Source organism: Schistocerca nitens, chromosome 2 (assembly GCF_023898315.1).
Source record: "Schistocerca nitens isolate TAMUIC-IGC-003100 chromosome 2, iqSchNite1.1, whole genome shotgun sequence".
NCBI classification, from domain to species: Eukaryota; Metazoa; Arthropoda; class Insecta; order Orthoptera; family Acrididae; genus Schistocerca; species Schistocerca nitens.
The window spans coordinates 154,768,553-154,912,731 of record NC_064615.1 but is presented as its reverse complement, the minus strand read 5'-3'; the positions used below and the strand labels follow the sequence as shown (position 1 = coordinate 154,912,731).

General features: G+C 42.3%; 1 protein-coding gene across 1 annotated transcript; it reads right to left on the bottom strand.

Moving 5' to 3' along the window:
* Window positions 1–48,278: 48,278 nt before the first annotated feature.
* LOC126234890 (POU domain, class 3, transcription factor 3-A-like) lies at window positions 48,279–91,786 on the bottom strand. The gene is made up of 3 exons (XM_049943630.1): window positions 91,576–91,786; window positions 69,862–70,568; window positions 48,279–48,386 (listed from the first exon to the last, which is right to left on the bottom strand). Exons 1-3 carry the CDS (start codon window positions 91,784–91,786, stop codon window positions 48,279–48,281), a joined length of 1,026 nt encoding a protein of 341 aa, XP_049799587.1.
* Window positions 91,787–144,179: the final 52,393 nt, after the last annotated feature.

Sequence of the window (144,179 nt, the reverse complement as noted above, 5' to 3'; positions counted from 1 at the left end):
AAAATTCCATCGCAACTATAGATGGTTGGTTCCTGTGTCAGTTATTGTAACGTGACATGACAGCAGTTTGGTACAGGCAACGAGCCACTGACCAGAATAGAGAACTGGCGGAAAGTACAAACGGTTGCCTTTTGTAACGATATTATTGGATAGTTCGTACGACGCCTGTTCAAAAAATTCCGCAACATTCATAATTTCGCGCCAATGTGTGGTGGAGTGACCTGCGGTTGGCATTGCTGCACATGCCTGTGTTTACTATGTAGCTGCCGGAAGTTTCACTGTTTTATGTCTGTTAGTTACTGTTCACTGCTATGTTGAGAAGAACGTTGTGCCTCACAGTTTGAGAATTTCGAGATGGCAGAGCTAGAGGAGCAACGCGTCTGCATTAAATTTTGCGTGAAGCTCACGAATGCCTTTACAGAGACACACCAAATTATGTAGGAAGCATACGATGCGTGCTTAAACCTTACTCGGTATTACGAAGGACTCGCGCGGTTTAAAAATGGCCGGAAGGAAGTTAAAAATAAACCTCGTTCAGGACGCACTTCGACCTTTACTGGCGACGCTCATGTCAGGAACGTCAACGAAATTGTGCGTGCCAATCGAAGACTGACTGTCCAAGAGAGTGCAGAAGAATGTAAGTTTTCAGTTGGATCATGTTATGAAATCTTGACACGGGGTCTTGGGAAGCATCGTGTTGCTTCTACGTTTCTCCCACAGCTCATGTGTGAAGACCAGAAAGACCTTCGCCTCGCAATCTCTGAAGAGCTTTTGGATCGCGCAAATGAGAATGAAATGTTCCTTAAGAGAATCATAACTAGTGTGGGTCCAATATTATGATGTGACCAAGGTTCAGTCTTCACAATGGGTCAGGAAAATTTCTCCAAGACCAAAAAAAAACTCGTCATATCAGGTCATATGCTGACAGTTATCTTTGACTTTGCAGGAATAGTTTACCATGTGTTCGTGCCAGAGGAACAGATTGTTAATCGGTGATACTATAGGGACGTGTTACGACGCCTGCGAGAAAATGTGAGAAGGAAACGGCCTGAAATGTGACAGAGACAATTCACGGCTCTTGCATCACAATAACGCACCCGCACATTCATTCCTGTTGGCGCGCGATTATTTAACAAAAACTGTGGAGGAGAGTATTTCGAACAAGACCGTGCATAGTTAGTGAAAGGTAAACGTAGAAAAATTTAGTGCACGAAGTTCTGGAATTTTTGGAACAGACCTCATATAACGCTGGAATAAAAGTCTGCCTCGGAGCAACGATTATGTAGATAAGTACCTGAAAGGTGAAGATAAATTTTGCAAATAAAACCATTTTGGTTTCCACCGTGGTTTCCGTTTCGTGACCGATACGACCTTGACATGAAAAGTAGTCCATGTTCTGACATTCCTGCCCCTAGTGTTGCGCTCTGAAACTACAACATGCTGCGTATTATGAATCGAACTTTAGAGAGATACTCTATCCTCTGATGTAGAGGGTGTTCCACAATTCTTGTAACAAACTTCTATGTTTTTTAGAGGGGAGTGAGTGCATAATATTTTGAATAGGAACCCTCGTCCGAAACGCACCATTTCCGTTGTACGACGGTTTGAGTTCAAATGTGTAACGCGTCCATGTCGGCAGAGGGAGAGAGAAAAGTACCTTGTCTCGGTGTGCAGTAGGGTCAGCTGATGTCACTTAACGTCCGCCTTGCTGCGAGACGGACATTCAGTAGTACAGCTTCCAAGAACTGGTCCAATGTGTTTTGTAGGAGGATCAAGTATGCAGGACCAGTTAGTGTGTTAATACAAACAAATGTGCGTAACTGATAAATGGATGTTTCTTTAAGTTTCCTTTCGAACTGATACCTAATAATTGTACTGCGTCACGCCTAATTCTGTTCCTCAGTCAGAAGTGGATGAGTTAAACACCTGAATTGAAACAGTCGTAGGATGGAAATAGTACACTGACGAACATAGGTTTATAGTTACAATATTATGTACTTATTGCCATCTACAAGACGTGGAAGTTTCTAACAAGAATTTGCGAACCCCTGTATATCACTTTTCTGTATGTACTGTATTTTTCGTGTAGTCATTTTCTGAAACCCGGAGGCACCTGTGAATATACCTAATATACCTTTACCATACTGCTCTAGAGCACGTCACAATGCGTACCTGGCGCCAAGGGCGCCTACACGATAGTTGTAGGAGTGGGTGGGGAGACAATTGGGCACTGAGTAATTTTACTAGTTTGAAAGACGAATGGCGACTTGTAGGTAACCATTAAAACGATCCAGTTTCGACCCTGTTAAATGACTATGTAATACTAACTTTTCAATGATTTTCTTCAAAGGAAAACTCCTGACTACACTAAAGTTTTTTCCATTCCCTGAGAGCTGAGGAGGGGGGGGGGGGGGAGTGGTACGGCTGCCCCTACCTGACTCGCTACCGCCTTCCAGTTATAAAACTATCAGTAGTCGTTTTATCTTTAAACTCTTCCAATGGTCAGTGTTTGCATACGAAAACAAATGGTATTGTGGGTCCGCTTTGATGCAAAACACATTTGTTTTTTTATATTTTTCGCAAACTAATTTCAATGACAAAATTGGCATCATTAGTCGGTTCTTTCATTCTAAAACAGGTTAAATAGAATTCTTGTAAACGTTGTAAAACATTATTTGCATGTGTACTATTTGGTTCCAAGTATGGTGTTTTGTGAATGGTTTCATAATACGTTATTTACTTTAAGGTACAGCATCGTTTTTATGTTTGTTACAGCTGTTTCTGGAATACTTTCCGCGTTTTTGCTGCTGTTTATTTGGCATACAAGATCTCATATGCAACAGTATAGTGGCTGTTAGTAATCAAATATTAAAAACTGAACTTATGTATGTCATTGTTATACTGTAGAGATTGCCGTAGTGTTGTGAATACAGTTTTGGTGTGTACTAGCTTGTTCCGTAGTTTATCATGTACTCATGTTCCCTGGACGGCTTTCAGGTGCTTTTAAACACAGAAAAATATAGCTTTTGCACCTGGTTTGTAATCCAAAACATTACACCATTCAGCTGTTCACTTGTGTCGTGAGAATGTATCGCATATTGCGATACGGTTCTGACGGCTGCTGTTCCTTACTTATGTCTGCGTGTGTGATGGGGGAGTGGCTCTATGTTTGTGTGTGTGTGTGTGTGTATGTGTGTGTGTGTGAGTTTTCGGTATAAACTGTTGCTGTGTTTCAGGATGTGTAGATTAGTTTCTATATAAGTGGGCTTGAGGTTTTTATTCATTAGGTGTTCTGCGATAATGGAATGTGTATTGTAACTCTTCAGAGAACTGACACAGGATACAGAGCAGGAAAACACGCGCGCGCCCACACACACACACACACACACACACACACACAGAGAGAGAGAGAGAGAGAGAGAGAGAGAGAGAGAAAACCACTCCCCATCTCACAGAGCGACATAAATAAGGAACATAAGTCTTCAACATTCCCGCTAAAATTTTCAAAGGCTCCGCCCAACATGAGATACAATCTTCCTTCACACGCGAACAACAAGATGGCGTAATGTTTTGGATTACGAACAAGGTGCAAAAGTCATGTTTTTCTGTGTTTAAAAGCACATGCAAGCGGTCCAACGAACTTGAGTACACGACAAACCACATAACAACCTGGTGAACACAAAAATAGTACCCACAACACCACCGCAATCCCAACGGTATAACGCTGACATACGGAAGTTCCCTTTTTCATAATTGTTTACTAACAGTCACGTGACTCAAATTGCTCTGAGCACTATGGGACTTAACATCGGAGGTCATCAGTCCCCTAGAAGCCGCGCGGGATTAGCCGACCGGTCTAGGGCGCTGCAGTCGTGCACTGTGCGGCTCGTCCCGGCGGAGGTTCGAGTCCTCCATCGGGCATGGGTGTGTGTGTGTGTGTGTGTGTGTGTTTGTCCTTAGCATAATTTAGGTTAAGTAGTGTGTAAGCTTACGGACTGATGACCTTAGCAGTTAAGTCCCATAATATTTCACACACATTTTTTGAGTCCCCGAGAACATAGAACTACTTAAACCTAACTAAACTAAGGACGTCACACACATCCATACTCGAGGCAGGATTCGAACCTGCGACGGTAGCGGTCGCGCGGTTCCAGATTGAAGCGCCTAGAACCGCTCGGTCACAGAGGCCGGCTACTAACAGTCACTCACACAGTTGCACATGGCCTGCTGTATGCCAAGGAAACGAAAAAACAGCACACACACACTCCCACACACACACACACACACACACACACACACACACACACAGAGAGAGAGAGAGAAAATATTCCGGAAACAGCAGCAACAAACATAAAAACCATACTGTGACGTAAATAAGGTATTATGAAACTATTTACAGAACGCAGTGTTGGGAACCCACCAGTACACATGCACTAATGCTTCACAATGTTTATGAGAACGCTACTTTTTACATGTCTTAGAATTAAATAACTCACTGATGATGGCGATATTGTCGCTGAAACTAGTTTGGGAATAAATAAATAAAAAGCAGGTGTTTTGTATAAAGGCGGACCCAAATTCCTATATTGTTTTTATCAGCAGTGGACAGTAGGCCGAAGGATGCATGGAGGAGTCCTTCGAAACCATGTGTGAACAACGAGCAATGTCGGTTGATTTCTGTCTGTGTCGCCGCCCGCTGTGGGCAAGCGGTTCTAGGCGCTTCAGTCTGGAACCGCACGACCGCTACGGCCGCAGGTTCGAATCCTGCCTCGGGCATGGATGTGTGTGATGTCCGTAGGTTAGTTAGGTTTAAGTAGGGGACTGATGACCTCAGATGATAAGTCCCATAGTGCTCAGAGCCATTTGAACCATTTTTTTCTGTCTGCGTCCGTCTCGGCAACTTTGCGAGGACAACTGCGCTGCCCTCGGGACGTAGCTTCTGGCCAGAAGACGATGTCCGCAGTCCTCCGAGGTCGCTTGGCAGTGCTCCGGCCCGCGCCGCCCTCAGCAACAATACAAAGACACAGCGGCTGCCAGGGTACCGGGGAGGGGTGGCGGTGGGCAGAGCAGCCGGCCACCGGCCGGGTGCATTCCTTGCGCCACTTTGAAATTGGCCGCCGGCCAGGAATGTATAACGGATCTGCCGGCAGGTATGTATGTGATGCCGACTGCCGGAGCGGCAGCCACCCAGAGCGGCGCAAGATTCCTCGTAATTAGAGGGCAAGGCGGCCCGGCTACCGTTACAAAGGCAAGTATGCAGTCTCTGCCGCCGCCACGGGCTGCCGTTTTAAGTGCTTTGAAGCCGTCCACGGCGCCGTGCAAAAGTTTTGCTTTGTTACCCAACGACGCGGATCAAAGCGTCCGCTGCCCCGCTGCCACGCCACGCCGCGCCGCCTCCGCGGCTTGATGCGGGTCGGTCAGCTACTGTCGAACCCACTGAGCGAGACGCATTCCCTGATTAATTTCCGACAACAGCAGTCACGGGCGACCTGTGCAATAATTTCTTAGTCTTCAGTAAAGGTCACTGTAGCAGGCTGATGGAAGCAAATATGGCTCTGAGCAATATGGGACATAACTTCTGAGGTCATCAGTCCCCTAGAACTTAGAACTACTTAAACCTAACTAACCTAAGGAGATCACACACACCCTTGCCCGAGGCAGGATTTGAACCTGCGTTCGTAGCGGTCATGCGGTTCCAGACTGTAGTGGCTGGAACTGTTCGGCCACAACGGCCAGCGCTGAAGGAAGCAAAGAAGATAGGGAACCATTTACGGTTTGCAGTTTTACGAGACTTCTGGTGTGTGATTAGTAGCCTTAAGCCGTCCTAACCCGGGACGAGGTAGCTAACATTGACATGAACGCGGACTGGATATGAGACCTCACGAGAGACAACGCCGTTGGCACATGGGACGAGCTGGTTAACGTGATTTGCGCCCTCAGCGCTCTCCGACGGCAGTTGTCGGATTTATTTGGCTAGCTAACCACGCAGTTTCTTTACGAAAATGAACGTGCGTAAAATAGCTGCGTTAACTACGTTAGCGAATGTCGAAGGAGAGCGAAGAAAATCGTGAAGAAGATTCTGGACTCGATGGCTTGAATAGCGAATTGCTGGTAGAGGGACACAACATAATGCTGCACAATGGTCTAAGATACAATGTAATGAAAGCTATTCTTTAACCAAATTGAATTTTCGGCTCATTTTCAGTTTTAAATTGAAAATGGTTAAAGTATAGTGCCTAAAATCAGTTTGCACATGTATAAAATCTATGTTCTCAAACTAACACTTCATCACATAGATTTCAAGATCGTGAATGAGGTCGTAATTTCATTCAATGGAAGTAGAGATTTTTTCGAAGCTGCTCAACATGAATGAAAACGATATTTACCGGCAAGATACAAACATGAGCCAGTCCATAAACCCAGTTCAAAACACCAAAAACTTCCTGGCACATAGACTGGCACTCACGTTAAGATTTCTGGTCACTGCAGAAACATTCCAACCTTTGGCCTTTGGAACAAGGATTGCAACAAATACATTATCTGTAATAACAAAAATATCGTCTTTGAGATATTTCTATTAAATGTACAAGAAAGGTTCAGAATCTTTAAGAAAAAACAGGGTGAAGAGAAAAATTGGAAGGAAATGAACGCTAACAAGCCACTTTTCGCATCATAACTTCGATCACACGACGCTACCAACTGTACTAACGCATCAACGAAGCAACGGGCTTTTCGTATTGTACACGCTGTGTAGATACTGTGTCTACAAATGTCATTATTTGGTATTTAATATGCAAATTGTAGCAAAAAGGCCCGCTTTTGATAGATCACCATTCTGCCTTGGCATTGAAACGGTATACTTTCGTAGCATATACGTGCTAGCCTATACCTCTCGATATATAGTTTCCTGCTATTGTATCACAACAACCCGTAGTTAAACGATGTAACTTGGGGAGATTCTCAATCTACTGATGGTTCGAAACAGCTTATATTCGTACATATGTACTCTTTGAGAAAGTAAACTCACCAAATACCACGTTTAATGTCGCACAATTTGGCGGCTCCTATGATATTCTTGCACGTAAATCGAAGTCGCATCTCACTGGCCACGTTTCTCTCCATGAGGCAAAGGAATCTGACACACCAAATTCTTAATTTCACGCTCCGCCATGCAATGGAACGTGGAATTCTACGTCGTGATGTCACCAGATTCTCTTCAGGTCTACTGAGACGGTTTCACTGTGCGCTGTCGGACGTAATATCAGTATCGTTGTTTTACGAGGTGCATTCACGTTCTAAGGCCTCTGATTTTTTTTCTAATTAACTACTCACCCGAAATCGATGAAACTGGCGTTACTTCTCGACGTAATCGCCCTGCAGACGTACACATTTTTCACATCGCTGACGCCATGATTCCATAGCAGCGGCGAAGGCTTCTTTAGGAGTGTGTTTTGACCACTGGAAAATCGCTGAGGCAATAGCAGCACGGATGGTGAATGTGCGGCCACGGAGAGTGTCTTTCATTGTTGGAAAAAGCCAAAAGTCACTAGGAGCCAGGTCAGGTGAGTAGGGAGCATGAGGAATCACTTCAAAGTTGTTATCACGAAGAAACTGTTGCGTAACGTTAGTTCGATGTGCGGGTGCGTTGTCTGAGTGAAACAGCACACGCGCAGCCCTTCCCAGACGTTTTTGTTGCAGTGCAGGAAGGAATTTGTTCTTCAAAACATTTTCGTAGGGTGCACCTGTTACCGTAGTGCCCTTTGGGACGCAATGGGTAAGGATTACGCCCTCGCTGTCCCAGAACATGGACACCATCATTTTTTCAGCACTGGCGGTTACCCGAAATTTTTTTGGTGGCGGTGAATCTGTGTGCTTCCATTGAGCTGACTGGCGCTTTGTTTCTGGATTGATAAATGGCATCCACGTCTCATCCATTGTCACAACCGACGAAAAGAAAGTCCCATTCATGCTGTTGTTGCGCGTTAACATTGCTTGGCAACATGCCACATGGGCAGCCATGTGATCGTCCGTCAGCATTCGTGGCACCCACCTGGATGACACTTCCGCATTTTCAGGTCGTCATGCAGGATTGTGTGCACAGAACCCACAGAAATGCCAACTCTGGAGGCGATCTGTTCAACAGTCATTCGGCGATCCCCCAAAACAATTCTCTCCACTTTCTCGATCATGTCGTCAGACCGGCTTGTGCGAGCCCGAGGTTGTTTCGTTTTGTTGTCCCACGATGTTCTGCCTTCATTAAACTGTCACACCCACGAATGCACTTTCGACACATCCATAACTCCATCACCACATGTCTCCTTCAACTGTCGATGAATTTCAATTGGTTTCACACCACGGAAATTCAGAAAACGAATGATTTCATGCTGTTCAAGTAAGGAAAACGTCGCCATTTTAAGTATTTAAAACAGTTCTCATTCTCGCCGCTGACGGTAAAATTCCATCTGCCGTACGGTGCTGCCATCTCTGGGACGTATTGATAATGAATGCGGCCTCATTTTAAAACAATGCGCATGTTTCTATCTCTTTCCAGTCCAGAGAAAAAAAATCGGAGGCCTTAGAATTTGAATGCACGTTGTATAATCGATGTTGGTACCATCCTTTGGATAGCACTTCACTGTCTTCCGAAGAATTTAATTGTTTCGACGTGGGTACTTAAACGCTGTCTTGCAGTTAAATTGTGGGCACAACATCTCTTTCCATCTATGATAGCAAATATCAAAATGATCAAATTAAATTATGCGTATTAATGGCGTAGTTGACTGTGCTGCTACGTCAACCAAAGATACAAAGATAACCTATGACTGTGGTGTCGCAGCATGCTGCATCTATGACACGCATGCAGCCTCTCTGACACGAACTGTCTTCTTTTTTTTTTTTGCTTTCTTCTTTTGTCGATTACTTGAAGCATTTCTTCTGTCACCCAATATTTCTTCATAGTGCTCTTCCTTGTACCTAGGTTTGACTGTCTAACATCAGCGATTGCATTTTTAAGGAGGTCCCTTAAGCTGAGTGGCAACTCTGGTATATCTTAATGCATCATTTATATCTTTAGCGTGCTTTAAACGCGTGTCATTATTCTTCAGTACTCCTTTAACGCACTGCACTTTCTACCACATTGATTATCCTGGGTGATTCTCTTAAACTTCAGCCTACTTTCTATCACTATTAAATTATGATCTGAGTCTATATCTTCTCCTGGGTACGCCTTACAATCCAATATCTGATTTCGCAATCTCTGTTTGACCATGTGTCTCCATGTGTTTTCCAAGTAAATCTCCTCCTGTTGTGGTTCTTGAATTGAGTCGTCCCTACTAAAATCTGAAATTCGTCGTAGAACTGAATTAGTCATTCTCCTCTCTCGTCTAGCTACTGGCTATTTCTAACGATAATGGCCACCAAAAATCAAGACACTATAACGGTTCACAGTCAATAGATAACTAATTATACATTGTATATTGTTGGCTTCAATTATTCGACGCCTTTTTTTTACAGTTAATGGCTCCACGTTCTGCTATGAGGGCTTTTCCCACTGAACACGTGACCGCTTAATAAAGCGTAACACTCACCAACAAATAAGAAAATAACTAAACAAATTTCCACACCCTACCCTGGGACACGTTTCTGATTCTCTGAGTCTTTGGATTTAAGAAGTAGCTTGGGTGATCACGACGGACCGCTAATTTAAAACGTCAGAAAAGTTAAAGCAGTTTAATGCAGGTATTTCTTCACGAAGGGATATCGCCTCGCCTGTCACAACTGCAAGGAGTATCAGGCAACTCATCGATGTTTCGAGCTCCAAGCAGTTTCATGAAATGGTTTTACATTTCTGCTTTTCAGCTAGTCAGACTCGGTAGTAGAATGTAGACAATTTCATTGGTCATTTTCCTGATGCTGCCATTAATACTTCCTTGAAAAATGCTGCTTCCTGTCGGGACTTGAACAACGTTTCCTCCAACAGGTGCGGAAATAGAAGTTCCTTCGGAGAAAATTATTAGCTCTTAAGCTACTATCGTTAGATTCACCTCATTGGACTTACATTGATATAGGAAGGGTAAAGGCCTCTCCTTTCCATCGGATAATGGATATCGATTCTGGCGCCCACAGGACAAGCCCACAAGCCATAGGAATGTCATGTTATAATAAATTTTTCTGTTTCTATTTCTTGGCGACTCTATACGCTCTCAGTGATTAAAAGAGTGAGGTGCGACAGCGTGTTTAGCTTTGGATCAGCACTCCCATAGTTTTCCTAAGTTATTTTAGCATACAGTGTTCCCTACCCTTCCGCTTGTACTTTGAATACGTGCTTCTTCTTAAATAATCTCGTTCTTAGAGGAGCAAAATACTGTAATGACAAGGCCTACGTCGCACATCGGTTTATCAGTCCGCAGTCATACCGCCTCAGCGATATATGGCGAGTCACGTTACGAATTTATCTCGGTAATATTTAATTGGTGGACATCAGTAGAAATTTAAATACAAAAAAAAAAACACTACACAATGTTCATATATGTTCGTTCTTTGTTACATGAGCGGTGCAGCTAATGACGAACAGTTTTCACCGCTGCACGAGGAGTGATGTTTTCGGAGCAGGTGGGTGTTGAGAGTAAGAAGATGCTTGAAGCTGCATTTCCTTGCCGTGTTAACAACTACAAAATAAAATAAAACATTGTATATGGTGAAAAATGTTCATTTATGAAATAGCAACGATTCATTTTGCATACCTGATGATTAATTCAATGTTTAATTTCGTGAAAGTAGCACGTACGTTGCTCTGTGCAATAAACATGTTCGATACATTGAAGAGAACGTAAATGCATTGATGTAATGATTTATTCTGATATTACTTAAACGAGGATAGTCTGAAAAATACCTGCTCAGGAAGTATTACAAAGAATTGATATCGCTAGATTAAAACTAAAATGCCATTACGATACTTAAGTGATATTCTATAGCTATCTTCGTTGTCAAAAATTACGATTAATTGAATTTAACAATGAATGTTTTTATCTGTGAAAGGATAGTAGCAATAGTTGAAAAGTGAAAACTGCAGTAATTAACTGCCCTAGGAAGTGTTCATAGGAGACACGACCTTTAAAATACCAGTTAACAGCAGACATTTAACTATACCGCTTCAATTTATCGACAAAAGAAGAAAGTAAAAAAAAAGGACTGTTCGTGTAAAGACGGTTTTACAGCTACAGTAAGTGCAGGCGAGCCAAGGCGAAATGGCTGCAGAAAAAGTGTGAATGTACGTTAGGTACACAGGATTGTATGGTAGTCAGTATGGACAGTGGAAAAACGAAGGGTTTGAGATGTGGTTCTACAGCAGAATCTGCGAAGAAAGGAACGTACGGAAAACACTGACGAGAACAAGGGATCGGATGATAGGTCACTTAGTAACGTATCAGGGAATAATTTTTACAGGTATTAGGGGCAGTCGTAGAGGGTAAAAACTTTGGGAAACCGGAGATAGAAATACATCGAACAAATAATTGAGGATGTAGGTTGCAAGTGCAGCTATGACATGAAGCGGTAGCACAAGAGAAGAATTCGTTGCGAGATACCGCTATCTACTATTTTTATCGTCTCTTGGCGTACTGGGTTTTCACGATCATTGTTTGCGGAAACAGTTTTGACTTAAAGAGAAGATTTTCAGAAACTTCATAAAACGCAAGTGTAAAGTGGAATTGTGCAATAAACTGACATCAACAATAAGGGCTTAAAGGTATGCGCCAGACTACCATTCTTGAAAAGGAAGATGAAATGCACGTTTTTCCGGTTGCTTGAATCACTTCGTACCTTTGGAAATAACCTGTTAAATAAACACTAGATAATTTTCATATTGTTTCTATTTCTCGCGAACTAGTCTTTGCCGATAATTTGCAAAGATATTTATGTTATCAGTACCGGTTAAATACAATCATGATCTTCGAAGTGGCTCTCTGTGATGCTTGTGATCACGAGTTTCCGGGCGTATTGGCCAATGCTCTCTCAGAACATACAGCCTGGTAGCTTTGGAAACGACATACTATGCGAGATGCGTCGAATGTGTAGACTGCTGACTGGTGTTAGATATGACTGCCACGGATTTGCATTTTTGGTGATATCTATTTATTGTGATTATCCGAAATGAATCCTCATACAAAAGGATATTGTGTTAAATTATTCCTGAGGTGTTCGCATTCTACGTCAAAGTTGGTCACTACTTAGTCTTGCTAAACGTGCTATGAATTACGGAAATGAACATGTGTTCATCCGCGTGGTGTTGCATACGATTCGCATCTCTATAAAGTCAGTAATCACGAGTCTGGTTACAGAATAGAATTCTTGCCATGTAATCTGAAACATTGTGCAGTAAATTCAGTCTCTCTTTCCTTCAGCTTTCTTTGCGTCTTGTATGCAATTGAGTTCATGTACTGCTGGTATTTTCGACTAGGTTTCACATGACTGTGATGTAAACGGGTCATGTGTTATTATGTTCATGTGGTAAAGAAGCAGTTACGTAATTTGAATTCAGATAATATTTCCCACTGTAACTTTTCTGAGCGTTTGCTGGGTATTTAGGTGTGTACTGGCATAATCTTGGCGCGTCGTCATGTCGTATCACATGTTCCGAGACACCAGCTTTGTCTCGGCTATTTGTTGTATTAGATGAATTTCATTGGGCTGTATGAACAAGCGGAGTAGACCCTTTTCCTTCGAATTTCGAAGCTTAAGCTTCGGAATTAACAATTAAAATGTGAATCATGAGTCTTAGATCGTGGGAACAAAACGGAGAAAAAAATATTTTTCTTCGGCTTGAGCTCTGGCTTCGGCATGATATAAAGTGTATGAATAATGAGAAGCACTTGCTTCAGTCTGGAAGCAATGACTCCTAAAATGTGAAACCTGGTTAGTAGCCGATTCATGTTTGGAGAATGCAGATGTAAATCAACTATCAGCAGGTAAACGCCATGAAAAATACTACAAATCACACCGATGTCCACCAGGAGAAAATTAAAAAAAACTCCATATCGTTTCAACGAAGAAAATGTAAAACGACTGCAAATCATTCTCTGCTAAGCACGGGAGAAAGAAGAGGTGGAGCACTATCGTGATAACAGAGGATGAAGATTTTCTTTCAGTATGTAGCTGATCCATGATATCATTCCGGAGCAGCAGAATAAATGGAGAGTCATCAAAATACAGTGTGTAAAAGAGTGAGTAGAGTTTCCAAGGAGATAATGGGAAAACGTACATTGGGATGAAATTTCCGTCATCACTAAATGATGTGATTGTGGCAAAAAATGAGTGGCTAGAAAAATGTAGATTTACAAGTCCTACAGGTATAATTGACTGTACGTATGTGTGAATTCCTAAAACTATCCAGTTGGTTACCAACACGATTGTACGTATGTGCGAATTCCGAAAAGTATCCAGTATGGTGACCAACATGTCAATGCAAAGGGTTGCTCCAATATAAATGTGTAAGGTCTGTGAAGGGCAAAATAACAGTTCACCATAATTAAGGCTAGCTGGCCCAGGGCAGTACATGACAATCGAATGTGGAGAAATTCAAGTGCCGAGGAAGTGCTAATTGAGTTTAAGAACGCTGTTCTTTTGGGTGATGAAAGCTATGACCTAAAACCTTGGTTGATGATACCCTATCGCAGTCGAATAGAAGAGAGTCACAAATCACTCAACAAGCCTTTAAAAAAAAGAGAGTCGTCACAGAGTGTTGTTTTAGTCAGCTGAAGAGGCTGTTTCCTATTTTGCAGTATTTTGCATAGTTACTTTATCAAAAGTTCCCACAATTATGGCTTGCTGCTTTGTACCGCACAGTCTACAAGATGGAGATTTTGAAGATACTGAATAGGATTTCCATGACGATGGCAATAATGACAGGAGTCTGTAACTGAGAGGAAATTCCTTAGGAGAAGACATGAGAAAAGACATCAAATTGCATCTCTGATGCAAAATGCAGGATTTTTAATTATTTTGTTTCTGAAAACATTCAAAACCACTTATCGTCTACAACAAGCTGTTGGTATCACGGTCTAGAGAAAGGTATACGTATATATTAAAACTATTCTCATTTTTCTCCTCTTGAGCATTGTTTTCGTTGCTTATCTTTGCACTATAGAATTTCATTATGACAGGTTCTTTATGAATCCTTATCAGTTTCAATTACTACCGTAGCACCAATGTGTAATTCCTTGTTAATGAGCGCCTTTCTCTCATCTCTTTCTGGCACCATTTTCCTTTCGTCAAGGTTGGTGGCCTGAAATATGGTCTTGCTCTAGGCGAATAGTTGCTTCCTGTTTCTTTTTTCTTCTGGAAGTTGTGATTTCTCTAATAATGCACAACACGTTTCTATAACCGCGCTCAAAAACTCTATTGTACTATCTGCATGTACCTAACTTTCATCTCAATCGGATGAAGACAAGTTTTAGTGACAAATCACATGTGGTCAGTTAGAATACCTAAAGGGATACGAATCTTACGGCCAACAAAACAGCGAAATCAGATGCCCGCACTTACTCAACAAAGGTTGATGACAATGCAGACGCTGCCGGTCGCTAGAAACGTTTGGTTTTGTGTTAGAAGTAAAAGGTAGGAGCAAAGGTTGAAGGTTTTTCATATAATGTGAAGCAAAAGCTTCGCTTCTTTCTTTTGCTTACGAGTAAGCTCTCTGACTTCTAGCTTTATCTTACTAGCTTGCGCTTCCTTTTATTCATAGGCCCCAAAGAGATTTCAAAAATAGCATCAGGTATTTTTAACAATACGTAACCCCGTTCTGATGCATGAATTTTAAGCTAAGGAGTTTGGCCTTAACGACGTACTCAGGTCTGAGGGACGCTGTGCATGATCGTGCAAAATGTGCTGTTTCATGTTTCAGAAACTACTTCGAATAGAGTACTATGACGTTATGACGTCTGCAACCCACAGCACTGTGATCAATTTACTCCTATGTTCTTGATATTTTTAGGATTTTTTCAGTGATTTTCATGTTTAGTGCCGTTGAGTTTCAAATGCTATCTCTGATTTAGCGTAAGCATGTGTTGCTCACCTGACTTTAAATCCTCATACTGGGGTCTGATTGTATTTATTAATGAGTTACATTGATCATTACCATTTCTCTTACAAGGAACAATTTGTTCGTATCAGGATCTGTTAGATTTACTATGCAGTAGATAAACAGTGGCTAAAAACAGCACACACCGAACTACCTGATATCATCGCCTAGAAAGAGGTGTGATGACCACATGTTCTTCTGTTGTTGTGTCTGAATGACTTTGAAACAGAGGACATAATAGCAGTCAGGCGCTACAGAATGCTAGCACATGTTCTACCATCACACATTAACTCCTTCGCTTCCATTCAAGAGCGCAACGAACTACTTGAATACGAGCGAGATGTTTGCAGTTTTGTCCACACGCTTCAGATAAGGGTACCTTGCGTAGGGCAGAGCAATATTTTGCATAGTGCTCTGAAAATAGATTCATGGTGTTATAAAAGTACTGAACGAAGCTCGAAGTCTAAAGGTATTTAAGAAAATCAGGTACTATTTTATACAGGACGGTATTTTGAAAACTTATTGCCTGGAACACGACAGCCGTGTCTTAACCGCTGATTTAATTTTCTGTTTTCCAGGTATAGGTATTTTTCGTATTTCTTCCTGTACATGTCTATCCTAAATTGTGATACCTTTCTGTCACTTCCTGCTGCGTCAACTGCATGCATTTCTCTGGTTCCGCTTGATAATGATACCACACCCATGCGTAATATTTCATTACATATTATCAAAACGCTTTATATGCAGTCTCTTTATTTTTAAACGAAACGCAGTTTTCAGGTATGGTATATCAGATTTGATTTTGTAACTAAGACAGCACTTACAATCATTTGCTAAATCACTTTGTAATGAATTCATTGTAGCTTTCTACTAACTAGTTTCGTATTTTCGTAAATTGTAAAACTCAATGCAATGTAACTTTTTCGGTGGTTCTTCGATTCAGTGCTAGTTCTTCATTTTGAATAATATCACTTTATCCGATAATTGTCCGCCTCGATAGCTGAGTGCACAGTGAGACGGACTGCCATGCTAAGGGGCACTGGTTCGATTCCCGGCTAGGTCGGAGATTTTCTCCGCTCAGGGACTGGGTGTTGTGTCGTCTCCATCATCATCGCCATCTCATCCCCATCGACGCGCACGTCGCCGAAGTGGCGTTAACTCAAAAGAACTGCACTAAGCGGCAGGTATGCCCGACGGGAACCCCTAGCCACACGTCGGTTCATTTCATTTCATCTGATGATTTTCCTCTAGCAGAATGGTGAATACTGCACGGGTAACAACTCAAGACTCCACGTATTCAGCAGTCGTTGCAGATTTCAAAAAGTTGATGTGTATATCATCTCAGTGCAAATTCCCTAACTTCATTAATCACATATTTATAAATTATTCCAGTTGTTCCAGCTTGCAGGGACTAGTAGTAAAATCACTTGGAGTATAGTGGGTACTATAGGCACCTATCTAATAAAGAACGATTAATCTTCTTTGTAGAGTTAGTTATTGGGCCTGCTGCAGGTTTATTTATTTAGACACTTGTTTCTTTCGCGTCAGTGACATAGAAACCACGCCTTTATCACGATAGCTATTTTTCCCTTTGATATGTGATTCGTTGCAGAGGTAATTTCTTGGTTTAGTGTTCACCTACACTCTTGTCTACTTAAATACTCCTCAAGCCACTGAACAGTGTGTGGAGGAGGGTACCCTGTACCACTACTAGACTACTACTCTTTCCTTTCCTGTTCCACTCGCAAATAGAACGATGTAAAAACTACTGTCAATATACCTCCGTATGAGCCCTAATTTGTTGTACCCTATCTTCCAGGTCCTTACACGAAATGTATGTTGGTTGCAGCAAAATCGTTCTGCAGTCAGCTTGAAATGCCGGTTGTCTTGATTTCTTCAGTGGTCTTCCACGAAAACAACGTCGCCTTTCCTCCAGGGATTCCCTTTTGACTTCCTGAAGTATCTCCGTAATATCTGCGTGATGTTCGAGCCTACCGGTAACAAATCTAGCAACCCGCCTCTGAAGCGTTTCGATGTCTTCCTTACATCCGACCTCCTCACATACACGTTTCATTTCATATGGCTTTGCAACATTATGCGCAGATATTTAAACGAAGTGACTGTGTCAAACATACACTACTAATTACGTATCTGAACTTTACGGGTTTGTTTTTCCTACTCATCTTCATTAACGTACATTTTTCTGCATTTAGAGATAGATGGCATTTATCACATCAAGTAGAATTTTTTCTAAGCCGTTTTGTATTTTTCTACAGTCACTCAACTCCGATACATTCTCGATCATCACGGCATCAGCAGCCAACAACCGTAGATAGCTGTCCACCCTGCCCACCAGATCATTTATGTATGTAGAAAATAATTCGCTGGAGACGTGTCAACGCAAGCAGCACCTATTGCCATAGAATAATGGAACGGAGTAAGTACGTAAGGAGACAGCCAGTTTAATGTCATGTTCTGGGAGAAACTTGGAAATCGGTGATGGAGGAGGAGGCCGGGAGAAAACGACTCGCCAGACATTGCGGGTGTGTAGATGGAGACAAAAGCCCTTTGTAAAACGATGGCAGGAGGCTCCACAGCGAAATTCCTCTCAACTGCTGGCACCCGGATTCCCGTAGCGTCACAGACAGTGGTCCTCCCTACCTTACGTGCCTAAAATACTGGAGTCCACCAATAATCGAAGGCAACCAATCGCATCGCAGCCCTACATTTAAATGGTGTATGTCATGTTATAAGAAAATATAAAAAAAATATTCGGGACAGACAGACAAAGAGTGTCTGACTCCCACCAGGTCATCTGGACAGATTGTTTTTCTAAGCAACAGTCACTACAAGATTATATTAAAATCTGACGTAGCGCGGGTGGGATTAATATTAATGCGTACGTACCATGTACTTACATGTTTAACTTGATGATGGTTTACATCCGAATATTTTAATCATCTGAGGATGGCAGTATGCTGAAATCGGTAATAAAGTGTAAGAAATCTGTGTGATCAAGACGAACTAGTGAAAACAAAGCACTAAATAATTAGTCATAGATGCTCGTGAATGGTCTGAATATATTGGTGCACAACATTGGTGAGATGTATAGCAATTACTTTTCTCTGCTAACGTTCGTTTTCCCCATAGAGAATCGCTTTGTGGACTCATTGTTTTAGTAAATAATTGGCGTTAAATCTTTGTTAGTGCTTCCTAAAGGTAAAGATCAAGTGTGCGAAGTAAACGGGGTGCGGTTATTGTAATAAAATACAGTCTTATCCTGACTTATCTTTGTTTACTCGTTGTGTGTGCTTGTAGCGACCTTGCCGTTTTATATGTTTCTGCTGATATTGTTCCACATAGGCTACTGTATGCAGATTATTGGATATAATCGTTGTGAAACAAAGTACTGATATGAAAGTGTAGATGGGCCACCGTTATGCTTGTTCATTCCAAAGGTGATTTATGTCCGCTGTTTTCAGTAAGTTATGAAATTTGCAGAGTCTATCACAACACTGTAACGACGTTTCAATTCCAAAATGTTACACGGAACTTGCCTCAGATGGTTTTCTCCTCTGTTCTGATAGATGGATGTTGCTAGGTAGACTGCAACTCTTCTCAAAACTGCTGTAGAGAAGACTGGTTTTCATCTTGGCGAATTTTGTGGCTCGCATCTGAATAAGTAAAGTTTACAGTAAAAAAAAGGTGCAAGTAGAAGTAAATTATTTGTAACCATAGTTGGAAAGCAATAGAGAAAATGAAAAGCACGAAAAGTAAATAAAATTCTTACTTTTCTAGTCGAGCCTCAGAACATTTTATGCTATTTACACGTGAAATTACGTAATATCTTGGCAAGTAATTTATAGGCTACAGTTCACCGAAGGTATGTCTCGTGATGGTTGCCCATGGTCAACAATGCTAGTCGATGACCGCACCTCTATATATCGGTACGCCGAAGAGTATGCAGAGAACTGTCCAACGGGGAAGGTTGTCTCCAAGTTACAGAACCACCCCACACGAGATATTGGGCATCTGTTACGACAAACGATACAAACGGCGCGTAACCGCTCTGACCATAGGAGGTGGGTAAGAGACATCTGACACGCAACCTGGACAACGACGCCGGTTCCTCTTCAGCGTCGAGTATTGGATTCGCCCGACCCCTGATGACATGGACTCACCAGGTACGTGCGTAAATCAAGTTTGGCCCTGTATCATGAACGGATATCGGGTGCCTCTCATAGCTATCGCCGGTAATTTGAGGATCTTCCAAACTATGGATTAGTTCTACACGCTACATCTCTGCAGTTCTTCGTCTCTCAAGACAATAATGTGCGAGAAGACAGCGCCAGTTTCGTGGATGCCTGGCTCTAAGAGAAAGTAATCAACCGAACGGAACGTTCTCGAAGAATGTGCGGACATGCTTGAGCAGCACTGTATCGACCGCCTGCCAAGCAGGATCGAAACATGTTAAACCGGTCAGGGCAGACGAAAACGCAGTTGAATATTACTCAGCAGTAGATTCCGATTTCACAGATATGCAATATTTACTTTTGAGCAAACGGTATTCATTTTGCTTTTTATTATTTATGTGACTTTTTTTAATGTTATTCAGCAACAGATTTTGATTCCACGGATTTGCAAAATGTACTCTTACGGACAAATTTTATTCATTACTTTGTTTTAAATGACTTGTTATTCCATTCCCTATTCCCCTTCAGCATAAGCTCAAATGGACTCGAGGTTATAAAGATGATAATATTTGTGGGTCAGGTCTCCTTGTGTACCCACTTCCGAAAACACACGCTTAAAGGAAACAGAGATTGTGTAACTACCTACTAAATCTATGTCAAAGCGAGGTACTTAAGCGGTATTGGTTCGCTTAGGCAAAATTGACTTGATGGAGACGTTGGTTTAGGTATTCTGCATTATGGCTGTCCAGGGTATATTCTAGCTGGAAAATTACCTCGTCCTCATTCGTGAAAAGCCTGTCATGCACATCTAAGTTCTGGACTCACCCGTAGAACTGAGGTCTCTATCAAGGACGCTCACTATATAGCGCGATGTCTCCTGGGAGTAACTAATTTTTGTTTCCATGTGTTCATATCCTAGGTGCTTGGGGGCTGTAAATCGGTTCAAGTGGCCTCCCTGTGACCTTTACCCCTTGCTGCGCATGTGGGTGGCGTCTGGGAGGACACTGCAGGAAGTGTACTCCGTAAATCTGCTCCAGCCGACACCCACTACGGGGGTGGCGTGGACGGTGGCCGCATGAGGGGGCAGGCCCTTGGGACTGGAGCCACTATCGACCGGCCAACGGCTGAGGGCTGAGGGCTGCCTGCTGTCCGAACCGGCCGTAAGGGACGGAGAGAAAGGGTGTGCGAGGGTCCCGCCCCATCACGGGAAGGCTAAGCCCACTGTACCACCAATTCGTTCTTGTCTTCCCGACCGGTTCCTTTTCCCTTGTGACGAAAGCGTCTCGCGCACTGTGATTTAAATCAGCAGCTAAGCCATTGTTGTCTCCAATAATACCTGATAACGGACTGGCATTTTATTGGAAGTGCCTGACACAGGACACAGAATAAGCATCTGGCCAGGGCTTCCTAGAAGATAGAACTCAACACATAGTCCTTATCGGGTCGAAACTGACGGGCGTAAGGGTATTTAGGGAGTGCCTCTCGGAATATTACTAGCCCGTTAATTTTTACAAGTATAAATGAGCTACTGGTGAGTCTCGGAAACTGCACGAGGCTGTTTAGAGACGATTTTGTTATCTATAAGATCGCAACGCCACGAGATGTTCACAGATGATTGCATTACCTGTAAGATGGTCGCAACCGCACAAGATTTTTAAATCTGCCACACCCTTGGAAACTGTACCTTAGTGCTGATGAAATATTATGACCCCGGTTTCTGCTCTGAAAGCCGGCCGCGGTGGTCTCGCGATTCTAGGCGCTCAGTCCGGAACCGCGCGACTGCTACGGTCGCAGATTCGAATCCTGCCTCGGGCATGGATGTGTGTGATGTCCTTAGGTTAGTTAGGTTTAAGTAGTTCTAAGTTCTGGGGGACTGATGACCACAGATGTTAAGTCCCATAGTGCTCAGAGCCATTTTTCTGCTGAGAAATATGCACCTAAACACTGAATATGACCCATTAACAACACAACTGACTACAAAGTTTATCTTTTAGAGATGGCAAAGCATATGCAAAACACAACGAAATTGGGGGGGGGTGTCTGCTCGGAAGTAACGCAACTTTGAACTAGAACATTGTCTGAAAAAAATTGGGCTCAATGTGTGCAGGACAAGTAAGTTTGTCATTTGTTGCCTACACTACCTGACACCTGAAAATAGAGAGCTTGTGTGGTGGAAACAATAACTGACGATAACATCTACTCTGTCACTGTGTAACTGAAAGAACTGCATCTGCGATGCCTTATCTGAATTTCTGAAAAGTTGTTTTGGAAGATAAATGCAAGCTCTGCTGAGAAAACATCAACAGAAGTGAATGGAGCACACCTTGCATGAAGCTAATTTGTAGTATTCACACATTTTTTGAACAAAGGAAAGCGATAAGCTAATGAATCGGTGAAAGCTGTATGTATGATAAATCTAATATAACGTTGACTTAATCCGGTGTACGAAATCAGTCATTAGATGTAAAGACAAACATCGGATTAGAACATTTAACATCCTCTCTGAACATCAAAGCCAAAAAATGCGAAAAAAAATTACAAACCTTTGAACCATAAAGTTCTTTGTACATCACTTTAATTTACGGATGGTTAACTCAGAAACCGATGATATTAAAAAAGATAACAAAAGCATAACATTCTCTATGGGAAGTCTGAATGCAAAGTGCAGCGCTAAAAGGACACGATTTTACGTAACTCCAATACAAGTTTCAATAACGGATAGCTGCAACCTCTGCAGGTTTCTGACGGGTGCTAGTTGAAAAAACGTAACATATGTCAAGAGTTTGAATCACTCCCGTTTCCTGGGTTGCCCAGGACTAGAGAGACGAGAGTGCTTTGTGCTTAAAACTGCACGAGGCGTTCAACCAAAGAATACGCCCAGCGCTCTGATTGGCCGGCGACGTTCAAAGCACTGATGTTGCCACAAGAGGTAACTCTCCTTTCCTGTTTGCAAAGATGTTAAGCCCAGCGGACAGAGTCGGCTATCGTCGGCGAGTTGACAAGCGATTTACGCGTGGTGCGCTTGTGTGCGATTTACGAAAGGCGCTCGGAGATAAAACAGCCACATTTCACATTCTACCGAAATGCAGGAAGACATGCGGACCATCAGTGATTAGTGCAGGACAAGGCAGTTGAGCCTGAACATAAACAGATACTCATGAATAAAGGAGGACATAGATCACTGTTCGATTACGCCTTTCACGATAAATAACTGCAAACAGTAGGTTAACTATTATAAAATACCAAAGAGTAACCGTGTGGAACGAGGTAAAGTGCACTGTCGATTAGGAAAAACAGGTACCAGGCTGAACGTGATTGGAAGAATCTTGAGAAAATGTAATTCATCTATGAAAGATGTAGATTACAAAACACTTGTTGGACCATAGTTTCAGTATTACCAGTTGGAGAACAGTAGTGTAATGGAAACTTAAACACAACTTACACTGCAAAAAAACCGAAATAATGTTGGATATATAGTAATTATTAATATTTCGCAAAAGGCATGAAAAAGGCAACGAAATATTTGGGATTGGAAATGAATTTCCAGGAATGAATTACAAGGCATACACTATATCTACGGGTATAAAATAAGACACTTTCACTATTTTGCAGTTGACGCTTTCACACGTCCTGGGGTGATAATCATCGTAAAAAAAAGGGAAGCAGTAATTTTTTTCGTCATCTAGGTCATGTTATAAACCCCATATTTTTTACAGTTATGCGGTTTTTTAAAATTTATGTAGGAAAACAAACTTGGTTTACATTCACAAACGTTCGCTCTCATCGCGCAGTTTAGCAGAAAACTACACCTAGCGAGTCACTTTCCGAAATATTGTCGAAGATAACATGTGATTACAATGCAATGTGTTTTAGAATCTTAGAACAGCTGCATTTCACATGGAACGTTTCTTTATGTTGACAGGTTTCATATCGGTACTGTACACAGCACGATATTTGTAACGTGTGACTCTCGGCTACATAATTTTTGTAGATGCTCGCGTTGCTCGAATGAAACACGTAAAAATAGAGTTACATGAGACTTTTGGCTACTCTACAATTTTAATTTCTAACGGTCGCTGTTCCGCTGTGTAGATTGCTAGGAAAGTATTTTGATATAGTCTTATGGGGATGTGATTTATTTTTCTCTTTCGGTGAGATAAGAACACTTTTGAAGTTATTTGCTCAAATTCTTTGCTTGCAGGGTTGCACTGTTGTAGTGCACGATGGCAACGCTTCACCTTGAAAAAGTTCGTCGTATAATTGTGGATTTATCTGCATACCCAGTGTGTCAGTTAACAGAAACAATGCGTTCTCCTGCACGTAGATCGTCACGCACCTGTCAAAAAATTTCGTATATGGCTCTTGCATGGTTCTCAGATTTTGACGAAGTATTGACAAAATTCTTAGAATCTGCCACGTATTTATCCACTGTTTGTAGAATCTTTGGTAGAAAATAACCAGTGCTGTTACACGAGTGGTTATAATTAAAATGCAACTACTCATGTACGTGTGGGCTGTAATTATCGAATGGCAGTTAAATTTGGTATATTTGATAATGAGTTAATGCAGAACATATTTACGCTGGGAAAAAATTTGTTCCAATAGCGGCTACCAGGGGCAAATGTGGCGCTGTACATTGTACGACGGCATGACATTCACGCTGTCATTTGACGAGCCATAAGGTGAGTGGACAGTATGCCTGCCGGGAAGAGAGACTATGTGCTGTTACTGCAACTGTTTTTTGTGAACGGCAACAATTACAGTGCTGCATTGAGACAGCGTCGCCAACTCTAAGGCCTGAGAAGAGGCCCGAAGTAATTAAATGTTTTACATAAAATGATAATGAAACTGTGAAACACGGATGAGTTTAGTGTGGCACCTGAAAGAGGAAGGCGTCCTATTCCGGTGGAAGTTATTGCCAACGTTGTTTCTGCTGCAACTGACCATGCAGCACTTGCCCGGGTAGTGCTATTGCAGGGTCACGAGAATTGTCCATTCCATGGTCGACAGCATGGGACGTTTTGCGGTCTATTCTGCCTGGTACCCGTAAAAAATCCACACGGTGCAGCAACTGAAACCTCATAATCCGCAGCAATTTTCTATATTTGGTCTTCGGCTTCTTGCAGGAATCGAAGTTGGCGACATGTGGTCGGGAAATATATTGTGGAGGCACGAGGCACATTGTACACTACAGGATGCAGTGAATACACAGAACTGCCGAATTTTAGGTACCGTTAAATCGCATGTGTGCACGGACAGCCACTGCACTTGCCATATTTGACTCTGTGGTGTGGATTCACAATCAGTTTTATTCCCAGTCCATTCTTCTTTGAAGAGAATACACTCTGAGGTCCTTTCGGGCGTACCGTGACGTCGGCAGGTTATCGAGACCTCCTTGTACAGCATGTAATTCCTGCTTTGGAGGAACGCAAGTGTGTGGAAACCGCTGTTGTCATGCAAGATGGGCAACACAACATGTCGCTAACCCAGTGAAATATCTGCTTACTATAACCTTCCACGAAAATTTTATTTTCACAGGTTTTGCAGATGCAAGGCCTGCTGGTTCACCTAATCTAAATCCAGGTAACTTTTGTCTCTGCGGATACCTAAAAAAACACGTCTAACAGGGACACATTCAGTCTCTAACTGATCTGAAGGTCAGTATACAGAAACACTTTGCTCAGATTCAACCGAAATTGCTGCGATTGTTGGTCAGTCGCTGTACGGTTGCAGCGTCTCGTGTTCCGGGAGCTCCGTTGAACAAACTGTGTAAGAGGCGATTAATAACAAATCAACATTATGCCTTTCACAAGTGTTTGACCTTTACTGCCCACGTTCCGTTCCTAATCCATTAGACCCTACATATGGAAACATTTATGTATGCCTTTCTTGCATTCACAGTGGCCGACAGGGGTGGCCAAGCGGTTCTATGCGCTTCAGCCTGGAACCGCGTGACCGCTACGGTCGCAGGTTCGAATCCTGCCTCGGGCATGGATGTGTGTGATGTGCTTAGGTTAGTTAGGTTTCAGTAGTTCTAAGTCCTAGGGGACTAATGACCTCCGATGTCACGTCCCATAGTGCTCAGAGCCATTTGAACCATTCACAGTGCCAGATTTAAAACTAATTTTTTTGCAGTGGAAGTCGGTTCCACATTAACGCATTAGAATATCTACCAAGTTTCACTGCCATACTGGAACTCTAGCTGGCAATAACTTTATTTAAAAGGAGTTACACCATCATCACTCCTTCTAACCAAAACATCGTAAATCGGAAAATCTGATGAACGGTGACTCTGGCTACCAGCTGGATAATGTGTGGAATCCTCTCATCTCCAAGATTTGCTCAAATAAAAGACGACAGCGTATGTGAATGTGTGCAGTCATAAAGGACAAAACTGCTGAGGTCATCCGTCCCTAGTCTTACACACTACATAAACTAACTTAATCTAACTTACGCTAAGAACAACACACACATCTGTGCACGACGGAAGACTCGAACCTCCGGCGGGAGGGGCCGCGCAATCAGTAACATGGCGCCTCCAACCGCGCGGCCACTCCGCGTGGCAGCGACAGCGTGTGCCGACGGCCGCAGCGAACGGCAGCCCAAAGGACAACTTGAGTTCCGCCGTTTCACTAGCGACGAGGGCGCTGCTGCCGGCTAACGTGGTCCGTCTATAAAATATGATTTAGACGCATGCGCGGAGTACTCCTACCGTGCTATTTTTTGCAGGACGGAGGACGTCTTCATCAGTCTGAGGATAACTGGCAGGTGCTCCGTCGAAATACCACGGAATGTAGTTGACGACTACAGGCTGAAAGCCCGAAATTTCTTCAATTCGCCTAGTCACTGAATATAAATCACGTACATACCACAATTTATTAAGATAATATGAATAGCATTCAAATTATTTTAAAATGTCGAAACAGGAACGTGTAATATGTACTAGGCACATAGTCATAGCTCTTAACCCTCCATGTTTTTTCCTTTATTTGTGTTTATCACTCCAAACTAAAAAGTTTCCGATCGCCTTTCATTAAACTTGCTGGCAATAATATTCATCGAAATATACCTCTCTGCCTATTATCCGCGTGTGGGCTATGCGTGCACAGATGGGTGATTTTTAAACAGAAAAAAATCAAGTTTTACGTTTTTTTACGAGGTCGTACTGGAAGGTAACGCCTTCGAATTCTTTATGAGAAAAATCGAAAGCTTTTTGTTTAAAATTAACATTCAACGTATTTATTCTTCATGTCTACATATTTATTTCTCAACATAGTCACTCTCAACAAGAGACCGATTTGATGACACCGTCATTATAGAAAGTTTTTGTTGACGGAGTCACAGCCTCACCTCCACTAGCCCCGCTTCATCACTATTAAAATGAAGTCATTGAATCTGTTCTTTAAGCTTTGGAAACAGACGAAAATCGATCGAGGATATAGGGAGGATTATAGACGAGAACGAACACAAGGCGTCGGATTGTTGGAGATGCATCAGCACTCTTAAATGGCTGGGATTATCATACTGAACAAGAGAGTGCTCCATGATGGGCGAAGTTTTTAGCGGTTTTAGCGGTTACTAATATGAATGACATGTAATACTTCAACCGATATTGAGAACCGACTAAAAATAATTGGAGACATTACTTTTCAGGACGCCCGCGTATTTCGAATAACACTTTTGAAAGGTATGATAAATCAACACTATTTCTGCTACTTTATTGTCGACTGTAGTTTGCTTTTGGGGGCATACTTCCTTCATTCTTAAAGAACGTTGTTGCTTCTTTTCTGTCCCCTTTCTTCCAGTCCTTTTTTGTGTCCTTAAAGCCTGCCTGTTCCTTAAAAAGTGTTCTGTTTCTTCTTGTATCCACGTCGACTCCCTCATTTTTGAAATCCCTTTCTACTTCTCTCAGCTAAGCGATTTAGGATTTATAATTGTTTATTTCGTAAAAGACACGTTTAGTTATTCTGTCATTATTATCCTGCGTATGTGAACATAAGATTTTAATATCCTTTTTCTCTTCATATGTGTTAGCTTTTCAACTATCATATATGTAGTTCTGTATTCTGATTCACCACTGCTTTTGGGTTCCAGTGTCTTTCATTTTTAGCTAATTTTTCTAGATCCCCTTGGTAGTCAGTTTAAAAGTTTCTGCTGCATAAATTATTTTCTTTCTGACCACTACTTGTTAGTGTTTCAGTTTTGAGCTCCAGTGTAAAAATTATTTAGTGTAGCTGCTCCTATTACTTGAAAGGTCCTCCCTATTTAATGTATTCTCTATTGCTGTCTTTCCCTTCATGATGTATGAGATCCATTCTCCTAGTTATTTAAAACTGTCAACTTCAGATATTGTTATTTATCTTATGCTTGTGAAGTTATTTACTGATGTTTGCCTTGAATTGTCTGTTTCTAAATTATGTTTATAATCGTATATTTGCTGGTCGGTGTTTTAGTTTGTGGTTCGTTCTTGTGTATGATCAAGAGAGTCTGTAATGTATCGTGTCATCTGAAAATGACAGACAATCTACAGTCATTACGTTTGACTTTCTTCCTATTTGTACGCCTTCCCTCATTCTCTAACCACTTTCTGTAACACGCAGTTAAAAAGTCGCCCGCCTTCTAGGCAGAATTTACGAGAGTAGGAGAGTTCCTTTATGGGCAGAAAGACCCATTATTACACTATCATTACTATTATTGTTATTCGTATTATTATTGTATGACAGTCATTGGACACAGTCACTTCCATAAAATATATCTATGAGTATTTGTACCAAGGGATTTAAATTGCATTAATACTCGTAGCATTTAAGATAGATACCTGCAGATTCTTCGGGAGAAATCTGAGGAAGTGTAGTCCACCCACAAGAAAGGTAGCCTCGTTCGACCAATACTTGAATATTGCTCATTAGTCTGGGATCCATACCAGATAGATCTAATAGAGGAAACAGATCCAGAGAGGATCAGCACGTTTTGGTACAAGTTCATATAGTAAGCGTGAAAGAGTCACGGCGATGCTCAGAGGAATCCAGTGGCAGATGCAGAAAGAGAGGCCTTCTACATCACGGTGTGGCTTACTGATTAATTTCCCAGAGTGTGCGTTCCAACGTATTGCTTCCTTCCATTTGTATAATGTGAAAAGACCATGAACATAAAATTAGAGAGATTCGAGCTCACACGGAGGCTTACCAGCAATCGTTCTTCTCGCCAAACATTCGTGCCTGGAACAGGAAACGGAGGAAGAGACAGTGAATCGAATAGTACCGTCAGCCGCAGACTGTAAGCTAGCTTAGGGAGTATAGATCTAGATATAATTTCTGAAGAGGGTTAGACTGGTCATACGTATATTAACAACCATATTTTATCTGCTTGTTTAATTTTGGTTAACTGTGGAAGAATGTAACGGTAAATCATGTTGTATCAAAATATTTTGGAATGACCGCTTTTAACTAAAATTGAGGTTTTAAAGGTAGGTAAATTATATTTCCAGAAATTTACCACCGACACTTGTAACACACAACTCTAAGCAAACCAAGTCAGCATTAAATTCGCTGCCTATTCCCCTATACTACGTAAATGGGGCTAACAAAGTTAACTAATCACGCTTCATGAGTTAGCGATATTTAAATAACGCATATGGTAACAGGCACTTAGAATTATTACTGACATTGAAGAGATACGGAATGTAATCTGAAGTAACAGTCTTCAGACTAAAGAACACAATTACAACAATAACAAGAAAAATTGTTATAGGTCGCTGAAGAGCTTAAATTTTTTGCACTCTTCTCAGAAAAATATCAGGTAAGAGAAAGATGTGTCACTGTTAAAACATCTTTCATTTGCATAAAATTCTAGAAATAGTGTCACACGTTTCAGTGAAATAGAAATATTGATCAGAAGACGTGTCTTCTTTACACAGAAAATTATTAATTTTATGGACGTTCGATAATTTATATCTCTCAGTTTAGGCTTGTTTCTAGAAACGTTTTGCAGTTTTAGAACATTTTGCTTGGTCACATTTCGGCAGCACATGAACAGGTTCGTTTGGAGAGTTAGTCTCCATTTAATTTCTGACCTCTGTTCCGGATAGCCGCAGACATTTTATGAGCCGCTTCCGCGCACTAAGGATATATGAAGTGCATCGGCACGTTCATTATTTGTGGATTACGGTGGCGGGGTAATCGTATTTGGGGGTGTAGTTTCGGACAGCCACAATCTGACTAGCGCGCGTTGCAGTAATCCCCTAACGGGCCGTTTTAAGTGCTGCGAGTGCCGCGGAACGTTAATAACATTAGCGATTAGCTTGTCTAAACAGCGGCATGGCGCCGGGTTTATGGCAGATTCACTGTGCGGGTGTCACGCCGAATTTGTGGCCGGACGCCGATATCCAGGGAGGCGTGGGCAGGGGCACGCACGCTAGCCCGCGCAGCTCGCCACACTCCAGAAAAACCCCCTCGCCGTCGGTACGCCGTGGAAATCACTGATCCTGTGTCCGTTCCACTTTGCACAGACAGACGTGATTTAGTGGGTGATCGCCAGGGGTATCACAATTAACCCTGATTGTGTGGATTCGACAGACGCAGAAAACAGCTTTCCTGTAATTTCGAAAGCTTTGGCAACCGGGGTCAGTACCCATGAAATTCTTGTGGCTTTCAGAATGTATCATGTACCAAAGAAACTTCAATTCACGAAATTTCCGTTTCACTATAAAAACAACCAAGTCTACATTTCGGTCCAGACTATCTAAACTGCAGATTACAGGTCCACATCAAAACACTGGCACGCAATACGAAAATTTAAAACAAAAAAGTGTTTTTAATACATCGGAGTGGGCCTTCTTACAATCGTAAAAGAGATAGGAGTAACCGTTTTGAACGGGATTATTCGGAAGCTTCAGTACACAAATAACATAAATCCAGTTAGCATTCACTCTCGGGTCGATTGAACTTAGTTGTGCTGTCGATTGAACTTAGATGTACTGATCGTCGACATTGACCCATGACATAGTGGTATTGATCAGTACCACGTAATACACGTGGAAGCAGAAAGAGTATAGAACACCGATAACATTTACTTTGCGTCTGTATTATTTTTTGGAATGTAGGTCGTGGTGAAATACAGATCTGGAGCGTAGCGCTACGCTTTGAATCAACTGAAATGTTGCTATATGACTGTGACTTGACGATTCGTGTTCCAAGGCTTCAGTTAACTTCCAAATGTAAAGCTCACGCTACATAGTGTCAATTTCTCAATGGCATATGGTCAGATGCGTTATACTTCAGTTGGTAACTTTCAAACATTGGTGTACAGGATTTTCGGTAGTTTGAAATGGGATCGACTTCGCGGGAAACTGTTTCCATCCATAGCTCATCAACCAAATCAGGAAACATTATTTTCTTTTCCTGCTATCATCTGATATGACTTCGTGAGCACTTGGAGCAATGGAAAACTATCTGGAGATTACTTTCTACGTTAACGAGATAATTTTAGAAACGTACAATAAATTCCATAGCAGCTGACACATAGCCTTCTACCATCACGAGTTAGTTGTATTGGATCTTAGACCTTCTTGTACGTTCCTCTCAGTATCGAGTTAACGAATAAAGTAATCTGTAAAAAATTTTCCTCTGATTCAAGAACTTAATAATCCGTACCTGACGACAGGACGTAAACGTCACATTATTATGACAGCATTATCCGTTACTGTAGCACAGTTTTCAAAACTAAATTACTGTAGGCAGATGACAAATACGTAAAAGAAAAGTATACCTACAACTCTAATAAAGCTTTGTTGTATAAGGTCATGAGGCCAACCTGAGCGTTTTAGCTGGCAATTCAAATCAATAAACATAAAAATATGAACTAATTTTTATGAAAACATTTTTAAATGGTAATACTTATTTTACTACCATCGGAAACAGCTAAAAAATTTTTTTATCTTATCTATTACAGCATTTACGCCAACTTCACTGAAATGGAGTCCTCACAACTGCCTTGATAGCTGTAAACATTGCTGTAGACAAATGACAGCAATGTAAAAGATAAGTAGAGCTATTACTCTAGTAAGACATTTTTATATCTTTCTGTACAGTCAGTAACTATGGAGCACTATCAAATATAAAGCAAACGTCATAAAAAGAAAGAGAACCTTATAAGCGGAAGTGCAAAACGTAAAACGTTCCTTCCATTTTTTAAATACATTGTTTCACTGAATCGTAAATTGTAAAGTAAAATAATATAGAATTAAATAATAAACGTTAAACACTACAGTATACGCTGTCAGTTCAAAATTTTCTCTAAATTGCTTGTTACTTATAAGAAATTTACGCTGGTAGATGTCGAACTACTCGTTTAGGCCAGGGATCCGTGTAAAACGCACATCTGTAGGTTGGTTGCTTGGTTGATTTGGGAGAGGGGACTAAACAAAGACGTCATCGGTCCAATCGGATTAGGGAAGGATGGGTAACCACAGCGCCACCTCGCTCGAGTGAAGGGTGTTGTGGAAGCTTCTACGGCATTCCGCTATAAACAAAGATTGATCTTGATCTAGATTGACGCAGACAGGAGACTGTACAGGCAACCAAAACGCATCGGTAATAGAAAACACAACGAGGAATGCAAAAGTCCTTGTTGTGCGTAGCAAGAAACGACATAAATAGAAACAAATGAATAAGAGAGAAGACAGGACTTTACTATGTTAGAATGATTCTTACGAAACTGAAATGGATTTGGGCTACGCATTACAGAGCCATTGTGAGAATAAAACTAAGAAGACGCTTTGCTCGATTCCTCGTGATCAGAATAAAAAGAAGAGGACGCTGTAGTTGAAAGGTGGCTGATGACGTAAACGAGCAAGAGAAAGACGTCTGCAGTAAGCTGACGATCGTGTTACATGCAGATGTCAGCTGGAGGTGTATATTGAGCAGTGGATGATGATGTTCATGATTTATATATTTATTTGTTTTCAAGTAACAAACGAAAGAATCTACATAACGACTATCAAACAGAAAATAGAAATTAGAAGGGAAAATACAACACGTGCGGTGAACTTGTACACTCCTGGAAATTGAAATAAGAACACCCAGAATTCATTGTCCCAGGAAGGGGAAACTTTATTGACACATTCCTGGGGTCAGATACATCACATGATCACACTGACAGAACCACAGGCACATAGACACAGGCAACAGAGCATGCACAATGTCGGCACTAGTACAGTGTATATCCACCTTTCGCAGCAATGCAGGCTGCTATTCTCCCATGGAGACGATCGTAGAGATGCTGGATGTAGTCCTGTGGAACGGCTTGCCATGCCATTTCCACCTGGCGCCTCAGTTGGACCAGCGTTCGTGCTGGACGTGCAGACCGCGTGAGACGATGCTTCATCCAGTCCCAAACATTCTCAATGGGGGACAGATCCGGAGATCTTGCTGGCCAGGGTAGTTGACTTACACCTTCTAGAGCACGTTGGGTGGCACGGGATACATGCGGACGTGCAGTGTCCTGTTGGAACAGCAAGTTCCCTTGCCGGTCTAGGAATGGTAGAACGATGGGTTCGATGACGGTTTGGATGTACCGTGCACTATTCAGTGTCCCCTCGACGATCACCAGTGGTGTACGGCCAGTGTAGGAGATCGCTCCCCACACCATGATGCCGGGTGTTGGCCCTGTGTGCCTCGGTCGTATGCAGTCCTGATTGTGGCGATCACCTGCACGGCGCCAAACACGCATACGACCATCATTGGCACCAAGGCAGAAGCAACTCTCATCGCTGAAGTCGACACGTCTCCATTCGTCCCTCCATTCACGCCTGTCGCGACACCACTGGAGGCGGGCTGCACGATGTTGGGGCGTGAGCGGAAGACGGCCTAACGGTGTGCGGGACCGTAGCCCAGCTTCATGGAGACGGTTGCGAATGGTCCTCGCTGATACCCCAGGAGCAACAGTGTCCCTAATTTGCTGGGAAGTGGCGGTGCGGTCCCCTACGGCACTGCGTAGGATCCTACGGTCTTGGCGTGCATCCGTGCGTCGCTGCGGTACGGTCCCAGGTCGACGGGCACGTACACCTTCCGCCGACCACTGGCGACAACATCGATGTACTGTGGAGACCTCACGCCCCACGTGTTGAGCAATTCGGCGGTACGTCCACCCGGCCTCCCGCATGCCCACTATACGCCCTCGCTCAAAGTCCGTCAACTGCACATACGGTTCACGTCCACGCTGTCGCGGCATGCTACCAGTGTTAAAGACTGCGATGGAGCTCCGTATGCCACGGCAAACTGGCTGACACTGACGGCGGCGGTGCACAAATGCTGCGCAGCTAGCGCCATTCGACGGCCAACACCGCGGTTCCTGGTGTGTCCGCTGTGCCGTGCGTGTGATCATTGCTTGTACAGCCCTCTCGCAGTGTCCGGAGCAAGTACGGTGGGTCTGACACACCGGTGTCAATGTGTTCTTTTTTCCATTTCCAGGAGTGTATATGCTTTGATAACGATTATTGATACAGCATCGCCCACAACGACAAATGCCGTCAAATCCCAACATTTCCGAAGGAACAGACACAAAGCGAAAAAAGTAGTCCAACTAAAACATTCATATTTCAATTCGTACTACTCGAATATGTAATAAAAATGGGGGTTCCTATTTTAAAAAACGCAGTTGATATCCGTTTGACCTGCGGCAGCGCCACCTAGCGGGCCAACCATAGCACCATCTGGTCTCCCCCTTCAAGCTAGACAAGTTTCCTTCTTGGTAGTTTTTTCGTTTGACACTTATTTCGTGAGATATTTGGCCCGGTCACTATCTCTCTCTCTCTCTCTCTCTCTCTCTCTCTATATATATATATATATATATATATATATATATATATATATATATATATATATATATATATCCAGGTACTTTCTGTGTGGGTGCACCATATCTTCGGAACCCCTGTGGGACAGTGAATGACAGTCAATGATACGAGCAGTGGGGCTAACTGATTCGGGTGCTACTTGCGTGTGACAGGTTGAGAATTTTGGTAGGATGGGAAGCGCGACCAGATGGCAGAAGAAATTAAGACAGTGTTCTACGGAAGTGGAGCATCTGGGTTACAGTCCTCGTCCGACACAAATTTCCAATCCTCAGCATTGATTTATTTCAGTGCTTGCAGGCGGCTGTAAACCTGATTACTCGTAACATAAAAGAAATACACTCTGTAATTGTAGCGTCAGTAATGGTGGAAGCAGCATCACTTGATCTACTTAACCGAAGAAAACAGGCTGAGTTTCTAACAACAGATACACTGATGAGCGTTGCAGACACCGTAAAGTGGCAAGCAGAGTACATAAGAGGAGCAGGGGCGTATGGGGAACCATTCTAGTAAAGACAGAGGCTACAAATCGGGAAAGCCACTGACATAACCAACGCTGACAAAGAGCTGATTGTTATACCCAGACAGCTACGAATGAGCATCTCTGAGAGGGGGGGGGGGGGGGGGGAACTGGTCAGCTGTTCGTGTCGTCAGTATATGCGGAAAGTGGATAAAAGATGGTGAAACAATGGGTAGGAGGCCATGTGTTGGATCGAGGTCGCACCGCAGATTGCCCCTTGTGTAAGGTGGAATAGTCGGAGATCTGTGTAGAACTGACGTCAGAGTACACTGTTGGCGCAGCATACCGTTCAGCGAAATCTCGCCAGCTACTACTGCATTGGGCACGTGAACATCGAGACTGTTCCGTGGTTCAGTGGAGTCGTGTCACCTCGACGGATGAATAATATTGTTCGTGTAGGGATACGCCATTATCAAGGTGAACTCCAGCTCGGAAAATGCACCTCGAGACAGAGGCAGACCACTGAGGCATTGGGGGGTTCAAATGGTTCAAATGGCTCTGAGCACTATGGGACTTAACATCTATGGTCATCAGTCCCCTAGAACTTAGAACTACTTAAACCTAACTAACCTATGGATATCACACAACACCCAGTCATCACGAGGCAGAGAAAATCCCTAACCCCGCCGGGAATCGAACCCGGGAACCCGGGCGTGGGAACCGAGAACGCTACCGCACGGCCACGGGCTGCGGACCATTGGGGGGAGTGGGGGCATTCATTTCCGCTTCTATGGAATGCGTGGTAACAATCTAAGTGCCGGCCGGAGTGGCTGAGCGGTTCTAGGCGCTACAGTCTGGAACCGCGAGATCGCTACGGTCGCAGGTTCGAATACTGCCTCGGGCGTGGATGTGTGTGATGTCCTTAGGTTAGTTAGGTTTAAGTAGTTCTAAGTTCTAGGGGACTGATGATCTCAGAAGTTAAGTCCCATAGTGCTCAGAGCCATTTTTTGAACAATCTAAGGCACTATCACATCTGTGGAGTAATTGAACATCATCATTGAACACCTCTTATATTCGATATCTTCCCTGACGTCGGTGGTTGGTAGGTTGGTTGATTTGGCGGAGGGGACCAAACAGCGAGGTCATCGGTCCCGTCGGACTAGGGAAGGATGGTGAAGGATGTCGGCCGTGCCCTCCAAAAGGAACCAACCTGGCATTTGCCTGAAGTCACAGAAAAGCTAAATCAGGAAGGCCGCACGTAGGTTTGAACTTTTGTCCTCCCGAATGCAAGTCCAGTGTGCTAACCACTGCGCCACCTGCAACGTCGATGGTTTCTTCTTGCATCATAGCTGTCCGTGTCACACTACCAAAACCGTGATACAGAAAACTGAGGAGCGTTGTAGGGGATTCTTGTTGAGCTCTTGGCCACCAGATTCGTCTGAGTTGAACCTGATGGAATATATCTGGAACAATGACACTATCGGGCGCCATCCCAGCATCCACGAATCATCGGATCGTAATTTACGTGTATTACGTGACCTGTACACAGACGACTGGTGCCGCATACCTCCGGAAACCGACCAAGAATATTTAGATTCCATTGCTGCTGTGCTACTTTCCAAAACTGGATGAACGCGCCAGTAATTAGATGGTCATTACGCTTTCAATCATCAGTCAACCACCTAATAGATCTGACGTAATATGGTAATGCTTCGTTAATTTATTGGTAGAATGTTAGCGTTAGGAGATGAGTAGGATGCTGGAAGGGCAACGAAATGGAGCATTGGAGACCTCATTTGGGATGACTAGTGTAGGTTGCGGTTGGAAGGAACGATGGTTTCCACGGATGAGTTCGTGGTCTGTGGGATGGACTGGTGGAAAAAGGGGAAAATGGGGAGGAGTAAGTGAGTAAAGTATTTCATTCGGAAAGGACATGAAATAAAAAATAACTAGAGGCGTGCTGGTAGAGGCGCCACCACAGGCCAGGTTCTTAAAAATTGGAGGGACTGTGGACTTTTAGCAGGAAAGTTTAAGGGAGATGTTGGTCTTGGAAGTGGCCTGACAACGTTTTGATCTAGTACGCTGTACAAGATGGCCAAGTTAGACGAATACGGCAACCGAAGCGGGGTGAATGTCGTTCTAAGATTTGGAAAATCTTACTTTGGCATACATAATAATGGGACGAAAAGTTTTATATCTATTGACGACCATAGTATCTAGTCTTCGTCGATGGCCAGTTGGCTCTTTAGGAGTGTCTGTTGTTCGCAACTATTGGATGGTTAGCGCATGAGAGTTACAGGTTATGTTTTGGACGTGTGTTTTAATTAGATGGAATGTAAGATCGTGATTTAGGAGTAGAATCCTTCACTAGTAATCAAAATATCCTGGGTTCGGTGTTCAATATCGATCATTGCTTAAATTCTGATTAAAAATCTTCGGAAATGATGGCTGCGATATTTTGTTACAAGGAAGGACTCTGACGCTCCCTAAGGCCTTGTCGAAGAGCACAGAGGAGCGTACTGAGTTTCGAGTCATCTACTAGCCCTTGGGATGGGAAACTGCCCTTAAAAGGCAAAAGAATCAACAATTATGAAAGACATGAGCATTTATAAGGTAATGGAAACCACTGCTTTAAACGTATATAGTCTTTGTGCATTGGAAATGTGGTCTCTAAGGAAAAAGAGTCTATGATACCTCTCCATTGGAAAAAGATTCCGGATTAGTCCCGAAATCAGATCACTGGGAGAGGACTGCCAAAGCGGAAACAAGCAAGAAAAAAATATTTAATAACCATCGAAAGGGACACATTTCACAAATTGGTGCGGGGAATGTTGGAATTCTGAAAGTGGTGGGGAAGCTAGAAAATCTGAAAAAGGAAATGAAAAGGCTGGTTCTAGATATAGTTGGGTTCAGTGAGATGAAATGGAAAAAATGGATGAGCCATGCTGCGGGTCGCGTTGGTGCTGTTTGTAGGTTTCCCCCTCTGTTGAAGGCGAGACGGTATCGTGTAGTTGGCATGGTTGCTGTTGTTTGTCTTCTTCTCGTGTCGACTGGCGCCACTCGGTATCACAAGCGTTGCCTGTCCGCTAGTGGCAGCAGCGGCGGTTATCGATATGTAGTAACTGTTGCCCTATCTTTGGGGCGACGTCGTTGTTTTTCCGGGTCGTGTGAGTGGGAGAGTACGGTTGGGGACTCAGGAGGAGCCAGGTCTGCGCAGTGACATAACACGCCGGGACCGCTGGCGGCACGCATGGACTGCCAGATGGAAGGGCTGTGGTCACGAGGGTGCACGATCTCGTCGTAAACCGGATCCAGCAAGCTTTAAGATGAGTGCATTTCAATCCAAGTAGAGAAACCTCCACCACTGTGATATCTCGCGATTCTTACGTGACTTGGGTTCGTGTTGCTGCTCGTAGTGTTGCCGAGGCGAAGAGCAGCGAATGGAGTGCTTGGGGAAGGCGGATCTGATTAGCTTTCCTCGACTTCTTATTACTACGTTCAGCTTGTTACAATTCGTTAAGTTCAACCAGCGGTAATTTTTTTAGCGTGGTGGCCTCTAATGTCCCAGTTACCTGCCATGGGGGTTAGTCTATGTAACGGCAGTGTACGTGTCCTCGCCTTGTCGTTGCTGTCCGGTAAGGCGTGTAGTTTTGAATGCTTTCTCCATTGTAGGTCGGATGATGATTCATCTACTCTGGTGGTAGTGAATCCTTTCTCGTTCCAGGCGCTCTAAGCACAGTATTCTGGGGACGTAGTGCAGACCGCCGGTTCCGGCTTTGGCGTATTGTTCCATCCTTGCATTTGTAGCTTCAGCAAGATTATCATTAGTCATTCGTTAGAGTGCCACTAGTCTGTGAAGTGAATGCAACTCTTGGCTGCCTATCTCATCGCTCGCGAACTTGTTTGTTGCCGGACCTTCTCAGAGGTCGATTCGTGCGGCAGAGGTTCGAGTCCTCCCTTGAGCATGGGTGTGTGTGTTTGTCCTAAGGATAATTTAGGTTAAGTAGTGTGTAAGTTTAGGGACTGATGACGTTAGCAGTTAAGTCCATAGGATTTCACACACAACTGAACATTTTTGAACAGGTCGATTCGTGGAGCACCGTCTGTGGCTCCTTGGTTCTTGTAAGACATGTGTGTTCTTAAGGGAGGTCTGATGGCCAGTAGTTCAGTGTAACGCTCCTTCAGCTCACGCCTTCTGCGGGTATAATCTACCTCAGTACCCTTTAAGGAATTTATGTACTGGTCCTTGTGTTTTATTATTATAGTATTTATTACAATACCTTGTAATGCCTACAGTAAAGTTTATATATGTGTAGTCAATAGTTCTGGTAGCCTTCTGGAATACGTCTAGCAGTTTAGTGTTCAGTGGATGTTGAGGGTTGTGTTACAAGGTTTACCATCATCTTATTTCAGCCGTTGGGTGATGGTCAGTTGCTTGTCTTTTATTAACCTTTGTTATTGTGTTTGCTGTTTTACAGCAGGTTTCTAAACTTTTTTATATTATTGGCGTTCCTGGCGTGTAAGGCCTCCAGCCGTGATGTGATCATTTGCCTTAAAATTCTAATTTGGTATCTGTATTTTAGCAGTGTCCGCCCCTCGTGGTCTCGCGGTAGCGTTCTCGTTTCATGAGCACGGTCTCCCGGGTTCGATTCCCGGCGGGGTCAGCGATTTTTCCTGCCTCGAGATAACTGGTTGTTGTTGTGTCGTTTTCATCATCATCATTCATCCCCATTACGGTCGGAGGAAGGCAACGGCAAACCACCTCCATTAGGACCTTGCTTGCCTAGTAAGGCGGTGCGGGTCTCCCGCATCGTTCCCCTACGCTCTGTAAAGAAGCATGGGACTTCATTTTTTTCCATTTTAGCAGTAAGCCTTAAATCCTTGTTTACTGCCATTCCTGGCGTCTGATGCCTTCTGCTGTGTTTGTGGCCACTTGCGTTTAATATTTCAAAACCGTACCTGTAATTTGTAAGTTGCAGCGAGTTTAAAACAATTCTTAATTTATTGCCATTCCTGGCGTGTGAGGCCTTCTGCCCAGATCACAGTGGCTTGCTTTTAAAAAATTATCTGCTGTATCTGTATTTAATGGTGATTTGCTAAATTGTGACACACTGAATACACTATTATTTACACAGTTGTTTATGCCTTCGTTAATAAGGTGTGGTATTTTTATTTATTGTTGAGTCTGGAATTACTGGTTTAAAATAAATTGTGTGTCACTGTAAAAGGCAACCAATAGTAACTGATTACAGTCCCGTCCACAATCGTAACCGAATCCTGCCTTCCCTTGACTACCATGTTTCAATGGAAGAAGGGATTTCTGATCAGACGAATTTATTATAATATCTACGTCAGCAGAAACTGGTAACGCTAACAGGATTCGTTATGAATAGCATGGAAGGCCAGAGGGTGAACTGCTATGAGCAATTCTGTGATAGAGCGGTTCATATCAGAAATGGCAGCAGATGTTTGCCGTAAACAACAATTCAAATTTATATACTGACGTCACAAGCAGAAAATGAAGAGATAAAGAAAATATAAGACTATACTGAGCATTAATTTCATTATCGAATTAGGGATGAAAATCTTACAATCATGACTGACTGAAACGTTGTAATAGGGGAAACAAAGATGAACCATGCGGCTCAGCTTCCACTGAATTCCCAGGTTCGATCTTCCCCGTTTTTGTTTACTTCTGGGATGTTCGTGTTGTGGTGGAGGCGCTGACCTCGCGGGGGCAGCTCAATTTCAGCGACGCTAGTCGCGAGAGGACGCGATCGGCAGACCGGCGGACAGTGTGATCGATGCAAGAGAGTCTTCTGGAGCGGCTCGGGTAGGACGGAACTGGCAGTGTGAGTTTGGAGGCGACTGCCTGGACGGACAGAAGGAGAACCAGAGGCCCATAGATGTCTGCGCTCGGTTGAAAGGCACCTTCGCCTTGCCCTGATAGTTCTTCCATTACTTAGTGACCTTCTTTAACTTCTGTTACCTGGTGGAGTTGGTGTAGTGCAGTGAACCTGTACACGAATATTGAGCGTAGTTGCAAAACTCCGACTAATGGCTTAGCTGTTTGCTTACGTGAATTCCCAAACGAATGAGCCAGGATAGTGTAACTTGGTGGCACTGCTTCATATTTATTCATTTAATTAGAAGGCACACCCAGTGTTCTGTTCTAGATATTTCCTGACATCTTATAGGTAACGGGTGTGCATCCTCAAACCACACTCTTGAACTGTGCAAATAACTGTATTCTCCAGAGTTAACCTAAGTGTTTGGCTGTTTGGTTTAACCTTCGATCTGTTGGTCACCTATTTGAGTAGTTCTGGGTGCCTGTAACGTCTTTCTTGTATTTCAGTTCGATACGGCCATGTGAGGATTGTGGCCCTTGGTTTCTTCCCGTTGCCTTTTGAGCCCCTAGTAGCTCGTTGTTTCCATATTGACTGTGGTTTCACAAAGGCATTGTCCTATACCGGAGCGGACTTGGGTTTCCTTGCAGTGTGTATTTATTAAATCTACTTCTGGACAGGTGGTATGGTACCGACCGTTAACATATGCCTTAGTGTGTTCTAGTTTTGCTGGAGTGAGGGACACACCTTGCGGAAGACGACGCAAGTCTGACGGGGTGGAAAGACACCTAGACATGCGACAACCGAGGGATGACATTTCTGCAAACGGCTCGCCGAATCAAGAATTACGTAAAGCAATTTATACACACTCGCAGAGTTGAGTCAAAAGTACATTTTGAGGGTGCCTCCTAAGTCTTTTTCTTAAATGGTTAATACTTTTTTAAAAAGTCTATTGCTTGTTTAACTAAAATAAATTGTAAGATTTTATTAACTAGCCCCACCAAGATGTTAATATTTTAAAAGCAAATTGTACACATTTGGAAAGTTGGGTTTAAAGCACGTTTTTGGGGTGTCTCTTTTTTGTCTTAAATGGTTAACACTTTTTTAAAGAACTGAGCAGTTCTAAATCTTTTTGAAGCGCTTGAGTAGGCCTGTAGTTTGCATTACATGTTTTTTTATTTAAATTCTTTAAGCTGTATTATATTTCTTAAAACACCAGAGACGTTATATTATTTTTAAAAAATGGTTCTTGTTTAAATGAAGTGTGTAAACTAGAGGGTGAAAGATGTTTTCCCCGAACCTTGCCTAGCCATTCCACGTTCCCTTGGCTATGTTTCTAAACTGGTTTTACGTTTTTATCGCTCATGTCCGGAGAGAAGACGAGTTATTGGAGAGTGTGGGGTTGGTAGTGGTAATGAAATAAGAGAAATAGTCATTGAGTTCTGCAATGTATTTCACCCAATAATAACGAATACAATGATCAGAGATCCAAAGGGGAGGTTGTGTCCTTCGAAAAGGTCTGGAGGCACAGGATGATTCTTGCTAGGTTACACCGTGGTCTGACAGAGGCCCCAAAGTCAGGTATTAGATTGTAAGTCGTAGCCAGGAGAAGATGTAGACAATGTTGTGAGGAAAGAAAACCGAAGACTGCTAATTGGAAAATGCAACAGGTCTACTGAAGACACTGCGTACACTACACATATCCGTCCTCTTCTGGAGTACTGCTGTGTGGTGTGAGATTCGACGGAGGTCATCAAAAAGATTAGAAGACGGGCAACTCGTTTTGTATTATCGCGAAATAGTCCCGCAGGTCTGATAACCGAATTGGGGTGGCAGCCATTAAAGCAAAGGTGTTTTTCTTTACGGATGGATTTCCTCATGAAATTTCGATCACCAACTAGTTTGTTGGTGCCTATCTATACAGGGAGGAATCATCCCAATAATAAAATAAGAGAAGTCAAAGCTCGCACGGAAAGATTTAAATGTTAGTTTCTCCCGAGCACTGTTCGAGAGTGGAACGGCATTTCATTGTGAACCGTAGAGTAATCATATAGATGTAGATATAGGTTCAGATCGCAATTTAGAAATGATTTAGGGTGAACTTAAGTCTAAGAGTATGGGAAGAAGTGGTTATTGAATTACTGAGGACTTACGAGACACGTTTAAGGTAGCCTACGGCTTTAGATACTGCAATAATTAACACTACAACAGGCAGTTAACCTATGGATTAATGGACGTCTCTAAGAAGAGGTAGCTGCGGTGAAACCCCGGGTAATAGGAGAAATACTTCAATTTTTGTTCTATACTTATGTATCAGGTTTGTACGACTATGCGAGCCAAAGGTGCTTGGTCATAGAACGCGTCAGGAGATATTTTGCAGAATAATGATAAAAAAATTATAAAACAAAATAATTAAAATATTAATAACATAAGAAAAAACAGTGTGAGAGAATCTCTTGTGTTTTATACAACCTTTCGTATTGAATTTGGATTTACCATTCAATTTTTTCAGTTCATATCGTTTGTCTATCAAGTGTTCACTAAATAAAAGTTGCAGTCTCTTCTGCACGAGGCAGTGATGGAATATGTACAGCGATAACAGCTTTAGAAAGCCTAGACATGTGAACAGCGGCCTACACAAAATTTGCGATCTGGCCCCGCAGATGAGTCTGACTGCCATTCTCTGAACTAAGATTATTCTTGGTGGGTGCACAGAGTCGTCCCAAAATATAACCCGTATGAGATAATAGAAAAGAAGTAAGTAAGTTTTCGCGTTTCAGTATCACAGACAGGGAACATGAAACTTATAGTGAAGATAGTGGCATTCAGTCTCTGACCAAGACCTTGAACGTGATACTTATATGAAAATCATCCAATCTACCCTCAGTACTATTTATTTAGACTGGTAGACTTCTCAGAATAGTTTACCTCCTTGGAAAAATTAAAGGATTTTACAGAAGTTTTGTCTAAGAAGCTGTATACATAGCGTTTTCTTACAGTTCAACGCCAATATCGTCTCTGAAAAGTACTTTACATGCTGATGTTGCAAACTCGTCTATTAGCTACATCATTCATAAAAAATTACGTTTCAGAAACTTTTTTTATGACAGTTTTAGGGCACAGTTATCCATTGCGTGTCACAAATGTTTTTGTTTTTTTCTAACAGACACTTTGTGGATATTTTATCGTTTTTATGCTGTGACTCCTGCATTATGTAACCAAGTTTAATATGTTTCGGCGATGATTATGCCAAACATTGTGTTACGTGAAAATGGCCAAAAAGGAGCAAATTCTCTACACTGTCACATGGAAGAACTTACATTAAAAATGTATTACATAACTGAGTTCCAAAACGAACCTTGTTTCGTTTCGTACTCTAGGCAATATCGTGCGCTCATCCAGTTGTCTATAGTTACTTTAGGCATGTTACCAATGCTACGATAGATTAATCTCTTCCCGTTTCAGTACTTTTCCTGTCGAGCCAGTTTTAGTTGATCACAGGGCAATTCAAGAAGGATGAAAATTATAAAGAGCAGTAGGCACACTTATTACGACCTGGGCATAGCCAATAATAAGTACTGCAGTCGCCATTATTGCCAGTAATCGGACAACTTGAATGCGTTTTGAATATCTATAATGAAAGCCTTAACACCCATTTGAAGATGTATGGAGCGTATACACCCTGCATATAGCGTCTGCTGCCTCCAGACATTCTGAAGTATGCAGCAACTGGGAAGTCTGAAGGATGAGAGTGATAGGTGGCTGAAATACGTCATCACTGCAGTTGAAACTTGGGTACAATTTTATGACTCTGTAACGAAACAGAGAAGTAGCGTGTGGATGCCAAATGGCCAATCACCCTCTAAAGAAATCTGGAAATAAGACCTCAATCACATTCTTCGATTAGCAAGACACGGTGGCATTCATAATGTTTCAAGAGATGCTACAGTCAATGCAGCACATTACAGACACGTCCTGAACACACCGATGGACTATGACATTCCAAAGAAGGGGAACTAACTTGGGCAGTGGAAGCTTCATCATAATAATGTTTGATCAGTTGTTGCACGTCCGCCCCGATAGCTGAGTGGTCAGCGTGACGGATTTCCGTGCTACGGCCCCGGGTTCGATTCCCGGCTGGGTCGGAGATTTTCTTCGCACAGGGACAGGGTGTTATGTTGTTCATCCCCACCCGGCGCTCAGGTCACCCAATATGGCGTCGAATGTAACAAGACCTGCACCAAGGCGGCCGGACCTGCCCCGCAAGGGGACTCCTGGCCAATAACGCCAAACGCTCATTTCCATTTTCCATTTGTCGCACTAATTGTGATTGGCCATAAAAGGCATTTGTGCAATATCCTATCCACCTTAAATTCCATACCTGGCTATTTCGATCTTCATCTCGCTGCTAAAAACGGTTTTTGAAGGACGTCTTTATGATAATGAAAATCCCTGTAACGCGAAAGTGTTAGCTCGCGGTCAGTCACATCTCTTTCGCAAAAGTGGTTGTCTGGAACATTCAGAGCTGAGCACACTTTTTCCAGAAAGATACATTGCTATTAGTTGCTTATTCCATGCATTTAAATCATGGTAACCGTTATGGAGTGCAATGTGTCATAGAACAAAGGCATAACACTTACAGACACCTAAAAATATGAAATACAATATTTTTATGGGTACGTGCTTAAGTTTTACATATTTATTAATAGTTTTCTCTGCTCAAAAATTTCTTTGTAGCGTTGAAAAATTCATCAAGAAGAAATACTTTTTATCTACATTTCATAAGACTTTTGCCATCTCACAGACATTTTACTTCCACAGGTAGCCTGTCAAAGAGACCCATAGCTACATATTTCAACGTTAACTAACTCCTTCCGAACACGCCTCGAAAGGTCTCCATCTACATCTACATCATACTCTGCAAGCCACCTAATGATGCGTGACGCAGGGTACTTTCGATACCACTACCTGATCCCTCCAATCCTGTTGCACTGGCGAATAGTGCGTGGAAAGAATGATTGTCGGTAAGCGTCTGTATTGGCTCTAATTTCTCGAATATTCTCCTCGTGGTCAATACGCGAGATATATGTGGAGGCATTTTTATGTTGTCCGCCTCCTCCTGAAAACTGCTGTCCCGAAATTTCAGTAGTAAATCTCTCCGTGTTGCACAGTGCCTCTCTTGTAACGTCCGCCAGTGGAGTTCGTATAGCATCTCGGAAACGCTCTCTCGCCAGCTAAACGATTCCCGGACGAAACGCGCCTCTCTTCGTTGGATCCTCTCTATCTCTTCTATCAGTTCTAACTGCTGGGGATCCCAGATAGAGGAACAATATTCAAGAAACGGGCGAACAAGCGCCTTATAAACCACTTCTTTCGTGGATGAGTTACATTTCCTTAAGATTCTTCCGATGACTCTGAGACTGGTGTCTGCTTTTCCCACTATCTGTTTTATGTGGTCATCCCACTTAAGGTCGCTCTGGACAGTTACGTCTAGATATTATACGGCAGACGCTGTCTCCAGCTGTTTGTCATCAATAGTGTAGTTGTACAGTAATGCATTCCTTATCCAATGTATGCGCAGTATGTTACATTCATTTACGTTCGGGTTCAACTGCCAGATCCTGCACCATTCATCAGTTCTCTGCAGGTCGTTCTGCAAATTCTTGCTATCTTCTGGCGTTGCTACTTTGGTATGGACAACTGCATCGTCTGCGAATAGCCTTAAAGAACATCCGACGCTTTCTACTGGATCAACTGTACTGACGCCAGATTAGATCCATTAAAGGATAATGGAGATCATTTTTCCTTTTAGTATAGGGTATGTCTCTGTTACATGAACTGTTGAAAACGAATTTCATAAGTAAATAAATGTACTGTGAAGAAGAGGTTAACATTTCCAGCTGGTTAAAGAGATACCTGAAAGTGTGTGAAATCCTCAATTAATACTTGTTAATGTCTTTTGCATAATGAATAGTTTTTGTTTAAGAGAGGAGTTACAAGAATAATATCCGATAAGATGTCAGTGAATGAAAATATGAAGACGTCTAAACCCCCTAAGTTGGCAATTACTATTATAACATAAGTAACAGAACCTAAACATTTTAGCAGGTGTACATACATTGTTTATTATTTCCCATTGGTGTACTAGGTTAATAGAATGTGGGATATTTTTGACGTTACGAAACCAGATGACTGCGTTTTTTCAGTGTTTAAAGGTAGCTCACTTGTTTTCTGTGTTCATGCTTCTTTGCTTGACTTCACAACAATGCTTGCATCGTCAGAAAACAGGATTATTTCTATCTTTCTATTAAAGTAAAAAGACAGATCATTAACACAAGGCAAGAACAGTAATGGACCAAAGACAGAGCCCTGTGGGATTCCCACTGTGATTTCTCCTCATGAAGATGACGGGCCGTCCTTCTTTTTATTATTCGAAGAGCCCAGTGTAATTTTCTATTTTCCGTTCCTTAAATAACAAGTAAACGAGACATTTACTGATTTCTGTTTTCGACAACAACTTATCTTTTGTAACATAATATTATGCTTGACCGAACAAATGCCTTTGATAAGTTACAGAAGACCCCAGTTGGTGATATTTTACCATTTAAAGATTGCATATGTGCTCAGTAATGTATAAATATCAGACCGAATAGAATAGCCATTTTCAAATACAAACTGTGACTGGCTAATTCAAAAAATGGTTCAAATGGCTCTGAGCACTATGGGACTCAACTGCTGTGGTTATCAGTCCCCTAGAACTTAGAACTACTTAAACCTAACTAACCTAAGGACATCACACACATCCATACCCGAGGCAGGATTCGAACCTGCGACTGTAGCAGTCCCACGGTTCCGGACTGCGCGCCTAGAACCGCGAGACCACCGCGGCCCCCTGGCTAATTATCCTATTACTACACAGATGGGTGGCAACCCTATAATACATTATCTTCTCAAAAATTTTTGAAAATGATGTTAGGAGTTCAACAATCCCCAAGCTCCACGTTTCTCGCGCCTTTATGCGAGACGAAGGTAGTCGTTGCTAAGGTTTCGCGTGGGACGGTCGTATGTAGTCGAGTCGCAATTAAAAAAAAAAAAAAAAATGGATTGCGAAGTTTTACTTCTAATAGTCGTGCCCCAGTAAGTGATTCATAGTGATTCATTTGTTTTACCGTATTGTGCGCGAGGTTACACACGAAATCAGGGGGCAAATTATTATCGTCATTCTTAACGAGTAGTATCCATTGTCACGCTATCTAAGTTACCTGAACACTAATTATGACTACCAGAAACTTTTATAAAGCGATATATTAATTTGGAAAAGCAATACAGCAAAGTGAAACTTCAGTGTGAAAGTGAAAGTGAAACTGAATTTAACTGATAATGTGGGCGTCATCGGGTGTAGTACGTGTGTAACCGATATGTCTTATCTGCACCCGATCACAGAAAACAAAACTGTTTCAGGAAAGAACGAGGAAAATGTAGAGCGTATTTACAAATCAAAATGGTACAGACGATTTTGATATGGGCGACAACGGGTGGCCTACAACAAGTCTCCAGGAGTAGGAACGGATATGGAACATGGCTCCGGGTAGCTCACATGCTGAAGGTAACTTAAGTTTAACAAGTAAACATCTGTAATGAGATTTTTGGGAAATGAGTATATCCAACTTGATATTAATTTTCATGGGCGATAGTGCATAAATTTGTACTGAAAAATCGATGGTTGTTGCTTAGACTCACAACCTTTCGGCGACTAAAATTTGAGCTCATGTGCTAGGGTAGGTTTGACTCGGGTGGCGGACAATACTGCACGGCACGGTGCGAGCCCAGAAGCGGGTGCGCGTTCCCACAGTTAACGACGGCCCGGTGACGTGGCAGCACCGCCGCCCCACCCTTCTGGTTTCTCCCCCTGCCACCCCAGAGGGGGTCCTCCATCGGAGGGAGCCGTAACAGCGAAGGGCTGCATGGGTTACACAGCGGCACAGAGCGTAATAAACCGTCCAGTCCAGGGGACCACTCAGCAGACGATATCGTTTAGCTATACCTGCCGATATTTACAACAGTAACCAACATAAACTGGCGTCACTAGGTCATTAACCGTAAGGAAACGACGAACTGGAGCTAAATAGCTAAATCACACAGTAACAATTTTTAACAATAAGAAAACGTACTGAGGGGACAATACGTTATAAATGCCCACCACAAGATTGAGCGCCGCTTGATGGCGTTGCCGGCACGCTATGCGGTATGGAGAATACAACTATATAAGCGGAGCAGGGACGGGTGGGAAACCAATTCAGCGACGATACTGGCCGAAAATGGGGTAATCCAGCAGAATAAGCGACTTAGACAATGGGGAGATTCTTCTGGCCAGGCGCCCGGTAATGGACATCTCGCAAAGAGAAAATATGGAAGGGTGTTCGCGTGCTACTTTTCTGAGTTTATTGGAGTGCTTGACGAAGGTAGAATCTACGAGTGCGAGACCAAATGCTGTATGTCAAAGCCTCGTCACGGAACAGACAGACTGGGGTCTTTACCTGGAGGAGGAAGAGAAGGAGGAGGAGGAGGAAGCGGAGACGGAGGAGATTATTGTTTAACGTCTCGTCAACAACGAGGTCATTAGAGACAGGGCACAAGCTCGGATTAGGGCAGGATGGGGAAGGAAATCGGCTGTGCCCCTTCAAAAGAACCATTCCGGCATTTGCCTGAAGTGATTTAGAAAATCACGGAAAACCGAAATCAGGATAACCGGACGCGGGTTTGAACCGTCGTCCTTTCCAGTGAGAGTCTAGTGTGCTGACCACTTCGCGACCGCCCTAGGTCGTGCCTGGATGCTCGACAGCTTATGCAGCATATGACCCGTGTATGATCCCTTACTGACCATCTTCACTTATGAGTGGAGTAGCCGTGGGACGGATGATTAGGGTCACCGCGGGTGTGAATGCCGCCTCATTGCGTTTCAGGTACGCGAGGCGGGAAGGCAAATACATTAGTGTGACAGAGCCCAATGGGGAAACATTATAGCCACAATACAGGGCAGATCACAAATGGAAAAATCCACTGACACAAACCTGATAAAGGAAAAATTCTTATGGCCGGTGCCAAGGAACGACTACCTGTTCATGAGCTACTGTCGTGACCATCTACGTAAAGTGATTGAAGGACAGTAAAACCACGAGTAGGTGAGAAGGTGACGGACGTCCACGTGTTATCAAAGACATGAGCAGGGTTCGAAACATGTACGGTTTTAGAGACGCGCGTCAGTGGGTTCAGTATTATGCTATGATGGACGTTTTCTGGTTTTTCATGGGATCTATGGTAATAACGCGTGGCACCATGACGGCTGTGGTCCACGAGAACATTACTGAGAACAACTGCATCTATTTATCCTTAAAGTCTTTCCCGATAGCTATGCCATCTTATAACCGGATAACTTGTAAGAAACTTGGAAGTCACATACCCTAAAATACTACAACTGTACTGCACATATGTGTGCTGCACCAGAAAACACGCACTCATTTGTGCCAAGTCAATAGTAGTTGCACGCTCATACCATCTAGTAGCCAAACATATAACTAGTATTTTGTTTATCTCCGCCTACCACTATTCGATAATACACATGAAGTACCATGTTCGATTCTGCCATCAAACTTCGTCTCGTAGCACACTGGACAACAAGCAGGTGGCAACAAGGATCTCCCCATTTTGAGAAACTTTTAGAAACCTCTTGCGGCTTTATCAGTGACAGCAGATGCCACAAGCTCATCTATCCGACAGTATTGGCCTGTTATAATAGAATCCCTCCAGGCTCACATATAACAAAATGATCGGTATTAGATAACATAATTTTTTTTCTCTATCGACAGTCCGATTGCTATAAAGTTCAGTGAATTTAGCACCAAACTGAACCAATAATTATTGGTATTATGGGAATTCTAGGTGTAAATACACTGTAAAACTGTAAAGGTACGTTCGTTATATTTAAGTTCCTAATGCTTCTGGTGTTTATTTTTAATTGAAACGGCAGCTAAAATGAAGCAAGATGTTTTTAATACAAGATTTTCAGTAAGTTTCTGTTCCTGTAAACATAAGGAATCATGTACATTTGCTATTAATTAGCGTTTTAAATAACAATATATCGGAAGTACCCTTAGTTCGCACAACAACCACACAGGTCGACTAACAGATGATTTTAGGACTGCCTTTTAAATAATACCCATCTCCGCTACTTTTGCAATGTTTTTATCTATTGTGTTTAATTTTTTTCCAAGTATTAGCCAACTTTTTATGACGAAGGACAGCAAATTCGGTAATCTAAACTACGGGTGTATAGAGGGCTCTGCACTCCAATATGACGTACACTGAGGTTAGCTGTGTAGCATTTGTGAACAGTGACCTCTGTGTGAAATGTTTGCATGGAAAGTCTAGCAGAGGGTATTCTTATAGATAAGCTATAATTATGATTTGACTTCTATCTTACCAGTATGCTAATTTATCATTTGCTTTTGTACAAAACTTACACCACTATAATATGTTTGATACATGGATTTTTCTTATTGTAATGTTCTGTTATACGTTTTTGCCACTGATAACAGCCACACAGTAGTTGAAATATAGATCTGTAATAAATAGATCATTAGTGACTAATTACAGCACATTTTCTCAGCTTTAACGCATGAAGTGGCACTGCCAGAAATAAAAACCGCTTCTCAGAGGTACTCAAGTGATATGTATATAACGTAATTGTATTTAATGTGTTTACGATTTGGTAAAGTACTTACGTTTGACGAAATATTGTTGATGATCTGAATATGTCTGTAGGATGAATGTAAGGGAAAGAGAAGAAGGTTTAGTTAATAATTTAATTATTAAATGTGGTACGTAATATGCTTGAGTAATGGTGGCATGGCAGGTGACGACGACTGTTGTAAACTACTTCCTTGAAACAGTTATCTGTTTTGAGGTACATGATACAGAAGCTGTTAATCAGTGAGTTGCGAGAGAGGTTCTGGATGTTTCATGAAATGAGTAGCATGGACTCACGGTATGAAACTTACGTAGCGTGTTTATACTTACTTGTTTGTGAAAGAATAGTGTATAATGTTACACGGTTTTCATCGAGAACCCTGCGAATGATATGAAGTTAAAATGTTGAGAAAAGACGACGTTATAAAATGACTTTGGATGTAAACTACATGATATGTGCCCTATTGTTAACAGGCATTGCAAGCAGATGGTATTACAAGCATACTATCTATTTGTGTGGCATGGCCAGTATCTACTGTGGCTGTTATCAAGTCAGCGAATGGTCTTGAATAATCGGAGAATCCATTTTCAAGATTATAATCACACAATTAAGGAAATGAAAGTACATCATCAGTTCTTCAGACCTTACTATGAGTGAAACTTCCTGGCAGATTAAAACTGTGTGCCGGACCGAGACTCGAACTCGGGACCTTTGCCTTTCGCCGGCAAGTGCTCTACCACCTAAGCTACCCAACCAGGACTCACGCCCTGTCCTCACACCTTTACTTCTGCCAGTATCTCGTCTCCTACCTTCCAAACTTCACAGAAGCTCTTCTCAGAACCTTACAGAACTAGCACTCCTGGAATAAAGGATATGCGGAGACATGGCTTAGCCAAAGCCTCGTGGATGTTTCCAGAATGAGATTTTCACTCTGCAGCGGAGTGTACGCTGATAAGAAACTTCCTGGCACATTAAAACTGTGTGCCGGACCGAGACTCGAACTCTGGACCTTTGCCTTTCGCGGGCAAGTGCTCTACCATCTGAGCTACCCAAGCAAAACTCACGACCCGCCCCACAACTTCAATTCTGTCAGTACCTCGTCTCCTACCTTCCAAACTTCACGGAAGCACTTCTGCGAACCTTGCAGAACTAGCACTCCTGGAAATATCCCCCAGGCTGTGGCTAAGCCATGTCTCCGCAATATCCTTTCTTCCAGGAGTACTAGTTCTGCAAGGTTCGCAGAAGAGCTTCTGTGAAGTTTGGAAGGTAGGAGACGAGGTACTGGCAAAATTGAAGCTGTGGAGCGGGTCGTGAGTCGTGCTTGGGTAGCTCAGATGGATGCCGGCATGGTAGCTATGCGTGTTCAGTCAGAGGGTTCAGCTAACCTTCTGTAACAAAAAAACTGATGGAACGGATCAACGATCAACCTGAACGGATGTCATCGGACGTCCGCCACGAACAAATTCAACGAACAATATAGAGCAAAATGAGATAAAAAAAAGGTGGTAGAGCACTTTCCCGCGAAAGGCAAAGGTCCTGAGTTCGAGTCTCGGTCCGGCACACAGTTTTAATCTGCCAGGAAGTTTCATATCAGCGCACACTCCGCTGTAGAGTGAAAATTTCATTCTAGACCTAATGTTTCTTGCAGGAATATGATGTACCTCCTACCATTAAGATTTCCTTCGATGAAATAGGGGCCTGTAATTCTGTCCTCCAGAATCTCACACCATACACTCACCGACCACGGTTTATGGCGTGCAACTAGCCGCAGGCATCATTGATTTTCAGTTACCCAATAACGCATGTTATACAAATTAACATTTCTACGGTTAGTGAATGTAGCCTCGTCAGTAAATAAAATCAAATTAATATATGCGTCATCCCTCTGAATCTGAAGCTGAGACCATCGGCAGAATTCAATGCGACGCATACAATCCGTACCAGTTAATTATTGGTGGAGACTGATTTATGGCAGGAATGATATTTATGGCGACGCAGAACACGGATAACACTACTCTGGCTCGTGTCATATTCATTTGCGATTTGATTCGAACTAACACAAGGATCTCGAATCACAGTGGCAAAAGTACGAATTTCCGTTTCCTGGTTAGTAATTTTACTTTGCCTTATATGTTTCCGATGCGTTAAAGATCCAGTTGTTCTCAATTTCTCATACACATACACTCCTGGAAATTGAAATAAGAACACCGTGAATTCATTGTCCCAGGAAGGGGAAACTTTATTGACACATTCCTGGGGTCAGATATATCACATGATCACACTGACAGAACCACAGGCACATAGACACAGGCAACAGAGCATGCACAATGTCGGCACTAGTACAGTGTATATCCACCTTTCGCAGCAATGCAGGCTGCTATTCTCCCATGGAGACGATCGTAGAGATGCTGGATGTAGTCCTGTGGAACGGCTTGCCATGCCATTTCCACCTGGCGCCTCAGTTGGACCAGCGTTCGTGCTGGACGTGCAGACCGCGTGAGACGACGCTTCATCCAGTCCCAAACATGCTCAATGGGGGACAGATCCGGAGATCTTGCTGGCCAGGGTAGTTGACTTACACCTTCTAGAGCACGTTGGGTGGCACGGGATACATGCGGACGTGCATTGTCCTGTTGGAACAGCAAGTTCCCTTGCCGGTCTAGGAATGGTAGAACGATAGGTTCGATGACGGTTTGGATGTACCGTGCACTATTCAGTGTCCCCTCGACGATCACCAGTGGTGTACGGTCAGTGTAGGAGATCGCTCCCCACACCATGATGCCGGGTGTTGGCCCTGTGTGCCTCGGTCGTATGCAGTCCTGATTGTGGCGCTCACCTGCACGGCGCCAAACACGCATACGACCATCATTGGCACCAAGGCAGAAGCGACTCTCATCGCTGAAGACGACACGTCTCCATTCGTCCCTCCATTCACGCCTGTCGCGACACCACTGGAGGCGGGCTGCACGATGTTGGGGCGTGAGCGGAAGACGGTCTAACGGTGTGCGGGACCGTAGCCCAGCTTCATGGAGACGGTTGCGAATGGTCCTCGCCGATACCCCAGGAGCAACAGTGTCCCTAATTTGCTGGGAAGTGGCGGTGCGGTCCCCTACGGCACTGCGTAGGATCCTACGGTCTTGGCGTGCATCCGTGCGTCGCTGCGGTCCGGTCCCAGGTCGACGGGCACGTGCACCTTCCGCCGACCACTGGCGACAACATCGATGTACTGTGGAGACCTCACGCCCCACGTGTTGAGCAATTCGGCGGTACGTCCACCCGGCCTCCCGCATGCCCACTATACGCCCTCGCTCAAAGTCCATCAACTGCACATACGGTTCACGTCCACGCTGTCGCGGCATGCTACCAGTGTTAAAGACTGCGATGGAGCTCCGTATGCCACGGCAAACTGGCTGACACTGACGGCGGCGGTGCACAAATGCTGCGCAGCTATCGCCATTCGACGGCCAACACCGCGGGTCCTGGTGTGTCCGCTGTGCCGTGAGTGTGATCATTGCTCGTACAGCCCTCTCGCAGTGTCCGGAGCAAGTATGGTGGGTCTGACACACCGGTGTCAATGTGTTCTTTTTTCCATTTCCAGGAGTGTATTTAAATGTACGACGTGTAGAGTGACTATGTTGAGGATATCTTTCAGCTTATAAGTCTCTAGCTCTCACAGAATTTCATTGGCATTCTACGTAAATGAGAATCTTATCGACTTGTTCTTCGAAGGAATACATCATTCACATTCGCTTGATTCGACGATACTAGTCGTACCGTTCCTATTAGTGTTGTATTGCGAAACCGTCGAATGGTGTTTGCATGTCAATGGTACGTTAGATGGATGCACCGTATTCAGCGAATATTTACTATTTGCACGATATACGAGAGAGAATAGTCAAAGCATGTGCTTCGATAAGTGCCGAAGTGATAAGGAATACCACTCAATCCATGATAAGAACATTGCAGCACTGCATTGATACCAATGGTCATCACTTCGAACGCCTTCTGTAAAAGGACGTTCATGTTAACTTTTTGACCTTCGTTGACCTTCAAGGACATTTAAATGCAAACATTTTTAGGTTAGGATTTACCATGACTGTTATTGACATTTAATGAAACAACAAGTTTACTGTTACCAGTCACTGTTTATTCATCTCCACGACGTGTTTCAAAGGTTTAAACCTCATCATCAGGTGGATTTACAATTGTTAATATGATTTTGTGTGTGTGTTGTGTTACGATTTTTGGGGGAACTTGTGGCTCTGTGTAGTAGAGAAACAACATTATTTCAGAACATGGTTTTGGGTTTCTTTTGATAAAAAATTAAACGTGTATCTAAGTAGTAGTAGAGAAACAACATTATTTCAGAACATGGTTTTGGGTTTCTTTTGATAAAAAATTAAACGTGTATCTAACGGTACACACAAAAAAAGTAAAATGAAGTACCTTCAGTGGTCACAGGTTCCTTTCACTGTCGTAACACATCACATGTATACTGTCATATTTTGTAAACAATTAGGACGTCGGAAACTATTGGGTGCATTGATCGTATAGCAGAAGAGAAAAAATTGCCGCAAAGTACAAAGAATATACGTCCAAACAACATTATTACACACTCACATCCTAATATTTACCATAAATATTTAGTTATAATACGACAACAGCCGCCCGAGTGTACAAGAGATTGACCTCATTTACAGATATTACACCAACAGCTTGTACCCCTTGTCAGCTGGAAACTATGAGTATATCAACTACTGGCACAAATTACACATCCATCTGTATTTTTTTAAGCATTAACCAATGTATTACCGAAACCTTTAGGCAGTTGTTACATGTAACAGATATAATCTGTAGACCCCTTCCATTGTAAAGTTTGCTCTCATAAAATCACTCTTTCCACTCTCTCTCTCCCTCTCACCTTGTCTTACTATTCCTCCGCCTCTGCCTCCAGCCTTTCATATCTGTCTATGAATCCCATCCAAAACTGTTGTTTGTGTATAATTTTACCACTGTAGCCAATTATTGTACTTAAAGTTTGTAACACTTCACCTGATTTTATAAATGGGTATGAAGTATAAGCTATTTTAACTTGTCAAAATCGGATTTATATACCACCTGAAGTATTTATTCCAACGAATGTATTAAACCCCTCAAACAACATCTCCAAATCCTTTAAAAATTTGTTCTGTAATAATGTTGTTAGGACGTATATTCTTTGTACTTTGCGACAATGTTTTCTCTCCTGATATACGATCCAACCACCCAATAGTTTCCGATGCCATATTTGTTTACAAAATATGACAGTATACATGTGATGTGTTACGACAGTGAAAGGAACCTGTGAAAACTGGAGGTACTTTATTTTAGTACTTTCAACACTGCAGCCCAGTCAGTAGTCGTGATAATCTAATACATAAGAAATTATCAGCCTCGATTGCGGTAATGAAACCAACCTCTACCTAGGTTTCAGACCGAGTAATTGAGCCTTCTTCAGAAGATAAACCTGATTCTATAATATGTCTACGAGGGCATGGTCTAGAAATAAAACGAAAACAGCATGAATAGGCGTAGTCACATTTTAAAAATGCGGTACGAAGGTAGTAAGTAACCACCAAGACTTTGAAGCTCCGGCGAGCGTCTCGTCTGCATGGACGTCGTGCGGTGGGCCTCGGGAGCTCACGTGAAACTAAGTAGACCTAGTTGACGCGCTGCATATCGGCATGGCGGGGAACATTGCGCATGTCTGACTGAGACCATGACTGTCATACCAACGCAGTTATGTCTTAAAACAAATAACTTGTAGAATGGTTGAAACTCTGAAACGTAAAGCCTCTGCACCAGGTTTTGACTAAAATATAACAAACTATGCGTGGATTTATACGAGTGCGAAGACACTACCCCGTCTTACACTATTATAATATAATGGCCCTTTCACAACGAATGCTGCATAACGCATCCATCGTTATTAATGAAATATAACATAAAACAACGAAACTGTAGTATTTAAACGTCAAAGTGCAATTAATTTCGCATAACCTGTGCACAGATGGTCGAGTAGGTGTTTTTATCAGTTGATGTAGATATACTTCTTATTCCAGAATGAGATTTTCACTCTGCAGTGGAGTGTGCGCTGATATGAAACTTCCTGGCAGATTAAAACTGTGTGGCGGGCCGAGACTCGAACTCGGGACCTTTGCCTTTCGCGGGCAAGGGCTCTGCCAACTCAGCTACCCAAGCGTGACTCACGCCCCGTCCTCACAGCTTTACTTCTGCTGGTACCTCGTCTCCTACCTTCCAAACTTTACAGAAGCTCTCCTGCGAAACTTGCACAACTAGCACTCCTGAAAGAAAGGATATTGCGGAGAGATGGCGTAGCCACAGGCTGGGGGATGTTTCCAGAATGAGATTTTCACTCTTCTGTGGAGTGTGCGCTGATATGAAACTTCCTGGCAGATTAAAACTGTGTGAATGGCCGAGACTCGAACTCGGGACCTTTCACGAAAGGCAAAGGTCCCGAGTTCGAGTCTCGGCCCGGCACACAGTTTTAATCTGTCAGGAAGTTTCATACTTCTAATTGCTGACACGCTCTGAATGATGAATATTATCAAGATTGATTTTTATATTATTACTAAAAGTAACGCGCGAGTGAACGAACAACTCCACTTCATCGCCATGTTACAGCAGTTGACCAGCGGAGGTCAAATTATGTTTACGTGTAAAAAATATGGTAAGTGAGTGAACGGACGTACAACGCCCTTTCATCGTTCTTATACTCCATCGACCGACAGAGGTCAATTTCACTACGCGCTACAAAAGAGAATTATCGCCTCTTATATTAAAGGCTATTGTTAAATATATATGATATGATAAAACGTGCTTGACCCGAGAAGACACCTTGGAAAAAATTTTTATGGTCATTTGAAATGTGAAAACGGCATGTTATTCACAAGGAAGAATTAAAAAGTAATAACAGATAGCTACTAATATGCCCATGTGCATAGCATAAATGGACCTGGATGACGCCTTCTCTGGATTTACAACTATAAATAAATGTAAAGGGCATTACCCTAAAATGTCGAAACGGACCAGCTAAACTTCATCTTGTCACATGAGGCTCCATTTCACCGTTCGTGGGCTAGTAACCACTTATATAAATATGACTATTGTCTATGGGATAGATACGGGCATCTTAATTATTGAAACCATACATGTAAGCACCGTATGTTCAAAGACCAGCTGATGGGAATCTTATACCAAAATGTTACGTGGTCAAACGCACGCATCTTAGCTACTACCTTAAGGGATGTTTAAAATAAAGTACATCAAACACCATCTGTGTCACACCGCCACCGAAATACCGCTCAGCTCCTCCGGATCAACTATTATCTGGTCATGATATTCTAAATAATGGCACAAAACATTCAAAAAAATTTCTGTTTTTCAGCTGAAGTTGATCATTAAGGAGATTATCCTTATCAAATTGCAGATGTTTAAAAATCTACATCTCCTCCAGGATGTCTAATCTAGTACCTTTAATCTCATGATGGATTAGCTCTGTGCTGGTTACGGGATTAGGAGCGTGTGCCATTTGGATCAGGTGTTCGGCGAAGGAGGAACCTCGTGCGCCGTCACCACTTTTGGTTGGAATGTGCTTCTTATATGTAGTAGCAATAGCTCTGCTTGTTTGACCTATATAATAGTTCGGGCAGTCCCCACAAGTGATTTTATAAACGCCAGAGTGAAATAGTCATGTGATGCTTGCAGTGTATGGACCAAAGTATTTTTCAGATTGTTATTGGTTGAAAATGCTACCTTAAACCCATGATTCTTAAGCATTCGGCCTAATCTGTAAGAAACCCTGCCTATGAAGGGAACAGATAAAAAGGCAGCAGGTTCACCTTCTCCCCCGTCATTTAATGTGTATGACGTATTATTGCGTTTATTTAGTTTCTTATTGTACATTTGCCTCACCAAGTCAGCCTTGTAACCATTATTTCGAGCAATTTCGTCAAGCTTTACTAATTCACATTTTAAAGCATCTGGAGAGAGAGGAATTGTCACGGCACGATGTATACTAGAATGAAAAAAAAGCTAACTTATGAGCTTGTGGGTGGGCGGAATCGGCCGCTGTGACATTATCAGAAAATGTATTTTTACGGAAAATGCTGAACGCAATGTGGCTATCTACGATCCTGAGGGTAAGATCTAAATAATTTAAGGATCTGTTAGAGGATTCATTTTCAAGTGTAAAATTAATCTTCTCATGGAGCTCGTTCAATGATAGGAAAACTTTGACTATATTCTTTTGGTTTCCGTCAATAATAAGAAGTATATGGTCTACGTATATTTCGTAAAAGGATATATTGTCCATGATGTCTACGTTATTGGTGAAAAAAACCACATTCTAGATAATTTAGAAAAATTTCAGACAGAATGCCAGCCAGCGGGCTTCCCATAGCTAGTCCACATGATTGGGAACATATTTTTCCGCTAAATATGAAATAATTATGTTTCAACACAATGCGCTGAAGATTCATTAAATCATCTATTTCATTGTCCGACAGTTTCTTATATTGATGCAAGTTACCTTCTAAAATCTGGAGGGTTTGGTCCAGCGGAACATTGGTGTATAGATTTGTTGTTTCAAAAGACACTAACTTGGCGTTTTCAGAGCCCGTTACGCGTTCCAACCGATTGGCTAACTTCGTAGAATTTTTAATGGCGTAGTTCTTTGCAAACACAAAATTATTTTTTATTTTCTGTTGCAGAAATCTAGCTAACTTGTTGTAGGAACTCCCGGTACTATCTACGATCGGGCAGATCGGATGATCACATTTGTGAATCTTAAACTGACTTCTCATCTTGAGTGGTTTGGGATTAATATTGATAAGCCACCTTTTGCGGAACTCGGCTATTAACATTTTAGTGTTCTGAAGCCCAACCCTTGTTTCTTTCTGTACCACGGGAGTGGGATCAGTGTCAAGTGGGAAAATCCCATTTTCATCGAAAAACGCTTCTGTTTTATTTGTATATTCCGTTTTAGTGGAAATAACTATCGAATTCCCTTTATCGGCTTTCGTAAGTATGGCATCGTTCTGTATGAACTTCTGATTGATACTTTTTATGGTCTTATGTGTGTTACCATCCTTTTGATTGTTCTTTATATTATTTTCTAAAATTTTGTAAAACTCATAGGCTATGCGTGTTTGCGTATTTCTGGCTCTTTTCGACCCCTCTAAACCGACTTTAAGATCTGCTATTAGATTTTCCATGATTTTTGTTTCTGTAATCCTGGGTTCAACATTATATTTAAGCCCTTTCGCTAATATTGCACTTTAAGAAGGTTCATAAATAATATTTGTTTTATTAATGACCCGTTCATAAAATGTTTTTGGTTAGGTTGTTGCTCTATTGTAACTAGTTGACTTGTTGTCTACATTAATATTACTCGTCAAGCTAGAAGGCTTCTTTTCATGTTTCTTCGCAATTTCTTCTTTACGTCGAGCAAGCCAATCGTTGGCCGCTACCCGGAATGAATCGATTTGAAAATTATAACATCTGAAGGTACAACATGTAGGCTTCTTCATTTAAGCTATCATTTTTTTTGCATAAAGATCACCTATTCTACTGTTCCCCGCCTTGTTGATATGCAGAGCGTCATCTAGGTCTACTTAGTTTCACGTGAGCTCCCGAGACCCACCGCACGGCGTCCATGGAGACAAGGCACTCGCCGGAGCTTAAGTCTTGGTGGTTACTTAGTAATTATGTACCGCATTGCAAAATGTGACTACGCCTATTCAGGCTGTTTTCGTTTTATTTCTAGACCATGCCCTCGTAGACATATTATAGAATCAGGTTTATCTTCTGGAGAAGGCTCAATTACTTGGTCTGAAACCTAGGTAAAGGTTGGTTTCATTACCGCAATCGATGCTGGTAGTTTCTTATATATCATTTTATTTTACCTATTTCATATTTACCGTTAGATACACGTTTAATTTTTTGTCAGAAGGAACCCAAAACCATATTCTGTAATACTGTTTTGTTTCTCTACTAGACAGTGCCACAAGTGCCTCCAAAAAATCGTAACACAACACACACACAAATATCATATTAACAAATGTAAATCCACCTGATAATGGAGGTTTAAACCTTGGAAACGCGTCGTAGAGATAAATAAACAGTGAATGGTAACAGTAAACTTGTTGTTTCATTTAAATTCAAAGACATTACTGTTACACATCATTGGATCCGTCTATATAGTCGATATCAGAAAATAAATACCGAACTATAGTTTCCCATTTAAAAAAACGAAGTTGTCCTCCATATCTCTGACGCGACCCTACCTAGCTACAAAAAACAACGTCATATTATGGCCCCCGTTGGCCCATGTAACATTTGTCCCACAAGCTTTTCAGCTACTATCACTCTTTCGGAGTTATTCTAGGTGGCGATAGTTAGTGACTCACCATGTATATTTACTGTTCAGCCCAGAAAAGCTCATTCTATCGATACAATACTTATGTTTCTATTTTACGAGGCTATTTCAGCGGTCGCTAATATTATTTAGCTCGGTTTGTTTCTTTTTAACGGAACTGAGTTCAATTATCAAGTTAATCGCGCATCTGATGCGCTGTACCGAATAAACGGCTAAATCTAATCAACGTTGTCTCCATTAGAATTTCGTCGTGCACTGTCATTTGATAATTTTCGGTTTTGATTGTATGGTATTGAATTAGAGCCTTCTGAATATCGGATTCATCGTTGATTATCAGTACTTGGTACCGTAAGTTACGATTTTCGGTGAAACTTGAATTTCCGATTCCGCTTTTAGGAGGTCCTACATGTAAAGCTTAGTCTAAAGCTCCCACGTGTCTTCCACACGTACGTTAAACTGAATACAGAAATTTTCAACTGTTTATTCCGTCTGAATTGCTCATTTCTATAATATTACCAATGAACTATAGGATGTTAATGTGTAGGGGCTAGTATGGGCCATTTAAGCCAAAACTGCTGTAAATCTTGTATAGTTCTTTTGCAGTGAAGTATGACGGCATTAAAATCATTACCTGAACATTTTATTCGTGTAATGGTGAAGGGGAGGTTCCTATCCAAAGTTAGAGAAGATTTTCTGAGACATACAGTGGTCAAAATAAATATTGCTCAAACTTTAACGTGGAACGATGTTATCCAGAAATATGTTATTATATCAATAAGCTGGTTTGTTTGCAAAGTAATTTTAGAGGAAACGGTCCATATTTCCATTTTGAGGGAGTGTTATGCGCAGTCTGTGCAAACTACGTTATAGCTCCTTTGCCACAATAAGCGTAAGATATTTCTGATAATTTATTATGCACTGAGGTTCTATCATTTTGTATTGTAACTGGGTTTCATATATAGTTTTCATATACGATTGAAGGAATCCTTTACTTGATGTTACTAATCTTATGCATTTAGGTATATTTTTTAATTCAGAATTCTGAAAGCTTTTTGATGTCTGTTTTGTATATTTCTTTTACTGTAGATGACTTACCTGATTGCATGTTCTCTAAGAACTTCCGAAGTGTTTTAGCAACCTTGTACAGCCAGTTTCACGCCCTGTAAACTTTCCGACAAGGGTTAGCTGGTTCTTGTGTATTGTACGTTTTCGTAAATTTATTTTGGGTGTCCTGGAGCACGGGATGTATTTGTAAGTATTTGGGGTCGAAGTCTCAAGGCAATAACCTTGCGTAGATTCTGTTGTTTTTCCGGTTTGGGACTTCTACTCCGCCTCTCATCACTCTCTCACTTTCCACTTATTAGACACTATGTTTTCGTTGCCGCGTAGGTACTATCATCAACATGTCGGTACCAAGATGTAACTCTTTGCTTTGTTTTCATGTGGGCTTAAAGAAATAGAAAACCAGGTAATTTAGTAACCTGCTAAAGTAAAGCAAGATACATACACCACGTGATTTACTCATAAACACTCAGGCCGTTGTTGAATTTTAAATATCAAATCAAAAACTTGAATTGGTAGGTAAAATACATTTATCACTGATATTTGAGGCCATGTGATTTTTTAAACTAATATAATGTAAACTTGCTTTCAAATTTAATGTGGAGAGATGAGACGCATTTTTCACTTGGAAGCGTAAATGTATACAAATGTATGTTCGATACACCATTGTCCAAAGTTTGGGTTCGGCTGATGAGTTTACTTTTGGCGAAAATTTCAAGTATTCTAGAAAAAACTGTTTATAATTTTTAAATTTACTCCCTCATTTTATGAGTGTTCCTGTCTAAAAAAAATTATATTACGTTCTTGCATTCCATGCCGCTGAGTTTCTCAACCTATTCCTTAATTCGTATATGTAAAGTTTCATTTTTTTTAAATGTAGTGAATTTCTACAGAATATTGACAAACTAATGGCAATTTTTGTTATGTCTGTCATTCTGCTGTATTTTTGTAAAGTAGATTTAGTGTTTCAGATTGACTTCTAAAGTTATTATATAGAATGTTCAAGAACATGTGTTGGATGTATTGTTATTCTGAGGATGACCCTGGGCACTATAGCATTCTGCAAGTCTACAGTTACCAGTTGAAACTACAAGCTCCACTAACGATTTCAGAGATTATGGCTCCATAATCATGTGAATTTACGTCAATTAATGCTTATAGGGGTTGTTTCTACAAAGTCATACACTGAAATTTTCAGTTACAATCATAATAAAGTCCAATGTAAAATGTTTGCAATGTTGTACACAACCTGTTCCAGTAATACAGCATATATGTTTCCCTTCTTGTTTCAGTCTACATGACTGTCTGATTTTCAGTAATATGTCAATATTATATTCGTTTATCTTACTTTAGACTACTTAATAGTCTTGTAGCATCCGTCTAGGCAGTTCTATGTGTTGTCACTGTGAGGAAAACATAAGCCACTGGGGCGGTGCACAATTGGAAGACATGGACCCGGCCATTTAAGTATCATTATATTATGATTATTATTACACTGAATTGTTATTATTAATATTGCATTGCAGTCACCAGAATGATTCTTTCATTATTATGTGGAGTGTACACTGAGCTGAATCTCCTTGAACTATTAAAACTGTGTGTAGACCCTGGAAGGGTCTCATGATCTAATCAACTGAGCTAGCCTCACAGATGCAGATGTCAGTCTGAGAATATCTCTCCATGGAGGCTCTCTCCCATACCACAATTCTTGTAATAAGTAATATGTTTGACGAAGTTATTTGAACTATGTCGAATCTCTTATTATGCAGTAGATCGTGCGCGTTGTAAGCAAATTTAAGCATTCTGATCGTTCACATTTGTGTCAGGTAAATTGTTCTTCCTCGCCCTGTTTTAATTGTTTAACTGCTTTCATCAAATTTCATGGTCAACGAAGTCAGTATCACTAAACCCACGCCAGTCAAAAGAGAAAACGTATGTTTTGGTAGCAAATAAGACTCATTTTACAGATCAGCAGAAAAATAAATACGATGAAATATTACGATTTTTCGACTTCATGGAAGCGTCGTGTAGTTCCAAAATGGCCATTTAAGAAAGTTGCTGCAGTTTATTGACCGCTCAACATAATTTTTAAAACAAATTAAATCTTCACATGGGAACTGTACATAATTTCTCTTTTGGGATCCTGGTAACGACAAGAAGCGCTACAAGCAATGTGTTGTCTCACTCCATTAGTACAAGTCTACTTAAACGATTAGCTGAAACTGAGGCGAAAGAGGAACTAGTTTTGAGTATCAAAGCATGTCTTGCCTCTTCAGGTGTTTATCGATGCTTGTAAGTAGCAGGTAGTGCGAACATGTAACATAAAGACCTCATACTCATTTATTTTTCTGTCTTAGCCTAAATGACATTTAGAAATCTACGAATTTTTTTTTAGAATTTCCTCAACAAAAAGTAAATAAAGATGCTTTCAGAGGAACATGTTATTCGTGATCTTCTACGCTTCACATACAAATAAAGTTTATTTTATATGTCAGGAAATATGTTTAAACACTCGGTAATAAGGTAACTACAAGGGTATAATGAGATAACAGAATTTATTGTAGCACTGGATTTGATATTGGCCGAGAACACCTTTATCGAGGAAACAAGATACACTTTTGGGATTTAATATTAGGTAAGGTAGTTCAGTAGAAAAACGTACATAGTTATTTGAAACTGAATGATGCACATAGGGAAACGAAGAACGATTCCCAGCAAATGATTGTACCAAATAGATATCTCTTTACATATTGCAACACAACAATGTGTTCGGAGAGAAAACGGCTTTCTTAAACTTAAGTCATAATGTAAGCAACGCTATCAGGAACTCCAGTTTCATGAAAACTCTGTCTGATTTGGTTCTGCAAAAGTAACAAAAATGTAACAATATCAAATGTAATAAAAAGATGAAGTGAGTAGTTTTATCTATAGTTCGATATGATGTCCAGTGACGACTCAAGCTTACCTCAATGACAATCAGATTTATTTCTCTAAAGATTATGCTGTAGTCTCTACGTATTAGCATTTCATTAATAAAACGGAACTTGTACATACATAACATTAACGAATACAAGGAACAAACTTTGTTATAATTTATATATTACTTTATAAAACAGTGTAGTTAACAAGCAGTTAACAATAAGAAGTATGCATTAACGAACATCAGTGAAATACAAACATTAAATGTAACACATTAACTTAAGACTAATGTTACAATGCTCAAACATAACTTCGCAAAGCAACTGTACCATAAGTTAACAAAAATATTTATTTACAACTATTACATGTAGTGACTAATATTTAAATAAATAAAGCAAAAGATGCGAAACATAATTCAATGAAATATAGGGGACTATTTTAACACTCGATAGAGACGTCATGTAACTACAGATTTCTGATAAAATCATAGTTACTTCAGAAAAGCCTTAAGACCCTCATTTAAGTTCCGCAACCAATCATTGGAATAGAGTACACAATGCAGAATTAGGAACAATGAATCTTTCAAGACGTAGATATTTTCGGAGAAAATGACTGTCTAACTGAAAAGTATAAGTCTGACATTTGGACACAGGGATGTAACTTGAAACGTGAACAATATTTGTGAACAGAAAGTGAACATTAATTCTTACCGACAAGAGCTACACATATAAATGTCATTCGCTTACGAAGTAGACGTTTTAAACAATAAAATATGTCGTAATTGAACTAGCACGAAATTTATGTGTGCTATGATTTCTTTGTTACAATATTTACAGCATATTCCGTCTGTGTCTTGTAAAATATTCAGTGGCGACCATATCTTCAAATGCGGTCGTTTAAATGCTATTGTGAGTTCCCTACAGCTGAGTAGCCTACGAGAAGATAAACTGTGAAACACTTGACCGATACCTCGTATAATTACAATACTAAATTCGTGTTCTAAGTCGTTGATTTACGGAAGAGGCCTCGTGTTGCAAATAGAACACAGTACTGTGCTGTTGCGAATAAATTACGAAATTTAAATTAACAATAACGGTCCACTGTTGACTTCTGTGGTAATTGAAGTGAAACGACAATTGACGTAATGGGCGATTGGTTCCATAATCTAATTTTCACGTATTCCGGCAAATTTCGGTGGAAAGTTGTTATGTTCTTTTTTTGGGAATGAGAATGTTATTTAGCGTACGACTTAACTCTCTTCAAATCCGACAGAAAAAACGAGACCTAGCTGCATAACATCTCTGTGATGTAACCAATGAGCAGTGACGTAACCAATGAGCGCTATTTCAACATTCATCGTGATGTTTTAACAACAACAGACTACGTCATTTACAATGTTTTGCAGGGTTTATAGGTGTAGAATGAGTTTAACGGAAAATGTTAAATTTGGCAGCGTTTCTGCTCCATTTAAAGTACACTCAATTAAGATGAATAAGTGATTAAGCAGATGGGTATTGTTCAGCTAATGAATGCAATAAAATCGTTTACATCAATCAGTTCAGGTACGGTTGACTTAAAAAGGACAAAATGATAGCAACAAAAAAAAAGCTCACCTCAAAACATAAAGTTTAACGTAGTAAGAACGCAGTCCTTGAAGTAGTATCATACGTTACGTTCTAGGTGGATTATGCAATACGCACTTTGTTGATTATTTGAAAATTAAGATAGTAGACAACTCCTAATTAAATGCAGTTTTCGATGTTGGAATGAAGCTTCCTTACATTTCGAGATACTCTATAAATATCTGTCAACATCAGGGTCGTCACATATCGGCGTTAAAGTAATTCGATAGTGTTATATTTCAAGGTTCTTCTGAATTATGAGTGTGTGCTCAAAGTTGATTCAAAGTTTCTATTATTTGTAGGCATCATATACAATACGGAGCATGTCACCTAATTTGTTATCTATAAAAGTTTTCGGAACTGCTGAAGATGATGAGCAAAGGTTTCCATAAAAGGAATACTATGTACAGTAGGAAATTAAAGCATGGTAAGAGTTCATAGTTTATGTATCTATGGCGGATAATAAAAGGAATGAGTTTTCTTTCTTTTCCTTTTTTAATTGTGAAACAAAGTACACCTTCCAACAGCATACGACTGCTTCTTCAAAATATTTATAATGGTAAGTGCTTGTTTAAAATTTTGAAATAGTATGGATATGTTCTAAAAGTGAGGATTAAGAATACAACCAAACCGTTGGTTTACGTGTTATCAAAGTAAACATGGGTGGAACTTAAGCTTTGCTGTCAGACGTTGTCTTTACATTTCGGATGGTAGGCGAATGTGACTGCAAGCCATATCATTCATGGCTCCATTACACTATTTCATCTGAGCCAGTACGTCGTTAAAAGAAATGCTGTAATACAAAGATACATATTTGAAAGCTCACTATTATTTTTGTGTGTGAATCGTATCGTATTAGATATTAAACGTTACAGCGAGGTATAAAAGTCTTGCTCATTCGAGCGAAAGGTTATTGCAAATTCTTACAGCCATACGAAACAAAAAAAAAGTAACTGTGGTACTCGCTACTAGTGCTGTCTCAAAGAATTTCATATTGGGTTGACAACACGGATAAATATGAAACTGTTACAATGTGAATACTCTCATTGCGCAGCAAAAGAAAGGTAATTTAAATTTTCGAAACAACAGAAGAGATTACACATTCGCTATAACAGTTGATTTAATTAAACCTCTTAAACGGAAATATTTTAACCAAAAAAACTGTGCGAGCAAATGATAAAACTTTTCAGGGAATAATTCTACTTTATGAGAAAAAAAAAGTTTTCAAAGTAGATAAATAAAGGGACGAACGTTTAGCACATGTGAAAATACACACAATTTGAGCACCTAAAACCACCATAACCTCTTTTATATTCTTATTGTTTCTGGAAGTGTTTGGAACTAACAGCTGAAAACGATACTGCGTAACATTAATCACTCTTTCGCAGAAATTTTGAACTCGATTTGATTATAAGTACGGTGTCTTATGTGACTGGTATCAATCTCATCATCATATTTCTGGGTGTTCTGCTGCGTCATCTTGTAAAATACCAAAATACTACAATGAAAAACTTTTCGGTTGTGCTATAACGGCCTTCCTAAGGGCGCAGAGTGTGAGAAATGCCGCTGAAACAAGGCCGAAACGCCGGTTATTTTAGTATTTTATGTCTTTTGTAAGATAATTTGGCAATTTATACATATGGAGTTTGGGAGCTTCTCGTGATTAAGTTATAGCACCTCAAAATTAGCTTGGGAACAGGTCACCATATTTTCAATTTTTAGCAGAATTGTTATTTTCGTTACTTTAATCTTGAGAACTGAACACTTGCTAGTCAGCACATGTTTCTTGTAATTAGTTTAACTTTCTGTCTCACCTCGCTTCAATATACGCTGACGCAAAATTGTTTGTGTGATGTCGTTTCTAAGAGGAGCATAGCGAAAGCTGTAGATCTTGCTTCTATAACCAAATCAGTAATATCACTGTGGGAGAAGCGATACTGAAACGGCGTGTGGAGCACTGTCGTACTGCAGATTTGACCAAGGTTTCTGGTATATCAGTCTCCTGTACACAGGGTTGCTCCTACTAGTAAATCAGGTAATATCGCTATTGGAATGCGTTACTAAAACAACACATTTGATCAAAGCATTTGGTATGTCAGTGTATGTGGCAGTGTATCACAGCAAGCTTTTGCCACTTTCGGACCATCACTGTTGAAATCACGTGTGGAGCACTGTCGTATCTGACCAATGTTTTTGGTATATCAGTATACGTGGCAGGCTATCGGAGTAGGCTGCTGCCACGGTAGGACCACCGCTATTGAAATGACGTATGGAGCACTGTCGCATTGACGATTCATATGTAACAAATGTTTTTGGTGCTTCAGCTTTTGTGCACGAAGTCCCGAACGTACGCTATCGCAGAAGGCTTCCGTCACCGGCAAGACGGCGGCGAGGCGGGCCGCCGGGCTCAGTACGGCCTCCAGACCGCGGCGCCGTCGCTAGCGGAGTGCGCGCGCGGCTGCTGTTGCTGCTGAGGCACCGCGAGGCCGTTGCGCGCTTGGGAGGCGGCGTCCTCTTCCGCGCCGACGCCGCGCGACCCGCCGGCCGCCGCCGCTGCTGCAGCCGCCGCCGCCGCCGACACCGACGCGCAGGTGCCGAGTAGTCCGCCTAGCGCAGAGCCTCCGGTCGACGCCGCGCCGCCGTTCACGCCAGCCACCGACGGCGCGATGGCGTCGGTAGCCGTGGCGCCCGTCAGGTCCTGGTGGTGATGGTGGTGGTGCAGAGGGTGGTGGAACTGATGGTGGTGGTGGTGGTGGTGGTGATTCTGATGGCCGCTGGCGGCCGAGTAGAGCTGCGAGTAGAGCAGCGACGCCGGCAGCACCGGCGCGCCCAGGTACAGGTTGGACCCGCCGGAGCTGGCGTAAGGCGCGGCAGCCGCGCCTCCGGTGGTGGCCGCCTGGTGGTGGTGGTGATGGTGGTGGTGTCCCGGAACCAGCGAGGAGAAGGAGGGCGCGGCACCGCCGTTGTGCTGGCCGGCGCCCAGCAGGTCGTCGCTGCTGCCGACTGGCGATTCGCCTGCCGAGGAGTCGCTTAGCGAGCGCGGCCCCGAGGTGACGAGCCCAAAGTCTGCAGACGAAGGATAGCGCGGAACCAGCAGACCGGCAGCGCTGGACCCCGCCGAGCCCGCGGAGCCAACGCGCTCCTGCTGCTGCTGCTGCTGGGGATTGCCCGCGCCGTTACTGGTTCCTCCGGCGGCACCGTTCGCCGTGTTGGCCCCCGCAGAACCGGTGGTGTCTGCGGCGCCCGTCTGGTGGTGGCCGACGCCGCCCCCGTGCTGCTGCTGCTGCTGCTGGGCACTCACCAGGCCGAGGTGCTGATCCAGGTCAGCCGTCGCTGTTGTCGTGTCGGGCAGCACTGCGATCATGCAAGCAGACTAAATGAGACCCAGTTTTGATAGCTGCAGCTGCGAGCGGCTCTTGGAGCAATTATGTCAAACAGTGTATTTGGTACAGACAAAAAAATGGTTCAAATGGCTCTGAGCACTATGGGACTCAACTGCTGAGGTCATTAGTCCCCTAGAACTTAGAACTAGTTAAACCTAACCTAAGGACATCACACACATCCATGCCCGGGGCAGGATTCGAACCTGCGACCGTAGCGGTCTTGCGGTTCCAGACTGCAGCGCCTTTAACCGCACGGCCACTTCGGCCGGCTGGTACAGACATGGAGCTGCATCATAAGTGAGAGTGGTTAGGGATTTACATTTACATTTATACTCCGCAGGCCACCCAACGGTGTGTGGCGGCGGAAACTTAACGTGTCACTGTCATTACCTCCCTTTCCTGGGTTTTGGAGTTGTTTTGGGGAGGAGACCAGACAGCGAGGTCATCGGTCTCATCGGATTAGGGAAGGAAGGGGAAGGAAGTCAGCCGTGACATTTCAAAGGAACCATCCCGGCATTTGCCTGCAGCGATTTAGGGAAATCACGGAAAACCTAAATCAGGATGGCCGGACGTGGGACTGAACCGTCGTCCTCCCGAATGCGAGTCCAGTGTGCTAGCCACTGCGCCACCTCGCTCGGTCGACTCCCTTTCCTGTTCCAGTCGCGTATGGTTCGCGGGAATAACGACTGCCAGAATGTCTCCGTGCGCGCTCGAATCTCTCTAATTTTACATTCGTGATGTCCTCGGGAGGTATAAGTAGGGGGAAGCAATATATTCGATACCTCATCCAGAAACGCAGCCTCTCGAAACCTGGACAGCAAGCTACACCGCGATTCAGAGCGCCTCTCTTGCAGACTCCGCCACTTGAGTTTGCTAAACTTCTCCGTGACGCTATCACGCTTACCAATTAACCCTGTGACGAAACGCGCCGCTCTTCTTGGAATCTTTTCTATCTCTTCTGTCAACCGGACCTGGTACGGATCCCACACTGATAAGCAATACTCAAGTATAGGTCGAACGAGTATTTTGTAAGCCACCTCCTTTGTTAATGGACTACATTTTCTAGGGACTTTCCCAATGAATCTCAATCTGGCACCCACCTTACCAATAACTAATTTTATATGATCATTCCACTTCAAATCGATCTGTACGAATACTCCCAGATATTTTACAGAAGTAACTGCTACCAGTGTTTGTTCCGCTATCATATAATCATACAATAAAGGATCCTTCTCTCTATGTATTCTCAATACATTACATTTATGTTAAGGGTCAGTTGCCAATCTCTGCACCAAGTGCCTATCCGCTGCAGATCTTCCTGCACTTCGCTGCAATTTTCTAATGCTGCAACTTCTCTGTATACTGCAGCATCATCCGTGAAAAGACGCATGGAACTTCCGACACTATGTACTAGGACATTTATATATATTGTGAAAAGCAATGGTCCTATAACACTCCCCTGTGGCACTCCAGAGGTTACTTTAATGTCTGTAGACGTCTCTCCATTGAGATACTGATACTTATGATATTCGAGGGTTGACTGATGTGCTGAGACTGGTGAGAGGAGTAAGAAATAGTAATAAATCTGGGACCTAGCGATACAGTACACAACTGTCCAGCTTGGAGTAGAGTTTACGGAATGACACCTGAATGTTGCCAAAGTTTATGACTTTAGAGAAAATGACCAAAGGTTGGTGTCTCAAGATCTGAGCGTGATAGAGATCGAGCTAGATCTGTTAGATAAGACAGTACTGATACTATAGGAGACTAGCTGACAGCATAGGAGATGAAGTAACAGTGTTTAAGGAGGCTAGACACCTTGCAGTTGAGCTCTTCACTGCTATCTGTGAATTCCATACAGGCCTGCATTGTGTCCAGAGGGAACAGCCATCTTGACAAGAATGTTTAGCTACACCGAATGAATGGACGTTGTCGTTATTGAGTCACTTTGCATCGGTGTGGAACAACTCCAATAGGGCACAGATACATCCACTGGTCCAATTTCCAGTAGCAGGAGTTACAAGTCCTTCACAGTCCACCATCACCCAATAAAGTGGGAGCTACATTAAAGCACATGCATATACAAACACATGAGCTGATGTTAATTTGCTAAAGAAAACAAGTGTTACACATCGTTCAGAAAATGAAATCCATCGTTGCCAGGGAAAACAGATCACGATTTGCCCAAACATAGTGGTGCAGATCGACACAAAGGCATGCCACGTAGAATTTTTTTTTTTTTAGGAAAAGCTGACTCAGAAGGTTTTAGACCCCATCCTACGACTAATCATAGCAGAAGAAGATTGAATTAAATACAAAAAATCAGTTGAGCAAGTTTTACTTTGTGTTCTAACACAACTAGATATTATAAGAAAGTGTGCATCTCTGAGTCAATGAACATAGCTCTGGAACATCTGTTTTGGACTGTTCTCTCATAACATTTCAGAAAATGAAGCCACTGACTGTTTAAAAACGCTACACTACTTGGAAAATTTTCATCACATGCAAACGGAGGGAGGCGGAGGCCAAAGCGGACCCTATTCATCAAGAAGCAAAAAACTGTCAACATGGAGAAACTATATGTGGAAAAGTGGTTGTCAGAAGAACAACCATTTATTACAAGATAAGTAATTGACTTTACCATTCAAACAAAAATGTCAGAGTTTCATTTCCATTGGACAATGCAACGTAATGTGTTTGAATGAAAGATATCCATATTCCATCGATATTGAGGTTATTAAAGAGAAATAAATGTTAAATGGTTTGTTACTAACGTGATCCTTGAAGAAATGAACACCCGCTGGTTACAATGTAAGGAAACACGCTAGCGTATCTCACAATATTACGTAAAATCGCCATAGAAAGTGAGTTAGTTGCTCAATTTTTAAGAAAGTGCAAATAAGAATACTTGATTCATTGAAACTGAACATATTCCCTTACCTTATGAAGGTTTCTGGAAAGAACTGCGGAATATTTGTTCCTACTTTAAAGTTACTAACTCACATGAATGACGGAAATGTAATGAAAGTTCAGAAGTGAGATTAAATTCTGTGTAAAAGGACTTCAATGATAAGATTCGCTCATGACATTCCTATGCATTGTAGCAGTGAGGAGAAATAACTAGATATGTTGAACAGACTGAACAGTCTACTAGACACAGAATACGCCTTGAGAGTAAACCAACCAGTGACGAAGGTAATGATGAACAGCAGAAATTAAATTAGCGATAAAATTACCTTAAAAATTGGGGAGGTTTAGGGGCCGGGCAATTAGCAGTCGAAGCAAAGGAATCTGGCTAACTTGGAGAAATGAAAGGTGTGAGGAACGAAGCATGGAGGACATAAGAAGCAAATTAGCACAAATAAGCAGAGTTATTTTCGTCAGGGCTTAACTTGAGAAAGAAATTTTTGGGAACTCCATCTGGAGCATCTAAGAGTATGAACGTGAATCATGGATTGCAGGAAAATTGATAAAGAAGAGAGTCGAAGCACTGGAGATGCGGTGTTGCAAATGGATGTGAAAAACGTAGTGTACTGCTAAGATGAGTGATGGTTCGCCGCAGTTTCGGCAAGGGAAAAGAAAAAAAAATGTAATTAGAGACAAGAAGCGTTAAAATCTTGAGGAAAGACATCGAGGGAAAGCAGAGATTGGAATACGTACGGTGCTACAAATAATTAAAGACATTGGGAGTACGTGCTAATCGGAGAAAATGATAGTCAAAGGAGAGGAAAACCTGTCGGGAGGCACCATACCAGACGTAAGACTCAACAGAAACAAAAAGTACGAGATGGTGGGTCGTCAAACCACACAAGTGTATGAACTGAGGAGGAGGCAAGTATAAAAAGTTGGAATGTGTCGAAAAAGACGCATCATCAAACAGCCACCAACACGCCCGCGAAATCGCTATCTGTTCTCCCTGAATAAAAAGATATTTCATAGATAAGAGTGCAGAAAACGTTAAAAGCCGTAAATTATCGCAATAACTTCGTTTTTCTCTCGATTAACAAACTACCCTTCACCGTTTCTTGTAGATTTAGGCTTATGAGGAAGCCATATAAACAAAATACACCGAAAAGTAGGAGAAGCTCCTGCTTCATAATCTATGAACACAGTATATGTTTGCACCAAATATATCTTTGGTATTTTAAGCAAATTACTTTCTTCATATGTCTACTAACAATTTCTGTTTTCTCATCTAAATGTTAATTAATAACGCCTTTAGTCCTGTGTTATTGTACGTTTTCAGTGCTTTATTACTGTGACCGTATAATCACTTTCGGCGTTGTTGAGATATTTGATCTAATTCTCATATTACTTATGGTCCCAGTTTTCACTGTGAAGTGCTATTTTTCTGAGAAAGGTTGTCACAAGTTAAGTAGTCAATTATTTCTACATTTTACGTTGTGTGATATGTGCGACAGAAGTTATTTCTACATTTCCATATAAAAGTCAAACATTTCACGAGGACGAAATCGTGTTCAGATACGACTCGACAGTTATTTAATGTGTTTTCTTAACACTTCCATCACAAATCACCGTGTCAGTCGACATCCATCATTTCTGTATAATGTCTGCCTCCATACCTGGAGGTCAACATGTCTGATTGTCATGCGGTGGACCGCCAATCTGAATTGAGACGGTTCCCGCTCGTTACCTGACAGTTATACTGGCAGTGGGGCCACAAGAAGGGAGTCGATCGCTAGCTTTGAACGCGGACGGTCATGTTACTAGTGTCAGTCTAAATAATGTGCAAACTGAAGAAATAATTGGCTTCTCGAGTACAGATTGTGTGGCCATAATAGCAGTTGCATTTACGGACAATTTCGCGAAGTTCGGAAGTTTTGGAATGTTTCTATTGGAGTGATATTCGAGTGTGAAAATTTGGCCTTCAAAGTATCTGCATGGCATGTTTCAGTATTCAACCACTGAGCATTTTGGAGAGCAATTTCTTTTTTTGAAATCCACCATAAGGACCGAATGTAATATGTCATGTTAGTGGTGGAATTAATGACTGTGGAAATGTTGTTTAACTCGGGTCGGATTTGCACATATTTCTGGATGCTGTGCATGCGAAATTAATGTATGAATTGTGCGCTTGACGGAAATAACCAATAGTTTACATGTGGACTGAATAGTACCGTTTCTTTGGTTAAAATGAAACGGTACAGTAGTATCCGCTCTATAAGGAGCAGGTTTCGCTGCTCGCTCGCACCGGGAAATAGAAACAGAGGCGGCTCCGCAACCAATATATTACACGACGCGGCCGGCCGCGGGTGCAACAGAACCTCTGTGGACGGGTGGAAAGAAATGTTCAGGCTTCATAATACGTATTTATATGTGTCGTGTATTATGCCTTTCTTGTACGTGGATGTCAATCTGCACATGAACTTTCCTAATCCTCCTCACACCTTTCCGTAAAGCGTGGCCAAATCTTTGTTGGGAAGTAGTTCTGTAATATAGTAGTGCCAACCTTACTCCTGGGTAGGGGATCAGAGAGACAGCACAGGCAGGTAAAGTCAAAGAATTTCCAGTGTCACAAGATTTGGGGTGGAGAGGTTGGTCACGGCCAAGTGGTTCGACCACCCCCTCCACCGGGGGCCCAGGAAGACCTCCGGGTGCCCGCCATATTTTAAGGTGTTACAGAAGACGGGTAAGTGAGCAGACGTGCCCTCAGTGCGTCTGCCTCAATGTTCAAGCGTGGAAGAGAGGTATTTGAATATTTATACTAATTCTTTTATTTCCAGCTTCGAATTGTGTAAGGAAATGAATGTGCTCGTTTAATTCCGGAAATTTGCCCCCCTGTGTTAAAGTATCTGGTCCCCAGTTTGCCCGTTATCCTCCTCACATAGTGAATGTCCTATGTAAAATATTGGGAGGCTTTGGTGGTATACATTTGGCCAACGCAATTCCATCTTACCCGTAGAAATGTGCTTGCACATTAGTATATAATATACCTGAGCTATAAGTTGTAAAATTGTAATATCTGTAAACTGAAACAATGGTTGCAATCGCTGTAAAGTCGAGTGATAATGTTTAAAATAAATAATCAACTGTCATCAATCTTTAACATACCTTAAAAATCACAAAGAAGTCAAGTTAAAGGAATTTATTTAAAATAAAAGCTGTAGAATGCAGGGACCCACACATCAGCGTGTGAGCCCTCCGCCCCTTGCCTAGTACCGCACAGAGAGGACACGCTCTCTAGGTAGCGCTCTGAAGCTCCTCTCCCCAGTTATCCGTTGCGCAATTTTGATTCAGGGCTTGACGACATCAACATTCATCTGGCGTCCCTAGGCAAGGAGGTATGACGGTAAACTTTCAAAAAGAACAAATAAACATTTTTGTGGGAAAATTTCGGACATTATTTCCAGAAGCCAATCCATTATCTTGCCGCCCGATAAATTTGTTATTGACAGTTTTTCCACAGAACTTTGTTTCATTACTAGAGTTGCGCGGTCTCAGTAACTGTAGATATTAGATGGTGTTTTTCATCAACGCTGCTTTTACATCATCTTGTAAATATCTACGTTGCCGAGTGAAGGGACATCGAGCAGACGCCGTTCTGAGGTAGGTGAATTTCTATTTTGCAGCCTCCCCAGGACAAAACGGAATTTCAAACCTCGCCACGCCGCAACCAGAATTCTATTCCCAGTAATGGCATAGAATTTTCCTTTCAGGAATTGCGTAAAAGGGATGCACTCAGCCTCGCGATGTTAATTGAGGGGATACTGAAATAAGAAGTAACAGCTCCAGGGTATGATAAGATTACAAACGCTGAGAGAGAGGAGCGCTCCCCTGATGCCTCTCCATAAAGCATCGAAATGATGGCACTGGCAGTGAAAGAAAAACGGCAACCGGTCGGAACTGATGGCCCTCAAGGCTTGAAAGCGAAATTTGTATCATTCTAATTACACGTATCTTCTCGAAAACCATTGGAAGGTTGCCATAGCACAGACATTCTCATGGAGTACTGCAGGCATGGGTGCCCGTTGCCTTTAGACTGATTGGGAGACAAAAACTACCTTGGCTTCCAAAGAGATTTACTGGCCATGCAGTAAAAGCGTTTTACTAAAACGGACGTTTAACCCGACGATGTCTTGTTACGAAAACTGCTCGAGGGAATAGTCGCCATTTCATGAACGAATAGCAGCGATTAGTAGCGGATCGCCCGCTGTTTACTTTCGATTTGATGCTTTCGGGAAATTGCCTCTCATTTTTACAGCGTGAGCTCTCACGGTAATGAGCCTCTCCGTGTCCACGGAATAGGGATTTCCACGCACTCGGCAGTGCCTCTTGATCCTGGCAAAAACTGCCCACGTGCATCCGTTAAATGACGTTAATTGCATTTCACTAGTTTCATATCACTGTCTGTATGCCATCGTATTAGTACCAAACGTAGTGAGTCACAAAGTACGCCACTAGTGGCAGTCAAATACTGGAAAATTTCTTCCGCTCAGCATTTAGAACAATTAAGAGATGCAGGTGATAGAGAATACGCACTTATAATACAAATAAAGTAGCATGAGTATGACACTATGTTACAATTGATATTTCATTCCAATCACGAACAAATTAAGAAATCTGTTTGTAGCTCAGTTTGTACCTCAGTTTACCACGTTATTAAGTAATCAGTCTGCCTTTATGATTCCCCTACTAACGGCCAGGAATGAAGAATTAGAAGTAACCATTCTCGATCGTCTTTATACAACTTTTTGTCTTTAGGCTAAAAGTGATTTTCACCTTTGAGACGGATTTGTAAATATAAACATTTATTACGAGACTAATACAGTAATGAAACATATACGATATAAGCAGCGCAGTACCTAATACAAGGAACTGAATCTTTTGTGTGTGCTAGCTGGAAACCTTGCTAAGAGTGTTAGTCATTTATTCATCTAGTATTTACGTAACATTGCTCCTAAGATGTCAGTTCGCTGGCAGAATTTTTTAACGATAGCGCTCTGTGATATGATTTCGCTTCCTGAAAGCGTACAAAGGTTAGAAATATTATCTATTCGCTATTAGGTAACGGTCAGTTCCTCTTTCGGAAAGGTAAAGGCACCAGAGAGAAAGTTGCACTTGATGATGGAAGCAAGACTTAAGACAAAAAAACCAAACACAGCCAAAGGATTTATTGAACTAAAAAAGCGTTCGACAATGTAAAATGGTGTGAAAAGTTTGAAGTTCTTAGGAAAATATGTGTTAGCTATATGGAAAGTAGGTAATATACGATATATAAGAACCAAGACGTAATAAGAATGAAAGGCAAATGGCGTAGTGTTCGGACTAAAAAACGTGTAAGATAGGGATGTAGTCTCTCACCGCTACTGCTCAATCTATACACTGAAGAAGCGATGACGGGAATAAAGGAAAGTATCAAGAGTGGGATTTTAATTCAAGATGAAATAATATAAACGATTAGATTCGCTGACAACATTGCTATCCTCAACGAAAGTGTAGTAGAATTACAGGACCTGTTGAATGGTCTAATGAGCACTGAATGTAGACTGAGAGAAAGACGACGAAAGACGAAGCTAATGAGGAGTAGTGGATAAGATATTAGCGATAGATTTAACATCGAAATAGGGGACCACGAAGTCGACGGATTTAAGGAATTCTTTCATCTTAAAACAAAATAACACACGACACAAAAAGCAAGGTGGAAATGAATAGAAAATTAGGACAGGCAAATAGGACAGTCCTGGCCAAGAGAAGTCCGCTAATAACAAAATTTCAGCCCCAGTCGAGGAAGACACTTCTGGAAGGTACGTTAGGAGCACTGCATTGTAAAGCATTCTGGGCACACCGAAAAACAGTTTCCTAAGTCTTTGAGACTTGGAGCTATAGAAGGATTTTGAAAGTTAGGTGAGCTGATAAAAAACGACAAAGTTTTTTGGAGAATCGGCGATGAAAGGAACATATGGAAAAGACTGATAAGAAGACGAGACAGAATGACACGACTTGTATTAAGACCACAGGGAATAACGTTCATTGCCTCACGGGATTAGCCGGCCGGTCTAAGGCGCTGCAGTCATGGACTGTACGGCTGGTCTCGGCGGAGGTTCGAGTCCTCCGTCGGGCATGGATGTGTGTGTTTGTCCTTAGGATAATTTAGGTTAAGTAGTGTATAAGCTTAGGGACTGATGACCTTAGCAGTTAAGTCCCATAAGATTTCACACACATTTGAACACAATAACGTTGATCGTACTAGAGGGAGTTCGGAGGGTAAAAAAATTCTTGCCGAAGACCGAGCTTGAATTGAACCCTCGTACCAGAAGTCGGAATATTACGTTTCTTTCCTCTAGATGATGACACGATCATGCAGTTGTGTTCACTGTTGCTGAAAATTCTTGTCTTTTTTTATGTAAACTCAACGGATTAGAATCTTCAGGCCCTCTCTGACATAGTATCCAGGATTTTTCTCTTCTTTGCTTGAGAAGTGACAATAGGACAGTCCTGGCCAAGAGAAGTCCGCTAATAACAAAATTTCAGCCTGTAATATGATAAACAGTAATAATACGGTATTAGTAAAATTAAAGGGATTTCAATGCATCTGGCAACAATGACAATAATAGTATACACTGAGAAGCGTTGTTACCAGCGGTACTACTTTTGCTACTACTACTGCTACTACTTTTTCTACTGCTGCTGCTGCTAATAGTAATAATAATAATGATAAAAGAAATAGTGACAGCAGATGTTACACATTATTATTGTTGGTGTAAAATAGTGACCTTTTTTTGGCTTACTGAGTTCTGAGAGAGAAAAGTTTTGGAATAATGAACAACATAAGCGTTTTGGTAACTGCTGATGCTCTGGTTAGGTAGAAGGGGACTTGGTTGTATTGGGGTAAGATGCACATACACGAACATAATGGTCATGGTTGTTGTTTTAGCAGATATTTAATTAATCATCTGTTGAAGGTGCATATGTCATTTAGTTCCCTGAAATCATTCCAAAGTCAGGTTACTACAACTGGAAAGGTCTTAGTGAAGTTGAACTAAAAGGAATTTACAGTGATGGGAACAGTGTTTCCGCTGTGTAATTTAGACAAGAGCGTTAAGGTTGGGAGAGATGAAGGAATTTATACGCTGGCAAGATGGTTGGGATACTGAAAGCGCGGAAATCTCTGCGATTGTCTGCAAGTAGCCAGGGTAGTCGTGTAGAAGATGGTGAAATAGAATCAAAAGTCTCAGATATAATATCATGCGCAGGCTTTCAGTACAAGATCCAGACGCCTTGAACTTTTCTGAGAAAGACCTTGCAGGATAGCATAGCTTTAATCAACAACTGGGAGTATAGTCATCTGCACAACTTTCATTTTCAGGTCAAAAGACAAGAGCTTTAATTAATTTGGTAGGGCAAGAATAGATGCTGATACGATCTTGCCCATTGTAGCTGTATGATCAGCAGTATTTTGTACTTCATCTGTTATTACTCCTACGATCTTCCCTTGTCCGTTCTATTAGCGAATAAAGATGATACAGATTTATGCTGATAATTTTCACTTTATATCAGTCTAAGTGCAACATAATAAAACCAATTTTATCATGTCATACTCTCTTCGTCTTTTTTTAAACTTATAGTCAGTTGCATAAAATATATACGTATTTAAGGGTATACCATTTTGCCTTACATATTAGACACTGTATTTAGAGGGTGGGAACAGTTCTCAGCCGGCCGCGGTGGTCTCGCGGTTCTAGGCGCGCAGTCTACGGTCGCAGGTTCGAATCCTGCCTCGGGCATGGCTGTGTGTGATGTCCTTAGGTTAGTTAGGTTTAAGTAGTTCTAAGTTCTAGGGGACTGATGACCACAGCAGTTGAGTCCCATAGTGCTCAGAGCCATTTGAACCATTTTGAACAGTTCTCACAAAAATGGTTCAAATGGCTCTAAGCACTATAGGACAACATCGGAGGTCATCAGTTCCCTAGACTTAGGACTACCTAAACCAGCTAACCTAAGAACATCACACACATCCATGACCGGGGTAGGATTCGAACCTGCGACCGTAGCAGCAGCGCGGTTCCAGCCTGAAGAGCCTAGAACCGCTCTGCCACAGTGGCCAGCTCAGTTCTCACATTTTCTGACTTAGTTTGCTAATAGCGGCTAAAATTTGTGCTTTCAAGGTTTGTAGCTGATGGACTACTTATAAATGTGCGCCTGACCTGTTGGTTCTACCGCAGTTCTTCCAGCCTTTCGAAAAATCGTTGGCGCAGCACTGAGAACGTGCACACATCTTTTCTTTGCGTTATGTTTCAGATGTTGTTTCTTCAGCGCGCGTGTGTGTGTATGTATGTATGTATGTGTGTGTGTGTGTGTGTGTGTGTGTGTGTGTGTGTGTGTGTGTGTGTATGTGTGTGTGTGTATGTGAACTGTATGTCGGTCTCGAAAGTGTGTTCGTGGTATCTGTAGCCAGTGTGTGTGTGTGTGTGTGTGTGTGTGTGTGTGTGTGTGTGTGTTTGTGTGTGTGTGTGTGAATTTATTAACTGAGGCGTCAAAAGTCATAGGATACCTCGTTCTTTCCGGTTGTAGCGCAGGAAATTGACGTGGCATGGACTCAACAAGTCGTTGGACGTCCAATATTTAGCCATGCTGTCCCTGTAGCCACCCATAATTGAGAAAGTGTTGCCGATGCAGGATTTTGTGCTCGAGCTGACCTCTCGATTATGTCCCGTAAACGTTGGATGAGGTTCATGTCGGGCGATCTGGGTGGCCAAATAGTTCGAGTTGTCCAGAATGTTGTCCAAACCAACAGCAAACAACTGCGGCAAGGCGGGCAGCGTGGCACATTGTCATGCATAAAAATTTCATATTTGTTTGGGAACATGAGGTCCAGCAACGCCTGCAGATGATCAGTCTGACCAGAGGACCCAGTCCATTCGATGAAAACACAGGCCACACCACTGAGGAGCCAACACCAGCTTGCACACGGACTTGTTGACAGCTTGAGTCCAAGGCTTCGCAGGGTCTGCGACACACCCGAACGCTACCATCAACTCTTACCTATTAAAATCGGGACTCATATGACGAGAACACCGTTTTCCAGTCGTAAATGGTCCAACCGATAAGGTCACGGGCACAAGAGAGCGCTGCAGGCGATGTGCTATTAGCAAAGGCACTCGCGTCGGTCGCCTGTTGCCATAGCCCAGTAACGTAGCATTTCGGCTCGCTGTCCTAACGGATACGTTCACGATACGTCGCCCGTTGATATCTACGATTATTGCAAGCAGTGTTTCTTATCTGCTGGCGCTGGCAACTCTAGCAGACGGCCCTGCTCTCGGTTGATAAATGAAGCCTGTCGGCCACTGCGTTGTCCATGGTGAGGCCTGTAATTTGGTATTCTCGGTACACTCTTGGCACTGTGGACCTCGAAATATTGAAGTCCCTAAGTATTTACAAAGTGGAGTATGCCATGCTTCTATCTCCAATTACTACAGACTACAAAGTCTGTTACTTCCCGCAGTGCCGTCGTAGTCACTTGACACCCATTCAAATGAATCACCTGTGAATCACAGCTCCGCCAATGCATTGCCCTTTTAAACGTTGTGCACCGTGTACCACCGCCATCCGTAAATGTGCAAATCGCTATCCCCACGAATTTTGCAGCTTAGTGTAAAGTTAGGTGAATATTGTTAATTATTGTTTGAAACTGTTTCACAGATTGTATCAGGTTTACCAGAGACTTGGTCTTTATGTGTGTCTTTTCATTTATCGTCTGTTAATATCCTGCAATAGGCATTTAGATGTGTTAATTTGCAGACATCTGAAAAGGGCGTTTACTGTATTTATGTATTCTGATGATTTTCATGCCTGGTTCTCTGTTAGTAGGATAGTGGTTGTGGTGTCTTACGTACCCTGAAAATGTGGGATAGTTTGTCCCATAGTTCGAAAGGCTGACGTGGTCTTCGTAATTCGTTTTAAAATAGCTTCGTGTTATCCCTATGCATACTATATCGCAACTTTGGCTCTCAAACTGATATATTCACACTCCCTGGAATTTGTTCCTGTTGACTGTTTGTTACCTTAAGCTGGCTTGAAGAGTTAGCAGGAATTTTAAAACACGTTACAAACAATGCATTAATTGTTGTAAGTGTGAAACAAACGATTCCTCATTCGCAGAGTAGTCCACATAATCTTCCCTTCAGTACAAAAGACATGAAAATCATCAGGGTAAATAAATACAACAAACGCCTTATGCTAATATGCTAATGGAGAAGAACTACCACACTGGGAGAATCAATCGGAAATTTGTGGTAAGCTTCTATGGGACCAAACTGCTGAGGTCATCCCTAGACTTACACAACTACTTTAACTTACAGTAAGAACAACACACACACCCATGCCCGAAGGAGGACTCGAACCTCCGTCGGGAGGGGCAGCGCTATCCGTGACATGGCGCTTCAAACCGCGCGGCCACTCCGCGCGGCACCGGGACATTAATTGGAGTGAACGAGCAGGTTGCAAACGACCACACACACAAACAGACACGAATTCTTTGATAAACATGATAAAAACACATAACGTTTGAAAAAAGTAACAGAGGATTATGACGAAATATTAGAGGACGACAACAGCAAAAGTCACTCGAGATCTGAGAGACGCACTCGCGAACCCTGTCAGCACGAAAACGACATGGAGGGACCACGATACTCAGGGAAATGCCGTGCGACCTGAAATTCCAAAACAAATCTTCAGCGATTCGGATGCATGTAAAGGAAAATTAGATCCGAAGGCATAAAACCTGCACTGTGGAGCAATGGAAGACAGTCATTTGGTCGGCAAAATTTGCCTGCCAAGAGTGGAGGTTCTGTGATGATTTGGACAGTCATATCGTGGTTTTCAATGGTGCCCACGGTTGCTATGCAAGGTCGCATTCTTACTATGGACCATCTGATCATTTTTGCTGATCAGGTCTATCCTATGGTACAATGTATATTCCCTAATTGTGAAGCTGTGTTCCAAGAGGATAGGGCCCTAGTTCACACACCCGCCTTCGCCCATTACTGGTTTTTTGAGCACGAGGCTGAATTTTTGCATCTCTTCTGCCCACCACAGTGACAGATCTCAATGTTACTGAGCCTTTGTGGCCTACTTTGGGGAGAAGAGTGCACTATCGTTATTCACTTCCATCACTCTCACGTGAACTTGCCACTTGGACAAAGAGTACTACAGGATTTCGAGACGACTGGAAGCTGTTTTGAATGCCACCTGATTTCCTACACCGTATTAGACATGGTTCAAATGGCTCTGAGCACTATGGGACTTAACATCTGAGGTCATCAGTCCCCTAGAACTTAAAGCTACTTAAACCTAACTAACCTAAGGACATCACATACATCGATGCACGAGGCAGGATTCGAACCTGCGACCGTGGCGGTCGCGTGGGTCCAGACTGGAGCTCCTACGACCGCTCGGTCACACCGACCGGCTATTAGACATGGTAGCATGTTATGTTCTGTTGTTTTCGTGTTTTTTGTCGAACCTCTGTAACTATCCAGAAACAAATGCTAATTCACAAAAATACATACATACACGCGTATACTCACACACACACACACACACACACACACACACACACACACAGAGAGAGAGAGAGAGAGAGAGAGAGAGAGAGAGAGAGAGAGAGAGACAGACAGACCACAGATATCACAAAGACACATTCGACAATTTGCAACAACATTCAAAGACACTACCATTAGAATGTGTTTTTGTACACGGTCCAGTCACAGTAATGCGACCACCTGTCAAAAACCTTTTGCAGAGAGGACATAGAGGAAGAGAATCATTGAGGTTCTGGAAGGTACCAACATGGATGGGGAACCTTGCCGACAACATTGCTGTGGCAGCTGCGCTAGGTTTTACTGTTCAAGATCCACAGCTTAAACAGCCCCACAGGTTCTCGATTGGGTTTAAATCCGCGAAGTTTGATGGCCATGGTAGTGCTGCAATCTCATCCTGGGGCTCTTGGAACCAAGCACGTACACTGCGAGCTGTGTGACACGTTGCATTGTCTTGTTGGTAGACGCCATCGCTCTGAGATTAAAAAAAAAATTGTATGTAGGGGTGGACTTGGTCCCCAAGGATACATTGATTATTTTGTTGATGCATTGTTTCTCCTTCAATAATGTCGAGATCACCCAGGCAATGCAACGAAAACATTCCCCAGACCACAACACATGCGGGGTGTTTGCTTTCACGTGTTTCACACCGTACACGCCAACGGACATCTGTCCAATAGAGCATAAAACGCGATTCATCTGAAAAAGCCATCTGTCGCTATTCAATGGACGTTCAGTAGCGGTTTTGGTGTGCAAGTCCCAGCCTTCGTCGTCGGTGAACAGCAGTCAACATGGGTGAATGAACCAGGCACCGAATGTAGAGGCCCCTTGGTTCATCTGGGGGTTCAGTCGCTCGTCTGTTCGCCCGTACACATCTCTGCAGCTGTCGTTCACCCCTTCCATCTATGGTCCGTGGTGCCGGATTTGGATAGCGACATTTTGCCGTGTACTTTAACCACGGTGACAAGCGAACATTTTACAGACTCTACCGTTTCGTAAATTTTTCAACCTTTAGTCCGAAATCCAATGGTCGTGCCTCCATGAAAGTCAGATAAATTGCTCTGATTCCGCATTACGACAACGAAAGCACTGTTTTCCGTATCCACACAACACGCTCTATGTACCATCAACTGCCTGTTCTGCCACCTGTCCACTGTGAATGGTTACTGAACGTTGATGTTGATCACAGGTGGTGAGCACATTAATGTGGTTGGATCGTGTATTATGACTGACATTCGACAAAGTGGAGAGCATGGCAATCACACATGATTACTTCAGTGCCTAGAAACCTAGTAAGTAAAATGTTGAACCATTGTTCCATTGTCATGTTACTCAAAATTGATAAGGTTTCTGTACTCTTTATAACCTTCAAGTGCAGTGTCTATTGTATAAAGTAAATCGCTTTCTCTCTCTCTCTCCCTCCTTTTTTTTTTTTTTTTTTTTTTTTTTTGACGTCACGCTTCTGACGGGTTTGATGCGGCCCATCACGAATTCCTCTCTTGTGACAACCTCTTCAGCTCTGAGTAACTCTTGCAACCTACGTCTCAGTTACTTGCTGGATGTATTCCAATCTCTGTCTTCCTCTACAGTTTCTGCCCTCTACAGCTACCTCTAGTACCATAGACGTCATTTCATCATTTCTTAACAGATGTCCTGTCATCCTGTCCCTTCTTCTTGTCGATGGTTTCCACATATTCCTTTCCTCTCCGATAAATGCAGAACCTCCTCATTCCTTACCCTATCAGTCCATCTTATTTTCAACATTCCTCCATAGCACCACATCTCAAATGCTTCGATTTTCGTCTGTTTCGGTTTTCCCCCGTCCATGTGTCACTACCATAGAATACTGTAATCCAGACGCACATTCTCAAAGATTTCTCCCTCAAATTAAGGCCTATGTTTGATAATAGTAGACTTCTCTTGGCCAGGAATGCCCTTTTTGCCTTTGCTGGTCTGCTTTTGATGTCCTCCTTGCTCTGTCCGTCTTTGGTTATTTTACTGCCTAGGTAGCAGAATTCCTTAACTTCATCTACTTCGTGACCATCAATCCAGATGTTAAGCTTCTCGCTCTTCTCATTTCTGCTGCTCCTCATTACTTTCGTCTTTCTTCGAGTTACTCTCTGTCCATATTCTGTATTCATTATATCGTTCATTCCACTCAGTAGATCACGTAATTCTTCTTCACATTCATTCAGTATAGCAATGTCATCAGTGAATCGTATCATTCATATCCCTTCACTGTGAATTTCAGTTCCACTCCTGAAACTTTCATTTATTTCCATCATTGCCTCTTCGATGTACAGATTGAACAGTAGGGGCGAAAGACCACATTCCTGTTTTATACCCTTTTTAATCCGAGCACTTCGCTCTTGATCGTCCACTCTTATTATTCCCTCTTGGCTCTTGTACATATTGTATATTACCCGTCTCTCCGTATAGAGTACCCCTATTTTTCTCACAATTTCGAACATCTTGCACCATTTTACAATGTCGAACGCTTTTTACAGGTGGATAAATCCTATGAATGTGTCTTGATTTTTCTTTAGGTTTCCATCATCAACCGTAACGTCTATCGTCCCAATACCTTTTCTAAAGCCAAATATCGACATCTAGCAAATCCTCAATTTTCTTTTCCATTCGTCTCTGTATTATTCTTTTCAGCCATTTGGAAGCATGAGCTGTTAAGCTTACTGTGCGATATTTCTCGCACTTTTCAGCTCTTGAAGTCATCGGAATTGTGTGGATGATATTTTTACGAAAATCAGATGGTATGTTGTCAGTCTCATACATTCTACACACTAATGTGAACAAGTCGTTTTGTTGCCACTTCCCCAACGATCTTAGAAATTCTGATGGATTGTTATCCACCCCTTCTGCCTTATTTGATCGCAAGTCCTCCAGAGCTCTTTCAAATTCTGATTCTAATACTGGATCCCCTATCTCTTCTAAATCGATCACTGTTTCTTCTTCTATCACATCAGATAAATGTTCCCCCTCGTAGAGGCTTTCAGTGTATTCTTTCCGCCGGCCGGAGTGGCTGTGCAGTTCTAGGCGCTACAGTCTAGAGCCGAGCGACCACTACGGTCGCAGGTTCGAATCCTGCCTCGGGCATGGATGTGTGTGATGTCCATAGGTTAGTTAGCTTTAATTAGTTCTAAGTTCTAGGCAACTGATGACCTCATAAGTTAAGTCGCATAGTGCTCAGAACCATTTGAACCATTTGTGTTCTTTCCACCTATCCGCCAACTCCTGTATTTGACAGTGGAATCCCGGTAGCACTCTTAATGTTTCCACCCTCTCTCTTAGTGTCACGGAATGTTGTTTTAACTTTTCTATATGCTGAGTCTGTCCTTCCGAAAATCATTTCTTTTTCGATCTCTCGACATTTTTCATGCAGCCATTTCATCTTAGCTTCAGTGAAATCCCTAGTTATTTCATTCCTCAGTGACTCGTATTTCTGTATTCCTGAGTTTCCCGGAACATTGTTGTACTTCCTCCTTTAATAGATCAACTTAGTTGTTTCTTCTGTTAACTGTTACCCATGGTTTCTTCGTAGTTACCTTCCTTGTACCTATGTTTTTCTTTCCAACTTTTGTTATTGCCCTTTTTAAAGATGTCCATTTCTCTTCAGTTGTATTGTCTACTGAGATATTGCTTATTGCTGTGTGTACAGCTTTAGAGAGATTGAAGCGTATCTCGTCATTGCTTAGTACTTCCGTATGCCACTTCTTTGAGTATTGATTCTTCCTGACTAAACTCTTAAACTTCAGCCTGCTCTTCATCACTACTATATTGTATTCAGAGTCTGTATCTGCTCCTGGGTACGCCTTACAATCCAGTACCTGATTTTGGAGTCTCTGTCTGACCATGATGTGTTGTTGTGGCCTTCAGTCCTGAGACTGCTTTAAGGAAGCTCTCCATGCTACTCTCTACTGTGCAAGCCGCTTCATCTCCCAGTACGTACTGCAGCCTACATCCTTCTAAATTTGCTTACTGTATTCATATCTTGGTCTCCCTCTACGATTTTTACCCCCTACGCTGCCCTCCAATACTAAATTGGTGCTCCCTTGATGCCTCAGAACATGTGCTACCAACCGATCCCTTCTTCTAGTCAAGTTGTGCCACAAACTCCTCTTCTCCCCAATTCTATTCAATACCTCCTCATTAGTTATGTGATCTACCCACCTAATCTTCAGAATTCGTCTGTAGCACCACATTTCGAAAGCTTCTTTTCTCTTCTTCTCCAAACTATTTATCGTCCATGTTACACTTCCATACATGGCTACACTCCAAACAAGACCATGATGTAGTGTAACTGAAATCATCTCGTATCACCCGGCCTTTCCCAAGCATGCCTCATCCTCTAGTGACTGTTGAGCCGTAAAATGCTGTATCTACAAATACTGAGAAATTTCAGGCCACTGATTATCCCTTTTCAAACAAAATAGAATTCAAATGCGTATATAATGACAAAATTACATTTATTCAGTAATACAAAGACATATATCACCTGTAAGTTGTTAACATAATTTTTTTTTGGTCATCAGTCTACTGACTGGTTTGATGCGGCCCGCCACGAATTCCTTTCCTGTGCTAACCTCTTCATCTCAGAGTAGCACTTGCCACCTACGTCCTCAATTATTTGCTTGACGTATTCCAATCTCTGTCTTCCTTTACAGTTTTTGCCCTCTACAGCTCCCTCTAATACCATGGAAGTCTTTCCCTCATGTGGTGTGACCGCCAGACACCACACTTAATAGGGGGTAGCCTTTAAATCGGCCGCGGTCCGTTAGCATACGTCGGACCCGCGTGTCGCCACTATCAGTGATTGCAGACCGAGCGCCGCCACACGGCAGGTCTAGAGAGACTTCCTAGCACTCGCCCCAGTTGTACAGCCGACTTTGCTAGCAATGGTTCACTGACAATTTACGCTCTCCTTTGCCGAGACGATAGTTAGCATAGCCTTCAGCTACGTCATTTGCTACGACCTAGCAAGGCGCCATTACCAGTTACTATTGATGCTGTAAAACATGTACCGTCAAGAGCGATGTTCACCAATTATGGATAAAAGTTAAGTATTCCAGAAGATACGTACGTTTTTTGCTAGTCTCAATTCCTTGTCCTGTTCCAGACCTCACGCCAGCCTGCGTGAGTTTAAACGCGTGCCCTTCGGCTTCCTTATAGTGGGTTGGCTGTCTTGCCAATCCACAACACCTCATGTCTTAGCAGATGTCCTATCATCCTGTCCCTTCTCCTTATCAGTGTTTTCCACATATTCATTTCCTCTCCGATTCTGCGTAGAACCTCCTCATTCCTTACCTTATCAGTCCACCTAGTTTTCAACATTCGTCTATAGCACCACACCTCAAATGCTTCGATTCTCTTCTGTTCCGGTTTTCCCACAGTCCATGTTTCACTACCATACAATGCTGTACTCCAGACGTACATTCTCAGAAATTTCTTCCTCAAATTAAGGCCGGTATTTGATATTAGTAGACTTCTCTTGGACAGAAATGCCTTTTTTGCTATAGCGAGTCTGCTTTTGATGTCCTTCTTGCTCCGTCCGTCATTGGTTATTTTACTGCCTAGGTAGCAGGATTCCATAACTTCATTGACTTCGTGACCATCAATCTTGATGTTAAGTTTCTCGCTGTTCTCGTTTCTACTACTTCTCATTACCTTCGTCTTTCTCCGATTTACTGTCAAACCATACTGTCTACTCATTAGACTGTTCATTCCGTTCAGCAGATCATTTAATTCTTCTTCACTTTCACTCAGGATAGCAATGTCATCAGCGAATCGTATCATTGATATCCTTTCCCCTTGTATTTTAATTACACTCCTGAATCTTTCTTTTATTTCCATCATCGCTTCCTCGATGTACAGATTGAAGAGTAGGGGCGAAAGGCTACAGCCTTGTCTTACACCCTTCAAGCACTTCGTTCTTGATCGTCCACTCTTATTATTCCCTCTTGGTTGTGACCCGTCTCTCCCTATAGCTTACCCCTACTTTTTTCAGAATCTCGAAGAGCTTGCACCATTTTATATTGTCGAACGCTTTTTCCAGGTCGACAAATCCTATGAGAGTGTCTTGATTTTTCTTTAGCCTTGCTTCCATTATTAGCCGTAACGTCAGAATTGCCTCTCTCGTCCCTTTACTTGTCCTAAAGCCAAACTGATCGTCACCTAGCGCATTCTCAATTATCTTTTCCATTCTTCTGTATATTATTCTTGTAAGCAGCTTCGATGCATGAGCTGTTAAGCTGATTGTGCGATAATTCTCGCACTTGTCAGCTCAAAAGATACCGACAGGACGCTAAAAATTAAAGATGCTAGAGAATTTAGATAATTCGGTAATGAGCCTTTTGACATTTTGCAATTACTTGTGTACGTGTAAGAGGCTGTGGAGGAGAGACTTACGCGAGGAGACGGTGGAGGGCGAGGCGAAGGCGTCGTGCGCCGTGGTGGAGCCCTGGTCGGCGGAGAAGCCGAGCGCCGGCGTGTTGAAGCCGACGCCCGTGGAGGCGCAGCTGCCCGCCAGCCCGGCGGCCGCGCCCGTCAGGTAGGGGGAGTAGGGTGCCGAGCCGTAGCCCCAGTGGCTGTTGGACGCCCCCAGCCCGAACTGGCTCATGTCTGCAACAGGCACAAGCCGCAGGCGCTGCCATCACCACACCGCGAGACGACGAGCCGGCTGCATTGCTTAGCACCAGTGTTGTTTTGCAAGTTAGTATTCCTTTTGCTATGGGTTTATTTATCGACTGTCACGTGTACACTACTGGCCATTAAAATTGCTGCACAACGAAGATGACGTGCTACAGACGCGAAATTTAACCGACGGGAAGAAGATGCTGTGATATGCAAATGATTAGCTTTTCAGAGCATTCACACAAGGTTGGCGCTGGTGGCGACACCTACAATGTGTCGACACGAGGAAAGTTTCTAACCGATTTCTCATACACAAACAGCAGTTGGCCGGCGTTGCCTGGTGAAATGTTGTTGTGATACCTCGTGTAAGGAGGAGAAATCCGTACCATCATGTTTCCGACTTTGATAAAGGTCGGATTGTAGCCTATCGCGATTGCGGTTTATCGTATCGCGACTTTGCTGCTCGCGTTGGTCGAGATCCAATGACTGTTAGGAGAATAGGGAATCGGTGGGTTCAGGAGGGTAATACGGAACGCCGTGCTGGATCCCAACAGCCTAGTATCACTAGCAGTCGAGATAACAGGCATCTTATCCGCATGGCTGTAACGGATCGTGCTGCCACGTCTTAAGAGGGCGAGTTTGCAAGAACAATTCGACGACGTTTGCAACAGCGTGGACTATCAGCTCGGAGACCATGGCTGCGGTTACCCTTGACGCTGCATCAACGACAGGAGTGCCTGCCATGGTGTACTCAACGACGAACGTGGGTGCGAGAATGGCAAAACGTCATTTTTTCGGATGAATCCAGGTTCTGTATCTACCATCATGATGGTCGGATCCGTGAACGCACATTGGAAGCGTGTATTCGTCATCGCCGTACTTGCGTATCACCCGGCGTGATGGTATGGGGTGCCATTGGTTACACGTCTCGGTCACCTCTTGTTCGGATTGACGGCACTCTGAACAGTGGACGTTACATTTCAGATGTGTTACGACCCGTGGCTCTACCCTTCAGTCGATTCCTGCGAAACCCTACATTTCAGCAGGATAATGCACGACCGCATGTTGCAGGTTCTTTACGGGCCCTACTGGATACTGAAAATGTTAGACTGCTGCCCTGGCCAGCACATTCTCCAGATCTCTCACCAACTGCAAACGTCTGGTCAATGGTGTCCGAGCAACTGGCTCGTCACAATACGCCAGTCACTACTCTTGATGAACTGTGGTATCGTGTTAAAGCTGCATGGGCAGCTGTACTTGTACACGCGATCCAAGCTCTGACTCAATGCCCAGGATTATCAAGGCCGTTATTACGGCCATAGGTGGTTGTTCTGGGTACTGATTTCTCAGGATCTATGCACCGGAATTGAGTGAAAATGTAATCACATGTCAATTCTAGTATTATATATTTGTCCAATGAATACCCGTTTATCATCTGTATTTCTTCTTGGTGTAGCAATTATAATGGCCAGTAGTGTAGTTCAATGATGTAATTTCGCCATTTGGAGATAGTGAGCGGAGCTACGGACACGAGGAAATGGGTTGCCAAGTAGTGAAATCGCAACATTTACTACATATTCTTCTGTTCGAGATCACTAGAGCAAACAGCCTTGCGGCAGTTGCAACACCGGTTCCCGTTAGGTCACCGAAGTTAAACGCTGTTGGGCTGGGCTAGCGGTTGAGTGGATGACCATCCTGTCTGCCGAGCGTTGTTGGCAAACGGGATGCCCTTGTGAGGCAAACAAAGGAGGTACTTGATGGAGAAGTAGCGGCTTCGGTCTCGTAAACTATATCCGCTTCCAGTGACACCTGTGGGCTGAAGATGACACGGTGGCCGGTCGGCACCGTTGGACATTAAAGGCATGTTCCTTGCGGTTTTGCTTTTTGTTTTTTTATTTTTTATTTTTAGATTAATAGAAGCGTGACAGCATTGGAGGCACCCAGCGACATTCGTGCCGTGTGTGGAGATAAGAACATTGGACAGAGCACTGTAAGAATATGCTTTTTTCGTTTTAAGAAGGATAGTTTTGACATTAGTACCTGTCCACCTTACAAACTTCAGGGTTTGATGAAGATCGTTTAAACGCATTAATCCACAGTGATCTACGTCAGTCATTCTACCATCTTGAAATATTTGCATGCAATGAGGAAGGTTCGAGAATCGAGTGTAGCGGTACCGCATGCTCTAAGACCACCTCACCAAAACCAGGGGCTGGTCATATGTGCATCTCTGCTCGCTCGTCATCAACTGGCTCGTGAGCATCACCGACCATTCCTATTGCATATCGTTACTGGTGACGACAGATGGTGTCTTTATGCTACATAACGAAAAGAAAGGAATGATTAAGCTCAAACAGAGCAGTAACTCTCTGTACAAAGACCAGTGTGCATCCACAAAAGATAATGATGTACATCTGGTGAAAAAGCGACGGTGTGGTGTACTGCTATTTGTTCCTCCGAGGTGTAGCCACCAAAAATTGTCAAAAACTGAGACGTCTTGCAGACGGAAACCAAGAACAACGACCAGTAAGACTGCGTGCATTGATGCTGCTCCAAGATAACACCAACCCGCATTCGGCTAAATTGACAAGAAAGAATATACTAGACTTCGGTTGGGAAGTCGTTCCCCCGCCGTATTCACCTTATCTTACGCCCTCAGATTTTCACCTTTTCCGCTCTCTGTCGAACAACCTTGAACGAATTTTCTATCCGGATGAAAATGCGCTCCGAACATTGCTCGAAGAGTTCTCCGCCTCAAACCTACGTGATTTCTGCCGTCGCCGAATCGAAAAGTTACACCATCGTTGGTAGAAAGTTCGTAAATAGTGAATGAGAATACATAATTCATGACTAATGTCTCTGTCAGTGTATCTGTCGTGTTTATTGAACTTCAGGAAAAACGCCACGAACTTACGCACCAACCTAACACCTGCTCTATGCACAGCAGTCTTCCACTGCGCTCTGGACTGTGCTAAGAAGGGGTGACCACATGAATGTTAATAAAAATCACAAACTTTATTTCAGGAACGCTGTTCGTTCTAAATGAACATCTTCAGGTGGACCGAAAGTTCACCAGCAGTCGTCTTAATTAATTATCTCAAAGCGGTAGAGATGCGTCAGTAGCTTTCTTTAAGATTGTAAGAATTAATTACGACGACTGTTAGTGGATCGTGGTGCCACTTGGAGACGTTCATATCGAACGAAGCCACGTGTGGTGTATCAAACGTACCGGAAACACAACGTAGTTTAGAATTGGAAGGCAATGCATAATAATTGTCTTCCTTGTCTATCGTGTGACGGACAGCGCTTTAGGCACCACTGCTATTTACACATTTTCCTGTTCCGCGCGAGAATGGTTCGCAGGAAGAACGATTGATGCTAAGCTTCCGTAAGAGTTCCAGTCCCTCTCATTTTTGCCTTCACAGTCTTTTCGTGAGATATACATAAGAGTCAGCATTATATTGGTTGCGTCATGTGAAGAAAAACTGAATTAAAACTGAAATTTACCACATGTCTTTGATGTAATCTGATCACATACACAAGACTAGAACACACAAAATAGTTATTTGAATGAAAATGAATTTTTAATATACCATGTTTTTAAATCGGACCAAAACGAATAAAATAATTTCTCCTAGCCCCATATAGATTCCTAATATCAAATAGATAATTATAAAGACTTGTGTTTGTGTAATTTTAATACTTTTGACAATACCTGTAAGATTTAAAATGAAAAAGTGGGGCGATTGCAATACGTAATAGTATGGAAATGAACTATTCATGCATCTATTAGATATCGCATCTTCCCAATGTTTTTCGTTTAAATCTTACAAGTATTATCACAGCCTTTAAAAATTCACAGTCACAAATATTCAGAGCTACCTGCATGGGGTGGCGAACCTGTATGTGGCTAGGAAAAATTAATTTATACTTTTCAGTTCGACTTATTTATTAATCCTGTCTCGAATCTTTTTGGACTATGTAAGGAATACTGAGTATTGTATATTAACGTCATAATTGAATACGTGCGACAACTGTTAGATTTCCCAAAGAACATGAACAAAACTTATGATAGAAAACTGAATTCAGTTTAAATAAAAACATATTTGTGAATGTCTTAATAACAAATACAGTGTAACGAGGATAACATTATCTCCAGTACACTCCTGTGCTGGCTGGCTCTCTTCACGTCGGGAAGAGCTTCCACACGTAGCTTGTCTGTCAAATTTGTAACTGATTATTTATTTCAGTCGAAGTAGCGATTTCATGTAAGCGATTTCCTGTTTTAAGCTTTGTTGCTGTAAATCGCGTCAGTTTTGTCGCTGTGCATCGGTACCTCAGAATGACTAGTACATTATTGTTGCCATCATAACTTAAGTAGAAGCCATTATTGTCTGACGTGACTACGGTACGGAGCTCCTCCTCTCAGAAATATCAGGACATCAACAAAAGTTTCATATATGTTCATAGCGATTTACCAGCGTCACTCCGTCACTCCGATATTCTTCTGGAATACCATGAATCAGTCATTTCATTGCTTATTCTTTTTTTCTTTGTGCACAGCAGAACTTTTGTATGGAGTAATGTCTTTTCTGTAATTTTTATTTCACATAGATCTTTTTCAGTTTCCGTAAACCAGTTAGTTTCCATTGTGCGGTTATGGAAGAAATAAAAAAAATTCGTTTAGTTAGTGTATTAGAATTCACATAGGTCTTTTTCAGTTTCCGTAAACCAGTTAGTTTCCATTGTGCGGTTATGGAAGAAATAAAAAAAATTCGTTTAGTTAGTGTATTAGAATTCACATAGGTCTTTTTCAGTTTCCGTAAACCAGTTACTTTCCATTGTGCGGTTATGGAAGAAATAAAAAAAATTCGTTTAGTTAGTGTATTAGAGTTCATTCTGAGATGTCCGCAAAAATTAAGTCTCCTTTCTCACATAGTATCTGGAAGTTTTTCAGTATTTTTGGAGAGAATTTCATTCTTGTTTTATGCTATTATCCTCAAATTTTCTTTCTATGTTTTCTTAACATTTTTCTTTCTTTTAGTTCTAATTGTTCTATCTGGTCTACGCGATTCATAGGTAGGGTTTCTGCTGCATGCAATGCTTCTTGCTTGATCATTGTTTTGTATGCTTCGTTCTGGACCCATATGAAAGGTATTTCTTGCTGTATGTCTCTTTTGTCAATTGGAAGGCCAATTCAAGTTCGTTTCTCCTTGCCTTGCGTTCTGTTGCATTCCAAACAACCCATTCCCCAGGTATTTATTTGTACGTTTGTTGTTTGTCATGAGTTTAGCTTTTTCATGGGTAATGTTAAGACATATTTTAGCTGTTTGCTTCTCTAGTTCAAGGATTTGTTTCTCTGCTTCCTCCATTGTTTCAGCAAACAGGACCAGGTCATCTGCAAAGGCAATGCAGTTGATTTTGAGATTCTTCTTTTACAATCCACTTTTATTCCACCCTTTACCTTTTTGTTTCATTCTCTGATGAGTTTCTCAAGTACGTAAACAAACAATAATGGGAAAAGCCCAACACATTGTTTTACTCCTAACAGTATTTCAAATGGGTCTGGTATTCGTTTTTATTAGACTGGAACCCCAAAATAAGCGAGACAGGAATCTGTTGGTTGGTACTAATAGTGCACAATAGTGCTTAAAACTTTAATAAGATGCAGTTAAAATAGACTGAAGGTAAACACGTACTTTTGAGGTGGGATAAAATAACAGTCCATTAGCTATGTCAAGTAATATGTACAATCTATTGTCTAATTTATACAATAGAGTTGTTTGATATTTTGAGAATGTTCGTATTTCGCAGACCATTTTAAAAATGCCAAAACGACAGCTAGTCGAAATAATCACAGTGTATTTTGTGAAGACCTAGTATTTCAATACGAGAACAACATCAAAAGGGAGACTGATTCCTGGTGCGAGATATTACAAGGAAAGAGAAAGAGTTATAGTGAACATTTACAATACCGATATTTGTTACGTGGGAGCGAATACCAAAGACGTGTTATGAGCCCCATCCTTCTTAATCAATTTAACGGAGGAATAATATCGACGGAGGCCTGTGTTATAAGAAAGGATAGGGCTGTTGAATGTAAACAAGGGAGAAAAAACTGTGTGTGTGAACGAGTGTACAACATTCGTAGAATATAAATCACGAAAAAGTACTTTTTAATCAAATCTTTAAGTGTGCTATTCGTAATAAGCACCAAAACGTGCTGTATGAAAATGAGCTACTGCAACTCGACAAGTAAAGATTTTCCATCACCATCCATTTTCACGCGAACAGTGAAGCAGGGTACTGTGCTCAAATTACAAAAAACTGTGTGAAAAATATTTAATATGGATTGTATACTTCAGTAAACCATTTAGTGGACTTTTTGTTATAGATTTATTATTAGACTTACAAAGTCTTGTGCACAAATTTCGGCAATTTCAGTACAGTTTTTTTCTAATGAGTAAATCTTTTTTTAAGTACGTACGCAAGTAGAATATCAGATTCAGTACGCAGATGTAAATTAAGACATAAATGGGAAAGACGCCTCTGTTTTGTACATCACTATCCATCATGCATGGACGTGAAGGAAGCTTGATGAAAATTATTTCGTAATTGTATATACGAGTCGCTCATGTATATTCTGTCTTTGAGTAAAATAAAACATACCGGTTGATCAAAAAGTCAGTATAAATTTGAAAACTTAATAAACCACGGAATAATGTAGATAGAGAGGTAAAAATTGACACACATGCTTGGAATGACATCGGGATTTATTAGAACAAAAAAAAAGTATTGCTAGACGCGTGAAACATCTCTTGCGCGCGTCGTTTGGTGATGATCATGTGCTCAGCCGCCACTTTCGTCATGCTTGGCCTCCCAGGTCCCCAGATCTCTGTCCGTGCGATTATTGGCTTTGGGGTTACCTGAAGTCGCAAGTGTATCGTGATCGACCGACATCTCTAGGGATGCTGAAAGACAACACCCGACGTCAATGCCTCACCATAACTCCGGACATGCTTTACAGTGCTGTTCACAACATTATTCCTAGGCTACAGCTATTGTTGAGGAATGATGATGGACATATTGAGCATTTCCTGTAAAGAACATCATCTTTGCTTTGTCTTACTTTGTTATGCTAATTATTGCTATTCTGATCCGATGAAGCGCCATAAGTCAGACATTTCTTGAACGTTTGTATTTTTTTGGTTCTAATAAAACCCCATGTTATTCCAAGCTGCATTATTCCGTGATTTATTGAGTTTTCTAATTAATACCGACTTTTTGATCACCCGGTATATGACGTTGACTTTTTCTGACAATATGATTTTATTTAATAAAATATTTAAAGAATCATTGTGCAACAGTGCACCTTCAGGACCGTATAAAATTTATAAAAGAATACAACACGGCAATAAATATTTTAATGAAATTCGAATCACTACATCGTCAACACACATAACCGGCACCTCAACAGAGAAATTAAAATGTAAATTATGTTGTTTTCCGTTGCAGCGGGATTTAAGCATGACTGCCGTAGTGTTGTAATTATCAGCCGGAACAAAGTAGGGGAAAAAAAGGCACTCGACGCGGTGCACCATTCTGCACATCCTCGGCTGCGCACGCGATTAATCTGCACTTCTTTTTAGATACGGAAACTCCATTTATCTGTCTCCGGCAATTAACATTAATTAGTCGTTCTGGACTCTTTGAGAGCGCAGCGGGATTGGGAGTTAAAAAGTCTTATTACGGTGGCTTTAAATAACACAAAAAACATTTTACTGCGTTTAATCTGTCGGGCTTTCAGATGGCGTGAATGGTGGGGGCCGGACCGAGGGCCGCCCTAATTTGTACAGTGGATTACAGCGGGCAGCGGCGCTCTGCATAGCAGAGTGCGTGTTCTAATTAAGCACGCACTAATGTGTTTAACTGTCATTTCGCAGCGCCCCGCGGCACGCTGCGGAGGCACCGCCGGCGCCGCCAGGGGCCGCTACCCGCACGACAGTGCGTGCTGCGGGCAGCGTGCTGTGTTCACCGAGTGTGCAACACACCGAGACACGGCCTCGTATAACCAGCTTGTCCGAATATCTGCCAGACCAGTGCCCAACGTCCACTGCTCACATAGAATCTTGTCAACAATACCAACAACTATTTAATGTACCACTTTAGAGACCTGACTTCAGAATGTGGGATTTATCGTTCTTTGAGCCTTTATTTTATTCCTACAGATTTCACCACCGTTGAGAGAGGATAAAACAGCAGATCTATGACGACGCAAGGTGAAACGAGACAACTAAGTGTTACATTCACGCAGCAGTTGTGGGAAATTGAGCCAACAGAAACTACACACGTAGTGAACGCCAGAGTGGACTATCCTCTTTTCTGCATGCCAATTGGCTAAATTTCATTTATAATAATAACCAAATTAATCATTGGCTATTATCTAACATAGCATGGGAAGCCCTCCCAATACCGTAGTATTAAGACGTAATTAGAATCTCATTTTATAGTTGTTGTTGTTGTTGTTGTTGTGGTCTTCACTCCTCAGACTGGTTTGATGCAGCTCTCCATGCTACTCTATAATGTGCAAGCTTCTTCATCTCCCAGTACGTACAGAAGTCTACATCCTTCTGAATCTGCTTAGTGTATTCATCTCTTGGTCTACCTCTACGATTTTTACCCTCCACGCTGCCCTCCAATACTAAATTGGTGATCCCTTGATGCCTCAGAACATGTCATATAAACCGATCCCTTCTTCTAGTCAAGTTGTGCCACAAATTCCTCTTCTTCCCAATCCTATTCAGTACCTCCTCATTAGTTATATGATCTGCCCATCTAATCTTCAGCATTCTTCTGCAGCACCACATTTCGAAAGCTTCTATTCTCTTCATGTCCAAACTATTTATCGTCCATGTTTCACTTCCATACATGGCTACACTACATACAAATACTTTCAGAAACGACTTCCTGACACTAAAATCTGTACTCGATGTTAACAAATTACTATTCTTCAGAAACGCTTTCCTTGCCATTGCCAATCTACATTTTATATCCTCTCTACTTCGACCATCATCTGTTATTTTGCTCCCCAAATAGCAAAACTCATTTACTACTTTAAGTGTCTCATTTCCTAATCTAATTCACTCAGCATCACCCGACTTAATTCGACTACATTCCATTATCCTCGTTTTGCTTTCGTTGATGTTCATCTTATATCCTCCTTTCAAGACACTTTCCATTCCGTTCAACTGCTCTTCCAAGTCCTTTGCTGTCTCTGACAGAATTACAATGTCATCGGCGAACCTTGAAGTTTTTATTTCTTCTCCGTGGATTTTAATACCTATTCCGAATTTTTCTTTTGTTTCCTTTACTGCTTGCTCAATATACAGATTGAATAACATCGAAGAGAGGCTACAACCCTGTCTCACTCCCTTCCCAATCTCTGCTTCCCATTCATGTCCCTTGACTGTTATAACTGCCATCTGTTTTCTGAACAAATTGTAAATAGCCTTTCGCTCCCTGTATTTTACCCATGCCACCTTCAGAATTTAAAAGAGAGTATTCCAGTCAACATTGTCAAAACCTTTCTCTAAGTCTACAATTGCTGGAAACGTAGGTTTGCCTTTTCTTAATCTAGCTTCTAAAATATGTCGTAGGGTCACTATTGCCTCACGTGTTCTCATATTTCTACGGAATCCAAACTGATCTTCCACGAGGTCGGCTTCTACCAGTTTTTTCATTCGTCTGTAAAGAATTCTCGTTAGTGTTTTGCAGCCGTGACTTATTAAACTGATAGTTCGGTTAACTTTTAGTTTTTTGTAGTTAACTTTAGATAAACGTTTGTATTGTAAGGAGACACGAATCACTTCCTTCATCATCGCTAATGTTGCTTATTAACGCCTATGGATGTGATACCTACCAAACAGGCAGTGTTAAGTTCGATACCACAGTGTTCGGAATGGCGCAGTTAAGGTCGCTCATCTGCGACTAAAGCAGATTACATTATGAATTCGAGAATATTAAATTTGTTTTTTGATACGTTAATATGTACTAGTCAGTTAGAAAGTCTTAAAGGAATGACTTTTGCTTAACGAAAGTCGTGAACGAGTTACTGTATGAACTTGACAGGCGCAAGCAAGATTACGCAACACCCAAATAAGTCAAATTGTTATTTTCTCTGGAGAAACGGTTTTATAATAAAAAACAGCTAACATTACAATGAACTACCGACGCAGTGTTTAGATGAAATAAAAGCTTTATACTAATTTAACTTCCATAAAAGTATCTCATTCACAGCAGCTTCTGTACTGAGATAAGGATATCATATTATGAAAATAATTATAAGATACGCAAATACCTTGTTTACATTCTCAAAAGACAATGTGGCAATGTGGCAATATACAACAAGATCCCTTACACGTCCTGCAACGTCTGTACAAAGGGAAACTGTTAGACTTTATCTGCAAACTGAAACTATTATCTGGCCACACATGAGGATTACACAAATCCACTATGTTCCACACCTACAAAAACCTTGAATTGACGTTTAGTCTGCTAAGCCAGTGCGCACTGACATATGCTCCACCAAAGTTCTGTGACTTGTACGAAATCATAACTGTAACGCACTCGGCCTGGCCTCCCACGTCCGTTTACTTTCCTTTCTGTGGATCCCGTACAACCTGATCAAATTCCCACTTCGTCTCAGTTGCACTAACACTTCTCTACATCCAACAACAATCCCGGCTTCGAGTCCAATAACTCCTCTGCTTCCCCTGTAATTCCCAATCCTGTCACACCTAACAGACACATTCCATCAATTCTGCATGTACACACACTCCATATCCTCCCTCAACAAACCTCAACTAACTCTCCCTCCCAGAAAATGAAATTCGGACCAATGTGGATTCACTCCCTATGTATCCCATGCCATATCAGGGCTGCCTCTTTCATTTCTTCCTATCGCTTTCTTCATCCTATTACAGCTCTACTCACATCCCAATCTCATACACTCTGTTTCCGACTATCCACAACAATACTTACTCTCATTTCCATAGTTAGAACCCAACGAGCTTCTACGCTTACATACACACACTACAATCCTGCGTTTCTCCTACCATGGCAGTTTCTTCAACTGTTAGTAAAAGTTCCACGTTTCACTTTAAGATAGTCATTTGTTAGTACATATTTTAAAACTTCTTTTAATTTTTATGTTTTATCTTTTAATTTGCGTTCTTACTGAAAATGAAGGTAGTTGCAGTTTTTTTATAAATACCATTTATGCAATTCTCCTCGTCTTTAATTTTAAATGTTTCACGTTTTAATTCTATTATTCCGTGATTATCTGTCTTTATACCTTTTGGTTGAAAAGCGAGACTTTTGTTTTACTGACAACCTACCCCACGCCCGTACGGAGGGAGACGGTGGGGCAACAATAAAAAAATAATTCTACCAAAGACGCTATAGGAAATTTTCTTCACTTCTGGTCGCTAAGAGCAGTGGGGTTTAGTCTGTGTCCTCTAAGTCACATATTAAGTTCAACACCTATCGTTCATGAGATCGGACATAGATTTACTATGTCATATACAACTGCGTAACCTGCAGACTTGACTTGCATATGCAGTTGCTTCAAACAAACAGCTCTCGCTGTGTTCCCATGTTTTTGTCCAACCTTGGTTTATCGCGTGGGAATCATCTGCAACAAATAATTATAGAGAGCAGTGTGTAAGGAATGAAAGGAGCAGATTGGAAGAGAACTGGAATGATGGACGACATTAGAAGAGGAGAGCACACAAACAGAGAATGAAGATTTTCAGAACAGGACTTGATGGAGAGCCTCCTGTTGAAACTTGCATAAGACAGATTCGCTAAGAAGAAACCTTATGGAAGTGAGTCACAGACTGTGGGAAAACTAGAAAGGTAGAGCGTTGAAGATGATGATATAGAAGGGTGTTGATAATTAAAAGCACTTATCGGAAACGAAATGAGGAGTTGCACAAGTCAGTGGATGCAGGTCAAATTCAAATGTGTGTGAAATCTTATGGGACGTAACTGCTAAGGTCATCACTCCCTAACCTTACACACTACTTTACCTAAATTATCCTAAGGACAAACACACACACCCATGCCCGAGGCAGGATTCGAACCTGCGACCGTAGCAGGATGCAGGTCAGTCGCAATCACTTTCCAAGCAAACAGTGCAAAGGAAACCGCATTCATTGGATGAATGGAGTCGGGTACCTCGCAGAACGCCATTGCTCATAGCGTCACAAAAGTCTGCATGTCCGAAATTGTACAACCAACACAGAAATTCGATATTACTTGAGTGGAGGCGTCCAGTTTGGTCAATAGAATCTTAATTTCCATATTTTCAATAATGTAACACGCCGAGTACAGCGAAGGCCTAATGAGGCGACAAGGCGCAATGTATGGACAGTGAAGTTCAGGGCAGAGGTGGTTGCGTGATTTTAGAGGGTGTTTATCGTACCATGATTTGCGCCTGCTCATTAAGGCAGCAGTGAGAATCAACAAGCATGTTTATTTCAATATCCCCACTGACCAAGTGTCGCCATTTCTTCTACATTTTAGTGATTAGTATGCTGTGGACACTCCCGTCCACCAAGGTGACAACAGCCGTGTTCTCAGGGCTACACACTTACGTTCCTGTTTTCACAAACTTTTAAACTCCTTTTCACTCCTCGAATGGTCTGCTAAGTCACTCTATCTCAAGCCCATGAAAATTTCTGGGACTGTTTGTAGTAGATGGTGAAATATATTAATCATAATCCCCGAAGTTTTGTATGCGTACGAGACCTAATTCTCGATGACTCGCTTCAGCTGGATAGGGCATGCTTATGAAAATTTGCTGCCACTTTCTCTCTTTCAAAACGTAAATATGGGCGCATATCTCTTAGGGTTGGAACTTAAAAAGTGGCAATTATTTATTCACAACCGATACAAAAGAGTCACATATTTTCACCTGTTACTGTCCTTTAAAGTAGCCAACAGCGCTGTGTAGAACCCATTGCCGGCGATATGGAAGGCGTAGTATACCGTTAGCAGAGCCTGTTCTGTTGTTGGTGCGAAAGGAGCGCTCTAAAGTTATGGTGATTCTAGTGTACGACTGTGATGGTGTTATCCTAACGCATTACGTTCATCCACGGCAGATCGTCAATGCAGAGTATTATTGTTCTTTTTTGGAGCATCACCTGCGACCAGCTTTGCGAAACTCACCCATCATTTTGCACGACAATGCTCGGGCGCATACAGCGCAAGCTGTGGCTGCTCTGTTCGGTCGATGGGACTGGGAAGTACTGTACCATCCACCATACTCCCAGGACTTTAGTCCTTGTGACTTTGATTTGATTCCGAAGATGAAGGAACCACATCGTAGCATTCGCTTCAGGACTGTTCCAGAGATTCGACAGGCGGTAGATCGCTCCATTCGCACCATCAACAGAACAGGCTATGCTAACGGTATACTACGCCTTCAACATCGATGACAATGGTTTCTACACAACGCTGGTGACCACTCTGAAGGACAGTAACAGGTGCAAAAAAAAAAAATGGTTCAAATGGCTCTGAGCACTATGGGACTTAACATCTGTGGTCATCAGTCCCCTAGAACTTAGAACTACTTAAACCTAACTAACCTAAGGACATCACACACATCCATGCCCGAGGCAGGATTCGAACCTGCGACCGTAGCGGTACACGGTTCCAGACTGAAGCGCCTAGAACCGCACGGCCACAACGTTCGGCAAACAGGTGCAAACATGTAACTCTTTTGTATCGGTTGTGAATAAATAGTTCCCACTATTTAAGTTCCAGCCCTCATATATATATATATATATATATATATATATATATATATATATATATATATATATATATATATATATATGGTGACGCAGTCCCTTTGTATCTCACCAACCGTAATAGATACAAAGATGCCGTTTGGACAGTGAATTGCAGGGACAGGGGCTACTTGAATACATCACATTTCATGTTTTTGCTATTTTATATTACAGAGATATGAGCCCACCCTTGGTTTTTTTAAATGGAACCCTATGTTAGATTTTAGCGTAACATGATGGACTTAAATAGACTGTTTCAAACATGTGTACATCATAATGCTTAGGCGAATAGTTTCTGCGACACAGGTATGTTCCCGTATCGTGTTCGTCCTTCGAAGCGGCGTTGTCCAATGCGACCTTTCCTGTTGACCAGTGAGTAACTTAACAGGGAAGGCGTTGTTTTCCTGTTTCTCGATAAGGCCGCAATGTGACGCACGAGGGAGCTGGAGAGAAGGGCATAAATGTGCTGCTGGGGTAATTAGACATCGTATTTCTGTCAAAGTTTCTTGGAACAGACATGTACACACCAACGAAAGAGATATGCTTCTAGTGAATGGTGAAAGCGGAAGAAATGCTGTTAGAGCAATAAAGCGATGTGGAGAGCTGTATCCTGATCGTGAGCGTCCTACGCTCCAGCTTCTTGCACGTATTTGCAAGAAACTGGATCATGGAACGCCATACAAAGGACCAGGCAGAAAACTGCAACTGGTGAGGTACATCAAGAGGGCGTTCTAGCGTTGGCGCCTAACGACCCTACTGTTTCGTCGAGACGTATCGCCTCGGAATGTGGTGTAAGTCAGAGAAGTGTTCTACGCATATTGCACCGGCATAGATTTCACCCGCTTCACCTCTCATTACATCAAGCACTCACCGGTGTGGATTTCGAGCGGCGCCAGGAATTTTGCCGGTTTGCTCTGCAGCGCGTACAAGATGATCCAACGTTTTTTTCAACGGGTGCTTTTTACTGATGTAGCGACTTTCACCAACTTTGCATTTACTGGTCAATGAGAACCCTCATTGGCTTCGACAGGTACAGCATCAGCAACCTTGCAGTGTTAACGTGTGGTGCGGCATCGACGGAAATGTTATTGGGGGCTGTACGTCATTCCGAGTATACTAAATGGCAATAACTATGCACAGTTCCTGCGAAACGTTCTGCCCATTTTGCTGGAAGAGGTACCATAACTACGCGTCAGTGTATGTGGTTCCAACATGACGGCTGTCCTGCTCACTCTTCCCGTGTAGCAACAGAGCTGTTAAATGAAAAGTTCCCGGATTGTTGGATAGGACGACGTGCTGAAGTGAAGTGGCCAGGCCGGTCTCCTGATTTGACCACTCTTGAATTTTTTCTGTTGGGAGCAATCAAACATAAAGTGTATGCTCAAATACCAACTACGCCAGACGATATGAAGCAACGTGTCATCGAAGCCTACACAGTTATCCCACGTGACACCCTCGCATCCGTTCACAAATCATTCGAACGGTGACTAAAAATGTGCACTGCAGCAGAGGGCATGCATTTTGAGCACATGCTTCAGTAAAGTTTTGTATCATGTACAGTATGTATCTTCCATCTTCGTGTGTATTTGCTTCGTAGTGTGATCAATAGTAAATATTTTCAAATAAAAAACAAAAAAATGGTTCAAATGGCTCTGAGCACTATGGGACTTAACTGCTGAGGTCATCAGTCCCCTAGTACTTAGAACTACTTAAACCTAACTAACCTAAGGAAATCACACACATCCATGCCCGAGGCAGGATTCGAACCCGCGACCGTAGCGGTCGCGCGGTTCCAGATTGTAGCGCCTAGAACCGCTCGGCTACTCCGGCCGACAAAAACAAATATGTACGAAATAATTGTGGCCAATAAGGGCCTCCTCATTTACATTTGTATTTCTCTTACTCAAAATATATTAACATCTTGTAGTATTTTAATACTGTATGTTGTCTACTATTTTGGTATCACAGTTGTCAAATAACCGAATAATATTTGCGCGACATCATCAGCTAATTTTGGGCAAAATATCGCAGTATGTATTACTATTGTCGGGTAAATGGACGTGTTTGTGTAAGGACGGACTCGCGACGTTTACCACGTACTCCACACAACAGGAAAGGTCGCATTGGATAACGCCGCTTCGAAGGACGAACACGATACGGGAACATATCTGTGTCGCAAAAACTATTCGCCTATTTGAAACCGTCTTTTTAAGTCCATCATGTTACGCTAAAATCTAAAACAGGGTTCCATTTAAAAAAACAAAGGTGATCTCATATCTCTGCAACAAAAAATAGCACTAACATGAAATGTGATGTATTCATGTAGCCCCTGTCCCGGCAATTCACTGTCAAAACGGCATCTTTGTGTCTTTTACGGTTGGGGAGATACAAAGGGTGTTATGACTTAACTGCCTCAGCTTTTAAAATCATAAAACAACAATTATTAAATAGTTACCACTCAAAATAACAATAATAACATTCCGTTACATAGTGGAAGATAACTAACCAATCACTTCTTTGCTGCCGCTGATAAGTTGCTACACACTGCTACATTCACTTGTTCACTATTTTATGGAGGGGCAAAACAGGTGACAGCACATGTGCATCACGCAAAGGGACTGAACATTCACAAACGTGTACATGAAGTTTCCATCGAGGAAAAATGTTTCGGTTGCTCGTAAGACACAGTAAGAATTAATGTACAGGATTGCAGCCAGTGAGACTGAAAGAATTAGAGTGATGTCTCCTTGGTATGGCCAATTTATTACCGGGTGTTGTTAGTTCCCATATTTTACCATATAAAGACGTGCTTAAAGGAAATATCTAGAAACAACGACGTCACGTTAGCTGGAGACTTCATCTTCCCAGCTCCCCTACAAACGAATCCTGTGTTGTAACTACTTTACATATTACTTGATACGTCAACAATAAAAGAGTCATGTTTGTCTCCTTGCAACAGAACCATACCTTTGAAGTAATGTATCCCACTCCAACGTCTGCTACATCCGTATCCACATCAACAATCTCATCCAGCTTATGCGCGGTTCAGGGAAAAAGGTACTTTCCATTGAGTTTTTACCCATCCGATTCTCATATGAGGCAGGGAAAGAGAGACTAATACGTCTTTGCCTGGGCACACCATAATTGGTCATATCTTACCTTAACAGCAGCCAGAGAAGCAATACGGAGGGGGGTGCATCACATTTCTAACTTAATACTATTTGCTTTGGCGAGACAGTTCGTGTCTATCTTACAGCGTCTGCCAGTTCAGCTGACCTTCTTCCATGAACTCTACAAACATGCGAAATTTTTGTTGCCCTACATTTACATACCTACCCAGCAAGCCACTGTACACATCGAAATTCAGTTACTCCAGGAGAAACAATAAAGAATAAGTGGATTCAGCTACATACAGTATACTTAACCCCTTTCGTACCAGTGACTTCTGCCTCAAACCACGATTTTGTTAATGCTACTGCATGACAGGGACTCCAAGCGTTACACTGACATACTTCTAGGAATTTAGTGAAATGGAGCATCGCATACATCGTTCTAAGCAGCTGTCGGCGCGAGTGTTTGCTACATGGTTGCATGGGATTTGTGCTTCAGAATTTTTGTGACATAATTGACAACGAAAGTAAGTCTATCTGACGCTATTGCAACGTAAACTTGGGTTTGAACTACGGCTTTTATGAGTGGTTTCGACAGGAATCCACAGGATTCGTATGTATTTTTATAATTAATTTTTAACTGGATGTAATGTTATTAAATTTCAGGCCAGTTCTTGCTTGACATTTAGGAATATAATTTGCTTACGGTATTGTGTGTTCATGGACGTTTTAAGACGTCAGCTGCAATATAAACGTCCGCATATTAGAGGAATAACTCCAGAGTGATTTGGATTCAGAGACATCCGAGGTGGAATGTGACCATGAGGATGCTTCTATGAATGTTCTCCGTGGAGTTCAGCTCCTTTGCTAGGTCCTGAACTACTCGATGAAAATGCAAAAAAATGGCTCTGAGCACTATGGGACTTAACTTCTGAGGTCATCAGGCCCCTAGAACTTAGAACTACTTAAACCTAACTAACCTAAGGACATCACAAACATCCATGCCCGAGGCAGGATTCGAACCTGCGACCGTAGCGGTCGCGCGGTTCCAGACTTTAGCGCCTAGAACCGCTCGGCTATGAAAATGCAGTTTATGACGATGTTGGCGAGGACATTGGCGATGATACACTCACAAATAAGAGGGTTTGCATCGTACACAAATGATCAGCTATGTACAACGTCTCTGAATAGGTCGGACCAAAAGTTGATGTAAGCTGTGAATCACCCATGGAAATACCGGGTGATCAAAAATTCAGTATAAATTTGAAAACTTAATAAACCACGAAATAACGTAGATAGAGAGGTAAAAATTGACACACATGCTTGGAATGAAATGGGGTTTTATTAGGATGGCGCTCCACCCCATATTGTTAGACGCGTGAAAGATCTCTTGCGCGCGTAGCTTGGTGATGATCGTGTGCTCAGCCGCCACTATCGTCATGCTTGGCCTCCCAGGTCCCCAGACCTCAGTCCGTGCGATTATTGACTTTGGGGTTACCTGAAGTCGCAAGTGTATCGTGATCGACCGACATCTCTAGGGATGCTGAAAGAAAACATCCGACGCCAATGCGTCACCATAACTCCGGACACGCCTTACAGTGCTGTTCACAACATTATTCCTCGACTACAGCTATTGTTGAGGAATGACGGTGGACATATTGAACATTTCCTGTAAAGAACATCATCTTTGCTTTGTCTTACTTTGTTATGATAATTATTGCTATTCTAATCAGATGAAGCGCCATCTGTCGGACATTTTTTGAACTTTTGTATTTTTTTGGTTCTAATAAAACCCCATGTCATTCCAAGCATGTGTGTCAATTTGTACCTCTCTATCTACATTATTCTTCGATTTATTCAGTTTTCAAATTTATACTGACTTTTTGATCACCCGGTAATTATGATGCTGTTTCCACAGGAAATGATGGCTAGTATATAGATGTATGCCGCAATGGTTCCAAAGTGAAACCATCTCCAAACCAAGAGCTTGTTTACTTTTTGACAACTTCTTCTTGAATTCGTTTCTTATTAGGACAATGCATGTTAATTCTGTAAAGAAATTTAAAATTATGTGCTTTATTCATATTGTCTGGACTCATAGAGTTAAGGGGTGTAGGACGTCAAACGGGCCGACTTGGAGCAGGAGAGTCACCACAGGACATTTTAATTTCTACTGTCTATACTTTTACAAATAAATTCATAAAACTTTATCACCATGACTCGGAAGGATTGAGGACTCACTCTCATCACAGTGGAAGTTCAAAAACGTAGCAAAATACCTTTTTTCTACATGTGAAATTTCATCATTTTTTCACTTATTACTGGCAGCATTTGTTGCTATAGGTACACTTTTCTTCCTAAGTAAGAGAGATTCTTCGATGAATTTTTCATAGCATACAAACAGTAGTTACAGGTGTATGAAACTGTAGAATTTTCCAAATCTATTAAAAAACTGTGGAAAAAATTGAGACAATGAATACAAAACTTGAATTTTTTCTACACATGAAGTTTAAAATGTAACAGTTCATTCATTTTTTCATAAATTAAATAACTTCTAGAGTTTCATACACCTGTAACTATGGTTTGTATGGTGTAAAAAAGTCATCGAAGAATCTCTCTTACTTAGGAAGAAAAGTGTACCTATAGCAACAAATGCAGTAGTAAGTGAAAAAAAAAGATGAAATTTCACATGTAAAACAAAAGTGTTATGTTACGTTTTTGAGCTTCCACTGCTATGAGCATTAATCCTGAATCCTTCCTGGTCATGCTGTTAAAGTTTTATGAATTTATTTGTAAAAGTATAGACAGTGGAAATTAAAATGTCCTGTGGTACCTCTCCTGCTCCAAGTCGGCCCGTTTGACGTCCTACCCTCCTTAAGAAATCTGGGTTCTCTTCTTAGCTGAATACAGGACATTATAAAAGCTAGACGTAGGGGTACACCGTACTAGTGTTATGTCTCCTGGGATGGTTGAAAAAAGTGGTTCAAATGGCTCTGAGCACTATGGGACTTAACATCTGTGGTCATCAGTCCCCTAGAACTTAGAACTACTTAAACCTAACTAACCTAAGGACATCACACACATCCATGCCCGAGGCAGGATTCGAACCTGCGACCGTAGCAGTCGCGCGGTTCCGGACTGAGCGCCTGAACTGCTAGACCACCGCGGCCGGCTCCTGGGATGGCTAACTGTTTGTCTGCTGTGCTTAGTAAAAGAACATCCAGTTCATTTGTTAATACCTCCTACTATCTTTATAAACAAATTTTATGTTTATTATTTTTTGTAGGATTTCGCCACATGGGTATAATTTGGCAAACGTTCGGCCTCGTCCTCCACATAGCAAGAGTAGGCATGCAAGTGAGGTAAGAAGCGCCGTGCGGTGAAGGGGTGGGGCGTGCAGCGCGGCGCAGTGCGTGGCGGCGCGTCATTCCTCGGCGCTGGCGGCGCCCCGTGGCGTCGCAGGGCGTCGCGTCGGCCGGCGTCGCGGCGTGTGCGTGGCGCGCGCGGAACGCCGCAGTCGTCGCCGGCCGAGGAATGGCGGGTTGCCGAGCCGCCAGGCGCGCGCCGCGCCACTCGCGCTAACTATGCCGTCACCCGGGACTCGCCGCGAGCCATCCGTCCCACCCACACCCCTCCCTCCACCCTGCTTGCCACAGGCAACCGCGGTTGCTGTACTGCCTGTTGCTGTCTCTGCAGTCGCCGACTCACCACTGTCTCGTGCTTCGATTTGCTCTGTTTCCTGAATAGCTGAAAAACGTAACAGTCACCACTTTTGCTCATTCCACATGAACAACGATATCGATATTTTGCTTTTGTCTGACATTAAATAAGACATTAGGTGTGACACTTGCTGCAAATTTTAAGGGAACACCATTTCAGGCACGACTGGACAACTTGCTCCTCGAAAAAGTAAAATACACTACTGGCCATTAAAATTACTATTCCTCGAAGATGACATGCAACAGACGCGAAATTTAACCGACAGGAAGAAGATGCTGTGATATGCAGATGATTTGCTATTCAGGGCATTCACACAAGGTTGGCGTCGGTGGCGACACCTACAACGTGCTGACATGAGGAAAGTGTCCAACCGATTTCTCATACACATACAGCAGTTAACCGGCGTTGCCTGGTGAAACGTTGTTGTGATGCCTCGTGAATGGAGGAGAAATGCGTACCATCACGTATCCGTCTTTCAGAAAGTAGCTTATCGCGATTGCTGTTTATCGTATCGCGACATTGCTGCTCGCGTTGGTCGAGATCCAATAACTGTTAGCAGAATATGGAATCGGTGGGTTCAGGAGGGTAATACGGAACGCCGTGCTGGATCCCCACGGCCTCGTATCACTAGCAGTCGAGATGACAGGCATTTTATCCGCATGGCTGTAACGGATCGTGCAGCCACGTCTCGATCCCAGAGTCAACAGATGGGGACGTTTGCAAGACAACCATCTGCACGAACTATTCGACGACGTTTGCAGCATCGTGGGCTATCAGCTCGGAGACCATGGCTGCGGTTACCCTTGACGCTGCATCACAGACAGGAGCGACTGCTGTGGTGTACTCAACGACGAACCTGGGTGCACGAATGGCAAAAAGTCATTTTTTCGGATGAATCCAGGTTCTGTTTACAGCATCATGATGGTCGCATCCGTGTTTGGCGACATCGCGGTGAACGCACATTGGAAGCGTGTGTTCATCATCGCCATACTGGCGTATCACCCGGCGTGATGGTATGGGGTGCCATTGGTTACACGTCTAGGTCACCTCTTGTTCGCATTGACGGCACTCTGAACAATGGACCTTACATTTCAGATGTGTTACGACCCGTGGCTCTACCCTTGAATCGATCCCTGCGAAATCCTACATTTCAGCAGGATAATGTACGACCGCATGTTGCAGGTCCTGTACGGGCCTTTCTGGATACAGAAAACGTTCGACTGCTGCCCTAGCCAGCACATTCTCCAGATCTCTCACCAATTGAAAACGTCTGGTCAATGGTGGTCGAGCATCTGGCTCGTCACAATACGCCAGTCACTACTCTTGATGAACTGTGGTATCGTGTTGAAGCTGCACGGGCAGCTGTACCGGTACACGCCATCCAAGTTCTGTTTGACTCAATGCCCAGGCTTATGATCGCCGTTATTATGACCAGAGGTGGTTGTTCTGGGTACTGATGTTTCAGGATCTATGCACCCAAATTGCGTGAAAATGTAATCACATGTCAACTCTAGTATAATATATTTGTCCAATGAATACGCGTTTATCATCTGCATTTCTTCTTGGTGTAGCAATTTTAATGGCCAGTAGTGTAATTTTCCGGTTTGGGGCCGGCCGGTGTGGCCGAGCGTTTCTAGGCGCTTCAGTCTGGAACCGCGCGACCGCTACGGTCGCAGGTTCGAATCCTGCCTCGGGCATGGATGTGTGTGATGTCCTTAGGTTAGTTAGGTTTAAGTAGTTCTAAGTTGTAGGGGACTGATGACTTCAGCTGTTAAGTCCCATAGTGCGTAGAGCCATTTGAACCATTTGAACCGGTTTGGGAAGGATGTTACATCATTGGACATTAAAACTGCAGTTCCAATAAGATAAGAAATAACGAATTTTACTTGTTGCATTGTCCAGGGAGCGCGTGATTAAATTTGTGTCTAATTTTGGGGGTGTACAGGCTGCTACTTCAAGTGTACTGGGTACCACTCTAAGCCGGTTGGCCATCGAGACGAACTGGACTTTGATTTCAGATATGACGTCATTTATTGGTGGTTCAACTCTACTTCACAGAGTAATGGCTGGCAAGTGTTGGAGCTGCCAGTTTCTATGTAAGCTTTTTGAAATGGAGAGCGATATGGTAAAGCACCAGGCATGGAATTCGAACATTCTCAGTATCGAGGTAGATCAGGACAACATGTCTTACATCAACTTTGTGGGGGACGTTAGAGAAGCCTCCCCATAGGACTTTTTTATTACAGTTGCAGTACGTTAGGGTGTCCACTGGGCGAAGGACTACCCTGAGACGGGTGAATGTCTCATACTAGAAGTGACAGAGATGTCTAAGGCTAATCTTTCAGAGCCTTTTCTTATAACACACCAAACTGACTTCAGAGAAGGAAAAAGCTGTACAATACAGACATTAAACTTGACACAGCACATCGAGGATGGCTTCATGAAACGGCTCGTTGAAGGTACTACATTGATTCATCTCTCTGTGACTTACGATGCAGTATTCATCAGCTTCTTCTAACAAAAGTGTTTGATGATGACTAACTGACAACCTCAGCTACCGACAGGTGTTGTTGATATACCTCGATGTGCAAAGCTGAAAATGTGTGCCCCGACCGGGACTCGAACCCTGGATCTCCTGCTTACATGGCAGACGCTCTATCCATCTGAGCCATCGAGGACACAGAAAAACAGCGCGACTGCAGGGACTTATCCCTTGCACGCTTCCCGTGAGACTCACATTCCCAACTATCCACAATTCTACATATGTATTGTAACTTATAGACATTTGCCCACTCACTCATTACTCGCGCACGCTTTGGCGATTCCCGTAAGAGTTTGGGCAACCTGTGCGCATTCGCACAGACGAAGGTCAATGGCTGGGTAGCCTTTAACTATAAATACGAAGACAGTAACTTGTTCTCGAAAGAAAAGTTACTGTTGATGACCGTGCAGCTTTCCCCTGGAATAAATGATGACTAACTGACAACCTCAACTGCCGACAGGTGTTGTTGATATACCTCGATGTGGACAGCTGAAAATGTGTGCCCCGACCGGGACTCGAACCCGGTATCTCCCGCTTACATGGCAGACGCTCTATCCATCTGAGCCACCGAGGACACAGAAGAATAGCGCGACTGCAGGGACTTATCCCTTGCACGCTTCCCGTGAGACTCACATTCCCAACTGTCCACAATTCTACATATGTATTGTATCTTATAGACATTTGCCCACCCACTCATTGGTTGTCAGCTACCAGCTACCCAGCCATTGACCTTCGTCTATGGGAATGCGTACAGAGGTTGCCCAAACTCTTCCGGGAATCGCCAAAGCGTGCGCGAGTAATGAGTGGGTGGGCAAATGTCTATAAGGTACAATACATATGTAGAATAGTGGATAGTTGGGAATGTGAGTCTCACGGGAAGCGTGCAAGGGATAAGTCCCTGCAGTCGCGCTGTTCTTCTGTGTCCTCGATGGCTCAGATGGATAGAGCGTCTGCCATGTAAGCAGGAGATGCCGGGTTCGAGTCCCGGTCGGGGCACACATTTTCAGCTGTGCACATCGAGGTATATCAACAACACCTGTCGGCAGCTGAGGTTGTCAGTTAGTCATCATTTATTCCAGTGGAAGCTGCACGGTCATCAACACTAACTGTTCTTTCGAGAACAAGTTACTGTCTTCGTATATATACAAAAGTGTTTGACATTACCAAAGACTTGAACTTAGTGTGCAATATCAGAAACCTACACCACACCCGAAGATTCTTGGTGGAATTTCAGGAAGAAAGATGCAGATGGAGAACACAGAAGAATAGGTTACCACAAGGTAGTGTCCTTGCACCTTTTTTATTCATCTACATTATCGATCAACCATTGTCTCAAGGAACTCACAGTTTTGTCTATGCTGATGAATGTGCGATCACCGCTAAGGTCAACTGTTGTGAGACGGTGGAGCGAATCATGTCTACAGCTTTGGAAGAATTTACAACCTACTATAATAAAAACCACCTGAAGCTGAATCCTGCCAATACTCCCTCAATAAGAGAAGGTCCTTCGACGGCAACAGAAGCAAGGAAATCCTTGAACTAACTAATGGCGACACACAGTTATTGAAAGGTTCATCACAGAAAGCTAGTGAAGGAATTTTGGCTTCAGCAGGGAGACAAACGTCTAGTCGACACAGGTCTCTACCAGATTAATTTATAGGCAAAAACAGAAGGACATTATACCGAAGGTATTTTTTTCAGCCTCTGGTTCGTTGTGAAATTAAAACACAGCGAAAATCTGGTGAAGTTTTGCGTAAATTTTTTCGCAGTGTCTCTAGTATTCTTGTCGATCGCGTGAAGATTTTTCGAACAGTCTCCCATCAAGCATAAAGTGCCTATTGAGGGTTCTGTGTGATTTCACGTATCGGACCACATAACGTAACTACCATGCGTTTCCTTCAGTCTTCAGAGAAGTTTCATGCAGCCCGCCACGAATTCCTCTCGTGTGTCAACTTCTCAATCTCAGATCTCTGGGTAGCATTTGCCTCAATTATATGCCGTATATATCTCTGTTTTCTTCTACGTTTTTACCCTCTGCAGCTCCCTCTAGTAACATGGAAGTTATTCCCTGTTGTCTTAACGACGTCTTACCTTCCTGACGCTTCTTCCAGTCAGTGTTTTCCATATATTCCTTTCCTCACCGATTCAGCGGAAAACTACCTCACGCTTTTCCTTAACAGTCCGTCTAATTTTCAACATTCTTCTGTAGCACCACATCTCAAATGCTTAGAGTCTGTTCTTTTCAGGTTTTCTCACAGTCCATGTTTCACTGCAATGCAATGTTGTACATTATCTGGAATTTCTTCTTCAAATTGAGGTCTATATTAGATACCAGTAGACTTCTCTAGGCCATGAACACCTTTCTTCCACTGCTAGTCTGTTTTTTATGTCTTCCTTTCTCCGTCCGACACGTTTTGTTTTGCTGCCTGGGTAGCAGAATTCCTTAATTTCATCTACTTCATTATCAACAGTCCTAATGTTTAGTTTTTCGGTGTTCTCATTTTTGCTACTTCTCATTTGTTTCGCCTTTCTTCGATTTAGACTGTTCATTCCATTCAGCAGAGCCTGCAATTCTTCTTCATATTCCCTGAGGACGGCAAGTCATGAACGAATCTTGTCATTGGCATCCTTCAAGTTTGGATTTTAATTCCACTCTTGAAGTTTTCTTTTATTTCCATCATTGCTTCCTCGATGTGTAGACTGAACAATAGGAGCGAAAAACAACATCCCTGCCTTACAACCTTTTTAATCCGAGCACTTCGTACTTGGTCTTCCACTCTATGACAATTCTTGGCCGCACACTGCAGATGCAACAACGAAGCCCGTACAGCGGTTTCAGCGGGATGTGTTTCATAACCCACCGCACTGCCCAGACTTGGTTCCTTCTGATTTTCCTATCTTCGCTCACATTAACCGCTGCCCATGAGGAGAGTATTTTGGCACAGATAACGAGCTGCAAACCAGCGTCTGCCTTCTATGACGAAGGTAATGGAAAGTTGGGGAAACGCTACGACGAATGACTAAGTCAGAGCAGGATTGCAAGGTGAAGTACAGATGATGTGAAGACATATGTGTGAATAGAGGTGAAGATTAATTTGACAAGAAGAGCCTTAATGCCTTCAACGTAGTTATTGTCTTTGAATAGAAATGTCATGCTGTTAATCTCATTCCGTATTTGTTTCAGGTGACTTCTGTACCAAACAGCAGAAGTTCTTCCGATGTACGGTAAAGTTTATCGATCTATGTTACCTGGCAGTGAGACACGATGCGAAAGTCACTTTCGTCCTTAAGTTCTGTATATCTGCGTGTAAGAAATTATTTTATACTCTGTAATCGTTGATGAATGAACACCCTCTATTAGCATACAATATACCTTATCCAATAGTATTAAAATTGGTCCAAAAATAAATCTTTTATCACTACATGTCGATGCATTTTTCTATTTGAGTTGTACGTGACAAATCCCCTAATGTAATTAGTTATCTAGAATTTCGACATGAAGTGAGAACAAGTTTTGACTTATTCATTTTGAAACCTGTGGAGTGTGTGTTATGTCACATATTTAGCGAAGTGCAGATTTCTTTTCCATGAATGTAAAGGGAACGAAATAAAAATCCAAAGCTACAATCTTACACACATAAATAAAAATCCGTTTCCATATCAGTAATGCTAACTGATTCAATGCTGGTCGAGATTTATTGTATTGTAAAACCGCTGCGTGTTATAGATGGCACACTGATACGTGGACTGTAGATATAAAGAAGATTCAAAATCTTTTCGGCTCACGTCAGTTTATATGTAACTCCTAATTTCGCATGTAGTGCCTCGTTTACAATTAGTGTGGTTAAAACTATCAATCGCTGCAATTCACGTATTTGCCTGAGTATACAAGATATTTCATTTGTTCTTCTCTGTAACTGCGAAACAATAAGTAAAGAAATAATTATTAGAAAGGTAAGTGTACCAAACGTTACTCTTCTTTGGCATCATGAAATAGTTTATACAGTAATTCCCTAGAGAGTTAAGGAACGAATGATATTTTATTTAAAAAAACATTATTTTTGAATAATTTAGTTGATGTCTTTAAACCAAAGAAATTTAAACCAATTTTCTTCCAATTTAGTAGGTCAGAGACGTTAGCAGTTCAACAGAAGGATGCAAAGTGCTGGACATAACCTCTAGTATTTAATGGGTTTTCTAGTGGAAAATTGTTCATTTAAGTGATGTATTCAAACGAGTGCATATTTTCCTGAGTGCACAGGTCAAGGGAGTGAGAAGTGGGCACTCCGTTCGCTCCTTAGGCTGATCCATTGTTGAGGCTGTTCATTGCTAACATACAGTCTTACATGTAGGTGCAAGTGCGAAAGTACGCTGCCCTGTTAAAAATGAAATTTTTGGCTTGTTCTCGACTCGACGCACGTTTGATGGAGAACGAACGAGCGAGCGAGCAAGGTCTCTACGCCTGGCAGACCCTTAACCGGCAACCTTGTGTACCGGCGACTTATTGCCGATGTCAAGTTTTAGTCTCTACACTTTAAATTCAAGCCGAGTTCTATCTTCATTTCCATATAAGATTTGTGAAATCGGATAAATCTTTTTGAAACACACAGGCCGGCCACTGTGGCCGAGCGGTTCTAGGCGCTTCAGTCAGGAACCGCGCTGCTGCTGCAGTCGCAGGTTTGAATCCTGCCTCGGACATGGATCTGTGTGATGTCCTCAGGTTAGTTAGGTTTCAGTAGTTCTAAGTCTAGGGGACTGATGACCTCAGATGTTAAGTCCCATAGTGCTTAGAGCCATTTGAACCATATGAAACGCACAGTATTAGTTCTGGATATTTAAACGATACAACATGCTTCAGACGTTTAACACAGACCTAGTTAATATCTAATTACAATCTGGTTTCTGAAATTTGCTACGATCATTATACACAGAAGCGCCAAAGGAACTAGTGTAGGCATGCGTATTGAAACACAGAGATATGTAAACAGGCAGAATCGGCGCTGCGGTTGGCAACGCCTATGTATGACAAGTGTTTGGCGCAGTTGTTATATCGGGTAACGCTGCAACAATGACAGCTTATCAAGGTTTAAGTGAGTTTGAACGTGTTGTTAGAGTCGGCGCACGAGCGATTGTGTAGAGCGTCTCCGAGGTAGCGATGAAGTGGGGATTTTCCCGTAAGACCATTTCACGAGTGTACCGTGAATATCAGGAATCCGGTAAAACATCGCTGGGGCCGAAAAAAGATCCTGCAAGAAAGGGACCAACGACGACTGAAGACAATCATTCAACTTTAAAGAAGTGAAACCCTTTCGCAAATTGCTGCAGATTTCAATGCTGGACCATCAACAAGTGTCAGCGTGCGAATCATTCAACGAAACATCATAGATACGGGCGTTTGAAGCCGAACGCCTATTCGTGTACCCTCGATGACTGCACGACACAAAGCTTTACGCCTTGCCTTTGCCCGTCAACACCGACATTGGACTGTTGAAGACTGGAAACATGTTGCCTGATCGGACGAGTCTCGGTCCAAATTGTATCTAGGGGATGGACGGATATGGGTATGGAGACAACCCCCTGAATCCATGGACCCTGCATCTCAGCAGGAGATTGTAGAAGCTGGTGGAGGTTCTGTAATGGCGTAGGGCGTGTGCAGTTGGCGTGGTATGGGACAGCTGATACGTCTAGATACTACTCTGACAGCAACTTGTCTGATCACCTGCCTCCATTCATGTTCATTGTGCATTTCGATGGACTTGGCCAATCCCAGTAGGACAGTGCGACACCCCACACGTCCAAAATTGCTACAGAGTGGCTCTAGGAACAATCGTCTGAGTTTAATCATTCCCGCTGGCCACCAAACTCCCCAGGCATGAACATTATTGTGCATATCTAGGACGCCTTGCAACGTGCTGTTCAGAAGAGATCTTCAACCCCTCGCAGTCTTACGAAATTGTGGACGGCCCTGCAGGGTTCGCGGTGTCATTTCCCTCCAGTACTACATCAGACATTAGTCGAGTCTATGCCATGTCGTAGTGTAGCGCTTGTACGTGCTTGCAGGGGCCCTATACGATAATAGGCAGGTGTACCGGTTTCTTTGGCTCTTCAGTGTATTACATTCAATCTAGTTTAAAGAAAGATCTGTACCAAAAGGTGAAAATACGTTTGACGGCTTTTTCCATGCCCATCATTCAGATGGAGCCAAGTTATTGCTGTCATTTCTTCCATCATTTACAGAACCATCTAAATTTTTTATCCACTGCGGATACTGCCGAACACAATGACCTTGTCCCAATTGAATAGCCGGCCGCTGTAGTCGAGCGGTTCTAGTCACTTCAGTCCGGAACCACGCGGCTGCTACGGCCGTAGGTTCGAATCCTGCCTCGGCCACTGATGTGTGTGATGTCCTTAGATTAGTTAGGTTTACGTAGTTATAAATCTAGGGGACTGATGACCTCAGATGTTAAGTCCCACAGTGCTTAGAGCCATTTCAACCATTTGTGAACTAACTGAATATACATAAACACATATGGTGGTAACCAGCCAGCTATTAATGGTTTCTTTCTTTACATAAACTACTTTTCGAGCAAATTTCTGATGAGACACAAGACATTATGTATGTTTCTAGCATCATGCTGGTTACTGTAGCCGGCCGCGGTGGTCTAGCGGTTCTGGCGCTGCAGTCCGGAACCGCGGGACTTCTACGGTCGCAGGTTCGAATCCTGCCTCGGGCATAGGTGTGTGTGATGTCCTTAGGTTAGTTAGGTTTAAGTAGTTCTAAGTTCTAGGGGACTTATGACCTAAGATGTTGAGTCCCATAGTGCTCAGAGCCATTTGAACCATTTGTTACTGTAGGGTGTTTCATTGTGACAAGGACATAGGAAGCTTTTTAATGTGTGAGTATTGCAGTATACGCAAAGGCAACTCCGATCAATGGCCCTGGCAGGCCAATCGATACCGAACGACCACTGTGTTATCTTCCGCCAATGGTGTCATTTGTTGCGGTATTATGAGCGTGGGATCGGCTTGTCTTTCTTCCAGTCATTGTCACTTTTCGTGAGTTGCAGCGGCCACTATTTCGTCAACCAGCTCCTCACTGGCATCGTGTGGCTGAGTGTATCCCTTTTCAGTCCTCCCACCAAAGTAAAATCCCTGGCAGCATCGGGAATCGAATCCGGGCCCTCTACGTGGCAGTCAGCTATGTAAACTACTCAATTACGAAGACCGACAGTTACACAGGGTGATTCAGCTGCCCCTGTCGAAGTCAGTTTAGGTAACCCGCCATGCTATTTCTGACCTTCGAAAACCACGTGGGAGATTTTCACGTCCTCTCGCTCGCTATATGCAAACTTTTAGTCCCACAGGAAAAGAGAACAGGATATTTTTATAGAACAATTAATGTAGTTAATTTTTGTACTAGGATAGATTTCTGCTGGAGACCACGGTTTTCCAGTTGTTCAACGAAAACGTACAAAAGTAACCTTCAAATACACCTCCATCGCCACACTATCCCTCAGTCAGGATTTCCAGTTTGTTGTCCGAGGCACTCTCTACTACCACCCCACAAAATTTTCGACTAACGAACTGTTTCCTATATCCGACCTTATTTGGTCTCTATCGATTGGGCTATTATTCCACCAGCACAGACGGCTCTTTCGTTAAGAGTAATAAATTAAACGTGCCTATGAGAGCAAAGAAAGAAAAACGACGCTTGAAAGGGTAACGCTAAAACTAATTACGTTGACTATGCGATCCAAACCCAACCCTTACAGGCACAGTAATCCCGTAGTCAGAAGGACTGAAGTATACAACTGTGTAATTGTTTTTTTTTATGCTCTTTAAGTTCACAAAATTGTTGGGATAAAATTTATATAAACGTCAGTGTCACAATTTGTAAGTGCACGACAAAGCCTGTGACCTAAAAATGCCAGTCAATGAAAGCGAAAACATGTTGTTGTTGTGGTCATCAGTCCTGAGACTGGTTTGATGCAGCTCTCCATGCTACCCTATCCTGTGCAAGCTTCTTCATCTCCCAGTACTTACTGCAACCCATATCCTTCTGAATCTGCTTAGTGTATTCATCTCTTGGTCTCCCTCTACGATTTTTACCCTCCACGCTGCCCTCCAATGCTAAATTTGTGATCCCTTGATGCCTCAGAACTTGTCCTACTAAACGGTCCCTTCTTTTTGTCAAGTTGTGCCACATACTCCTCTTCACCCCAATTCCATTCAATACTTCATCATTAGATATGTGATCTACCCATCTAATCTTCAGCATTCTTCTGTAGCACCACATTTCGAAAGCTTCTATTCTCTTCTTGTCCAAACTATTTATTGTCCATGTTTCACTTCCATACATGGCTACACTCCATACAAATACTTTCAGAAACGACTTCCTGACACTTAAATCTATACTCGATGTTAACAAATTTCTCTTCTTCAGACACGCTTTCCTTGCCATTGCCAGTCTACATCTTCTCTACTTCGACCACCATCAGTTATTTATCTCCCCAAATAGCAAAACTCCTTTACTACTTTAAGTGTCTCATTTCCGAATCTAATTCACTCAGCATCACCCGACTTAATTCGACTAAATTCCATTATCCTCGTTTTGCTTTTGTTGATGTTCATCTTATACCCTCCTTTCAAGACACTGTCCATTCCATTCAACTGCTCTTCCAAGTCCTTTGCTGTCTCTGACAGAATTACAATGTCATCGGCAAACCTCAAAGTTTTTATTTCTTCTCCATAGATTTTAATACCTGCTCCGAATTTTTCTTTTGTTTCCTTTACCGCTTGCTCAATATACAGATTGAATAACATCGGGGAGAGGCTACAACCCTGTCTCACTCCCTTCCCAACCACTGCTTCCCTTTCATGCCCCTCGACTCTTATAACTGCCATCTGTTTTCTGTACAAATTCTAAATAGCCTTTCGCTCCATGTATTTTACCCCTGCCACCTTTAGAATTTGAAAGAGAGTATTCCAATCAACATTGTCAAAAGCTCTCTCTACGTCTACAAATGCTAGAAACGTATTTTTGCCTTTCCTTAATCATTCTTGTAAGATAAGTCGTAGGGTCAGTATTGCCACATTTTTACGGAATCCAAACTGATCTTCTCCGAGGTCGGCTTCTACCAGTTTTTCCATTCTTCTGTAAAGAATTCGCGTTAGTATTTTGCAGCTGTGACTTATTAAACTGATACTTCGGTAATTTTCACATCTGTCAACACGTGCTTTCTTTGGGATTGGAATTATTATATTCTTCTTGAAGTCTGAGGGTATTTCGCCTGTCTCGTACATCCTGCTCACCAGATTCTAGGGTTTTGTCAGGACTGGCTCTCCCAAGGCTGACAGTAGTTCTAATGAAATGTTGTCTACTCCCGGGCCTTGTTTCGACTCAGGTCTTTCAGTGCTCTGTCAAACTCTTCACGCAGTATCGTATCTCCCATTTCATCTTCATCTACATCCTGTTCCATTTCCATAATATTGTCCTCAAGTACATCGCCCTTGTGTAGACCTTCTATATACTCCTTCCACCTTTCTGCTTTCCCTTCTTTGCTTAGAACTGGGTTTCCATCTGAGCTCTTGATATTCATACAAGTGGCTCTCTTTTCTGCAAAGGTCTCTTTAATTTTCCTGTGGGCAGTATCTATCTTACCCCTAGTGAGGTAAGCCTCTAATTCCTTACATTTGTCCTCTAACCATCCCTGCTTAGCCATTTTGCACTTCCTGTCGATCTCATTTTTGAGACGTCTGTATTCCTTTTTGCCTGCTTCATTTACTGCATTTTTATATTTTCTCCTTTCATCAATTAAGTTCAATACATGGGTGGCGTAAAAATTCCAGTCAATGAAAACGAAAAAAGTGAGAATATGGCAAATAATTCGTGCAGTCCAAAATTTTTATATAGTGAAGGAGGGAGTGTCATGAACAGTATGCTAGAAATTCCGACCGGAGGGGGTGGGGGGGGGGGGCGAGGGGCTGAGGTGGATGGTTAGTGTATCAGTGGGGTTGCGTTTGAAGGTCACTTTCGTAAGTCGTTCTTGAATAACTTGAAAACTACGGCATCTAGCGAAAACGTATCCCAGTACAAAATGTTAATACATTAAACTTTCGACATAAACGTCACGTCCCTTTTTCTATATGGCTAATAGTTTGCGTCTAGCGAAGGAGAGAATATGAAAATCTCTTGTGTGGTCTTTGAAGGCAAAATATAACATAGCGGGCTGCATCAAAGGACATCGGTAGTGGCAGCTGAGTCACCATGTAGAGTAAGTTGTACCGAAAACCGAGTTCCTTTACATGATACAGCAGTATCACACAACTTATCACGTAACTAAGTACACAAAGCAATACATCGAAGTCTTTCCTGTCCTATTGTCACAGTGAATCAACCTCCAATAACCAGCGACACGCTAAAAACACCAGTGAGAAAACTTTTGCGTGCTTCATCTGAAGATAAGGCTGGAAGGCTCGAAAAGTATATGATGGAAACGAAGCAACATTTCTTACCCAACTGGACACAGTATTTTGAGTTAATTTCAGTTTAATACTCTTCTTAACGTAAATCATGGTTGTAGCCTTACCCTAACGTCGCATTTTTTTCCTTCTTGCACGTAAGTAATTTTGTATCTGCAGAGAAATTCTCGTGTCTCCACGACAGTGCCAGCGTCACGCCCCTTGTCTCGAACGTGTCTCTGCTAAAACGTGTTGTAGGAATATACTGGCAGAGTTTAGATGATTACAGACAAGGAACAATATAATTCTAAATTTATTTATATATATATTCTTCAATTACGAATGAAAATTGAGACAGTCTTTCCATTTTGGGACCCACGAATCCACAGTGATAGGTTGTAAGTGGAAACAGCCCTGTCATACAGTAGAAATAATTTGAAGAGGAAAAGCAGAGAGGCACTAAAGTTCGCTTACTCTACCCCATAGAATGTTAGAGACGGAAAGCCAAAATGGCATCAAATCAGATAGCTGCCACGCTTGAGCAAGAAATTAAGAACATGGTTAGTATTTCAAACGCGCAGGAGGAAAACTATACAAAAGGAGAATGGCAGTTTTTATAAACCATGAGAGTTCCAGGAATTCGTAGCAAGTGTTCAGCATAGACCGTAGCGCTTGTCAACGCACCGGCAGCATTCAGGTGGCCGGCGGGTAGTAACGTCGGCCCCAGGCGTGCGCGGAATCTGTTCCGACGTCTCACGATGCCATATTTTCACGACGCAGTGGAACTATTAGTAAGCCTCGACTATGAAGTCTGACCCCCAGCTAATGGAAATCTGAGCGTGGAGGCAGACTGCTGCACCAATGTACTCGTTGACAAAGAACGTGAAACTAATCCGACAACTGAGACGAAACGAATGAGGCCAGTCTCCGCCAGTTTCATAACTTGGGCAGCATGATTCCATGGGTGAAAGCATAGTCATTGTAACCAGCCTTAACTGGAAGCTGGCAACGTCTTTGTGGCGTGGTCAGGACTTTTTCAACTCCAGGATTGCCTAGTCCAAGTTCCGCGAACACGGAGATAAACGTCTTCCTTCCCGATCGTCTGGGCCACGAGCAAAATTTGAATATAAACGGCTGTTCGTAATGGCCGCCACCGTATTGGGATTTTGATAAATGTTGTTTATCGTAATAACATAATAATTTTTGCATTACTGTATGATGGTCTTATCATTCCACAACACATTGGCAGGTTCAGAACTTTGCGCATAATTGATTCACTGGGAAAGATTTATATATTACGTTAATGAAGATGCTTTGTATACATATAATCGAATAGCGATTCCGGTCATCCCATTGGAAATTTCATCAAGTCTCAGAACATGAATCTGAATTTCAGTGTCTGGACTTATAAAACGTGCTTTCGTTCTATGCGCTGGGTATATTAGATGCTTTCGCCTTGCGAAGGTGAGCGTGAATCGTCCTGGGAAGTATATCATTTACATTAATCCACAATAATTTATTACGTTTATTACGTAAGCAATAATTTCTAGAGCAGTTAGGCTTCATGAACGGAAGCGCAATGGTAATATATTTATAATAATTCAGATTACTGAAAAATGAGGGAATATGGCTTAGAAAGACATTAAATTTATTGATAACGAGAAAGCTATTGATAACAAAAAATGGTTCAAATGGCTCTGAGCACTATGGGACTTAACTGCTGAGGTCATTAGTCCCCTAGAACTTAGAACTAGTTAAACCTAACTAACCTAAGGACATCACAAACATCCATGCCCGAGGCAGGATTCGAACCTGCGACCGTAGCGGTCTTGCGGTTCCAGACTGCAGCGCCTTTAACCGCACGGCCACTTCGGCCGGCTATTGATAACATTAAAAAACACTTTTTGTGGAAAATATCAGAGTAAAAAGCTTTCCTAAACACCTTACTAATCCTATAAGAAGTCTTTGTGAAGAAAAAATATCGGATTGAATTTTAATAAAACAAGATGTTTGATAAAAGTGTAGTCTACCGCCCACCCTATATAATTTGTGTGCTGACGAAATAGTTACGAACTGGAAAGGTGAATACCGTTAGAAATCAAAATCAGAAGATCATTTACAAGGAGAAATGTATAGACTAAGTCCTTCATACACCCCTACACTTATAACATAAAGCGTGCAACTAATCAGAAGACAATTCAAAAAGAGATATGTATAGAGTGAGTCCTTACTCTCGTATAACAGAAAGCGTGCAACTTTGTATTCCAGCTCTAATCAGAATGACTACGTGGAATCGAGTTTCGGTAGGTACGGGAGGCGTTCACAGATAGCCGAGGTGGTAAATTCGACTGTTCACGAGAAGTGGATAATCCGGGTTTGAAACTCGGTCCATTACACTAATAGATAGTACGCATAACACAGCCGATGAAAGATATCCGCATTCAGAAAATTTACTTGGAATTAGTTTCGGACGGTTGTCAATCGTCATTAATTTGTGTCCATCCAGATAAGCAAGCAAATACTAGACTTTAATTGTATGTGCAAATAAGACAAAGAGAATTGCTTTCGAAGGAAATAACCCAGTCACATAAAAAAATGGTAAATGAGATAGTTAATTGTAGGCTGTGATACTAGTGTTAAGTATGAAATGATCGTATGGCATTGTTGGCCGGGAGGCCCCATTCGGGGGATTTCGACCGCCGTATTGCTAGTCCTTTTTAGCTGACGCTACTTTTTTTAATTTTTAATCTCATTTTGTTCGCTTTTGTTCGTTGCATCTGCTCGGGGCGGACGTCGTAAGACATCCGTTTAAGTAGATCGATTAACTCAGTTTTTTATTACAGAGGGCTGCTAACCCTCTGACCGAACACGCTGCGATACCGTGCCGGCCCACTTCGGTGACTTGCGCGTCCATGATCATGAAATGATGACGAAGGACACTCAAGACCAAGTGATCTCGAGGCTGAAAAATCCCTAACCCAGCCAGGAACCGAACCCGAGACCCCGTGCGCGGCAAGCGAGAACGCCACCGCAAGACCACGATCTGCGGACTGTGACAAAGGCATTGAGAAGAAGATTTAAAAAATTTCGATATATCTGTGGAACAATTAGAAGAACTTTGAGAAGAAAAACAATAAATGGAACATAAATGAAATTGTATAAAGTTATGACTCTACCCAATCCTTGAAGAAGTTTATGAAACATGTAAGGACTGTAAAGGGTGAAATAAGAAATCAATCGATACAATCTACAAATCTTCATTTAATGACAAAATAGAAGAGAAATGGATGAAATGGAGGCCGCGCGGGATTCGCCGAGAGGTCAGGGACGCTGCAGTCCTGGACTGTGCGGCTGATCCCGACATGTGTGTGTGCGTGTGTTTGTCCTTAGGATAATTTAGTTTAAGTAGTGTGTAAGATTAGGGTTCAAAATGGTTCAAATGGCTCTGAGCACTATGGGACTCAACATCTTAGGTCATAAGTCCCCTAGAACTTAGAACTACTTAAACCTAACTAACCTAAGGACATCACACACACCCATGCCCGAGGCAGGATTCGAACCTGCGATCGTAGCAGTCCCGCGGTTCCGGACTGCAGCGCCAGAACCGCTAGACCACTGCGGCCGGCTGTAAGATTAGGGACTGATGATCTTAGCAGTTAAGTCCCATAAGATTTCACACACATTTGAACATTTTGATGAATTAGAAGGATCGTACTAATAGAAAAGGATTATCGCTCGAATGTAAGGAGGGAACTACACACCTCGTAAGAAGTGGATGTATGATAGAGACCGGAACAGATGAGTGTAACACTTAATCCTTAGAAAGAAGTGATGATGATGTCATAAGCCACGTGACATATCACTCAAAAAGACAGCAACTTATTCGGTAAGCCAATTAGTATACAAGTAGTCGGAGCAGCCGGGTCAGCTGGGTTTCGGTGTCGGCTGCATTTGGCAATACAGAGAGAGAGCGACGGGCGCGCTCTGTCGGGCTGCCACTGGCACGTTTTAATTTTCGCGCTGGAGGAGTTTGTTTCGACGGGGCGCCGCGTAACGATGGCAATATTTGTCAAGAGCGGCGGCCGAGAGCGGTGGCTTTCAGGCGGCGGTGGCAGAGCCGCTGCGCGCCTCCCCGCGCCGCCCCACCCGGTTATTGATTGCATATTGTGTTCCTGCGGCAAAGTAAACCTCTCACCTGTTGATGGACGAACCTCGTAACTGTGTGTTCGACAGCGTATTAGGTATCAGTGCGGAGTGGGGCGGCGCGCCTCCCTCCCCGCGAGTCCACTGAGTCGTAATTACTACACGCGCCCCGCGTCCGCAAGAGCGACACGCCTCGCCGACTGCCGATCGCTCTCTGCCCTGCTCCGTTCCCCACTGCGATCGCTTTGGTGCTTTTCACTGTGAGCACTCGGCCGATGAAACCTGAGAGAAAGTTAAACTTACTTAACACTGTGTTAAATAATAATTGTACAAGGTGAACCACCCTAAGCTTCCATCCTTTTTATTTCGTGAACCGTTCACAATATCGAAACGAGGTTTTCGCGATATAATAGTACGCAGAGAGACAACTAATTTTGTTCCTTGTTTAATCCATTTAAATCGTTTATCAATAGAGCTGTTCACGTCAGTATAGTTTTCTCAAAGGAACAATATACCTTTTTTTTTAGCGTGATCCGATATTTTGAACAGTTATCGGGTATCCGACCGGGTGGCGTCGTAATTTCTCCACAATATTTCGGCAGACGTACACGCTGCCATCTTCAGGTGGTTCCTGACGAATGCTGTGCTGTTCTTCTCGGCGCCCTGTATATACTAGCCTTTACCCCCTCCACCGTTCCTCTCCTGCTGTCTTTGGTGCGGCCGGCGTGGCGGTAACTGGAGGTGGTGGGGGAAACGGTCTTTATTAATTAGATCGTCAGCGTCCTTCAACTTAATCAGGCTTGGAACACTGCACTCAGCTTGGAGAGAAAGATGCGGTCCCAGAGATCGAGGACCGCCCCCGACGGCGGCAGCAGGCAGACTGCAGACACCAGTTCATACCCAGGCGCCGCTTCCCCCATCAATTCCAGTAGCCAACGCGCCGGCCGCACCAAAGACACCAGGAGAGGAACGGTCGAGGGGGTAACGTCTAGTATATATAGGGCGCCGAGAGGAACAGCACAGCATTCGTCAGGGACCACCTGAAGATGGAAGCGTGTACGTCTGCCGAAAGATTGTGCAGAAATTATGACGCTACCCGGTCGGATACACGAGAACTGTTCAAATTGGAAATACGCCGGGAAAACTTCATATCGCATGATACGATATGTCTTCCTAAGACGAGTATAATGTCGCAATTCTTGTTAATGTTGACGTTAAAACTTTTCGCAAAAACACCCGAGAAATATCCTAAACCCCAATGTGAAAGATGACCAAAATCGACCGTTCGGTGAAACATTGTCATTTGCGGAGCTCGTGCCAGGCTCCCTCGTTGTGTCAAGGCTTTCGACTCTTTGGTTCCACAAAAGCTTTTTACTTAACCATTACTACTTGCAAGGAAGGGTCCCCAGCAGTAAGATAAACTTTTTGAAACAATATAGATGGTGATATAGATTAACGCCCAAGAAATCATGCCCTGCAACCATTCACCCTGGTGGCCCTCGTTTGCGACTAATCGCAGAAAAAAATTCAGAATTTAGTATGGGTCTTTAGATTCCTCCCCCCCCCCCCCCATGAACCATGGACCATGTCGTTGGTGGGGAGGCTTGCGTGCCTCAGCGATACAGATAGCCGTACCGTAGGTGCAACCACAACGGAGGGGTATCTGTTGAGAGGCAAGACAAACGTGTGGTTCCTGAAGAGTGGCAGCAGCCTTTTCAGTAGTTGCAGGGGCAACAGACGGGATGATTGACTGATCTGGCCTTGTAACACTAACCAAAACGGCCTTGCTGTGCTGGTACTGCGAACGGCTGAAAGCAAGGGGAAACTACAGCCGTAATTTTTCCCGAGGGCATGCAGCTTTACAGTATGGTTAAATGATGATGGCGTCCTCTTGGGTAAAATATTCCGGAGGTAAAATAGTCCCCCATTCGGATCTCCGGGCGGGAACTACTCAGGAGGACGTCGTTATCACGAGAAAGAAAACTGGCGTTCTACGGATCGGAGCGAGGAATGTCAGATCCCTTAATCGAGCAGGTAAGTTAGAAAATTTAAAGAGGGAAATGGATAGGTTAAAGCTAGATATAGTGGGAATTAGTGAAGTTCGGTGGCAGGAGGAACAAGACTTTTTGTCAGGTGAATACAAGGTTAAAAATAAAAAAATCAAATAAGGGTAATGCAAGAGTAGGTTTAATAATGAATAAAAAATAGGAGTGCGGGTAAGCTACTACAAACAGCATAGTGAACGCATTATTGTGGCCAAGATAGATACGAAGCCTATGCCTACCACAGTAGTACCAGTTTATATGCCAACTAGCTCTGCAGATGATAAAGAAATTAATGAAACGTATGATGAGATAAGAGAAATTATTCAGGTAGTGAAGGGAGACGAAAATTTAATAATCATGGGTGACTGGAATTCAACAGTAGGAAAAGGGAGAGAGGGAAACATAGTAGGTGAATATGGATTGGGGCTAAGAAATGAAAGAGGAAGCCTTCTGGTAGAATTTTGCACAGAACATAACTTAATCATAGATAACACTTGGTTCAACAATCATAAAAGAAGGTTATATACATGGAAGAATCCTGGAGATACTAGAAGGTATCAGATAGATTATATAATGGTAAGGCAGAGATTTAGGAACCAGGTTTTCAGTTGTCAGACATTTCCAGGGGCAAATGTGGACTCTGACCACAATCTATTAGTTATTAACTGTAGATGAAAACTGAAGAAACTGCAAAAAGGTGGAAATGTAAGAAGATGGGACCTGGATAAACTGACTAAACCAGAGGTTGTACAGAGTTTCAGGGAAGGCATAAGGGAAGAATTGAAAGGAATGGGGGAAAAAATACAGTAGAAGAAGAATGGGTAGCTCTGAGGGATGAAGTAGTGAAGGCAGCAGAGGATGAAGTAGGTAAAAAGACAAGGGCTAGTAGAAATCCTTGGGTAACAGAAGAAATATTGAATTTAATTGATGAAAGGAGAAAATATAATAATGCAGTAAATGAAGCAGGCAAAAAGGAATACAGACGTCTCAAAAATGAGATCGACAGGAAGTGCAATATGGCTAAGCAGGGATGGATAGAGGAAAAATGTAAGGATGTAGAGGCTTACCTCACTAGGGGTAAGATAGATACTGCCTACAGGAAAATTAAAGAGACCTTTGCAGAAAAGAGAGCCACTTGTATGAATATCAAGAGCTCAGATGGAAACCCAGTTCCAAGCAAAGAAGGGAAAGCAGAAAGGTGGAAGGAGTATATAGAGGTTCTATACAAGGGCGATGTACTTGAGGACAATATTATGGAAATGGAAGAGGATGTAGATGAAGATGAAATGGGAGATACGATACTGCGTGAAGAGTTTGACAGAGCACTGAAAGACCTGAGTCGAAACAAGGCCCCGGGAGTAGACAACATTCCATTGGAACTACTGTCGGCCTTGGGAGAGCTAGTCCTGACAAAACTCTATCATCTGGTGAGCAAGATGTATGAGACAGGTGAAATACCCTCAGACTTCAAGAAGAATATAATAATTCCAATCCCAAACAAAGCAGGTGTTAACGGATGTGAAAATTACCGAACTATCAGTTTAATGAGTCACAGCTGCAAAATACTAACGCGAATTCTTTACAGACGAATGGAAAAACTGGTAGAAGCCGACCTCGGGGAAGATCAGTTTGGATTCCGTAAAAATGTTGGAACACGTGAGGCAATACTGACCTTACGACTTGTCTTAGAAAATACAGGGTGATTCAAAAGGAATACCACAAATTTAGGAATTTAAAACTCTGCAACGACAAAAGGCAGAGCTAAGCACTATCTGTCAGCGAATTAAGGGAGCTACAAAGTTTCATTTAGTTGTACATTTGTTCGCTTGAGGCGCTGTTGACTAGAGATGGGGGATCCGCTCTTGAACTAATTCATAGAGTTCAATCTTTCAAAGGAGTGAACAATCAGTGATTCAGAAAAAAAGAACGGTAGCTCCAAACGTTTCCCAGGCAGAGAGAGAGAGAGAGAGAGAGAGAGAGAGAGAGAGAGAGAGAGAGACGGAGCATATCAGCAGCGCCTCTGCTGGTCAGAGCACAGTGCACGCCACACAACACAGCCAGCGCCGGCCTCTGCCCTGCTTCTACCTTGGCTGCCTGCATTGTGCAGTGCCCCATTGGATTTTGTGTTTCACATATGCCGGGCCGTCTCTGTGCGTCGTCTGCCGTGTGCACTGTGCAGTGTCTGGCGCAGCGTAACTTCGCATCGCACTCTGTCGGCGATCGTTTCAGTCGCACGTCCTGCCCTCTGGGCAGTTGATGCCAGCAACAGGACAGAGAGCCACCTAGCGGATAACATAGGAACTACTTGCAAAAACCTGCTCGCAAGGGAGCGGACGATTTGTCTCGGAGCGGGTGAGCTCCCCCCACCCTCGGAACTCGCCCGCTCAACGCTCACCCCACCGTCTCGACTCTAGCCAGAGCGTCGAGCAAAGCGACTCTGGTGTCACTCTGGTCTCTGCGGTCTCAGCTCACGCAGTAATACAGCTCGCGGCTCGACCTGCTCGACTCAGCGCCTCTGCATCGGAGTTTGTCCCCACTGGATATTGTTCTTCATAGTAATACCGCTATGTATATTACATTATTATGTTATGTATACATCAATTGTTTTTATTTTATTTTTATTTGTTTAAACTGATTAGATTAGGTTCCTGATGACTACTCTTACTATAGTATTTTTATTATGGACACTCGAATTTACGCTTTAATTACGAGCGAACCGATAAACGTATCGCAAAATGTGATACACCAATATTTTCCTTGTTTTATTCTGCGTAAGGCTATATGCAGCACTTTCGTTTTACAGTCAAATTTATATTTTTTTTTTCTTATTCTGGTACGGATTTTGCGATTTTAGGCGTCTTCGAAAGGAAAAATATATGGCTTGCGATGTATTTGTATGAGGTTAATGAAATTTTAATACATTATAGCCAAATATATTGTTAATGTAAATCTCAAGTTACAACATTTTCCGATCACCCAAAAAACCACGCTAGTGCAAAATAAATCAATAATCAAAAACTTTGTCATATCGTAGAAATTTCAATAAACAATACAAAATTCTTACTCATTATCTATGTTACTTCAAAATAGGATCAAATAAGATCAAAATACAGGTATAGTACTGGAATAAACCAAGTTTAAAGGGCAATGTGCCTTTCATTTATTTTCTTTTGTAAATGAGTGGTGAGTCATGAAAAACAGCTAATTCATTTCAGGGAGTGAACAGTTCTGATCCAATCTCTGAAAAGAACAGTTTTGCCCATCTCTACTGTTGACTAGGCGTCAGCGTCAGTTGATGCTACGATGGCGACCGCTCAACAGAAAGCTTTTTGTGTTATTGAGTACGGCAGAAGTGAATCGACGACAGTTGTTCAGCGTGCATTTCGAACGAAGTATGGTGTTAAACCTCCTGATAGGTGGTGTATTAAACGTTGGTATAAACAGTTTACAGAGGATGGGTGTTTGTGCAAAGGGAACAGTTCTGGACGGCCGAGAACGAGTGATGAAAATGTAGCACGCATCCAGCAAGCATTTGTTCGCAGCCCAGGAAAATCGACTCGCTGAGCTAGCAGTGAGCTGCAAATTCCACAATCAACTGTATGGAGAGTCCTACGAAAAAGGTTAGTTATGAAACCTTATCGTCTGAAATTGGTTCAAGCACTGTCTGCAGCTGATAAGATTAAAAGAATCGATTTCTGTGATTTTATCCTTGCTCAAATGGAAACAGATGAATCTTTCGTTTCAAAGATTGTGTTTAGTGATGAAGCAACTTTCCACACTAACGGGAAACTCAACCGTCACAATGTCTGTATATGGGGCACTGAGAATCCGCGGGAAACAACTCAGTATGAACGTGACTCGCCTAAGGTGAACGTTTTCAGCCAATAAAGTTTTTGGTCCCTTTTTCTCCGAAGGTGCTACTGTAACTGGACTACAGTATCTGGAGATGTTAGAGAATTGGCTGTTCCCTCAGCTCGAACAAGAAGCACAACAATTCATATTTCAGCAGGATGGAGCGCCACCACATTGGCACTTATCCGTCCGTAACTACCTGAACGTCAACTACCCGAGGCGATGGATCGGCGGCCAGGCAGCCCGTGACAGAGCACTTCATCACTGGCCTCCAAGAAGCCCTGATCTTACCCCCTGCGATTTTTTCTTATGGGGGTATGTTAAGGATATGGTGATTCGGCCACCTCTCCCAGCCACCATTGATGATTTTAAACGAGAAATAACAGCAGCTATCCAAACTGTTACGCCTGATATGCTACAGAGAGTGTGGAACGAGTTGATCGGGCTGATATTGCTCGAGTGTCTGGAGGGGGCCATATTGAACATCTCTGAACTTGTTTTTGAGTGAAAAAAAACCTTTTTAAATACTCTTTGTAATGATGTATAACAGAAGGTTATATTATGTTTCTTTCATTAAATACACATTTTTAAAGTTGTGGTATTCTTTTTGAATCACCCTGTAGATTAAGGAAAGGCAAACCAACGTTTCTAGCATTCGTAGACTTAGAGAGAGCTTTTGACAATGTTGACTGGAATACTCTCTTTCAAATGCTGAAGGTGGCAGGGGTAAAATACCGGGAGCGAGAGGCTATTTACAATTTGTACAGAAACCAGATGGCAGTTATAAGACTCGAGGGGCATGAAAGGGAAGCAGTGGTTGAGAAGGGAGTGGGACAGGGTTGTAGCCTCTCCCCGATGTATATTGAGCAAGAAGTAAAGGAAACAACTGAAAAACTCGGACTAAGGTATTAAAATCCATGGAGAAGAAATAAAACTTCAAGTTTCGCCGATGACATTGTAATTCTGTCAGAGACAGCAAAGGACTTGGAAGAGCAGTTGAACGGAATGGCAAGTGTCTTGAAAGGAGGATATAAGATGAACATCAACAAAAGCAAAACGAGGACAATGGAATGTGGTCAAATTAAGTCGGGTAATGCTGAGGGAGTTAGATTAGGAAATGAGACACTTAAGGTAGTAAAGGAGTTTTGCTATTTGGGGAGCAAAATAACTGATGATGGTCGAAGTAGAGAGGATATTAAATGTAGACTAGCAATGGCAAGGAACGCGTTTCTGAAGAAGAGAAATTTGTTAACATCGAGTATAGATTTAAGTGTCCGGAAGTCGTTTCTGAAAGTATTTGTATTGAGTGTAGCCAAATATGGAAGTGCAACATGGACGATAAATAGTTTGGACAAGAGGAGAATAGAAGCTTTTGAAATATGGTGCTACAGAAGAATGCTGAAGATTAGATGGGCAGATCACATAACTAATGAGGAGGTATTGAATAGGATTGGGGAGAAGAGGAGTTTGTGACACAACTTGACTAGAAGAAGGGACCGGTTGGTAGGACATGTTCTGAGGCATCAAGGGATGACAAATTTAGCATTGGAGGACAGCGTGGAGGGTAAAAATCGTAGAGGGCGACTAAGAGATGAATACACTAAACAGATTCAGAAGGATGTGGATTGCAGTAAGTACTGGGAGATGAAAAAGCTTCCACAGGATAGAGTAGCATGGAGAGCTGCATCAAACCAGTCTCAGGACTGAAGACCACAACAACAACAACAACATTAGATTTAAAAATGGTAGCAATTTATAGAGTGATTGCAGAGCGTAATAGTGAAAAAACTGACCTCATAAGGCAATAGTTGTCGGTTTGGATCTCGTAAAGTAATTTAATTTTTCACTTTTAAATCTTTATCGTAATGTTTTTAATCATTATTTTTATTCAATAAATTGATTTTAGTGTCATTTTTTTCTATTTACCTGTCACATCACATTACTCAATCGTATGAAGTGCATCAACTGCTCTTTCTTTTCTTCCTATCATCCTCCTTCCAATTGAGACATTTGTTCATATGATCTTGATTATTCTTGTGTATTAACTTCGACTTAATTAATTCTATTTTGTCATATGACATTTTAGTCCGTGTTACGGCATTCATTACTTCTGTTTCTCATTTGGCTTGAGTTTGATTTTACTTATTATCGCTGCTTTCATTTAAATCACATATATCGTATTTTGCCCATAGCACAATGAGAATATATGTTTTAAATGTTTGTATGATGACTGCCATCCAAAAAGATAACACATCTTGTAACGAATCATACGTTCTTGATACCATGGCACAGTCATATAGAGAGATTATTTCATCTTTGGTTTTCTTAACAGTCAGGTCGGCCTCTTCGGATGTTTAAACATTATTATAGATTAATAGATTAATACTTCCCGCATGAACCATGGACCTTGCCGTTGGTGGGGAGGCTTGCGTGCCTCAGCGATACAGATGGCAGTACCGTAGGTGCAACCACAACGGAGGGGTATCTGTTGAGAGGCCAGACAAACATGTGGTTCCTGAAGAGGGGCAGCAGCCTTTTCAGTAGTTGCAGGGGCAACAGACGGGATGATTGACTGATCTGGCCTTGTAACATTAACCAAAACGGCCTTGCTGTGCTGGTACTGCGAACGGCTGAAAGCAAGGGGAAACTACAGCCGTAATTTTTCCCGAGGACATGCAGCTTTACTGTATGATTAAATGATGATGGCGTCCTCTTGGGTAAAATATTCCGGAGGTAAAATAGTCCCCCATTCGGATCTCCGGGCGGGGACTACTCAAGAGGACGTCGTTATCAGGAGAAAGAAAACTGGCATTCTACGGATCGGAGCGTGGAATGTCAGATCCCTTAATCGTGCAGGTAGGTTAGAAAATTTAAAAAGGGAAATGGATAGGTTAAAGTTAGATATAGTGGGAATTAGTGAAGTTCGGTGGCAGGAGGAACAAGACTTTTGGTCAGGTGATTACAGGGTTATAAATACAAAATCAAATAGAGGTAATGCAGGAGTAGGTTTAATAATGAATAAAAAAATAGGAGTGCGGGTTAGCTACTACAAACAGCATAGTGACGCATTATTGTGGCCAAGATAGACACAAAGCCCATGCCTACTACAGTAGTACAAGTTTATATGCCAACTAGCTCTGCAGATGATGAAGAAATTGATGAAATGTATGACGAGATAAAAGAAATTATTCAGGTGGTGAAAGGAGACGAAAATTTAATAGTCATGGGCGACTGGAATTCGTCAGTAGGAAAAGGGAGAGAAGGAAACGTAGTAGGAGAATATGGATTGGGGGGAAGAAATGAAAGAGGAAGCCGCCTTGTAGAATTTTGCACAGAGCATAACTTAATCATAGCTAACACTTGGTTCAAGAATCATAAAAGAAGGTTGTATACCTGGAAGAATCCTGGAGATACTAATAGGTATCAGATAGATTATATAATGGTAAGACAGAGATTTAGGAACCAGGTTTTAAATTGTAAGACATTTCCAGGGGCAGATGTGGATTCTGACCACAATCTATTGGTTATGAACTGCATATTGAAACTGAAGAAACTGCAAAAAGGTGGGAATTTAAGGAGATGGGACCTGGATAAACTGAAAGAATCAGAGGTTGTAGAGTGTTTCAGGGAGAGCATAAGGGAACAATTGACAGGAATGGGGGAAAGAAATACAGTAGAAGAAGAATGGTTAGCTCTGAGGGATGAAGTAGTGAAGGCAGCAGAGGATCAAGTAGGTAAAAAGACGAGAGCTAATAGAAATCCTTGGGTAACAGAAGAAATATTGAATTTAATTGATGAAAGGAGAAAATACAAAAATGCAGTAAATGAAGCAGGCAAAAGGGAATACAAACGTCTCAAAAATGAGATCGACAGAAAGTGCAAAATGGCTAAGCAGGGATGGCTAGAGGACAAATGTAAGGATGTAGAGGCTTGTCTCACTAGGGGTAAGATAGATACTGCCTACAGGAAAATTAAAGAGACCTTTGGAGAGAAGAGAACCACTTGTATGAATATCAAGAGCTCAGATGGCAACCCAGTTCTAAGCAAAGAAGGGAAAGCAGAAAGGTGGAAGGAGTATATAGAGGGTTTATACAAGGGTGATGTACTTGAGGACAATATTATGGAAATGGAAGAGGATGTAGATGAAGATGAAATGGGAGATAAGATACTGCGTGAAGAGTTTGACAGAGCACTGAAAGACCTGAGTCGAAACAAGGGCCCGGGAGTAGACAACATTCCATTAGAACTACTGATGGCCTTGGGAGAGCCAGTCATGACAAAACTCTACCATCTGGTGAGCAAGATGTATGAGACAGGCGAAATACCCACAGACTTCAAGAAGAATATAATCATTCCAATCCCAAAGAAGGCAGGTGTTGACAGATGTGAAAATTACCGAACTATCAGTTTAATAAGTCACAGCTGCAAAATACTAACGCGAATTCTTTACAGACGAATGGAAAAACTGGTAGAAGCGGACCTCGGGGAAGATCAGTTTGGATTCCGTAGAAATGTTGGAACACGAGAGGCAATACTAACCTTACGACTTATCTTAGAAGAAAGATTAAGAAAAGGCAAACCTACATTTCTAGCATTTGTAGACTTAGAGAAAGCTTTTGACAACGTTAACTGGAATACTCTCTTTCAAATTCTGAAGGTGGCAGGGGTAAAATACAGGGAGCGAAAGGCTATTTACAATTTGTACAGAAACCAGATGGCAATTATAAGAGTCGAGGGGCATGAAAGGGAAGCAGTGGTTGGGAAAGGAGTGAGACAGGGTTGTAGCCTCTCCCCGATGTTATTCAATCTGTATATTGAGCAAGCAGTAAAGGAAACAAAAGAAAAATTCGGAGTAGGTATTAAAATTCATGGAGAAGAAGTAAAAACTTAGAGGTTCGCCGATGACATTGTAATTCTGTCAGAGACAGCAAAGGACTTGGAAGAGCAGTTGAACGGAATGGACAGTGTCTTGAAAGGAGGATATAAGATGAATATCAACAAAAGCAAAACGAGGATAATGGAATGTAGTCAAATTAAATCGGGTGATGCTGAGGGGATTAGATTAGGAAATGAGACACTTAAAGTAGTAAAGGAGTTTTGCTATTTAGGGAGTAAAATAACTGATGATGGTCGAAGTAGAGAGGATATAAAATGTAGACTGGCAATGGCAAGGAAATCGTTTCTGAAGAAGAGAAATTTGTTAACATCGAGTATAGATTTAAGTGTCAGGAAGTCGTTTCTAAAAATATTTGTATGGAGTGTAGCCATGTATGGAAGTGAAACATGGACGATAACCAGTTTGGACAAGAAGAGAATAGAAGCTTTCGAAATGTGGTGCTACAGAAGAATGCTGAAGATAAGGTGGGTAGATCACGTAACTAATGAGGAGGTATTGAATAGGATTGGGGAGAAGAGAAGTTTGTGGCACAAGTTGACTAGAAGAAGGGATCGGTTGGTAGGACATGTTTTGAGGCATCAAGGGATCACAAATTTAGCATTGGAGGGCAGCGTGGAGGGTAAAAATCGTAGAGGGAGACCAAGAGATCAATACACTAAGCAGATTCAGAAGGATGTAGGTTGCAGTAGGTACTGGGAGATGAAGAAGCTTGCACAGGATAGAGTAGCATGGAGAGCTGCATCAAACCAGTCTCAGGACTGAAGACCACAACAACAACATAGATTAATAAAAATTATCATATTCACGCGCATAAAAATTCCAAGTAAAGAAAGAACAGTTGTTGTTGTTGTGGTCTTCAGTCCGGAGACTGGTTTGATGCAGCTCTCCATGCTAATCTATCCTGTGCAAGCTCCTTCATCTCCCGGTACCTACTGCAACCTACATCCTTCTGAATCTGCTTAGTGTATTCATCTCTTGGTCTCCCTCTAAGATTTTTACCCTCCACACTGCCCTCAATTGCTAAGGATTTCTACCCAAGGATTTCTACTAGCCCTCGTCTTTTTACCTACTTGATCCTCTGCTGCCTTCACTACTTCATCCCTCAGAGCTACCCATTCTGCTTCTACTGTATTTCGTTCCCCCATTCCTGTCAATTGTTCCCTTATGCTTTCCCTGAAGCTCTGTACAACCTCTAGTTTAGTCAGTTTATCTAGGTCCCATCTCCTTAAATTCCCACCTTCTTGCAGTTTCTTCAGTTTTAATCAGTAGTTCATAACCAATAGATTATGGTCAGAGTCCACATCAGCCCCTGAAAATGTCTTACAACTTAAAACCTGGTTCCTAAATCTCTGTCTTACCATTATATAATCAGTCTGATACCTTTTAGTTTCTCCAGATTTCTTCCATGTATACAACCTTCTTTTATGATTCTGGAACAAAGTGTTAGCTATGATTAAGTTATGCTCTGTGCAAAATTCTACCAGACGGCTTCCTCTTTTATTTCTTAGCCCCAATCCATATTCACCTACTATGTTTCCCTCTCTCCCTTTTCCTTTTGTCGAATTCCTGTCACCAATGACTATTAAATTTTCGTCTCCCTTCACTACCTGAATAATTTCTTTTATTTCATCATACATTTCTTCAATTTCTTCGTCATCTGCAGAACTAGTTGGCATATAAACTTTTACTACTGTAGTAGGCATGGGCTTCGTGTCTAACGTGGCCACTATAATACGTTCACTATGCTGTTTGTAGTAGCTTACCCGCACTCCTATTTTTTATTCATTATTAAACCTACTCCTGCATTACCCCTATTTGAATTTGTATTTATAATCCTGTATTCGCCTGACCAGAAGTCTTGTTCCACCTGCCACCGAACTTCACTAATTCCCACTATATCTAACTTTAACCTATCCATTTCCATTTTTAAATGTTCTAACCTACCTGCCCGATTAATGGATCTGACGTTCCACACGCCGATCCGTAGAATGCCAGTTTTCTTTCTCCTGATAACGACGTCCTCCTGAGTAGCCCTCGCCCGGAGATCCGAATGGGGGACTATTTTACCTCCGGAATATTTTACCCAAGAAGACGCCATCATCAGTTAACCATACAGTAAAGCTGTAGTTTCCCCTTGCTTTCAGCCGTTCGCAGTACCACAACAGCAAGGCCGTTTTGGTTAGTGTTACAAGGCCAGATCAGTCAATCATCCCGTCTGTTGCCCCTGCAACTACTGAAAAGGCTGCTGCCCCTCTTCAGGAACCACACGTTTGTCTGGCCTCTCAACAGATACCCCTCCGTTGTGGTTGCACCTACGGTACGGCTATCTGTATCGTTGAGGCACGCAAGGCTCCCTACCAACGGCAAGGTCCATGGTTCATGGGTGGGAAAGAACTATAGTAACAAAAAAATAAGAACAATTGAAGAAGTTAAAACTTTCATTAAAATAATGTGACAAATGAATATAAAAATGCATTTAAAACAATTAATTGAATGAAAATGATGATCAAAGTCGTTTCAATGAAGATTTTTAAAAAAAAATTCAGTGTACCCGGCAACCTTCTGTATGTGAGGTCAGTACCTTCACCATGCAAACGTTCTATTAATTGCTGACGCGCGGGGTAGCCGCTCGGTCTCGAGCGCCGGTCCTTGCGGCTGCCCCCGTCGGAGGTTCGAGTCCTCCCTCGGGCATGGGTGTGTGTGTTGTCCATAGCGTAAGTTAGTTTATGTTAGATTAAAGTAGTGTCCCCTCAGCAATTTGGTCCCATAAGACCTTACCACAAATTTAATTTTATTAATTGCTATAGTTTTTGAGAGATACAGCATCACGTGATGTTTCGAAATTTTTTCGTCGATTACTTGCAAAACGAGGGACCACCAGGATGAATGATTTTAGGGTGTGATTCATGGCACCTTAACCTACATCACCGTATATATTGTTTAAAAAAGCCGATCCAACCACTGAGGACCTCTCCTTGCTAGACACATCTGAAATAGATTTCGTAAGCCCCACCTGTCAGCTAAACGTGTTGTACGCGTTACAGAAATCGTAGTCAGCGGCGTAGACGCTTCTTCTTGTTGCATACAGGGTGTCTCAAGAGAAATGCTCAGTATTCAGAGATATGACATGGCGTAGTAAAGATGGGCTCTAAAATGATTACCGTTAGGAGCTGTGAGCAATTCTTCATCTTAGACATTGTGAAACAAATCTCTTCTATGGACATCCCTTTCATTGCCATACTTTGAGAGGTACTGACATGAACTAAAACAAGAAAAGTCCTGTTGTAGACATCGGCTCTAAGACACGCACTTCGAGAGCTATGAGCGCTTCTTCATCTTCACGACAGTGAAACACATCTCCCCTACTGAAGAAGTGTTCATAGTTCTCAAAGTGTGCACTTTAGAGCCTACGTTTACTATACAATTCACTTGTTTTTGTCCGTATTGCCACCTCTCAGAATATGGAAAACAATTATTTCAATAGAAGAAATTTGTTTCGCACATCGAAGATGTAGAAGTGCACATAGGTATTCAGGTAATCATTTTAGAGCCCATGTTTACCAGATTTTTTATCTTCGAATGATCCTCACTCTTGTATCCCTAATTATTGACCATTCCTCCTTAGGCACCCTTTACATCGGCGTAGTCTGACGTGAGAGCCTCACTTGTCGTTGTTTACATCGATTCCAGATTCCTTACGTTTTCTTTCTTTCTTCGCTCATTTCTCGGGTACTTCCGCGGGAAGAACTTCCCACA

Excerpts from the sequence above, each read along its gene's own strand:
- LOC126234890 (XM_049943630.1), bottom strand. The coding sequence starts at position 91,786 with ATGAGCCAGTTCGGGCTGGGGGCGTCCAACAGCCACTGGGGCTACGGC. Across the intron at positions 70,569-91,575 it reads GCCCTCCACCGTCTCCTCGC|TGCTGCCCGACACGACAACA; the intron begins GTAAGTCTCTCC and ends GCATGATCGCAG. Across the intron at positions 48,387-69,861 it reads TCGCGCCGTCGGTGGCTGGC|CCCTTCGCTGTTACGGCTCC; the intron begins GTGAACGGCGGC and ends TAACCCATGCAG.